The following is a 138,683-nucleotide window of genomic DNA, read 5'->3' on the forward strand; positions in this document are numbered from 1 at the left end:
ACACACAGGATGGATCTGAACACAATCACACACACCACACATCCTCTTCAAAGGTAAACCCTTCATGAAAGGCATAGTACATTTGGGAGCCTCACACAAATAAACTACTCAGGGCTCCCTTCAAGACTGCTTCAAGTCACATACCGCAGTTCAAGTGGCTTTGCTGTAGCTTGTTGAATCGTGTCCTCCTAGAAGAGAATATCCATGTTGCCACATACCTGAGGAGAAAAATGGCATCTTGGGGGAAGGGAGCTAAAGGAAAAAAAAGAGAGATGACAAAACCTGCTCTCGGGCCCCAACTTTCTTGGCAGAGCTGTAATTTTCCCTGCAGTTCTCACAGCCCAGGAGCCAGATTTTACACACAGGGTAGTACTGGCACAATTCTTAGGAGAAATTTTCCACAACAGAAAACAAATCCTCCAAACTCCACAGAGAACCCAAAGCAGATCAAATGAGAGCTGGAGAGAAACCAGCAAGAAGCTGAGGGAGAGTTGGCCTCTCTTCAGCCTCAGGGGGAAACCACGTTCCACATAGATGCTCACAGTATGGCCACCATGGCTGAGGGCTGGCTGTGGTAGAAGGGTGTGGTCACCATGGCTGAGGGCTGGCTGTGGTAGAAGGGGTGTGGTCACCATGGCTGAAGGCTGGCTGTGGTAGAAGGGGTGTGGTCACCATGGCTGAGGGCTGGCTGTGGTAGAAGGGGTGTGGTCACCACAGCTGAGGGCTGGCTGTGGTTGGAGAAGGGGTGTGGTCACTATGGCTGAGAGCTGGCTGTGGTAGAAGGGGTGTGGTCACCATGGCTGAAAGCTGGCTGTGGTAGAAGGGGTGTGGTCACCATGGCTGAAAGCTGGCTGTGGTAGAAGGGGTGTGGTCACCATGGCTGAAGGCTGGCTGTGGTTGGAGAAGGGGTGTGGTCACCATGGCTGAGGGCTGGCTGTGTTGGAGAAGGGGTGTGGTCACCATGGCTGAAGGCTGGCTGTGGTAGGAGAAGGGGTGTGGTCACCATGGCTGAGGGCTGGCTGTGGTAGGAGAGGGGGTGTGGTCACTATGGCTGAAGGCTGGCTGTGGTAGGAGAAGGGGTGTGGTTACTATGGCTTAGGGCTGGCTGTGGTAGAAGGGGTGTAGTCACCATGGCTGAGGGCTGGCTGTGGTAGAAGGGGTGTGGCCACCATGGCTGAGGGCCGGCTGTGGTATGAGAAGGGGTGTGGTCACTATGGCTGAGGGCTGGCTGTGGTAGGAGAAGGGGTGTGGTCACTATGGCTGAGGGCTGGCTGTGGTAGGAGAAGGGGTGGGGTCACTATGGCTGAAGGCTGGCTGTGGTAGGAGAAGGGGTGTGGTCACCATGGCTGAGGGCTGGCTGTGGTAGAAGGGGTGTGGTCACCATGGCTGAGGGCTGGCTGTGTTGGAGAAGGGGTGTGGTCACCATGGCTGAAGGCTGGCTGTGGTAGGAGAAGGGGTGTGGTCACCATGGCTGAGGGCTGGCTGTGGTAGAAGGGGTGTGGCCACCATGGCTGAGGGCTGGCTGTGGTAGAAGGGGTGTGGTCACCATGGCTGAGGGCGGGCTGTGTTGGAGAAGGGGTGTGGTCACCATGGCTGAGGGCTGGCTGTGGTAGAAGGGGTGTGGTCACCATGGCTGAGGGCTGGCTGTGTTGGAGAAGGGGTGTGGCCACCATGGCTGAGGGCTGGCTGTGGTAGAAGGGGTGTGGTCACCATGGCTGAGGGCTGGCTGTGTTGGAGAAGGGGTGTGGTCACCATGGCTGAGGGCTGGCTGTGGTAGAAGGGGTGTGGCCACCATGGCTGAGGGCTGGCTGTGGTAGAAGGGGTGTGGTCACCATGGCTGAGGGCTGGCTGTGTTGGAGAAGGGGTGTGGTCACCATGGCTGAGGGCTGGCTGTGGTAGAAGGGGTGTGGTCACGATGGCTGAGGGCTGGCTGTGGTAGAAGGGGTGTAGTCACCATGGCTGAGGGCTGGTTGTGGTAGGAAAAGGGGTGTGGTCACCATGGCTGAGGGCTGGCTGTGTTGGAGAAGGGGTGTGGTCACCATGGCTGAGGGCTGGCTGTGGTAGAAGGGGTGTGGTCACCATGGCTGAGGGCTGGCTGTGTTGGAGAAGGGGTGTGGCCACCATGGCTGAGGGCTGGCTGTGGTAGAAGGGGTGTGGTCACCATGGCTGAGGGCTGGCTGTGTTGGAGAAGGGGTGTGGTCACCATGGCTGAGGGCTGGCTGTGGTAGAAGGGGTGTGGCCACCATGGCTGAGGGCTGGCTGTAGTAGAAGGGGTGTGGTCACCATGGCTGAGGGCTGGCTGTGGTAGAAGGGGTGTGGTCACCATGGCTGAGGGCTGGCTGTGGTAGAATGGGTGTGGCCACCATGGCTGAGGGCTGGCTGTGGTAGAAGGGGTGTGGTCACCATGGCTGAGGGCGGGCTGTGTTGGAGAAGGGGTGTGGTCACCATGGTTGAGGGCTGGCTGTGGTAGAAGGGGTGTGGCCACCATGGCTGAGGGCTGGCTGTGGTAGGAGAAGGGTTGTGGTCACCATGGCTGAGGTTGGCTGTGGTAAGAGAAGGGGTGTGCCTGGCAAAGCTTCATCCAGAGGTGCCATGTGCCCACAGCCAGTGACTCTATTTCTGTTCACTGTCCAACTGAACTGTTCAGGGGCTGAACTTGGCAGCCCAGCTCTTGCAGAGGTACATTGAAATGAAAGGTAGGGAAACTGCAGAACACTTGTTGTGAGTTGCTTGAGGAATCACTCGGATCCTCTCCTTCACAGGACGTGGCCTCATCTTGTCCCACTGGCTGCTGGGGGCCTCTCCTCTCTCCTCTTGGTGGCTGATTCTCCTCCAGACTCTCGGTTCTCCCTCAGCTCACCAAGGGAAATAACGGTGTTCTCCAAGCTTTGTACAGATACAACTGAGTCGTAAACTTTATAAACCACTGGCTTTTGGCTATTGGCTCAAATTCCGACCTACTGTCAAGAGACAATGGGTTGTAGTTTAAAAAAAAAAGAAAGAAAGGAAAAAATCAGAACAGAAAAGTGCTTCACGAGCAATTTTACTCTTCTTTAATTCTACTGTCTTTGGGCACACATTGCATTTTGCTATTGAAGAAATTATGACAGCAGGGCTGAGAGCACTGATTCATGAGATTCTTTGTGCCACACAAAGAGCAAAATCCTATGACAACTGGACCATCTGCTACCACAACAGGGCTCTTATTCACCACACAGGACAAGTGCTCGTGAGGGGAGTAAAGGGAGAGAGAGGGAAGGAGGGAGGCACCTGGAGGCAAGTGAACCTCCCAATATGCCTACAAATTAGGAATTTGTTGGAGAATCCAGAATTTACCTAAGGGTGATAGGAAATGTTGAGTTATAGTCCCATTATTTCCAGAAATTACTGAATTTGAACCTGAGGTTAAGACTTTTAAGATAAAGCCACCTCAAATAAGTTCAGACTGGCCTTGGGAAGAAATGGCAGCCACAGATAGTAATGAGCTTCAGTGCTTGAGAAGAAGTGTCAAAATCAACCTATACCTCTGACTTGACTCAGGTGAAAAAAAGTCTTATTTAAAAATAGTAAGTCTGCAGCAAAAAGTCTGAAAGTTTGAGTCCCTTCCCATCATTCCATTTTGCTGCTGGTGCCTGCTCTCCTTATGGTATCTCCCAAAAAGGTTCAGAATTCAATACAGATTTATTAGGTTGATTTTCAATATGTAGCTTAAGATGAAGAGTCCTGTTTGGTTTAAACCATTTCACTTAACCTCCTGGTAATGGTAGTCCTGAGAGTCTGCAGCGTTGGTAAAGTCCACCTGTGACCACAGGTCAACCTGCTGGTGGGAGCACAGCAACTTTTTGGCCCATGGCTTTGCCTTGTCCTTGTCCCTCAGATCTGGTAGTTTCTGCATTGAGGGACTCAGTTCACCACAATGACGTGTTCAAAACCGTTTTCTGTAGAAGCCTCCTTCCAACGCCCAATAGTGCAGGTGGTCAGGAAGACTTGGAAGGAAGCTGCAAAAAGTCCAGCTGGGAATCTTGACTTTGTTAGATGTGGACACCGGAAAATCACCTTTGTCCGCCCCAGATTTTATTATAGTCAAAGGAGAAAAATCCATGAGATTCTAACTGTAAATATGCTAGATATAAAACTGATGGAATGCTAACTGGTCCATAAAGGGCTGAACAAGATAATCTGTGGCAAAGTAGAAAATAAGCCCAAAGGTGATAGAGACTGGAAGAGCTGGTAATGCTTTCTTGAAAATGGCGAGGAGCAATAATGTAAGGCACAAACCCTGTGGAGAAGGGGGGAAAAAACACAAATGCAGACATAATTATGCAAGTATTCTGTGCAAATCAACTCAATCACAAATCTTGGTCTTAATTTAGTTAACTGGAGAAAGGGAGCGGAAAAAAAATAATAATAATAATTTAGTTAACTGAATACACGGTCCTTTGAGGTTAAATTTTAGAACAAAAGTTTTTTCACTGAATCTGGAAACACTATTTTTCTTCACAATAGAGATTATTATCCATATATTATTGATATTTCATCCCCTAATTCTAGGTAGGGAATAGAATCTGAAAATAAGCAAAATGAATTTTTAAATAAATTAACAATACTGAAATTTCTATCTAAAATATTGACTTGGCTACTGTAGGTTTAGTTTGGCTAGCTAAAAATCCCAGAGGTGAAGAATATTCTTTATGCTGTCTGGGGGCAAAGAAGTGCTCGTGGAATAAACCAACAAACGTTTGTTTATAAACTGTACAGTCTTTTCTTGTAAACACAGAGCAGCTATATAATACAGCCCATTTTTTTACCCTAGTTAACTGAGACACTAAAACACATCCAGAAAACTAACCTCAAAAGAGAAATAAATGAAAATTCTAACTGGTCATATGCCCAAGATAAATCACAAATATAATCACAAAATAAATACACAAGTAAAGGCTCTCATCTAACCTTTCATCCAACTTCACTCATATACATATATATACACACACACACACACACGAGACATCACACCTCCAGCAAAAACAGCAGTAAGAAATATCTTATGAGTTACTTAAAATCACAGTTCTGAAAGCTTCAGGCTCACACTGTGACTCTATAAGCAGAATCTACGTGTGATCAGGCACTATGTTAGCTTTTCTTGCTTCATACTGCCTGCCCAGAGGACACTGGATGTTGCAGGTCGTGGCGTTAAATGCAAAACTGCCACCAAACCCACACTAAGTGAGGAACTGCTTACCCCTTTAAGACTGATCTAATTCTCTACACAATTATTTATGCTGCCAGGCTTGAAGCAGTGGTTCCTAGTCAGAGGTGCTTACCAGAATTTCCTGGGGGAACTTAAAAAAAATACACAATTAAAACAAATAATATCTCAGAGAAGCACTGTTTTAAAAGCTCCCAGGTGATTTCAATGTGTGGCCACGTGGAGAAACTATTTGGGTGAGATCCAATTATTTGTTTTTAAAAAGCTCCCCAGGTGATTGGAACACTCAGCCAAGCTAGGGTTAAAAGAACTGCCTTTTAATCAGAGTTTTGAGATAAGGAGTTCTAACAGGTTTTAATCAATGTATACTTACAATTAATATGGCTACAAAACAGGCTATGGTTGTGTTCCAGTCTCCACTGGCTGTTGCAGAAGCTTTACCAACCAGAACACTGTAGAAAATGAAATCTCCTAATCCAAGCTTTACTCCCCCTAAAACGGAAAGATTATGAATATAAAAGTTTGTCACTCTTTGCTATGACTTCACAAATTAAAAATGTGCCCCCTCCCCATCCCACACTGAATGAGAAGTCAGTAAATGATATTATACAGTTAGGCTTTAATTAGGTTTTCCTTTTTTGGGGGGGGCGGTTTCTGTAACAGGATGTTCAGATGCTATACTATAGGGCTGACTCTGAGGTCTTAACAGTAGATGCTGCTGTTATATATAAAAAATAATGACAGTAAATAGTAATTGTCATCTATTGTTGCCTAGTTTGTACCTGGCACTTGTTCTAATAAACCCTCACAAGAAGCCCTAAGAGATAGGTATCATCTCCTTTTATTTGAAAAACAGTTTCACTGAGGTATAATTTATTTCATAAAATGCACAAATTCAATGACTGTAAAAAAACTTGGAGTTGTACAACCATCAGCATAATCTACCACATTTCCATCACCCCACTTAGATACTTGTGTTTCAAGCCTTAAGCAACTGATCTGCTTTCTAACTCTATAAATCTTACTTTTCTAGACACACAGAAATGGACTCATAATATGAAGTTTTTTTGTGACTGGGTTCTTTCATTTAATATAATTTTTAAAAGTTGAAGTATAGTGACATTCAAAAAACCAAGATCATGGCATCCGGTCCCATCACCTCACAGCAAATAGATGGGGAAACAATGGAAAGAGTGATCGACTTTATTTTCTTGGGCTCCAAAATCACTACAGAGGGTGAATGTAGCTGTGAAATTTAAAAATGCTTGCTTCTTGGAAGAAAAGCTATGACCAACCTAGACAGCATATTAAAAAGCAGAGACATTACTTTGCTGACAAAGGTCTGTCTAGTCAAAGTTATGGTTTTTCCAGGAGTCATGTATGGAAATGGATGTGAGAGTTGGACCATAAAGAAAGTTGAGCACTGAAGAACGGATGCTTTTGAACTGTGGTGTTAGAGAAGACTCTTGAGAGTCCGTTGGACTGCGAGGAGATCCAACCAGTCAATCCTAAGGAAATCAACCCTGAATATTCATTGGAAGGACTGATGCTGAAGCTGAAGCTCCAATACTTTGGCCACCTAATGCGAAGAACTGACTCATTGGAAAAGACCTTGATGCTGGGAAAGATTGAAGGCAGGAGGAGAAGGGGGTGACAGAGGATGAGATGGCTGGATGATATCACCGACTCAAAGGAAACAAGTTTGAGCAATCTGTGGGAGCTGGTGATGGACAGAGAAGCCTGACATGCTGCAGTCCATGGGGTTGCAAAGAGTCAGATACGACTGACTGAGCAACTGAACTGAGCTGATGTACAATGTTGTGGTGGTTTCAGATGTACAAGGTGGTTCAGTTTTTTATATATATATATATTTAGATTGTGTTCCATTACAGGTTATTACAAGATGCTGAATATAGTTTCCTGTGCTATATAGTAGGTTCTTGTTGTTTACTATTTTATATATAATACTATGTCTCTATTAACCCCAAACTCCTAAATTATCCCCCGCCCAACAGGTTTCTCTTTGGTAACCAAGTTTGTTTTCTGTCTGTGAGTCTATTTCTAGTCTGTTAGTAAGCCCATTTGTATACTTTTTTAAGATATCACATATAAATGATATCACATGATACTTATCATTCTCTGACTTACTTCCCTTAGTATGATAATCTCTAGGTCCATCCAAGTTGCTGCAAATGGCATTATTTCATTCTTTTTTATGGCTGAATATATTCCACTGTGTATGTATGTCCCACATCTTCTTTATACATTCACCTGTCAATGGACATTTAGGCTGCTTCCATGTCTTGACTACTGTAAATAGTGCTGCTATGAACATGAGGGTATATGTATCTTTTTTGAACTAGAGTTTTTGTCTTTTCCAGGTATATGCCCAGGAGTAGGGTTGCAGAATCATACGGTTACTAGTTTTTTAAGGAACCTCCATACTATTCTTATATAGTGGCTGCAACAATTTACATTCCCACCAACAGTTCAGGAAGGTTCCCTTTTCTCCACATCCTCTCCAGAATTTATTATTTGTAGACTTTTTGATGATGGTCATTCTGACTGGTGTGAGGTGAAACCTCACTGTAGTTTTGATTTGCATCTCTCTAATAGTGAGTGATGTTGAACACCTTTTCATGTGCTTGTTGGCCATCTGTATTAACATAGTATTTTTGAGGTTTATCCATGATTTTGGCATGTATCTACAGTTTGTTCCTTTTCACTGATAAGTAGCTTTTCATTGTATGGATATACTATATTTTGTTTATCCATTACCAGTTGATGGACATTTAGATTGTGTTCCATTTTTGGCTATTATGAATAATGCTGCTATGAACATCAGTGCACACGTCTTTGTGTGGGCAGACTGCTTTCATTCCCACTGGGGAGATTCCTAAGAGTGGATCTGCTGGGTTATGTGGTAAATTAACATTTAGCCTTTTGACAAGCTGCCAAGTTGTTCTCTATGACGGCTGTATCTGTGCATTCCCACCAGCAGTGCACAATGCTTCTGCTTTCTTCAGTCCTCACCAGCACTTGGTGTTGCTGTTTTTTTGATTAAAGCCATTCTGAATCATGATGTTGAGTATCTTTTCATGTGGTTATTAGCCATTATATTTCTCCTTTGAGGAAATGTTTATTAAAAGTATTACCCTATTTTTTAAAATATCTTCCTATTATTGAGTTGTAAGAACTCTTTTTATATCCTAACCACAAATTCTTTAACAGGATTTGCAAATATTTTCTCTCAGTATGTAGCTTTTTTTCCTTTTTAAAAAATTTTTAATTAAAAAAAAAAAAACTTACTTATTTTTATTTGGCTTTGCTGTGTCTTAGTCAGAGCATGTGGGATCTAGTTCCCTGGCCAGGGATTGAACCCGGCCCCCCTGCACTGGAAGCATGGGGTCTTGGCCACTGGACCACCAGGGAAGTCCCCCAATTTTTAAAATTTTTTAAAAATTTATTTTTAGCTGTGATTGGTCTTCACTGCTGCACACAGGCTTTCTCTAGTGCGGAAAGGCAGGGCTACTCTTCGCTGTGGTGCTTGGGTTTCTCATTGTGGTGGCTTCTCTTGTTGCAGAGCACAGGTCCTAGGAGTGCAGGCTTCAGTAGCTGCAGCACTCAGCACGTGGGATCTTTCTGGACAAGGGATCGAACCTGTGTCCTCAGATTCTTAACCACTAGGGAAGTCCCCCTTTGCTTTTGTTAATACTATCTTTTTTTAAAATGTGGTTAAATACACAGTTCAGTGGCATTAAGTACATTCACACTGTTGTGCTACCATCACCACCATCCACTCACAGAACTCTTCATTTTGCAGAAGTGAAAGTCTGTATCCATTAAGTAACTCCTTCCTCTCTCCCTCCAGACCCTGGAAACCACCATTCCACTCTCCATCTCTGAGTCTGACTACTAGAGGTACTTCATTCAAGTGGAATCATACAGTATTCATCTTACTGTGACTGGTTTATTTCACTTAGCATAATGTCTTGGATCATCCATACTGCAGCGTGTGTTAGATTTTCCTTTCTTTTTGAAGTTGAGTGATACCTCATTGTATGTATACACCACATTTTGTTTATCCATTCATCTGTCAATGGACACTTAGGTTGCGTCCATCTCATGGTCACTGTGAATAGTGCTATGAACATGAGTATACAGATACCTCTTCTCTCTCTCTTTTTCAGCTGTGCCATGTGGCTTGTGAGATTGTAGTTCCCCAACCAGAGATCGAACCCTCATCCTCAGCAGTGAAAGCACAGAACTCTAACCACTGCCAGGGAATTTCCTAAATATCTCTTCTCTAAATGGTATCATTTGAAGTTTTAAACTTTGACAAGGTCCAACCTATCAATTTTTTCTTCTATGTATCACTGTTGTATTAACAAACTCTTTGCCCAACCCAAGGTCATGAAGTTTTTCTTCTAGAAGTTTTATAGTTTTGCCATTTACATTTCAGGTTATGACACATTTTGGGTTAACTTTTGATTGTGTTGAAAATATTATATCCCTTTGCCACTGAATTATTTTAGCACCTTTGTAAAAAAAAAAAAAATCACTGACCATAAATATAAAGGTTTACTTCTGGACTTTCAGTTTTGTTTCATTGGTTTACATGCCTATCCTTGTGCCTGTCTTGATTACTGTGGTTTTAAAGTAAGCTTTCATTGAAATCAGATTGCTTAAGTCCACCATCTTTTTTCTTCTCTTTCAAAACTGTTTTGGATATTCTAAGTTCTTTACATTTACAAATAAATTTTAGGATCAGTTTATAGAAATTAACAAGCTGATTCCTAAAACTTACACAGAAATGCAGAAGTCCTAGATTTTCTATTGTCAAACAATATTTTTAACTTTTCAAGTTCTTTTCAAAACTATGGATTCAAAAATACTCTTTGACTTGAGGCTCAACAGTAACCCATTAAGCTTTACAACTTGGTTTTACCTTTCTGGTTGTTAAGTAACTATTGCCAACTGAAGTTTGATCCTGGTCTTAAAGCTTTGTTGCCTGAGATACTTCTGGAAGACAGGGGTTGAAAGCCCTGAGAAGCAGGGTCTGCTCCAGATGTGTGTGAGAAAGGAGCCGGGTGCTGGTTAATAAAATCTTACTGAGTAGCCAGCATTTCTTTTTAAGTTGTAGAAGCCAGAGTGAAGTCTTCCTTAGTGCAAAAAATAAACCATATGACCTATGAAATTCAATGCTCTGAATTAGAGAGTCAGTTATCCTTTAACTTGCTAACCTTCCCAGAATGATGAATACTTCCACCAGTTTCAAGTGTGCAACAGAGCCCAACTCATTCTTTAACCCTCAAATTCTTCAGCTACAAGATGGGGATTACAGAGCTATTTCACAAGGTTGGTATCAGAGTTAAAAATAATACAGAAAAGTTCTTGGCACACACAGTGGCTAAACAAATGACAGCCTTAAAAAGACTTGATTCCAAATAGTGCTATAAGAAACTAACTGAAAGAAACTAAGTTCTTCAGGGAAGGAAAAAAAAGCTATAAATTTTAAAAAATAATGCAGATGATGGACTTCCCTGGTGGTTAAGAATACGCCTGCAAATACAGAGGACATGGATTCGATCCCTGCTTCGGCAGGATTCCACATGCCATAGGGCAACTGGGCCCATGCTCCACAACCAGAGCAGAAGCCACTGCAATGAGAAGTCTGTGCACTGCACAGCAGTGCTGTGCGGTGCTCCTGCTCGCTGCGCCTGGGGAAAGCCCAAGCGCAGCAACACAGACCCAGCAAAGCCAAAAGTAAACACATACAAATTCTAGCACACAAAATGATACTCAACGTTATTAGTCATCGGAAAAAGGCAAATCAAAACCCTGATGAGATACCACTTTCCATTCATTAGAATGATTATAATCAAAAGACAGACAATAAAAAATATCAGTGAAGACGTGTAAGAACTGGAACATATGAACAGTGCTAGTGGGAATGTAAAATGGTGCAGACACTTAGGAAAACCATCTGGTAGTCCTCACAAGGTTAAATATAGAGTTATCATATGACCCAGCATTCTATTTGTAGGCATAAACCTAAGAGAAATAAAAACATATGTCCACACAGACAGGTACATGAACATTCGCAGCAACAATATGCCTAACAGCTCGAAATGGAAAAAATCTAGATGTCCATTAACTGATGAATGGATGATAAATGTGACATATCCTTAAAATGGAATATTATTTGGCTACAAAAAGAAATGAGGGGGTTTCTCTGGTGGCTGAGGGGTGAAGAATCCACCTGCCAGTGCAGGAGACATGGGTTTGGTCCCTGATCTGGGAAGATCCCACAAGTTGTGGAGCAACTAAGCCCATGCACCACAACCACTAAGCCTGTGCTCTAGAGCTTGGGAGCCGCAACTACTGAGCCCATGTGCTACAGCCTGTGCTCCGCAACAAGAGACGCCACTGAAATGAGAAGCCCTCGCACCACATCTAGAGAGAAGCTCAAGCAGCAACAAAGACCCAGCACAGCCAAAAGTGAATCAAAAAAATAGAAAGAAACCAAGTACCAGCACATACTATAACATAAACCTTGAAAATATTATGCTAAGTGAAAGAAATCAGTACAGAGAACCATATACTGGATGATTCCATTTAGCTGAGTGGCCGGAAAAGGCAAATCTATTTTGACAGTACATTAGTTGGTTTTTTGGGGGGATGGGAGTAATGAGTACAGGGTTTCTTTCTGAGGTGATGAACGTGTTCCAACATTAGCTTGTGGTAATGGCTATACAACTATAATAAAAACCACTGCACTGCACACTTTTAAAGGGGAAGGCAGGATGAGAGGGATTGATGAGGTAATAGTAAAGAGTGTAAGGTTTCTTTATGGGGTATTGACAATGTTCTAAAGTCAACTGTGGTATTCTGTGAATATATTAAGGCCATCACTTTAAATGTAGGGCTTCCCTTGTGGCTCAGCTGGTAAAGAATCTGCCTGCAGTGCGGGAAACCTGGGTTTGATTCCTGGGTTGGGAAGATGCCCTGGAGAAGGGAAAGGTTACCCACTCCAGTATTCTGGCCTGGAGAATTTCATGGACTGTATAGTCCATGGGGTCATAAAGAGTTAGACACGGCTGAGTAACTTTCACTTTCATCACTTTAAGTGGGTGAATAGTATAGTATGTGAGTTATGTCTCAACAGAGGTTTACCAAAAAATAAACAAAAACAATGTACCATCAAGCTTAAAATTATCGCCTCACTTTTCATATACTGGCTTATGTTTGCTTAAATAATATTATGGCAAATGCTATAGTTAGGCTTCACAGAATTCATTTCAATGGACAGAGAAATGTAGGTATATTTTATTAGCAAAATTAAAATAGACTCAGGAGAATTCCCAGGTGGTCCAGTGGTTAGGACTCTGCAGTTCCAATGCAGACCACTGAATAAACATGTTGTACATTTCTAATTAAAAACTCTCAGTGTTCAGTTTTCTGATTAAATTTTGATTTTGATAGGGCTGTTTTGGAAGACACACATGTCTTTACATACATATCAAATTCTATTGTAAACTGAGAATTTTCTGTAAGTAACCACAAGTCTGGTTTACTTGTGCAGAATAAACCACTAATGAAGAGATGGTTATGTGTGTGCTGGATGCTTAGAAGAGAAAAGAATGTCAATTATTAGTTTATACTGGTCCCAGATAAACGAAACATTAATCTGAAGTTGGAAGGGACAGTTTTGTGGTTTTCCTTTAAAAAGAAAAAGTTACTGATGAAGGATGCAGATCATCGAGAGAGAGACTCTTTAAGTAGGAAAAGCAGGACAGAATCCCAAAAAAGTAGGAGAGAATCCCACTGCTGTCATGCTCAACCGCTATACTGCTGACTTCTTTTGTTTCTACACATCATTGAGAAAAGAAGAGACAGAACAGAAGAGGCAACCTAATTACAGTGGTAACTCTGCAGGCAGAGACAATACCAGCAAAGGTTAAGTTCAAGCCTGGCTAAAAGAGGAGGTGATTGCGTCTGGTTTCCCAGGAGTGTGAAAGGTGCAGGCTGCAGCTGACTCTAACATCTGGAAAACTTACCCAGCACCACAGTCATGGATCTGCCCAGGTTCTAACCCAGGTAAAAGACTAAGGGTGAGCTGTAAGAACTGTTCTGCTCAAACTAAAGGACAATGTCAAGGTCACACTTAATAGTGACTAGAGAAGGGATCTAGATGTCTGTTTCTTTCAAACTACTTAATACTTCTGTATGTTTTAATCAAGAGTTTCACTTCTGTGAAAACGAAAACACTGAGGTAACTTGGTTGGGAAATGTGCTAATCTCTTCTTATTCAGTAAATCACCTCTCTAATACCAACTCAGGAGGTGACTGAGCCCTAACCAGTGGGCTCTACGGGTTAATATCCTAAGAAGCCCTGAGTGCTGACCTGAATCTGAGCAATTACACACCTCAGACACTGAACAAACTTTTACTGCACAGAACCTAAATCCCTTTGATTTTCTTCAAAATTAATAAAATGCAGTGCTTGCCAAAAAAGGGCAGGAACAATGTAAAAGGGCAAAACATTTAAATTCATGGGTCTCTGTGCAGCAAAGAACGAAATATATTAATGACATTTTTGTACACCTTAAGTTTTATTGGAATAATATTTAAAAAATTTTTTTTACCTTACAAAATCAATGCCAAAGGTCAAGGATATTATCAAATTATTAAGGGATAATTTTAAAAAATCTGAGGGGTAGAATTTGGTCCATTAATAAATTTAACTATGAGAAAAGCAGCAACTATTGTTACTTCTCAGTAAAAACTGCACTGCTGTTTAGAATTAGACTGGAACACTCTGACTCATGTTATTTTGGGAAGAGTATGAAACTGCAGCACCTTAAAAACCCAGGACTCGCATGACTTGCCAGTGTAGAGAAAGGCACATACTTTCCTCTGGGTCCTCACTGGCCAGGATGCTGCTGGAAAGGTCCTGAACGGCAGATCGCGACTCAGCTGTAGAGTGATGAGGCCCCAGGCGACTGTCCCTCTGGGCTTCCCACTCTTCGCTGAAGCCACCATCGTCACTCTCTGTCACTGGGTCTTGTGACTCACTTTCTGTGCCTTCAAGAAAAAGTGGGTATCGCAGCTGTAATACTTGGAAAATTATCTTTATACCTTTAAGAAAATTACATGGGAACAGTAATTTACCTGTCGTTGTAACTGGTGAGTTGGCTGGCCCTTAAACAACAAATCAAGGGTTATTTCAGTGCCCGCTGGTTGCTTCCACAACAGCCATTTCTCCCCTTATTTCCTGAGGGCAGAGTTGTGATTTATTTGGGTTTCCACCTCTCACCCATGACTCTGGTGGTTAATTCTGTTCAGTCCGAACTAAGCGTGGTCACCCCACCCTTCCTCTTACCAATGAATGCTCTAAGGCTGTGGGGCTCATATCAGCCAATGTGTGGTGAGACAAAATCTGCTGCAAAGTGGGGGATACTTGTTCACTCTTTATGAGACTCAAGGAAGCCACAAGCAGCCCCTCGTTCCCCTGGATGTTGTCTTATCTGGATATGATGCCTGGCAGTGCAGCTGTCATCTTGTGACCATGAGGAGCAGCGTGCTGAGGACCAAGCCCACATGTAAGGACGGCAGAGCAGGAAGGTGGGAAAGAACTCGGACCCCTGATAATTACTGAGTCATAAAATGAGCCAAGACTTCTGGTCACATGAGAGATCATTTCCTCTGATCTTTGCAGCTGATGGCACTTGCTAACTGACGGCACTTGCTAACTGATGGCACCTGCCACTGGCTTCAGTGACTAAGTTATAAAAGCAGACCACGACTACAGGGTGAAGGCTGGGAAGGAGTAAGGGAATTTTTTTATGGGCTAGTCATTTTATTATCATGACTAGGTCTGACTGAAAACGGTGAGTATAACATGATTGTCTCCAGAACCTTCCATACGTCAAAAATAATTAAAATACATAAGTCAAGTTGATAATATTTTTTTCTCACTTATTTTATTTTTTATACAAGTAATGGATGCTCAAATTTATTCATCTACCACGAATAAATGAAGCTTGTACACTTCTTACTTGTGTGGACTTTTTTTTGAGAGAGGTTCTAGCAATTTTGTATTTTTAATTTGTATTTTTTTCCTTAACCAGGCCTCCATAAAACCTGAATCTTCTCTGAGGTTGTTTATAAAATCATAAAACTATAAGATTTAGAAATAAAAACAGCAGTCCCTGCCCTATCCTTCCTCACTCCTGATCCTCATCCTACTTCCAACCCCTTTGGCTGTTTATTTTGGCATTTACCTCCATAATTAATTACAAACAGCATATTCATAGTGCTGGATCTTGATTTTTTTTTTTTAAGGTACAGGCAACCCCTGAGTTCTATTGTTTTTTCCTCTTACAGACCTATACCCCTTTGCTCCAATCTAACTTCTAGTTCCTGTAACACACTAGTTTTCAACTGGGGGTAGCACCTCCCTCACATGGGGTGGTTGGAAATAACTAGGATGGGGGGAGTTTTTGGTTACTGCAACCTCCAAGCCACTCCTGGCATTTAGTGGGTGAGTGAGGGGCCAGGCATGTTAAACATGCTGCATGGTGTGCAGAGAGGAGTCCACACAATAAAGAGCCCCACCGAAACACCAAGTGCGCCCCACCGAGCGAGTCTGTCCAGCTCCTCCTCCTTTCAAGGTCCCTGACCATGGTGCTTCCCCTTCTGGAAAGCTCTTCCACTCTTCAGCTGGCTATCTCCTATTATCACTTCCTCAGGGAAGCCTTCCTGACTTTCTAGAATAAATGAAAGTCTTCCACTATAGACTTTCACAGCAACTTATACTTCTCCTTTGTAGAGCTTATCACAAACTGAATGAACCGTCTGTTGAACATGTGTGTCTCCCCAAATAGGCTACAAGGTCCACAGGAACAGGACCTCTGGTTCAGTGCCCTATCCCCAGTGCCAAAAAATACCAGGCACATGGTCAGGTACTCAATCTACATTTGTCAAAAGAATAAAATCTTGATGTATAAAAACACACTCAAACTCATATATACTCACAGGTAACTAATCTTTCCAATGTCTTAGCTTAACAAGGTTAACACAAAACCCAGACCTGGAGCAACTGTTTCCTCCGTTTCCCACTTCTCTACCAGGTCTATAGCTGGTCTAGTCCCAGCCTGATTTACTACCTCGGTCACTGTAGAATGGGCCAAATATCTTTGAGTCCCAAATACTAATTCCAGTTGAAAGTGTCCTCCTAGCAGTTAGTCAAATGCTAAATCAGCAGTTTCTTATCTCTATAAAACCTGAATTCACCCTTTCCTGACAAACAGCATCTCAATAAAGCCCTTTCTCTACTTTTATTTTGCCTTTGTTTGTCTGCTTCCTCATAAGGTTAGTCCTGTTTTTCTTAAAAAAAAAAAAAAAATTTCCTTTCTTTTTGACTATTGATATCAGGCTGTTATTCCTCAACTCTTTCTAACTACCATTCCTCCTAATCTGTGTTTGCCTTCTGTAGTGTCCACAAGTGGGGCTTTCAATCTCCTATCCTAGGTCATTATTCTTATCCTCCACAAAGTCAAGTCTATCTGGATATTTTATCTTCTTAGCATAAACATCACATCTCAAATCAAATTATATTTAAGTTACCCTGACCTTGTCAGACAAGGAGCTCTCATTTTTACATGTTTGAAGATAGTGCTTAAGACCTTTCTAAAATCATAGCCTCAACTTGAACATTTTCATACTGGTATTAATGGTAGAAATTCTTAACCTAGGCCGATTGTCGGGTTTGGAGCATGTGAATTCAAGTATTTATCTGTGTCTGCTGGGTGTTACTACAGTTTCCAGGAGATTCTCAAAACAGTTCATGACCAGTGAAAGTACTTAAAATCATTGCTTCATAACTCATAAGATGACAATGATCCCCCAAATCAGGAAATAATAATAAAAGCCACCTACTTTGTGCATTGTAATTGGAGTTTTTGGATACCTTCCTTTGGGCTTCTGGGTCTCCTTCTGCCATATTCACCAACCACACCATTGTTGCTGTTGAGAAATACAAAAGTCCAGGTAAACACTAGGAACACAGAAGGAAGGCTCACAAACAGAGAGCAGGCTGTTATTCCTCCACACAAATCAGAGAAACAACCAGAAGTAAATTCATATTAAAAATCACAAAAGGTTCTCTTTGATTTTAGTAGATCAAAGAAAAAATTCTGAAACTGGATGTTTACTGTGGCCTTCAAACTGCAGCTGCTGTAATAAAACTTTTCATTATCACTTATAGTCCCTGAAAAGTAACCAGAAGGAAAATTCTTTTTCACTATTGATATCGGGCTGTTATTCCTCAACTCCTTCTAACTACCACTCCTCCTAACCTGTGTTTGCCTTAACATCTTCTGTAGCGCCCACAGTGGGCCTTTCAATCTCCCAGCCTAGGTCATTACTCTATTCTCCTCCAGAAAGTCATGTCTATCTGGAATATTTTATCTTCTTAGCATAAACATCACATCTCAAATAAAATTATATTTAAGTTACTCTGATCTTGTCAGCAAGGAGTTATCATTTTTACATGTTTGAAGATAGAGCTTTGTGGACCTTTCTAAAATCACAGCCTCAACTTGAACATTTTCCACTGAAACAACTGGACTAGTTAAATATCCTAAAATAGTGTGAAATCACTGAGGAAAATTACTTATTGGAACTAAATCAGAGGAAAAACAGAGGCTCACAAAGCATCAAGTGAATTATTATAATTCAAAAGATACAAGTAAGTTCCCTTCATATTCTGTCTCACTTCGGAGATTTTCAATCATGCTAAACTGTGTTATACACAGAGAATAAGGAAAAAAGGTTAAAAGCAATAAACATAAAGAGATAGTCAATTGCCTTGTATTCTCTATGTCCCTTCCTCAAAATCACACATATATTAATATACCTATATAGATCTAGATATACACATATACCCCCTCATCACACTTTAATTAAGAGGCAATGTGACTACTCTAAAACGGTGCTTCTCTTACATACTGCAGGTACGATGAAACATGGAGGGGAATTTGGTAACCACTAACAAAACTACATGTACATTAACCCTCTGATCCAGCAATAATACTTTTGGGAATTTATCCTGAAGATACACCAACAGTAATACAAAAATACATACAGACATGTGCCACTCTGGGCGACTGCTGAAACCAAAACGGTGCAGCAAACTCAATTCAATCCGTCTACTTGGCATCCATGTTTCTCTGGCATTTGGTCACTGATTCTATAATTCTATTTGCCTAATACTCTAAGGTTTCTTGAATAACTATGAAAGAAATACATAACCAAAGAGGATGAAAATCCTGTAATAGCTGCACTTACTCATTCATCATAGCTTTGTAATTCTGAGGTAAGACAAGTTTCATTACAGGATAACTTGGATCAGTCAATATCAGCTAGGCAGGCAATTCACTGTAACTAAACCCAAACCCAATGAAGAGGAAATACGGTGATCACCAGGGTTTACAAATTTCAGTAGCGTTCTTGGAAGCAAAGGCAGAAAGTATTTATTTGATTTTCTTTCTTTATACAAGTATAGAAAGATAAAGCTGCAAATTCTTCCAATACTCGGTATAACTACAGAAATCAGGGATCAGCAATCTTTTTCTGGAAAGGGCCAGATGGTAAACATTTTGTGCTTGTAAGTCACATCTGGCCTCTGTCACATATTCTTTGTTCTTTTCTTTTTCATTAACTCTTTAAAGATGTAAAAACCATTCTTAGCTTACAGGGCGGTACAAAAACAGGCCACAGGCCAGATTTGGTTATGGGCAGTAGTTTGTTAACCCCTGATGTAAATTATTATGAACAGAATATATACTTGTTGAATGAATTAATATTACTAAAGTAATACCTTAAAAACCCACTTTCCAATTTTTTTGGCTTAACACCAAACATCTTAGATCAACTGAAAAATTAGCAAATTAAAATTCAACATAATCTAAAAACTTCCCAAAGTGATATGAAAACAGAAAAATTTTACATAATGGTCAACCTCAAGGAATTGTTACCTTTGTATTTCGAAAAGCTACCAAAGAGGTGTGCCTCTTTTCCTGTCCAAATGAAGGACACAGAAAACAAAAATGCTCAGGTTTCCTGAGGGTAAGATCCTTTAGCATACTGAATACCCTTAACTGGGGAAGAGTATATAAATGCATCAAAGGATTGTATTTTTTAAAAAAAACAAATAACTGGGAGAACCAACTTAAAACTTTTTATATTCATGTATATATCCATTTCAAGGGGAAAGTACTGATTAATATTGCTGTTTTTGTATATTCTACTTTAAAAAAATACCTCTCAAGCTCAATGATTTATGAAATGCTTACTAAAGATTCAGTATTTCATGAGAACACTTTCTTAAACCTATTTAATTTACACAGGAGTTAAAGGTTTATGCTTATGCTTTCCCACATATGTGGAATTACTGAAAAAATATCTCAGCATCAATTGTTATACAGATTCAAGTTTTTAAAAATATTATATATGAATGATTTCTTAAAAACGAGAGTAAATCCTTTTTCTGAGTATAAAATTAACATACAAGCTTAATGTCATGGCTAACTGAACAACCTCTTCACCCCTCTTGCACCCACTCTTGCTCGGGCTCACTGAGACTGGAATGCAGTCTTCTTCCTCCCCCAGGGGCTCAGCTACGTGACTTGCTTCAACCGATGGTACATGGGCAGAGGAGACAGTGTGCTAATATCGAGCCTAGGCCTTAACAGGCCTGCTGCCCTCCTGTTTCTCCAAACACAAGAACATCACCTTCGGCTAAAGTGCTGGTCCAAGGAGGAACGGGGAATACGTGGGGCAGAGCTACCCACGGTCAAGTCAGATCAGCCGAGCCAACTGATCTGCAGGTGATGGTGGTGAATGAGTATTATTTGTAAGGCACTAAATTTTAATCTGTAGGTGATGGTGAGTGAGCATTATCTGTGAGGGACTAAATTTTGAGGTGGTTTGTTACACAGCATTATTGCCATACTAACAGTAGATACAACAGCAGAACAATGCAAATTTCTAAAGCTAGGAAAACATTTAAAACTCATAATCCCTTCACTTCAACATTCACAATCACCTTTTTAAAAAATAATGGGTATCGCATTAAGACTCTACAAGAAGTGAAAGATATAAGGAAGAAAGTAAAAGCTGTCTCAAATCTCTAAATCCCACTTTCTAGAGGTAAACACTAGTATCATCAGTTCTGAAATGTATCATTGGGAGTTTACACACACGCATCCATACATATTTGGTCCTTTCCCCCACTCCTTCCATAGGACATTGCATATATTGTTTTGAATCTTGCTTTTGGTATATATTAATATATAATCTTTGACATTAAAAAAAATCAGAAATACATAGAGTTATTTCTTTCTTTTGGAGTACAAATGGCTGCACAACTATCCATTTTAGGAATGGACCATAATTATTTGAAAGTGTTCCCTTTTGATAGACATGAGTTATTTCCATTTATCTCTTAATAGAAGCATTGCTTCAGTGAACATACTTCTATACTTTTACAAGTATATTCCTTAGTCTAAATTCCTAGCATTCACTATTAACATTTGGTGTGACATTCTACACGCACAAATATCAAATATATATATAGTAGATTTTAATTTCCAGGAATAACACAGAAGAAGCTTACACCCAACTGCTCATTAAGAGGAAAATGTTGATGCTCAAAGCCTCGTCTGTTCTTTTTGGCTGGAAAACACAGTAAGAATGTGGTAATACATTTATACTGGAAAAAAGGTAAGAGAAAGATCCTTGCATTTCAGACACTAGGTGTTCTAAAACTTTACCAGACTTCTACTACAAGCACAATTCCCACCTTCTCCACATCCCACAAATGACCTAACATCAAGGTCACATGAATGATTTGAGGTTAACTAACTCTCTATATCTCACTATCTTCTGCTTTTCTATCTTCCTTTTCCTTCCTCTGGGTTTCCCCTGGTGGTCTAGTGGTTAACAGCCCACCTTCCAATGCAGGAGACATAGCTTTGATCCCTGGTCCAAGAAGATTCCACATGCCACGAGGCAACTAAACCCACGTGCCACCACTACTAAACCCACGCTCAGAGCCTGTGTGCTGCAACTGCTGAAGCCTAGAGCCTGTGCTCCACAACAAGAGAAGCACCACAACTAGCGAGTAAGCCCTCATTCGCCACAACTCCAGAAAACCCACGCAAAGCAACAAAGACCCAGTGTAGCTGAAAACAAAAAATTTAAAGGCACACATCTCTTGACCTAGCAATTACATTTCTACAAATGTATGTATACAACAGTATTCACAAATTCTAGTGTTCTCTGCAAGTACTGTCTGCGATGGGAATGATCTAAATGTCCATTAATAAAAATACCCTTTACTGTACATAAGAGAAAACTATGCAGACATTTTATGTATGCATGCTAAATCACTTCAGTCGTGTCCGACTCTACGCTCCCATGGACTGTAGTCAATCAGGCTCCTCTGTCCATGGGATTCTCCAAGGCAAGAATACCAGAGTGGGTTGCCATGCCCTCCACCAGCGGATCTTCCCAATCCAAGGAAGAAACCCGTGTCTCTTACATCTCTTGCATTGGCAGGTGGGTTCTTTACAGCTAGTACCACCTGGGAAGCCTGAAAAATGCTGATTTTCCCAATTTTCTGATATTTTCTTCTTTCCTTTACTATTCCCTCTTCATTTCTCACTCTCTAAACAGAGCAGTTGAGAAAGATCTATTTCTGGTGTCCTTTCCTCTTTTCCTTTTATTTGAATCACTCATCTAATCCCACAGCTGCAACTACTACCTCTATATTGGCGTTCTGCAATTCTGCATCTCTATTACTAACCTTTCCCTCTGCCCTGGTACTTCATTTATAAACCCATGACGGAAATTTCTCCCCGCATGGCTCACAGATCCTGCCAAGAAAATTAGATATGGGCCACAGGCAGCACTACACAGATTTCTCAAATAAGAAAAACTTCTCTTTTTCATCATCCTTCTTTTAGGCTTTAAACTTCTCTTACTCGTCGTCACTAAGAACAACTGAAATGATCCCCAAAAGCTCTCATTGAGGCCTTTCCCTTGACTGTCATCATCATTCCATAATCAGACTTTCATCATTTTTTACCTAGATCATGGCAATATTCACTTAGTTATGTTTCCCAGTATCTCAGTTCTCACTCCCTCCCATTCATCTTGCCCAAAGCTGCAAGCTTACAAAGGCACATTACTCTTCAAGAATCTCCTATGATTTTCAAGCTATCATGAAGAGGATACAAAGATTTAAACTAGTCCCTCAAAGCTATCCTGGATCTTGCCTGAAGTGCCTTTCCAAACCCACCCCCTAGTACTCTCCCCATTTTGTACTCCATGTTCTAGTCAACTTGAACACTTGAAACTTGAAAAAGATGCCCCACATTTACATTTCCAATGTGTGGGGCTTCCCTCATAGCTCAGTTGGTAAAGAATCTGCCTGCAATGTGGAAGACCCTGGTTCGATTCCTGGGTTGGGAACATCTGCTAGAGAAGGGACAGGCTACCCACTCTGGTATTCTTGGGCTTCCCTTGTGGCTCAGCTGGTAAATAATCCACCTGCAATGCAGGAGACCTGGGTTCGATTCCTGGATCCAACTCATTCTTTGCAACAAGCCCACTTCTCAAACTGACTCTTCCATCTGTGCGTGCCAAAATCCAATCCACTCTTAAAAGGGTCAATCCAAATGCTCTCTCTTCAATGAAGCCTTCCATGATTCTCCATTCAGATTTTCCCTGTTTTGAGCTCTTTCTGCACTTCCTATTCCTTCTGAATCTGGTAACAGTCTGCCTTGAATATTGTTTATCCATTTGTCTTATCTCACTTCTAAACTGTAAGCAAGGGAATACCCTGGCAGTCCAGTGGTTAGGAATCCACGCTTTCACTGCCAAGGTTTTGGTTTCCATCCCCGGTCGGGTCAGGGAAATAAGATCCTATGCACTCTGAGGGAAAGCAAAGCATCTTAACCATCTTTATATCCTCCACAGTGCTCTATGGAAGCAGATCAGGTCAATGACCAACAAATACATAATGAATGATTTGGAAGAGTATGACTCTACAACAAACCAAAAATAAAGGCCAACCCATAGTGAAGGAACAATATAATTTTTTCAACATACTAGTGTGAGAGCCGCCTACAATATATGTATGTAACAAATATTCAATACTTGTTAACTAATAAGATTTTAAATAATACTGGCTCCCCAATCTCTAAATATTTCTTCTATCTCCACACACACTGAAAACTCTCTTCAATCAATGTCAGATAGAAGATAATAATTTGCAAAGAAACAGAGATCTGCAGGAGTCCCACCAATGCTATGCGTTTAAGGTAAAAAAAAGTACCATGATAATGATCATAATTACGTGCATTTGAATCTTTATAAATTCTAAGCTGTTTACTAATTTAACATCATTCTGAAATACTTACAAGAGTAAATAAGAGCTGGGAAGAGAGTTTCATTTCTCTCCTGAGCTGTTTCAACCAGCATACGAAGTGGGCCTTTTGGACACAAAACAGCCACTAAATCTAGGAAAAGAAAAATAGAAATGACATCTGAAAAATGTATTCACGGAAACTTGTAAATGAATGTGTTAGGGAAGAATTAACCAATTGAAAAGGTTTAATTTTTTTTCTACAAGAAAGATACTGAATGAATATGAAATCAGCAGCAGGTAAGCTGATGGGGGAGGGAGGCGGGGACAATCTAAACAAAATACACAGCACCACGCAGAGATCTTTGCTTTTGGTTTGCTTGCTATTTGGTTAGTTTACAATGTATTTTGGGTTCTAGGAGTAAGTCTTCCCAGTTTGAAAGAAAACAGGCAGAAATAATCACAAGACAGAATTATTCTAGAGCAGTTGTCAATTTCCAATAAGCAGAAACAAGGACAAGCCATTTCCAAACTAAACATAACTATGAACCACAAACCGAAGTTTTACACCTTAGGAGGGATTTAATAGAGAGGATATGACTGAACTTTTTCAAAATATGAAGAACAGAGTAGAAAAGATGCATCTCCTCTTTTTTTTTTGGTTACAGGAGTGGGGTCCTCTCTTCTTTTGAAAATAGTGTATGTACTACTTAGGAATACTTGAAATAAGAGGGCAATAAATTTAAACAAAATAATTAATAAACCTCTGTGTGAGAATTTTTAGCATTTCTTCAGTTCTCCTGTCAAAAGCACTTCACAAGTATTTAGGTCTCAGAATACATATGGTGCTAAAAAGTGTCTTACAAAAACTGCAACTCAAAACGAGGAAGCAGTAATGCATAAATTATTCTTGATGGTACCACCTTCTCTTGTTCAACAACTGCAATTTTTTTCTTACATTTACTGTGTCATGAAAATTCAGAATATAAAAATACAGAAAACAACTTCAAGCATTTAAAATGTAAAACGGATATAGGTAAATTTGTAAAGGAAGATTTGATCACTTGCATTGACATCACTATCATTCAGATGCATGTAAGTAATAAATCTCACACTTTCAAGTGGTCGTATCTTCTTGTACACTACTACTACCACTGCCATAATAAAACACACAAATGTACAGGAAACTCTGGTCTCACTGCTTCCACTTTGATTTGTTGGGATGGGAAAAGGGGAATTTGCCATGCTCTGAAATAATGAGATTTTCAACCTGTTTCAATCTTTAGTATTCTGTAACTATCTTGGTTTTTCAACATACTTCGTCATATAGAAATGATAAATGATAAACCCTTATTTTTAGAGCAATTAAATTAATCTTGTTTTGAAAGCTTTCAGTTCAGTTCAGTTGCTCAGTCGTGTCCAACTCTCTGTGACCCCATGAATCACAGCACGCCAGGCCTCCCTGTCCATCACCAACTCCCAGAGTTTACTCAAACTCATGCCCATTGAGTCGGTGATGCCATCCAGCCATCTCATCCTCTGTCATCCCCTTCTCCTCCTGCCCCCAATCCCTTCCACCATCAGGGTCTTTTCCGATGAGTCAACTCTTCACATGAGGTGACCAAGTATTGGAGTTTCAGCTTTAGCATCATTCCTTCCAATGAACACCCAGGACTGATCTCCTTTAGAATGGACTGGTTGGATCTCCTTGCAGTCCAAGGGACTCTCAAGAGTCTTCTCCAACACCACAGTTCAAAAGCATCAATTCTTTGGCGCTCAGCTTTCTTCACAGTCCAACTCTCACATCCATACATGACCACAGGAAAAACCATAGCCTTGACTAGATGGACCTTTGTTGGCAAAGTAATGTCTCTGCTTTTTAATATGCTGTCTAGGTTGGTCATAACTTTCCTTCCAAGGAGTAAGCATCTTTTAATTTCATGGCTGCAGTCACCATCTGCAGTGATTTTGGAGCCAAAAAAATAAAGTCTGATACTGTTTCCACTGTTTCCCCATCTATTTGCCATGAAGTGATGGGACCAGATGCCATGATCTTCGTTTTCTGAATGTTGAGCTTTAAGCCAACTTTTCCACTCTCCTCTTTCACTTTCATCAAGAGGCTTTTTAGTTCCTCTTCACTTTCTGCCATAAGGGTGGTGTCATCTGCATATCTGAGGTGATTGATATTTCTCCTGGCAATCTTGATTCCAGCTTGTGCTTCTTCCAGCCCAGCATTTCTCATGATGTACTCTGCATAGAAGTTAAATAAGCAGGGTGACAATACACAGCCTTGACGTACTTCTTTTCCTGTTTGGAACCAGTCTATTGTTCCATGTCTATTGTTCTAACGTTGCTTCCTGACCTGCATACAAATTTCTCAAGAGGTAGGTCAGGTGGTCTGGTATTCCCATCTCTTTCAGAATTTTCCACAGTTTATTGTGATCCACACAGTCAAAGGCTTTGGCATAGTCAATAAAGCAGAAATAGATGTTTTTCTGGAACTCTCTTGCTTTTTCGATGATCCAGTGGATGTTAGCAATTTGATCTCTGGTTCCTCTACCTTTTCTAAAACCAGCTTGAACGTCTGAAAGCTTTAGAACAACCTTTTTGACAAACTGAGACATCTTGAGATCTTCTGAAAATGGAATTATGAATCATTACTCTAAATATTAGACTCTTATTTCAAAGTCTCTTATTTCAGAGGAACTCAAAGGTCTGTAGAGATAATTTGTATATGTATACAAGAAACAGAGGGTTGATGGGGAGTAACAGTGTATTGTATTAGAAAGAATATGGGACTTAGGACTCAGATTCTAGATCAAATGGTGTAAGCTTTGGTAAATACTTTACCTCTACAAACTTCCGGCCTTTAGCAGTGAAACAAGTACAACAACCTTGTTTACTTCACAAGATTATATATTTTTGAGGAACGGCTAATATTTACTGGTAGATACTGTATACATTTACTGTATGCATTGTTCAATTTAATCTTCATAACAACTAAGACTCCACTGGTTGAGTGTGGTGTGTCTGTAGTGACATACCCAATAAATTACAGGAGTAAAAGAGTCTGGATTTGAATCAGGCAGTCTGTCTCCAGAAACGGCTTTTTTTTTTTTTTTTTTAATATCAAAAACAGAATCAGATTCTTTATTATGATTCACCCCGATGTTTCGTTTATTAAGTTTTAACTTGCTCTAGGAGAAGGCAATGGCACCCTACTCCAGTATTCTTGCCTGGAAAATCCCATGGACGGAGGGGCCTGGTAGGCTGCAGTCCATGGGGTTGCAAAGAGTCGGACACGACTGAGTGACTTTACTTTCACTTTTCATTTTGATGCACTGGAGAAGGAAATGGCAACCCACTCCAGTGTTCTTGCCTGGAGAATCCCAGGGACGGGAGGGCCTGGTGGGCTGCCGTCTATGGGGTCGCACAGAGTCAGACACGACTGAAGCGACTTAGCAGCAGCAGTATGTCATAATGGTGCCCTGTGAGGCCTACATCATAAGACTGTAAGGGAGGTGAAAGTTACACTGCACACCTTGCTGAAGAGCTCAGCATTGTACATTTAGAATGTCTGGAACTCCAAATTGAGGTCTGCGTTGCAGATTTAATATGTACAGAGACATGTATAACTTTGATTTCTATTTTTGGTATCTATGAAGCAAGAGATTGTTTCACTTACTTTGCCTAAAGAGAGAAACCTTGGATAAGTAACTGCTGTTGTTACCACTGGCAGAACCAGGTGGCTAGACTACTGGCAAAGTCTCAAGGGTCTGTAAAAACACACAAATAGGCCAAAATAGGATGGCTGCCTAAAGTTCAGCTAACTTGGATCCCAAGTTAGCTGAACTTGGATCCCATTCTTTGATCAAGGATGCCTGGATTAAGACATGAAAAGCACAACTCTCCAGTGAGCTCCATCACACGTAGCTCCACTGCTGTCCATAAAGGGTACAAACTCCCACTGCTGTTTGCTCACTCATTTGATCCCAAAGGGCTCCTGAGGTCATTTATGTCAGTGGTAGCAATGGGATGTGAATCTAAGTCTTACAACCAGAAGTCTATGGATCCTTCTGTTAACTCATCCCTGAGTTAAACTGGAGGCAATAATAAAATATTTTTAAAGGACTCAACTTCAAAAGATTTGAAATCTTTATATGAAAAAGATATTACAGCTAACTGATTATTTACTGAAAAGTTATGGGATATTACTGTTATTTTCCCTAAGTCAAGATAACTAGAAGAGGAAGGAAAACACACCAGGAGGTATTTCTGTGATGAACAAAATGTCAGTCTCGGGTTTTACCATATACTGAAATCACAGCCAAGATGAGCCAGGCGGTCCATTCTGGGAGGTACTTGATAAATACCAGGGCCATGAGGGCACTGATCATAATGAGATATGCCTGCTGGAGTCTCAGTGGACCTTTCCAATGAATGGCGATCATTCCCACCACACCAAAATTCCAGATCAGGAGGGCAACCGAAATGTAGTCCATGGCAACATTATAGGTTTTAAACACTTCCCTGAAAAAAATTAAACAGATACTTGTATCATTCATAAAAATGGGAAACAAGTATCACAGCCACAGCTGTAAAAATAAGTACAAAAACTAAAAAGAAAAAAAAAGGCCATATAACACCTAAAATGCTATTCTGTACTTCAGGAAATCCTTGCAGTATCTGAAATTGGAAAAAAAATGAAACATGTAAAATAAAGTTTAGAGCTTAGGACATACGATATTATTTTCATAAAATTAAATTTAGTGCATCCATTTAAATATATGCATTTTATACATATGTTTATACACAAAACATGGAATATAGGCATGACATATTGCTGCCTGGAAAAAAAAAAAACATGATCTTATTTATGTGAAATAGTGTATGAGAAGAGAGATCAAGAGATCAATATAGTAATTCCTGAAAAGATGCAGGACATAGCTTTAGATGCCAGGAATTTGAAATTTCTTAACTTATCTTCTTTTCTTTTTTTCACAATGAATGTTTAGCATTTTTACCATGAAGAAAACAATATTTTAATTTGGGTGGGAGGAAACCCCATTTTAAAGTAAAGAGATACAAATATAGAAGACAGGTAACTGAGGACAAAGAAGGCAGTCATTTAAGTGCAAACTAGATTCTGGAGACTATGCAGAAAGATGATCTTTCCATTTAGAAATTTCAAAGCAAATGTTGCAATAGCTAGACAATGCAGCTATTTACAGTATTTTAAATATCCTAGCACTTGACACAAAACCCCCAAAATTCCAAACTATCGTTAACTGTGCAAAATTCTTCAAAAGATGGGAATACCAGACCACCTGACCTGCCTCCTGAGAAGTCTATACACTCCTGAGAAGTCAAGAAGTAACAGTTAGAACTGGACATGGAACAAGAGACTGGTTCCAAACTGCAAAAGAAGTACATCAAGGCTGTATATTGTCACCCTGCTTTTTAACTTATATGCAGAGTACATCATGAGAAACACTGGGCTGGATGAAGCACAAGCTGGAATCAAGACTGCCAGGAGAAATATCAGTAACTTCAGATATGCAGATGATACCACCTTTATGGCAGAAGTGAAGAACTAAAGAGCCTCTTGATGAAAGTGAAAGAGGAGAGTGAAAAAGTTGGCTTAAAACTCAACATTCTGAAAACTAAGATCAAGGGATCCGGTCCCATCACTTCATGGAAAATAGATGGGGAAGCAATGGAAACAGTGACAGACTTTATATTTTTGGGCTCCAAAATCACTGCAGATGGTGAATACTGCCATGAAATTAAAAGACACTTGCTCCTTGGAAGAAAAGTTATGACCAATCTAGACAGCTTATTAAAAAGCAGAGACATTACTTTTCCAACAAAGGTCTGTCTAGTCAAAGCTATGGGTTTTCCAGTAGTCATGTATGGATATGAGTTGGACCATAAAAAAAGCTGAGCACCCAAGAATTGATGCTTTTGAACTGTGGTGTTGGAGAAGACTCTTGAGAGTCCCTTGGACTACAAGGAGATCCAACCAGTCCATTCTAAAGGAAATCAGTCCTGAGTGTTCACTGGAAGGACTGATGCTGAAGCTGAAACTCCAATACTTTAGCCACCTGATGCAAAGAGCTGACTCTTCTGAAAAGACTGTGATGCTTAGAAACATTGAGGGCAGGAGCAGAAGGGGACGAAAGAGGATGAGATGGTTGAATGGCATCACCGACTCAATGGACATGAGTCTGGGTAAACTCTGGGAGTTGGTGATGGACAGGGAGGCCTGGCATGCTGTGGTCCATGGGGTTGCAAAAAGTTGGACATGACTGAGCGACTAGACTGAGTTATTCTTTGGCATCAATAAACAGGAGTGGTCTACGGTTTCCTTTTTCTTGATTATTTATGGGGTTTTGGTATAAATATTATTCTGGCTTCTTAAAAAGAATCTGGAAGCTTTCTGCTTTTTCTATGTCCTGAAACAGTTAAAATAGTATCAGAATTATCAGTTCCTAAAAGGTTTAATAGAATTTTCTTATGAAATTATTTGAGCCTGGTATTATTGTTATTGGTGGAGGTGGACAAGAACCTCTTCAACAACTTTCTGTATTTTTTTTCTTTCCTGTACTTAGATTTTCTATCACTTCAGTGGTCACTAGTGGCAATTAGCTTTTTCCGAGAAAATAATCTATTTCATAGAGATTCTTACATTGATTTCTTTGGTCTATGGTCATTCTCCCTGCCTCTACCAAAGAATTAATCCTTCAGTTTATTTTTTACTTTTAATGTTTCTGTTCCTAATTTAAGAGCTAGTGCAATGACCTGCATTCTGTTACTGGGGCTGAGAGAAAGACCAAGTGGGCAAATCTCTGAGCCTCTCTATTCTCTTCAACAGAGCAGCTCCACTTTTTTCTATGCTGTATGTGCAGTTCTCATGTAAGATTTCAGTTGAAAGAAAAAAAAGACTGATAAAAAAAATGAAAGTTTGAAAATCAATTAATTCATGTTTATACTTGTTTGAAATGCATTAATATTGATTTATAAATTATACTAAAGAATACAGTAAATTTGCTTTACTAAAAAGACAGAATTAACTGCAGTGTTGAGTTCTTTAAGTTCTTATTATAAATAAGGATCAACAAAAGCATATCCCTATGGTGATTGCAGCCATGAAATTAAAAGACGCTTACTCCTTGGAAGGAAAGTTATGACCAACCTAGAAAGAAAGAAAGAAAAGTCACTCAGTCATGTCTGACTCTTTGCAACCCTGTGGACTGTAGCCTACCAGGCTTCTCCGTCCATGGGATTCTCCAGGCAAGAATACTGGAGTGGGTTACCATTTCCTTCTCCAGGGGATCTTCCCGACTCAGGGATCGAACCTGGGTCTCCCGCATTGGAGGCAGACGCTTTAACCTCCGAGCCACCACCAACCTAGACAGCATGTTAGAAAGCAGAGCCATTACTTTGCCAACAAAGTTCCATCTAGTCAAGGCTATGGTTTTTCCAGTGGTCATGTATGAATGTGAGAGTTGGACTATAAAGAAAGCTGAGCACCGAAGAATGGATGCTTTTGAACCGTGGTGTTGGAGAAGACTCTTGAGAGTCCCTTGGACTACAAGCAGATCCAACCGGTCCATTCTAAAGGAGATCAGTCCTGGGTGTTCATTGGAAGGACTGATGTTGAAGCTCCAATACTTTAGCCACCTGATGTGAAGAGCTGACTCATTAGAAAAGACCCTGATGCTGGGAAAGATTGAAGGCAGGAGGAGAAGCAACGACAGAGGATGAGATGGTTGGATGGCATCACCAACTCAATGGACATGAGTTTGAGTAAACTCCGGAGTTGGTGATGGACAGGGAGGTCTGGCGTGCTGCAGTCCATGGGGTCACAAAGAGTCGGACACAACTGAGCGACTGAACTGAACTGAACTTATTGATAATATTAACAAGTTGTATACATACCAAGGATGATCTATACATGGAAACAATAATTTAAGAATAACTCATCAACAAAGAACATTTCTTTAAGTGACAGTTATAGAGTCCAAACAGTTAATTTCTGAAAAAGAGACCAAATATTTAACCACTTACCCCAAGTAAATGAATGAGAAAAAGAACAGCAACAACAGGGATGAAACAATAAGCCAGGCATGGATGACCTAGAAAAGAATTTCAATATAATTAACAGATCCCGCAACCTAAAAAAAAAATCCAAACTTCTTACTTCAAAAACAGTATGTTATTTCTGTGTATGTTATGATTTTCAAATACCAAAACAGAAGCAGCTTTAGGAACAGTAAATACCTGTAACAGTTGGTGCTCAACTACTAATAAAATAGAAATTTCATACATAGAGACCTTCATTCCTTTAGAAATAGGTAAAATTTTAAAAGAAAAGATACATTCAAAATAAATTATCAAAGACAACCTACAGAATGGGAAAAAATATTTCCAAATGATATGACTGACAAGGGGTTAATATCCAAAATATATGAACAAATCACAGAACTCAACACCAAGAAAAGAAAAAAACAAAGAGCCCAATCAAAAAAATGGGAGAACACAATTTCTCAACAAATACATACAAATGGCCAACAGGCGCACGAAAAGATACTCAATACCACTAATTATTAGAGAAATGCAAATCAAAACAACAATGAGGTATTACCTCATACTTGTCAGAATGGCCATCATCAAAATGACCACAAATAACAAATGTTGCGGAGGATATAGAAAAAAGGGAACTTTTGTACCCTGTTAGAGGCAATGAAAATTGGTACAGCCACTGTGAAAAATAAAATGAAGGTTCCTCAAAAAACTAAAATTACCATATGATCCAGCACTTCCACTCTTGGATATGTATCCAGAAAAAAAAAAAAAAATCACTAATTTGAAAAGATACATGAACGCCTGTGTTCACAGCAGCACTATTTACAACAGGCAACATATGCAAGCAACCCAACTGCCCATCAGCAGACAAATGGATAAAGAAGATGCAGTACATGTAAACACACACACACACACACACACACACACACAGGGATACTACTCAGCCTTAAAAAGGAATGAAATTCTGCCACTTACAGCAACATGGATGGACCTAAAGAATATTAGGCTTAATGAAATAAGTCAGAGAAAGACAAATACTGTATGATACCATTTATAAGTGGAATCTAAAAAATAATACAGATGAATGTACATGCAAAACAGAAACAGATACACAGATATAGGAAAAAAACAGTGATTACCAAAGGTGAATGAGAAGTGGGGGGTATAAATTAGGAGTATGCCAATGTTCACAGAAGGACTATCTACAATGGGTAAGACACAGAAGCATCCTGAATGTCCATCAACAGAGGAATGGATAAAGAAAACGTGGTACATATATACACTGGAATACTACTCAGCCATAAAAAGAACCAAATAATGTCACTGTAGCAACATGAATGAACCTAGAGATTGTTATACTGAGTGAAGTAAGTCAGACACAGAAAGATAAATATCATATGATATTGCTTATATGTGGAATCTAAAACAAGGGGGGCTACAAATGAACTTATTTACAAAACAGAGTCACAGATATAGAAAACAAACATCATTACCAAAGGATGAAGGGAGCGTGGGATAAACTGTGAGATTGGGATTGACATACACACACTACTATACATAGAATAGACAACTAATAAGAACCTGCTGTATAGCACAGGGAACTCTACTCAATACTCTGTAATAGCCTCTATGGGAAAAGAATCCTAGAAAAAGCGAGTGGACATATACACACATCAGATCAGATCAGATCAGTCGCTCGGTCGTGTTTGACTCTTTGCGACCCCGTACATATATATATATATATATACGTACTAACACATGAAACTAACACAACATTGTAAATCAACTATACTCTAATAAAAATTTAAAAAAATAAATTGCGGGTATGTGATTAAGAGATACAAACCACTATGTGTAAAATAGATAAACAACAAGAATGTATTTTATAAATTAACTAGACTTCAATTAGAAAAGGTATCAATAGAGTCAACAGTTAACATTTATACTTTAAAGGAGCAATATTTTCAATAGAGGAATTCTGATGTATTCCTACAATAAAATTAATAAATAAAATAACTGATAATAAATTGATAAAATAACTGATAAAGTTACAAAACTGAAACTCAGAAATTCAGTTAAGTGACCAGTGTACACATACATTAACTCTACAGAGAAAATAGGCCTTCTAAATTATATAACCATTTGAAGAAAAAATATTCAGTATCCGAGATTTCAGTATTAGTATGCTATGTTTATTTTACTTGGTTCATTAATAATGCTTATGTGTCAGTCCATCATTATAACGCAGAATTCATACAGCACTATATAAATATTAGTCCCTATAACTCATGTAAAGCATATTAAAATGAGAGATAGAATCAGAACTTGATTTTTAATCAATTATTTTTTGGGGCCTAGCCATATAACATACTTTGGCCACCCGATGTGAAGAACTGACTCATTTGAAAAGACCCTGATGCTGGGAAAGATTGAAGGCAGGAGGAGAAGGGGATGACAGAGGATGAGATGGTTGGATGGCATCACCGACTCAATGGACATGAGTTTGAGTGGACTCTGGGAGACGGTGAAGGACAGGGAAGCCTGGTGTGCTGCAGTTGGTGGCGTCGCAAAGAGTCAGACACAATTGAGCGACTGGACTGAACAGAACTGAACATATAGCACGCAGGATCTTAGTTCCCCAACCAGGGATAGAAACCATGCCCCCTTCAGTGGAAGCACGAAGCCTTAACCACTGGACCACTAGGAAAAGTCCCTAGAGCTTGATTAATCTATTATACAAGATAAAAAAAATTATGGTAATTTTACGTGATGAGTATATTTGGGAAAATACTATACAACCCAAGGAGTCTGCAGTTTTAAAAAACAGAATGGAGAAATATGATAAACTGTCAAGTAATTTTTAACCAAAAGTAAAATTATTTTAAGGTAGATACACCCATAATAATCTTTATTCTTTCAATGAATTTTACTGTTATGACAGAAGAAGCTACTCAACCACCAACTTTTCCAAACATATCTCTTAACCAGAAAGATCAAATTAAACCTTAAAGAAATAAAAAAGAAAGCTCCAGGGCTTCCCTGGCAGCTTGGTGGTAAAGAATCTGCCTGTCAATGCAGGAGACACAGGTTTGATCCCTGGTCCAGGAAGATCCTACATGCCTTGGAACAACTAAGGTCCTGCCACACAACTAACTGAGACTGTGCTCTGGAGCCTGGGAGCCGCAGCTACTGAGCCCACGTGCCGCAATTCCTGTGCTTCAAGACAAGAGAAGCCACCACAAGGAGAAGCTTGAGCAGTTAAGTGAGTAACCCGTGCACTGCAATTAAAGAATAGACTCTGCTCTACATAACTAGAAGTCTATACAGCAATGAAGACCCAGCATAGCCAGAAATAAATTATAAAAAGAAAAGCTTCAGATCAAGAATATTATTTTGTCTCCATTTAAAAGAAAAAATCTTCCACCCCCACCTCCCAGATCTAGCTGTTCCAATTATACAGCTCTAAGTTATCAAAATCTAGTTGTTACTAAAGTTAACATTAGAATCTATGTTCATTTTCTCTTTTGGCTCTGTTTTGATCATTCAAGGTGACATGTGATTATTAAATCCTTTGAAAGAAAAGATTTCTTAAAAAGTCTCTCTGCCTTTCTTTAAAACAACTTTATAAAATGTTACAACTTGGGAAAAGGTCAAAAGAGTGGTTTTCCATCATGAAAGTTGGTATTCCTTCAACAGTTAAATATTCTAAATTTACTATCCAAATACAATAAATTTAATTTCTGGTGTTCTTACACAAAAACTTCCCCTAACATTTTATTATAAAAATTTTCAAACACACAGTGAACCACTGCCCATATACCACCTAAATTCTATGGTTCACATTTGCTGTACTTGCTCTGTAACATTGCTATCCATCTCTCCACCTGATGAGTCCATTTTAATATGTATCAAAGTAAGCTGAAGACACCTGTACATTTCCCTCTAAGTACTTCAACTTTAGCAAAATGTTCTGAAGGGAGTCCTTTATTTCACGTGCAAAGAAAACAATAAAGCTTAAGCAAAAAGGAATCTTTCTATATGCATCCTAGCCCACTGTACTCCCAAGCCAGCTTTAGAAATAATCCAAATTTCATGGACTGTAGGCCTGCCAGGCTCCTCTGCTCAGGGAATTACCCAGGCAAGAATACTGGAGTGGGTTGCCATTTCCTTCTCCAGGGGATCTTCCCGACCCAGGGATCGGACTCAGGGATCGAACCCAGGTCTCCTACATTGCAGGCGGATTCTTTACCGCTGAGCCATGAGGGAAGCCCCATACAAAATAACACAAAACAATAAACTCTAAAGAGTGGAAGATGTACATGGATATTCCATATTAAACTCCAAATTAAGGGCGAGAGTAAATATTGCATACTAGGAATCCTCAACTTTCTTAAGGAAAGTTTTTTTATCTTGTTTTATGTGGGGAGGGGCAAGGGAACATGAAATGCTATTTTAAAAAAACAGTATTTTTCTGAATACAAAGTAATATATACTTATGACATATAGAAAATATAGAAACACTAAAAGAAAAAAACAATTTCCACTGACCACTGAGAACCAAAGTTGATATTAATCTTTCCTTTTCAGACATGTTTGTCTGCATATGTAAAGACCTTTAAAAAAATTAGAATCATGTAATATAAGAGTTTACATTCTGTCTTTTAAAACTCTATTTTTATTAGACAAATTCTCATTCCACCAAATATTTTTTGAAAATATAGATTTTAAATGCCTTTATAATAGTTTGCTTATATGCATGAGTTCACAATTTTTGCCTTATGCATGGGATCTGTAGGGTTTTCCTTCTTTTTCCAATTATATTTTATGCTAGGATTAGTATCTAGTATGCAAACATTTTTCAGCATTTTTAATTCTCTAGGATAAATCATGAAAGCAAAATTACAGAATCAAAGTGTACAGACTACTGATATATACTGGCTTAGTGACTCTGCAAATTAAGTTCTGATTAGTTTTTACCAAGTCAATAAGCTAAATGTTAATTTGCTATTTTAATATATATATTTTTTGCTAGTGAGGAAATATACATACACCCCTCTCTCCTCTTTTCCTCTCCTGGCTGTTTAGATTTCCTTCATAATTTCTCTTCTTGTGTTTTTAAAATATCTTATTAGGATATCCATAATTTTAATTATTTGTATGTGCTCTTCATACTGCAAAAATATTAGCCCTCTGCCTGCAATAATGACTTTAAATGGTTTTCTTACTAGGTTAATCATAGATGTTATGATTTTCTGAATTATTACCTGAATTCAAAGCCTCTTCTGATGACTAAATAACACCTCCCCTTTTCCTAGAACATCAGGTGGTAAAACAGGCCTTTCTCATCTTGCAAAAATCCCTAGTTCAGCTTTCCTCTTGGCTCTGAAACAAATGAGCCCTGATTCAGTACAGTATGGCAAAGATCTCCTCTAAACACTGAACTATCTAGGCCAGAAATCATGTGACTTCAGTAAGCTATATGGTTTCATCTCTATCAAACAATAAATCATTAAACTGCCTTTTCCAGTTCTTCCTTTTCAAGGTTTGTTTGGTCTTTTAGCTTCCTGTGCTTCTCAAAGACATTGCACAACCAACTCCTGACACAACAAATCCTCAGGGCTTATTTCCAAACAGGTCCTGGCAAGTTTCTGAATTTCTGACTCAAAAGCCCCTTTTATTTTTATACTAAGAATCAAAGTAAACAACTTGTTGCTATAGGATTGGTTGGGCTGGCCAAGACATAAGCATTTTAAAAAACAAAGCAAAACGCCACCAGTGAATGGGTGGACATGGAAATCCAGCTGAGTATAAACCTTTAGACTGTCTAACACGAAGCACTAACTAAAAGATGCACAAAACCACCAAAAATACCTTGAGAAAGGTTCTAGTTAATAAGGAGTAACAAAGCCCATTCCATCCTGTCTCTCCTACCAAATACACCTATAAAATCTAGACCGAATGCACGTAGCTGCCAGTACATAGGCTGGGGAATCAGAAGCACCAGGAAGCCAGGGCTAAGTTTACCACCTTTTCCCTCCAGTATTGCCCTCCCCCACCTGCACTCAACACAACCTAAGTGGGCTTTAGCAAGATGAGAAGCCCTCTAAGTTCCTGCTGGAGAAGCAGAAAGAGGTTTCCAAACACCAAAGAAAGTAAATCCCTAGGGGACTCCCACTACCATGTGAAGAACAAAAGTAGCACACAATCCAGATACAAGTCACAAAGAGAGTCCAATAAAGCAGAGAAATGGAACTGGCAGGTAGACACTTCTATGTACACAAAATTGTATATAGTGAAAAAAAATATAAAAGTAACTGACACATGAGCACATTTAAGCAGTGGGAGGGGAATGGTTTTACATCATTTGCTCTTTGGGTGCCTGAGTGTAGATGACTCCGGTCACATCACATCTTTTGTCTTCAATCTCCAGATTCTGATGTCAGACTGTAAATGGTCATCACTTAGGTTAATACTTTTACCCACTCAACAAACAAGGTTAAACTCTGTATAATTTTAGAAGTCTGTGAACAGTAAAAAGGTGAATAGTGAAGGATATTCAATCTCACTAATAATCAACTAAAACCAAACTAAGACGTTTTTGCTTTGCCTATTAGGGTTAGAATATATATATATATATATATATCGGAAAAGGCAGTGGCACCCCACTCCAGTACTTTTGCCTAGAAAATCCCGTGGATGGAGGAGCCTGGTAGGCTGCAGTCCATGGGGTTGCTAGAGTCGGACATGACTGAAGTGACTTAGCAGCAGCAGCATACATATACATATATATATGTATGTATGTATGTATTTTTAACCACACTGTACAGCATGTGAGATTTTAGTTCCCTGACCAGGGATTGAACCCTTGCCCCCTGCAGTGGAGTGTAGAGTCCTAACCATTGGACTGCCAGGGAATTCCCTGCACAGGTATTTTTAAAAATTCAATGCTAGTGAAAGTAGAGTAAGACAGCCTCATTCACCACCAGTGTTAAGTACAAATTGATACTATCAATTTGAAAACAAAATTCTGCATACCAAGACAGCCAAAAATATGTAGACAATTTGCTCCAGAAATTCTGTGCCTGGGCTTATACCCTAAGGAAATAATTTGAAAAATTGAAAAGCTCTATGCATAAAGACATTCACTGTTTTTTAGGATAGTGAACATCTGGAAAGAACTGAGATGTCCAAATTAGGGGAAGTAAATGACAATACACTCACTGAGTCAAATATTATGTAGTCATTACACATATTTTCTAAGAATTTATAATACGGGAAAATGCTTATGCCAAAGTAATAGTTTTAAAAAAGGACACATACTGATTATACACTTGATTTTAATCATGTTAAAGAATATACTGAAGTATAGAAAACACAGAAGTAAAAAGAGTGTAGAATTCAATATTTGAAAAGTTAATATTTATTTCTTTTATTTGAGAACGAGCCTAAAGGTTTATGAACTGTAATAACTTGTCATTTTTCTGAGGCAGGAATCTGAAACATGTGCCGGACAGCTGAAATTCACCCTCAAGTTACTCAGGTAGCATGAGGTAGGGAGCAGAGACGGGGAGGTCTGGGCCTGTCTCTTCCCTGCATAACCGCCCCTGCCTTTATTTCCCAAGCAAAAAATTCCTGTTCCTGCAGGAGAGAAGGTGAGGGAATGGACGGGAATTCAGCCAGTCATCAGTGAGTTCAACATCGGCATCCGAAGGTGGCTTCACTGCTTTGTACTCAAGTTGAAGGGGCTTCCTCGGTGGCTCAGTGGTAAATAACCCACCTGCCAATGCAGGAGCCTTAGGAGGCTCAGATTCGACCCCTGAGTGAGGAAGATCCCCTGGAGAAGGAAATGGCAAAGCACTCCAGTATTCTTGCTGGGATAATCTCATGAACAGAGAAGCCTGGTGGGCTACATTCCATGGGTCACAGAGTCGGACACGACTGAGCAACTGAGCATGCATGCATTCAAGCTGAAAATCTGATTTTCTGTGGTTATACATTATTTTACGGGGGACAATTATATCATATAGTGCTATTTGTCAATGAGGGAATTCACAAAGGTCTTAGGATATATTCTTCTGGAAGGTCCTAAGTATACTGCAAACCAAAATGTTAAAACCATTTAGACTGCGATATTTTATGAAAACATTTGTTTTTCATTTATGCCTTTTTTGTTCCACAAATGAGGAGGGGGAGACTAAAAATTAACTTAGTTTTAGAATATAAGACCTTTTTCTTTAATAGACCAAGTAAGGTGACAGGACAATCCAACCATAAAATAAAGAAGATGGTGGAGGGCTTCCCTGGTGACGCGGTGGTAGAATTCACCTACCAATGCAAGAGACGTGGGTTCGATCCCTGATCTGGGAAGAGCCTACAAGTTGTGAAGCAATCAAGCCCATGTGCCGCAACTATTGGAGCCTGTGCTCTAGAGCCTGGGAGCCGCAACTACTGAGCCCATGCGGCACAACCACTGAAGCCTGTATGCCCTTGAGCCCACGTTCCCCAACCAGAGAAGCCGTCGCGATGAGAAGCCCAAGCACTTCAACTAGAGTAGCTCCCGCTCGCCTCAACTTGAGAAAAACCCACGCAACAACAAAGACCCAGCACAGCCAAAAATAAATAAAATTATTGGGAAAAAAAAAATATGGTGGAAAGCAAAGCTCTGTGTCTCATGCTCACCTTGTAGCACCTGTATTTATATAGAACCACCAGGAGAATCGTCATGATGACAATGACACTGATCATGATCACCGCATTCAGAATTGAGTGCAGGGCTCTCTGCCCCACAGTCTCCGTGTCTTCTGTAAATGGAGTATAGATTCTGTAATAAAACAAAAGCCCCAGGGGTTAATGGAGATTCTAAACTACATGCTCTCCAAAACCAGTTTTGTTTCCCAGATTTAACTGATACCTTATGAATCACTTTTTTTTTCAGCTCATCAATATAACCAAGAATTTTTAACCTAAGAAAAGCAGCTTTATGCTAAAATAAGCTCTTCAAAATAAAAGGAGATGGTTAAAATCGAGGTGGACCCACGTGCGCCAGACACTGGCTCCATCTAGTGGACGCTTTATACTGAAATAATAACCTCATCAAATGTTTTCTCCACAGCTTATCAGTGATTTGTTAAAGTACTACCAGATTCTGCCATAACACCTAGGCTACAAGTGGTTCTAACAGGAAGGTAAAATGGTGGATAATTATCTTGTATCTGTAGGGTGACTACAACTAAAGTTGTCTTGAGACAATGTCACATATCCATCTACCCTTGTTTCATATGAAAACACTTTTATTCCAGGTACCAATGTTTTCAACAGAAGACTTTATTTCTGCCTCCCCTGGAGTTACGTACAGCCATGAGAATAAGTAATGACCACTGAGTTATAAGCAGATGTGGTCTGTGGAATTTCTAAGGGAGGAGTGAGTTCTGCTGAGAGGTATGTCTATTCTCTTCCATTCCTTCCTGCTGTGTGAATGAAGGCTGGGGCTCCAGCACCAATACTGGACCCCGAAATAATCTAGACAACCGAAGCCAAAAGAGAAGGAATGAAGAAGCCTGAGTCCTTGGTGAAAAGAAAGCACTGTACAATCTGAACTACTACCTCTTCACTATTCTGTGGGAGACAAGAAAATATGTATATAACTCAAACCAGTTTTTTAAATTTTTTCTTTTTTTTGGCTGTGCCATTCGGCTTGCAGGATCTTAGTTCCCTGACCAGGGATTGAACCTGGGCCTCAGCAGTGAGAGCGTCAAGTCTTAACCACTGGACCACCAGGGAATTTCCTGTTTTGATTTTCTATAATGGGCTCGGCAAACTTTCTGTGAAGGACTACAGAGTAAATATTTTAAGCTTTGTGAGTCATATGGTCTCTGCTGCAACCATTCAACTCTGCCCTTGTAGTATGAAAGCAGCTAAAGACAATACATAAACGAATGGTCACAGCCTTGTTCCAGTAACACTTCATTTACCAAGGGAGGTGTCAGGCAGATCTGGCCTGTGGGGCACAGCTTGCTAACCTGGTTCTATAATATGCAGCCAAACCTAACTTTAACTTACAGAGACAATATTCCCCAACTTCTTTTGTTAACTGTCTCCAACCCCTGCTCTTCACTCATTGTCTTAGCCTTTCTCTCAAAAGGTTAAAGCCTGGCTTTCAGAACCCCACAGTTTTCCAGACACTTGCCAATTTCAGAATTCACTTAAAACATCTTGAGCCCAACAGGGTCCTAGAGACAGAACTAGGTGACATCTGAATCAAAGCATTTTTCTTGGAGACAAAGGGCAGACACCAATAGCACCAGAGAATCTACGTGACAGTTCAGCAAACACTTTAGTGCCAGTTTGCATTCCTTCTTCATCCTTTCACTGAACTTTTTTTTTTTTTGGTCAAACATTTATTACATTCCTCACCCTGGAAACAAAAGTGCTCTCGTAGTCCTCGTGGTATAGAAGGAAAACAGGCATTAAGTAGGGAAAGTACACTTGCATATTGTGACAAGTGAAAAAAGAACAGGGTGCGAAAGAATACCGGGAAGGGCCTAATTCTTTTAGGAGGGTCATGGAAGTTATTTTTCAGCCAGGATGAGAAGGATGATAGGAATTAATCTACCAAAGTTAGAGAAGGAAAAAAACATTCCAGGGAGAAGAACATGGGCCCAACAGCCCTGAGGTGCTAAAATCACTACTCAATTCTTTACTTGCTCAATTCCAAATAAATCGAGCCCAATCTAGGGATGCTACATTAAAAAATATAACTCTGCAGCTTTATTTTCTCTACGTAAAGCATCATCTGCTTCCAGTTATCAGAGAGGATGGACTCTCTAGCCTTCACGGCCCTTCAGGGCAGAGGTCAGAGGTCTTCAAGGTGACGATGACACGCTACGCAGGACAGCTAGATTGGCCGAGAATAACAACCCACAATACTCATACGTACAGCTGCCCATCCTTCCGGGTATAAAAGCTGACTGATTTGATGGTGGCCACAACTACCACCATACAGAGAGTCACAGGGACAAACAGCATGATCACATGTTTGGCGCCATATTTCAATGTCAGCTCCTCATCTTCCTCTTCCTCTTGCTCCACCACCTGCTGTGAGCTGCTGGGGGCTCGGCCATTGGACACCGACTCAGTGTTGCCACGCCTCCGCCTCTCGTTGCCGTGCTCATGCCGCTCTCTACTGTCATTCTAAAAGCACAGGAAGAGATTTTTCAGTAAGTCAGACTCCCAGGAAAATCAAAGTGTTCTATATAAGAAACAGAAAATGTAATGATTAGATCCCAGGGTAACAACAGGTCCATTATTACGCGAGTTTCCAAAAACTTAAAGCCAGAGAGAATCAATTTACAAGAAGTACACAGCCTAAAAGTCGAGATTATTTACCACTGTCCACTGGAGGAACCCAGGTCCCCCCTCTCACCCGGCTCTTTCTAACTCTAATACAACTGTACTCATTCTTTGGAATTTTTTACTTAAAAAATGACATCCGCATGAAGCCTTCTTTATTTACTATAGCTCCAAGCAGAGTACTCTCACCTTTTTAAAAATCATGAAATGCTTTTTTACCTGTAGTTTCCTATCATTTATACAAGGAACTATCTCACCTTCATTATTAATAAGACTTGAAATCTTTGTAGTGACATACAGGGGATCTGTCAGTATTATTTCTTACCATCTACAGTTATCTCAAAACAGTATTCAGTTAAAAAACAAAAAACAAAACCTTTACAGAAAGAAACTAGGCCTTAATTCTGATGCTCTCCAAACCCATTCCCACCTATATAGAGGAAGGGACAATAAATGCAAGAATGAAGGAATGAAAGTAGACTCCATTTTTCTCTGGTTCTAAACCTCACTTTTTTACCATTATCCTTAGCCTGGGTCTATCCTTGCCTAATCAAGCTCAACTTCCTCTTTGATATATTAGATCTAGAATTCAGTTTTTATAAAGGGTAGAATGAATCTTAAGAGCATTAACAACAACAAAATAAAAATAATAGAAAATAGGAGAAAAATAACAGAGAACTACATAAAACAGGATATGAAAGTAGACTGATAGTCACTGTTGCTGACAAGAGGTAATCAGCTTGGTTAAGCCAGGAAGCTCATAGGAAAACACACCTTGTATCTTGTATCTCATTTTTGACTATAGAGTTTAACCAAGTATATTACATGCTTGGTAATAGCAGTATTAGGGATTTTAATATGTGCCTTTTTTTGGCTCCACGTCAAGGCTTGTGTGATCTTAGTTCCCCAACCAGGGATTGAACCTGTGCTCTAAACAGTGAAAGCCCTGCATCCTAACCACTAGACCACCAAGGAATTCCTGATGTGTACTTTGACATTTAACTCTCACAACCACCTTACCATCACCACTTTCCAGGCAAGGAAACAGCCACAGCTTGTGTTATAAAGAGGGTTTGAACACCAGGTGTGCCTGACTGCAGAAATCAAGCTCTTAACCTCCTCTCAATCTGTCATTCACAAAACAACATGACTGCTCTGCAGACTTACTGTAGGCTTTCTCTTTCACTTGACTTTCAATTTATTCATTCCATAAGTAATTATAAGAATTCTATATTTTAGTTACTCTGCTGTAACACTACAGCAGAAATTAAAAAGATCTAGATGCTGTCCTTAGAAGCTCATAAGATAGTTTTAATATTAGAGAAACACTAGAGATGTGAACAAAGTGCTACAGAACTAATTTTTTATGATCAAGAAAGGCAACATACGGTGGGAATGTAAACTGATGCAGCCACTATGGAAAACTATATGGAGGTTCCTTGAAAAACTAAAAATAGAATTGCCAAATGATCCAGCAATTGCACTCTTGGGCATAAAACTCTAATTCAAAAAGATACATGCACCCTAATGTTCACAGCAGCACTATTTACAAAAACCAAGACAAGGATGCAACCTAAATGTCTATCAACAAATGAAAGGATGAAGATGTGGCATACACACACACACACACTGAAATATTACTCGGCCATAAAAAAGGAATGAAATAATGCCATCTGCAGCTACATGGACCTAGAGATTATCACACTAAGTAAATCAGAGAAAGACAAATATATGACATCACTTATATTTGGAATCTAAAATGGTAACAAATGAACTTATTTATAAAATGGAACCAGACTCACAGACATAGAAAACAAAATTATGGTTACCAAAGGGGAAAGAGGGTAGAGAAGGGATAAATTAGGAGTTTTGGATTAGTAAATAACAGACTACTACATGTAAGATAGAATAAAATAAAAGGGCCTACTGTATAGGACAGGGAACCATATTCAATATCCTATAATTAACCACAAGGGAAATAATATGAAAAATAAAAAGTACACATATGTATATACGTGTAACTGAATCACTATGTATATATGCAAAACTGAATCACTTTGCTATACACTTGAAACCAACACAACATTGTAAATCAACTATATGTCAATAAAAATTTAAAGCAAAAAAGAAAGACAACATGAAAGATACAATTCTTGAATAGAACTTTCAAGAATGGAAGGTGAATGGGCTCCAGGCAGAGATAAGGTCATCTGTGGCACAGGCCTATCCAGAAAACCTATGAGAACTCCTGAGGTGACTGAGAACAGGGTGGTCAGGGCTGGTGGCAGGAAAAGGAAGGTTAGGAACAGGTTGTAAACAACCTTGTTTGCCGTGCCAGAGACTTCAGACTTTGTCCTGCAGGCAACAAAAAAGTCATAAAATTGCTAAGGTTGAGGAAGTGCACATCAGATTATGTTTTGTTTTTAACAAACTTGCTGAAGTGGTGATGGAAAATAGGAGGGGTGTGAGAAAAATACTTCAGCAACGAATGACAGAGCTTTGTGGCAAATTACATGAGAATGGTCAGGAAGGAGTCAATGAGGACTCTGGAGGTTTTGGCTTAAGGGACTAGGAAGGTGGTGATAGCACTGATGGACACAGGGAGCACAAGAAGATAAGCAGGCTAGAGGAGCAGAGAGAGATTTTAGTTAGGTGGAGAGAGAATTTAGACAGGTGCATTTCAAGCTCAGAAGACAGCTGAAGGAAGCCATTCGTTTCTATAGCTATGAAAGTGGATGAAACCTCAGGGAGAAAGTATAGATGGATGCATTGATCATTAATGTAACACAACAGTTGTGGAAGGAAAAATACAAAGTGAGATGACCACCAAGGAAAGAAGTGTGAATAACTCCTAAGCTTAAGCAGCAGGTTATCCATAAATTGTAATGGACTGGGGAATGAATGGAAACTGAGAAATTAAAGGCAATTATTCCTTGAAGCCAAAAAAGAACAAAAATGGACAAAAGAGGAGATTCAAATTTTAAAAAATTATTTTAGGGATGTCAGAGACTTGAGCATACTTGTCAGGTCAAAGTATAGAGTTAGGATTAGAAGAAAATGTTGATGATACAGAACACAGAGATGATAACTAATGAAGCAGGGTAGGGGATAAATGATGGGGAATGGAAAAAGAGAGAAAAGCTGGCCTTACAAAGGCACTGGTGCTCTCTGCCTCAGTTTGATCTCATGGAGGAAACATTTATGAAGACTCCAGGCCTACGAGAGTGGAAAGGAAACAATTGCAAAGCACAAAAGACAGAAAAATATATACACTTATCAAGAAAGATAATTTTTGCTGAACACAAGTCATTGAAGTTCAGTAGGAAGGAAAGGGTTATGAGGAAGGTGGGCTCTAGACAACAGGGGCATAGTGGGGTAGATAGCTGAGAAGCAGGAGAGCTGAGGGAATTCACACTTCAATCCTCTAAGAAGGAGGGGACTGTGCCATATGCTAAGAACACTGCAGTTATGGCTAATATTCAGCAATACAATTATGGCCAACTTGGGCTGATTAATGTTTAGTATAAAGTAAATGCAAGTAATAACAGCTCTCTTAATATAGCATTTACAAAGCATTTATGTAATTTAGTATTATATGATTTATATAAAGTACTTACTTAATTTAAAAGCACTTTCACTTCATCTTGTTTATCTTTATATGTTGGGAGGTTTTGGTAGACGAACAGTAAAGCAACTGATACAAAATTTCATAGTCAGAAAACAACAGAGGTAGGAAAATCAAAGTCAAATCTCTTACTTCAAAACTGTTCTTTCTATGGCACCACAGTTCTCCTATAAGGCTACGTGAGCTGTTTAACTGGGTCAACCTAGCATGAAAGAGGCAATCATAACGTGCTTGTTAAGGGTAAGACTGGATATTCTGGTTTATAGTGAACATTAGTGACCCCACCCTGCCCCGCCCTCAGAGCTGATACAGGATACTAGAGCACTGTTTCACATAATACTTTGGATACTACTTTAAAAATTAACTATATAATTTATGTCTTTTTAAAAAATACAATTTATTTAAAGAGGCAAAATACACATTTGATTCTAAACTCAAGAAGTTTAAAAAAGCATACAGTAAAAAACCTCCCACTTAACTCTCGGTTTCCTAACCCCCCGGGGTACCACTGGTTACTGTTCTCAGCAAATCCTTTCAAAGTTTCCTTATTCATACACAAGCAAATACAAATACATATTCTCATTCCCCTTGTCCACAGAAATGGTAGCATAAGAAATGCACTGTCCTATACTATGCTTTCTTTTTTAAATTGTATCTTAGAAAGTTTTCTACATGTCAGTAAAGAATATCCTTATTCTCTTAAAAAACCAGCTGCACAGCCAGTGTATAAAGATATCGTAATTTATTAGGCCAATCCCCTAGTGATGGACACCAAACTTGCTTCCAACTTTTTGCCATTTCAAACATCACTGCAGTGAAGTTATTTCACACATGAAGGGGCATATTTATAGGATAACTTCACTGAAGTACAAGGTCGAAGTATATATTCACTTCAAATCCTGATTTATACAGCCAAATAGTGCACTCAGCAATGCAGGAGAGTGCCTATTTCAACAAGCCCTTGTCTACATAGTAAGCTTGCGATGCCTGGATTTTTACCAAACTGATAGGTATTAAAATACAGATCTCAGTTTAATTTTAACTTCTATGTCTCTTATCATTAGGAAAAAATGATCATTTTTTAAAATGAACTAAGTATTCATATCCTTTGTCATTTTTTCTATTTGCCTTATGGTACTTTTAGTTAAAACTTTTAAATTTAAAAAACAGTGAATGCCAGTTATATACAAGGATGTACCAGCCAACATGACTGCCCTCATGAACTGATTTCAAGCAGGGGAAGACAGCTAATAAACAAGATAATTACAGATTAGGATAGTACTATAATAGGGTGATGTGATAAATACATAGAATGGGACTTTCAAGTAATGTGACCAGAGAATATCTTTCTGAGGACATGACATTTGAGCTGAGACCCGAAGGATGAAAAGATGTGAAAGAGCTTTTGTACTGTAAAGGATTAACTCAGCAGGTCAGGGGTGTCCAAAACCTGCATACACCATAGAAAGATTTGGCCTGGCTCCTAGGAGATAACCTTTAAGTCCCTGGAACAGCCTGCCTATTAAGGCTGTTTCTGTTTACAGGAGGCCTTGGGTCACATTAACAATCTGATCCACGGTGGGAGTCTTGAGCCACATGGTATCTGCTTGACCTTAGGAGGGGTTAGAGAACTATGTCCAGCCATGTGTACATGACCAACCCTGAATAAAACTCTGGGACACCCGGGCTCAAGTATGTTTTTTTGGTGAGCAGTACTCTCTGCATGTTGTCTCACATTGCTATTGGGAGAATTAAGCATTTGTTTGCATGACTCCACTGGGATAAGACAATTGGAAGCTTGGGCCTGGTGTCTCCTGGATCCTTGCCCTTGTGCCTTTTTCTGTTGCTAACTTTAATCTTTGTCTTTTCACTGCAGTAAACTGTAACAGTGAGTACAACAGCTTTTCTGAGATCTGTGGGTCGTTCTACTAGCTTATCACTGAACCTGAGCATGGTCTTGGGGAACCCTGATTATATGTGTACACTGAAAAATCATAAAATATTGCTAAAAGAAATTAAAGATCAAAAGCAAAAACAGACAAATGGGACTACATCAAACTTTACACTTCTGTGCATCAAAGAAACAGAGTAAAAAGGCCACCAGAGAATGGAAGAAAATATGTGCAAATTATATATTTGATAATGGGTTAATATCCAGAATATATAAAAGACTCCTATAACTTAACAACAAAGAAACAATTTGATTTTAAAACGGTAAAAGACTTAAACAGACATTTCGATAGACATTTCTAAGAAGAATATATACAAATGGCCAACAAACACAAAAAAGATGCTCAATGTTACTAATCAGAGAAATTAAAATCAAAACTAAAATAAGCTCTCTTATACCCATTAGAATGGCTACTATCAAAAAACTCCCCAGAAAATAACAAGTATTAGCAAGGGTGCAGAGATGTTGAATCCCTTGTGCCCTGTGGATGGGCACGTAAAAGGGTACAGCTGCGATAAGAAATGATGCAGCTTCCTCAAAAAATTAAAAACAGAACTGTCATATGGTCCAGCAACTCTACTTCCAGGTACAGATCCAAAAGAACTGAAAGCAGTATCTCAAAGAGATACTGTATTTCACACCCATGACCACTGCAGCACTATTTTCAAGAGCCAGGAGACAGAAGAAACTCAAATGTCTAACAATAGATGGATAAAGGAAATGTGATACATATGTACAACGGAGGACTATTCGGCCTTAGAAGGAAATCTTGTCACTTGCTAAAACATGAATGAACCCTGAGGACTTTATACTGTGAAATGCATAAGCAAGTTACAAAAAGACAAATACTGGATGATTCCACTTATATAAAGTACCTAGTCTAACTTGAAAAAAAAAGTGTAACTGTGTTTGCTAGGGGCTCTGGGGACAGGGAAATGGGGCTATCCTGTTCAACAGGTGCAGAGTATTAGTTTTGCAAGTTAAAAATGTTTTAGAAATCTACTGCACCATAATGTGAATATAGTTAACACTACTGAGCTGCACATTTAAAAACGGTTAAGATGGGAACTTCCCTGGTGGGCCAGTGGTTAGGAATCCACCTGCCAATGCAGGGGACACAGGTTCGATCCTTGATCCAGGAAGATCCCATGAGCTGCAAAGCAACTAAGCCCATGCGCCACAACTACTGAGTCAGTGCCCCAGGACCTGCACTCTGTAACAAGAGAAGACACTGCAAGGAAAAAACCACACACTGCAGAGAGTAGCACCCACCGCTCACCATAACTAGAAAAAGCCCCCACACAGCAACAAACATCCAGCACAGCCAAAAATTTTAAAAATACATAAATATTGTAAAATGGTATCTCATGTCCTTAACCACAATTAAAAATAAATTTTTTTTAAGACCTGAATAAATGTAGAGCTATATTGTGTGTTCATGGATTAAAAGGCTCAATACTGCTAAGGTGTCAATTCTACCAACATTCTCCCCCCGCCCCCCACCCGCCAACTGATCTGTAAATCAATGCAATCTCAATCAGCTTTTCTATAGTAATATTTATTAAGTTAATATAGGAAATAGGGGCTTCCCTGGTGGATCAGTGGTAAAGAATCTGCCTGCCGATGCAGGAGACATGAGTTCCATCCATGATTCAGGAAGATTCCACATGCTGCAGAGCAACTAAGCCTCTGAGCCACAACTATTGAGCCTGTGCTCCAGGGCCACGGAGCCGAAACTACTGAAGCCACCCACGTCCCACAGCTACTGAAACCTGTGCACCACACAGCCCGTGCTCCACCACAGGAGAAGCCCCCGCAGTGAAAAGCCTGTGCACAACTGGAGGGTAGCTCTACCTGGCCACAACTGGAAAAGAGCCTGTGCAGCAACGAAGGCCCAGCACAGCCAAAATTAAACAGATAAAATTTATTTTTAAAAAAGGGAAATACAGGAGGATGTCCAAAACAACTTTGAAAGTTGGAGAACTAATGCCACATCTTATACAGTTACAGTTCTCAAAAAAATGTTGTACTGGCACAAACAGACTAAGCAGAGTCCAGAAACAGCCTGACACATATGCACAACTGATTTTTGCCAAAGGATAGTCTTTTTCAACAAACAATGCTGAAACAATTGGATATCCAACTGGAAAAAAATGAACTTTAATCCATACCTCATGCCATACACAAAAAATTATACTCACAATACAGACCTAAATGCAAAACCTAAAACTATAGTTTCCAGAAGAAGGTAATATAAGAAAAAACTTTTGAGAACCTGAGTGAAACAAAGATTAAAAAAAAAAGAGACTGACCCACAAAAGGAAAAAACAGATAAAAGAGATTTCATCAATATTTATACTGATCTATTTCTGGCCTTTAAAATATACTGCTAAGAAAATAAAAAGACAAGCCACAGATCGGAAAATGTTTGCAAATCACATATATCATAGAGGACCTGTATCTGGAATATATAAAACTCAGTAAGAAAACAAACAACCCCAAACCTCCTAGAAAAAGAAAGAGAAAAGAAACAAACCAATTTAAAAACCGAGCAAGGGATCTGAACAGATACTTCACCAAAGATATCAGGAAGACAAGCAAATAAACAGACACTTCACATCATTATTCAGAGAAATGTAAACTAAAATCACAAAGTTACTGCACCAGTGCAGTGCAGTTACACAATCAATTTGGAAAACTGTTTGACAGTACCTTAAGAAGTTAAATATCTACTTTCTACACTGGATCACATTCTACTCTTAGGCATTTACTCAAAATAAATGAAAGCAATATGTCCAATCAAAGATTTGTACATAAATGTCCACAACAGCTTTATTTGTAATAACCCAAAACCAGAAACAATGCAAACATCCATAAACAAGTGAATGGATTAAAAAAAATACCTGTGGTATATCCATATAATGGAATGCAACACAGCAATAAAAATGAACTATTGATACATGCTATACCACTGATGAATCTCAAAATAATTATGCTGAATGAAAGAAGCCTTACAAAAGTTATGTACAGTATGATTTCATTTATATAAAATTCTAGGAAATGAAAACTAGAATACAGTGACAAAAGTTAGTAAGTGGTTGCCTGATAGACAGCAGTTGGGGAGGAATAGGAGGGAGAGATTACAAGGAAGAGGAAACTTACAGGTGATGGTTATATTCATGATCTTGACTGCAGGGGTGGTTTCCATGGTATACATGTATGTCAAAACTGGTCAAATTGTATACTTATTTTAAATATGTGCAATTAATTGTGTGATAATTATTCTTCAATAAAGCTGTTTTTGTTAAGTGTTTTTCACAAAGAGGTGAAGAGGTGTCCTTTGAAAACTGTCATATTAGAAAGTGACAGAAGTACTAAGAGATTTTCAAAATGCAAAATTTTGGCTAAATATTAGAATGACAACTTAGCATTATTTTTAAGGCTGATTAAAACCAATTTTTTTTAATTATGGAAAAAGTTAAAGTAAATAAGTAAATATGTCAAAAGTGTATATAAAGCCCCACGTGCACTTTGCATATGTGCTCAGTCCCTCAGTTGTGTCCAACTCTCTGCGACCTCCTGGACTGAAGCCCACCAGGCTCCTTTGTCCATGGGACCTTCCAAGCAAGAATACTGGAGTGGGTTGCCACCTCCTCCTCCAGGGGATCTTCCTGACTCATCTTCCCGATGTGTCTCCTTCATCTCCTGCATTGGCAGGCGGATTCTTTACTGCTGAGTCACCTGGGAAGCACATGTGCACCTGACCTTCAATTACGTCATCTCAAGGTTAAATCTTATTCCATTTGTATTCCCACCCACTTTGCCCCTAGTTTTATTTCGACGAAAACTCAGACCTATCATTTCCTTTATAAATATTTTAGTGTTAATATATATTTCTAAAACATAAGAACATAAAGGCCTCTTTGTATATGTGGCTTGGTAACTCATTTCTTTCTTTAAAAAAAAAAAAATTCTTTATTATTTGGCTGTGCCAGGTCAGACTTGCAGCATGTGGGATCTAGCTCCCCAATGAAGAATTGAACCCGGGTCCCCTGCATTAGGAGTTTGGAGTCTTAGACATTGGACCAACAGGGAAGTCCTCGTTTATTAATTAAAAAGAAAACAAAAAACTTTAGTTTTTAGAGCAGTTTTAAGTTCAGAACAAAACTGAGCAGAGTACCGAGAACTCCCATAATACCCCTTGCCCCCACAACCTTCCCCACCAACATCCTACACCGAAGTGGTATATTTTCACAATCAACCAATCTTCATTGGCACATTATCACCTAAAATCCATAGTTTACTTTAGGGTTCACTCTTGGTATTGTATAGTCTCTGGGTTTTGAAAAATGTGCGATACACGCATCTACCATAATACCATACAGAAGAGTTTCACTGTCCCCAAAACCCTCTGCCTATTTATCCCTCCCTTCCCGCTATGCTCTGGCAACCAAGGATCATTTTACTGCCTTCAGTTTTGCCCTTTGAGACTATTTTTAAGGTTCAGAAAAACCAGTGTTGTAGCCATTATAAATGGTTTCATTTCAGTGGCAAAAGCAGATTACTCACTACACAAATGTTGTAAGTTTCAGGGAGGGCGGGGTCCTATGGGAAGTGGCCAGTATGTGGGAAGTGAGTTCCTATGAAGCCACATTCCCCAAAGCTCCTACGCTGTGAAATCAGAGGCTTCATTTTAATTCTTTCCCCTTCTCTCACTTCAGAACATGTACAAGTCCAACCACTGAATACATGTGGACCCTCAGGCAGGGAGAGTAGTTCTTGGGCAGCAAAGATTATGGAGGTATTTTTGAGTGTGTTTGGGGTGGAGAGGGGAGGTATTTTTTAATAGAGCATGCTTGCCCATTTGGGTTTTTTAAAAAAAAACAAAAACCTCGTTTCTTCCCTGCCTGTCCTTGGCTTTTAGTTTTATTTCTGTAGTTAAAAGAAATACCATAAATAAGGGTTTATAAACATTTTTAGAAGTTTTAAAAAATGTTATCAACTTGGTTTATAAATAGAAACTCAGCATCCTCCCGAATCTCTGCTTCACAGCATGAACACGGTGAGCAATCTGACATACTTTCAGATACTTTTATAGCCATGCTCTGCAATCTGCTTTGCCAATATACCTCAACGTACATATTATAGAAGCAAAAAGAAATAATTAAAAAATAACATTACAGTAGCAGCACAGTAATAACTATGATAATAATTGCTAAGATTTATTGACTATGAATGCGTGAGACATTCTGCTAAGCAGCTCAGGTGAGTCATCTATTTAATCCATATAAAACTGAGTTAATATTCTAAACTTCATTTAACAGATAAAGAAACCGATGCTTAGGCAGATCAAATAGTTTGCCAAAGTTAGTTTCCCACAACTAAGAGGTTCCAGAGCTGAGATTCTACTTCAGACAGTTTAGTCAAGAGATCCTACTATTCTCCATTACCTTATAATGTTGATCTCAAAATTCTCAGTTATAAGTGATATTTCAAAGAATATTCTCATCTATATTTCCTGGTACTTTTATGGAAATGTTTTTATAGGATAAGTTTCAAGAAGTGGTCATACTTGGTCAAAAGGTACATGCATTTATTTATTTATTTATTTGGCCGTACCTCGAGACATGTGGAATTTCCCCTACCCGGGATGAAATCCATGTCCCTGCAGTGGAAGCTCGGAGTCTTAACCACTGGAGTGCCAGGGAAGTCTAGTGTATGCATTTTTAGAGTTAATTGCCAGATAATCTCCAAAGGCATGTGTATGTAGCAGACTCTTTGACAGCCTGCTTCCAAATAAAGACAACCTTTTAACTCCTATGAACATCAAATGAAGAGTGCCTATTTCCCCATATCTTCAGTAGCAGTAAGAATCAAGCCTTGCTCACTGAAAGGCAAAAGACAAAGGTTTTAATTTCTATGTCTCTGATTACTAGTAAGGTTGATCAACTAGTCTTTTCATATATTTATTACCATTTATATTTCTTTTTCTTCCTTCATACATGTATACTGCTCATCAGTTCAGTTCAGTCGCTCAGTTGTGTCCAAGTCTTTGTGACCTTATGGACTGCAGCACGCCAGGCTTCCTTGTTCTTCACCAACTCCTGGAGCCTACTCAAACTCATGTCCATCGAGTTGGTGATGCCATCCATCTCATCCTCTATCATCCCCTTCTCCTCCTGCCTTCAATCTTTCCCAGCATCAGGGTCTTTTCCAATGAGTCAGCTCTTCGCATCAGGTGGTCAAAGTATTGGAGTGTCAGGATCAGTCCTTCCAATGAATATTCAGGACTGATCTCCTTTAGGATGGACTGGTTGGATCTCCTTGCAGTCCAAGGGACTCTCAAGAGTCTTCTCCAACACCACAGTTCAAAAGCATCAGTTCTTCAGTGCTCGGCTTTCTTTATAGTCCAACTCTCACATGACTACTGGAAAAACCATAGCTTTGACTAGACGGACCTTTGCTGACAAAGTAATGTCTTTGCTTTTTAATATGCTGTCTAGGTTGGTCATAGCTTTTCTTCCAAGGAGTAAGCATCTTTTAATTTCATGGCTGCAATCACCATCTGCTGCGATTTTGGAGCCCCGCAAAATAGAGGCTCTCACTGTTTCCCTATCTATTTGCCATGACGTGATGGGTCCGGATCTTAGTTTTCTGAATGCTGAGTTTTAAGCCAACTTTTTCACTCTCCTCTTTCACTTTCATCAACAGGCTCTTTAGTTCTTCGCTTTCTGCCATAAAGATGGTGTCATCTGCATATCTGAGGTTATTGATATTACTCCCAGGAATCTTGATTCCAGCTTGTGATTCATCCAGTCCAGCATTTCTCATAATGTACTTAAGACCTTAATGCTGGGAGGGATTGGGGGCAGGAGGAGAAGGGGACGACAGAGGATGAGATGGCTGGATGGCATCACTGACCCAATGCACATGAGTTTGGGTGAACTCCGGGAGTTGGTGATGGACAGGGAGGCCTGGTGTGCTGTGATTCATGGGGTCACAAAGAGTCAGACACGACTCAGAGACTGAACTGAATTGAATTCTGCATATAAGTTAAATAAGCAGGGTGACAATATACAGCCCTGACATACTCCTTTCCCGATTTGGACCCAGTCTATTATTCCATGTCCAGTTCTAAGTGTTGCTTCTGACCTGCATACACATTTCTCAGGAAGCAGATCAGGTGGTCTGGTATTCCCATCTCTTTAAGAATTTCCAAAAATTGTGATCCACACAGTCAAAGGCTTTGGTGTAGTCAATAAAGCAAAAGTAGATATTTTTCTGCTCATACCTTTTAGTAATTTGTTTCTGAGTTATGTCCCTTTTAATTTCATAAGGATTCTTTATATATTAAGATATATCTGTCACTAGGTATATAAGCCTTTGCCCAGTTTGTTTTTAGACTTTGTTCATGGCAGTTTTTGCCACACTGAAGTTTATTATTCTGTACTGCTGAATATGAACTTAGATTATTTAATAAGGAAAATTTAATCTTACTTTTTTCATCAAATATTATTTCATGTATACATTCCCATGTACCAAGTCAAAGGCCTAAAAATTAACACTGTATTCCATTACGTTGATATATTTATAATCTTCACATTACTTACTTAAAATACATATTTATTTATAAGAAAAAGTATTATGGGAGGGAGGTTCAAGAGGGAGGGGATGTACATATACTTATGGCTGAATCATGTTGTTGTATGGGATGTACATATACTTACGGCTGAATCATGTTGTTGTATGGCAGAAACCAACACAACATTGTAAAGCAATTATCCTCCAATTAAACGGCTTCCTTGGTAGTGCAGTGGATAAGAATTCACTTGCCAGTGCAGGAGACTTGGGTTCGATCCCCAATCTGGGAAGATCCCACATAGACGCAGAGCAACTAAGCCCATGAGCCAGAACTACTGCAGTCTACATGCTGTGGGGCCGCACACCACAATTACTGAGGCCACATGCTGCAACTACTGAAGTCCATGCACCTAGAGCCTGTGTTCTGCAACAAGAGAGGCCCCACAGTGAGGAATCCGAGCACTGCAACTAGAGAGTAGCCCCTTCTCGCCACAGCTAAAGAAAAAGCCAGCACAGCAACAAAGACCCAGCACAGCCAAAAATAAATAAATAAATAAAATTATCTTTAAAAAATAAATTAAAAAAAGTACCAATAAGACTTTATAGATATTGTTTGAAAGTTGTCTGTTGAAAGTGAAAGTCACTCAGTTGCGTCTGACTCTTTGAGACCCTGTGGACTATACAGTCCATGGAATTCTCCAGGCCAGAACACTGGAGTGCATAGCCTTTCCCTTCTGCAGGGGATCTTCCCAACCCAGGGATCGAACCCAGGTCTCCCACATTGCAGGCGGATTCTTTACCAGCTGAATCACAAGGGAAGCCCAAGAATACTGGAGTGGGTGGCCTATCCCTTCTCCAGCAGCTCTTCCCGACCCAGGAATCAAACCGGGGTTCTCCTGCACTGCAGGCAGATTCTTTACTAGCTGAGCTGTCAGGGAAGCCCTAGATGTTGTTTGAATTTCCACAATTAGAAATGTGAGGCTCCTAAGCTTGCACTGCAGAAAAAATGAGAAGAGTAGCTGAACTGAAGAACTGGCAAGTGAAGTGGAAAACTTGAAAATATTTATTAATCATACGCAATGTTTCCAACAGCATGCAGAATTCTATCCAGCACCTGCCCAAGCTTTGAGATTGCCCAGAGTTAGAGCTTTAACCAGTACTCCATCATCAAGGAAGGCTGTCATTTTCCTGAACAGTTGACATAACTAGTGAGAGATAATATTACACATTTATGGTGCTGTTGTGTGTGGCTTGAACCTAGAGCTTTTTTTTTTTTTTTTTAAACAAACTATTAAGATCTGTGCCAAAGACCTCTGATTTTACTCTCATGCAAAAACAAGCATGTTTCTCTGGAGGTCACCCCAAGATCTTAAGTTCTTTTTTCTCTTTACTTCATTTTGATATGAATGGGAGGGAAAACAAATTCATTACCATAAACAGTACAATAACATCATCATCCAAAGGCTGACTGATTAAGCCTGTGAACCTGATTTAGCTTAAATTTAGATCACTCCTTTCACTTATTTTTTCCTCCTCAAGGTCCCAAGTACTTAATCACCTTTAAACATCTTCCATGTCTGCATTCTGTTTAATTTCGTAAGATTTCTCACACTTTAAAAAAGTGACCCACCATCATCTAGAAAATGAGAGGGTTAGTTCTACCAGCTTATGATTTGCTAATAACTTAATAAAGTTCTCTGAATTTAGTCTTTTGAATTCAGAAAAGATACTGCAAATGACCTTGTTTATAAAGACCAGACACATTTTAATGTTGTAAATTTAGCAGAGCTGAAGGTAACAATCTGCATGTATTCCTCAGCAATTGCTTTACACAGAGAATTATTATTGACCTTTCAATGAATTTCTACTTTAAGGATTCTTTTTTAGTTGGCAAATAACTGATTTTTTTATCCTTCTATTCTAAATCAAAAAGGCTGTTGACAATTAATTGCCTTAAGGACTAAAAAATTTGGGTCAGAATAAACTAATGAGAATTAAAATATTGAATATTCAATTTATAAATCTAACTGTTTTTCTCTAAGGTCACCTTCCCTTTAAATCGTTATTCAAATATAGTGACTCTCAAATTATGGTCGCTGGACCAGAAGCATTGGTGGGATCTGGAAAGTAGTCAGAAATGCAAATTCTCTGGCCCTATACCAGACCTACAAAATCAGGAATTCTGGGTTTCGGGCCAGAGAATTTCTTTTAACAATTCTTCCAGGGGACTCCAATTTGAAAATCACTGCTGTAATATATTTTAAAAGGCTTAATTAACTATAAATGAATTTTAGACTTACTTTAAAAAAAATCACTTCTTTGTATCTCAGAAAAGCAAAAAGGTCTCAGCTAATCCACGATAAGGGATGTAAGTCTACGTCAAATCAAAACATGAATTCTACCCATCAAAATTTTGTACCAGAAAATAAAACTTTACAAATTAACAGGCAGTTCAGTGGTTAAGAATCCACTTACCAACTTGGTCCAGGAAGATTCTACATGCCATGGGGCTGAGCCTGTGTGCCACAACTACTGAAACCCTCGCACCTAGCTCCAAAACAAGAGAAGCCACTGCAATGAGAAGCCTGAACATCACAACTAGAGAGTAGCCCCGTGCTCACCACAACTAGGGAAGTGCTCAGCTAACGAAGACCCAGTGCAGCCAAAATTAAACAGAAAACAAAGAACTTCAGTTATTTAACAGCTTACAAGCTTCGCCCTTCGTCAAAAACACTTGAATTATGTAGTCAGTCTACCTTCCAGCCTCCAGTCCCTCTAGACATGGCCAACCAACAGCAGAAACATGAGGTCCACTCTAGCTTCCAGTAGAGGTGGTGGCTAAACTAATGGAAAGCAGTTAACATTTTTGGTTGAAGCAGGACACGCATTCTTGAGACAGAAATAAATAAAATGGATTCTCCACTTGGTTCTCGTGACATGCCAAACTACCATTTGACAGCTGTTCTACATAAAAACTGGAGCTCTGCCCCACATGGTGACAGGAGTGTAGATAATGACATGGTGTCAAGAGCAGTGATGTGATGGCCAAGGAGTGGGTCCAGAGAACAGGGCACGCAGGGCACCCTCTCACACAAAAGATAAAGTCCTTATGCAACTAAGACTCACTTTGGATTTTTATTTGCAGAAACAAAATTTTAAAATTTCTCTTGCTAATGTGAGAAAAAACCCCAAAACCTCTTTGTTCCTTGGCAGGGAGATTTGTACTGAACTGGTTTAGAGACACTTGGTGATTAAATTCGAAAGTCAGCTCAGAAACATGAATAAGGTTCTGCCTTTAGAGATTTTATAACCTAGTAGGGCTAACAAGCATAAAAAAGTAAAGTATTCTAAAAACTGAAAAGGTGAAAACAATTTAACTCCTCTCATTTGTTACGAGCAGGAATTAAGATGTTTTATATGGGCTAGTTTTCTAGAATATGAAAGCTTGCTTAAAGTTTAAGTCCAAAAACTCAGTATTTTTACGAAACCTTTTTATAAAGCATGGTAAACATTTCAGTCTTTTAAATGGAAACTGACAAACACAATTGAAGCTTTTATCAGTGGCAAGGACAGAATATAAATTCCAATGACCAAGACCTCAGGCTATCATGCTTTTCTGGTTTCTTTGACATCAGTTGCTCTAATTTCCCCACTACTGTTCGTTGTTAAGTTAGTCATCATGGGCACCTTGAAGGCTTTTGCTCCTTTACACAGATATTTCCCACCTAGCATTTTCTCCTCTTGCGACCTTCCTTCACATCCAAAAATTTTCCTCCTTAAAAATACTTTTCTTTTTAAATTATGAGATTACTGTATTATTGAACATGTGGAAAAAACAAAGGGGAAAATCACCAAAATCACTCATCTTTTCCTTGTTGGGCTTTTATGGTACGGACATTAAAACAATAAATGGAACAGCTGAACACTAGCTGGACTACACAGAAATTTCTAATATAGTTTACTTCAGTCTGTCTTTATAAGATATACAAAAGTTTATTTTCATATTCAGGCCTGCTGAATATTTCTTTTAAACATTTTTTTTTTTGGCCATGCCATGCAGCTCACGGATCCTAGTTCTCCAACCATGGATCAAACCCACACCCATTGCATTGGAAGTGCCTAGTCCTAATCAGTAGACCACCAGGGAAGTCCCTTTAAAGACTATTTTTAATTGAAAAACATACAATGATTTTCATTTTTAAAAGGAAAGGATAATTCACCTACTTACCTAGTCTGTAAGCAAGTTATTCATTCTCTTTCAGCTTCAAAAATATTTGTAAATGAATTTTCTTTTCCTTCTGTAATATCTAGTGTAAAATTGTGTGTTTGTGTACTCTAGAGTCATATAGATAAGTACTTTAATAGAGCAGCTATTCAAAGGAGGGGAAGATAGAAGGAAAACTTGCTCACTTATGATAAACGTCCCTAAAATGCCAGGCCCTAAAGCTGCATGATGTTTGTGAGAGCACCGAGTATGAGTCCAGCACACTGAAGACATTCAGTAGGCTGGTTTCGGCTCCTGAGGGCAGACGAGTGACCTTTAACTGGTTAGTTTGGAATCTTTTGTTCAAAGGGATCCAGGGAAGATCCGTATAAACAGATAAAACAGGAGCACCTCTGGTTAAGGAAGAAGACCCAAGTCTGCAATTTCCACTTTTCTTCTCTCTTCTCTAACAGTTTGAAAATGAGTACAAAGTCTGCAGCATCCAAACTTACACAGCTGTACCCCAAGAACCTTCTAATCTAGCCCAGTCTAACTTTTTCAAAAGGCCATTCCTAGGGAACAGCAAAAAGGAGAAAGTCAAGCTGCTGACACACAGAAGTGGAGCAAGTGTGTTGTCAGAACACTCCTTATTAACCATCCACCCAGACACGAGGGGCAACAGTCCCTCTTCCATGCCATCAACCCCTCAGGTGTCCTCTTTTGGGCTTCCCTCGATATTCATTTTAAATTGATTTCACTTGTTTAAAATGCTCTAACAATACAGTGTGATCTGCTTCTGATATCCCCAGAGAGAGCCTCCCTGTCGATTTACACTGAGGACAACTCTTCTTCCACCAGTCATGACTTCCCAGTTGGCTCTACTCAAATCTTAAGCATCCATGGAGGTTTACTTTGGGAAGCCTTCCTCCCACATTTTGACCCTTAACTGAATTCTCAATCTCTGGCCACCCAGTGCTATAGTTCACCGCTCAGTCCATGAACTAACCCTCTGCAGATCTGGCTGATAGTCCTCCAGCCTCTGTGGCTGCTTTTAGTGACATGCACACACTAGCCCATGAGACAGTCCATGCTCTTTCAGACATACAGTGTTTATGAGGAAATTCCTCTTTCCTAATCCAGAACCTCTTTCCTTCCACCACTGGCTCTGCCCTCTGGTTCACACAGAGGAAAGTTGGGCCCTGCTCCCCACCCCTGCAGCCTGTACGGCTTACAGTTGGCCTTGTGTTTTTCCCCATTCTGGCTCCACCTCTAAAAATAATACTGCTGCCCCAGCCGTCTCATAGGCCATCTGTGGACTCTGCCTTCAACATGTAATGATTAGCTAGCAGAGGAACAGGCAGCTCTGGTCTGTGTGTGGAGCCGCCGAATCTCTGTGTTCCATGCACAAATTACATCCCTTTCCTTCTTCTCTCCTTTGACCTCTCCCAGGACTGCTACACTCAGCCCTGTGTTCATCATTCTGTCAAGGAGCACTTACTGAGCACCGTCAAGAACCAGGCTGGCCAGGCACTGAAAAACTAAAACCAAATAAAATGTACTCAGCCCACAGAAGAGTAAGAGCAAGCTAGGTAGAGTAATAAACAGCTGGGAAGTTGGAGAAGGCATCAGAAAGGGAGGTGATGTCTGAGCCAGGGAGGAACTGTATCAACAACCAAGACTCACGCAGCCTCGCGTCCCCTGCACCAAATGGGACGGTGCTTTCCCGTACTTGAAGTTCCGCAAATATGTAAATCTGGTAAAGCTGACAAAGCCTGCTCGGTCCTGTGCTTCTCCTAGAGGTGAGGGAGGGTGGTCAATGAATCCACCGTCTGAAAGGGTAGTTGCAGAGGTTGACACTGTACCTGGCTACGTACAGTATTGCTCAGGTGGTTGTCCTCGGACATCTGTGCATTCTGGAAGTAGGACAAGGGTGCAGGTAACTCTGTCATTGGAGCAACTGTATAGATATACTTTTCCACAGAAAACAGAGCCTCTTGGGATTCTGAAAAAGGGAAAAGGAAAACAATCTTTTGTGCATTACAATTATTCTGTTATTCTGAAACACTTTCACAAATGACTTTTTGCAAAAACAAACCTTTCTTTCATGTGTTTTCCTCCAGGCCACGCTTTCTAAGGACCTCACAGGCTGCTGTCACTTGCTGGCTCCTGGATTAGGTCTGGAACAGATTTTACTGGGTTACCAAGAGTTGGTTAAGTTCTAGTAAATCCATTCACACCAATTAAACACTTACAAGACTAATTTGTAAACCGGAAATGCATTACTATGCCAAGACCTTCAGGTGACAAACTTTTGTCAGCTCAAGTTACTTCTTGGTAATGAGTAGATCTACTTGAGAAACCAATTATTTTCAATCACTATCATATCTAATGATTTCAGATGTAGAGCAAAGGGTGCTAAATGATCTTAAAGAATGTTCTTGTCAATGTTCCTTTTGCAATCCACCTTAATTTATATCACCATAAAATTATGTTTTGTGTTTTTAATTTCTTTTTATCATCTCATTTTTTCCTTTACCACAATGTTCCAAGGCAGAAGAACTAGATAATATATTTATTTTACAAAAACAGAACGGGACCCAAGTTCAGTGAGTTGCTTAAAAGCATTCAACTGGGCAGACCAAGACCAAAACCACAGACTCCTGACCCCCAGCTCCTCCTCTGCCTCCTCGCACAGCCTTGCTCACACACATTACTCCATCTCCCAGACCTCACCCTCCCATGTGCCTGTCTGGGTACCTGAATGTCCATCGGCCAATTCCTTAGGACTTCAACTTTGCTTTTTCATTGAAAGTCTTCAGAAATACAGAAGAAAAAAAAAATGGTTTGCATACCTAAGCAATACTCTAATTCATTTAAAGTGTCTAAAACATTACCATGTACATACTTAAATGAAAGCACGTTGTCAATGTTGTTTCATTTCAGGATCTTCTATCCTCTAAATATTATTCTTTCTTATTCTAATGATTTTTTTCATAAAAAACCACATAAAGCAACTTTTTCCTCTAGTAAAGGTATTGACTTTCAATTAACCCTTATCACCTATATTTAGATCATTTAAATCATGACAAATTCATAATCAAGGTATGCTTTCCTTTCTATCCCATGTATTTTTGGGGGGCCATGCCATGAGGCATTGGAGTCTTAATACTCCCACTAGGGATCAAAACCATGACCATGCCGCCTGCAGTGAAGGCACAACTACTTAACCACGGGACCACCAGGGAAGTCCCTATCCTACATGCTTTTAAATACTGTGCCCACTTTTCGCCTCCCCTCCAATTTACTATGTGCCCATAGTAAGCTGGAGTGAGATCAAAAGATTGCAAATTAATATTAACTTAAAAAGATGGAATTATATAGTGAGACAGTTCTGTTTAAAATATATAATATTAATTTGTTTTAAAAAAAGAAAATGAAAAAAAGAAAAAATAAATAAAAGAAAATGAATAAATAAAATTATTTAAAAAATAAAATGAATTAAAATTAACAGCAGACTCAATGGCTACTTTTAGGGGAACTGATCACCAGAAGGGGGTACACAGGAAGCTTCTGGAGTTAATGGTAATGTTTTGTTTCTTGATCTGGGTGCTAGTTACACAGAGGTGTCAATCTGAAAATTCTCTGAGCTCTACACCTATGATCTGTGCACATTCCTATATACTTCTATTTAAAAAGTCAAATAGATTTTTGAAGGTGTATACCTATATTTAGGGTTTGACAACATGTATGCTAGCTTACCCAAAAGGGAGGTGGATTCCAGCAGAATAGTTATATTCTCAAAGTATTGAAAGCAAATGTTCTGACCTATGCTTCTAGATTTTTAAAAGTTGACTAATTGAGAAGCAAAAGGCAAATAAGAAAGAAAAAGATACACCCAACTGAATGCAGAGTTCTGGAGAATAGCAAGAAGAGATAAGGCGGCCTTCTTAAACAAACAAGACAAATAAATAAGAGGAAAACAGTACAACAGCAAAGACTAGAGATCTCTTCAAGAAAACTGGAGATATCAAAGGAACATTTCATGCAGGGATGGGCATGATAAAGGACAGAAAAGACCTAACAGAAGCAGAAGAGATTAAGAAGAGATGGCAAGAATACACAGAAACATTATACAAGAAAGGTCTTAATGATCCAGAAAACCACGATGATGTGGTCACTCACCAAGAGCCAGACATCCTGGAGTGTGAAGTGAAGTGGGCCATAGGAAGCACTACTATGAACAAAGCTAGTGGAGGTGATGGAACTCCAGGTGAGCTATTTAAAATCCTAAAAGATGATGCTGTGAAAGTGCTGCAGTCAATATGCCAGCAAATTTGGAAAACCCAGCAGTAGCCACAGAACTGGAAAAGGTGTCTTCATTCGTATTAGGTATTATAAGTAATCTAGAGATAATTTAAAGTATACAGGAGGATGTGTATAGATTATATGCAAATATTATGCCATTTTATATAAAGGACTTCAGCATCCAAGGATTCTGTTAGCCACGGGGTGGGGCTTGGTGGGAGTCCTGAAAGCACTTGTCCTCCATCCCCGCCCCCCACCAAAGGACAACTGTATTTAAGACACATCTGTATTTACATGTAAAACACTAAGGCTAAGGAAAGGTGAAAGAATCTGCTGGTGTACAATTACAGGGCAAGTAACAGCAATTCCAGAAACCAAATATTCTGACACCCAACCGGCCCAGGTCCTTTGCCAGTTCACCTGAAGAAAGCTCATGCCTCCACCGATGCATTAAAGATCACAGTGCTGCAGGGTGACCCTTCCCAGAAGAACTACCCGGTATATGGAGTTCAGTAGGAAGTGGAGGGGAGAAGGCAATGGCACCCCACTCCAGTACTCTTGCCTGGAAAATCCCATGGACAGAGGAGCCTGGTGGGCTGCAGTCCATGGGGTAGCTAAGAGTCGGACACAAATGAGCGACTTCACTTTCCCTTTTCACTTTCATGCATTGGAGGAGGAAATGGCAACCCACTCCAGTGTTCTTGCCTGGAGAATCCCAGGGACGGCGGAGCCTGGTGGGCTGCCGTCTATGGGGTCACACAGAGTCGGACACAACTGAAGCGACTTAGCAGCAGCAGCAGCAGCAGCAGGAAGTGGAGGTAGGCAACAGGGCTAGCAAGGTCTCCAGTCAGGCCTGGAGAACAATCAAACATTGTTGGTACGAAGGGGCAGGCAAAGCTAGATTTGATTCAGGGCCAGTAACAGCTGAAAACAATTGATGACTGCATGGAGAAGGCCAATGACCCACTGTCCCAGCAGCGTGGCAAAAAGACACTACTGGACCTTAGAACATTACGAACAGTGCCCTGAGAACAAGAAAAGACAGTTGTTGAGAAGTGAGGATCTTTCACATGACCTGAATTGCAGAGGGAGTGGGATGTAAGTAGATTTTGGTGTTTTCTCTCTGGCCATCTGCTAAAGATTTTCTGAGGCTGATAAAGCACAACACTTGAATTCACTGCTATTCATTTCCTTTTTCTCAAAACACTTGCTCAATCAGATAAAAGGAAAAAGAAATCCTTTTCTGATGGGCAGCTGTAATTTCTTTCTATTATACACAAAGACTAAAAGCCCCAGGAGAATACAGATAATCTCGAAGTTTTGATGTGCTGAACAGAAAAATCTATCTAACCAGAAAACCTTCTATCCATCAGCACTTTAAAAAGTATCACAGGACCAATGCTTGAAATCCCAAAAAGAAGCTTATTAAAAATTCATTTAGGGACATACCAACAGAAAAGTATCTTTCTGTCTCTCACTACATCCCAAGGTAACAAACTAAAATTAATAATTTAAAATTAATCTAAAACATCAGGAATACAGCCTAGAAAGACTCTCAATTTTAAGAGATTAGGGAGCAAACAATCTCCCCAGTCCCACAAGAGGCTTCGTGAAGGTGACAGGCCCTAAAAAGAGCAAACACAGTGACATATCCAATTTGGTGATTTTTTCCCCCTGCTTCCTTCCTTCCTACTCTACTGTGAACCATTTGTGGTAGATTAGATTATTATTTAGCATATATTCACTCCCTCCCCCAACATGCCCAAGAAAGGATGCTGAGCTTGGTTCTGTGAGTTGCTTTGGCCTCAAGGTGAGTGCAGTCTACTACCCACTCCATGCCTTTGGGCTCAACACAACAACTTCCTTTGGTCATGGGATCTTGGCAGATGCAGCACAAATAGTTAAAACTGTGCTTGTGCAGGGGGCCCTGCCTTCCTGTACTTCTGCTGTCCCCTCAAGAACTTATTTGGGTAGCCACTGCCCCAGAACAAGAAGGGCAAAGCAGAACTGCCCTAGCTGTCACCTTTAAGAAGAGTGAGAGCTAACGCTCTAAGGCACTGAGTTTGGGGGAGGTCTACTATGTAGAGTTATCATGGTTGTCTTTAAATAATAATGGTTATGTGGGCTCAGAAGGTGCAATAAAAAATGAACGACGACATAAACGTAAAATCTTTTATCTGAAACCCTTAGGACTAAACAGGTTTAGAATTTATATATTTTTTGGATTTTGTAAAGTTCAAAGTGAAAGTCGCTCAGAAGTGTCTGACTCTTTGCGACCCCATGGACTATACAGTCCATGGAATTCTCCAGGCCAAAATACTGGAGTGGGTAGCCTTTCCCTTCTCCAGGGGATCTTCCCAATCCAGGGATCGAACCCAGGTCTCCCGCACTGCAACAGGAGGCAAATGCCATGATTTATAATGCTCCCCCAGGGTATTAGATAGAGCCACAAAATCAAACACACTAATAAATATGTAGTGAAATATATAAGAAGTCCTAAATTACATAAAGAGGTTCAGGTTAGAGTCTGCCGTCAAATGATTTAGGAGCTTTTGGACTTGAGAACTGTGGATATGGGACCATGGTCCTGTATTATTACTTATATAGTTAAAGAGATTCTTTTCCTCTCAAATTTCATTTCAGTAACTCTACATGGAAGATGTAATTACAATGCGTCATTGTGGAAAATCTGTTGTGGAAATGGCAGAACATAACTAATCTTTAACAAAGAAAAGGACTATTCACAGTTAATTTGTAAATCATTGACTATTCTCAGCAATGCATTCTCTTGTTCGCTTAGATCACCTTAAGGAACTGTACAAGGCATAGCCAAACACGAATACCCTTTAATCAACAAACACTTGTTGGGATTCTTCTACACAACCACACACTGTAGGTACGAGGGGTGCTAGTGCATCCGATGATGCTTCTGGTCACTTAAGGTGCTTACTATCTAGAGGGGAAGACAGAGAAGAATGTTTTTACATTAATAACATGTTGAAATAAAATTATTTAGCTGTACTGAGTTATATAAAATACATTATTCAAATTAACTTCACCTATTTCTATCTTTAAAAAATTTGCTCATCAGAAAACTTAAAACTGACCTTTGTAGCTCTCAAGTGATGTTTCTATTGGACAGTGCTATTCTAAAGCTTCAGCTCTTTCTCCGACAAACAGGCTTAATATTGAAAATCCCTGACAACCTTTTCCTTCCTGAAGCTTCCCTCCCTTCCTCAGTTTAGTGACACTGCATCGTGGAGATTCTCCTCCCACCACTCATTCCCCTCAGCTGGCTCCTTATCCTCTTCCACCCTCTCATTATAAGTGTTCTAGGCTCTGCCTGGGCCTCCTTGTCCCCCTCCTTTTCTCAGGCTTCTCCTCCACTGTTTCAAAATCAACTGGTAAGGCTACTTATGTTTACATCTCCAGGCCTGTCCACGGATATTTCAACTACTGGCACTTGAAAAGTGATACTTTCAAACCGATTTCTCCTCTTCCAGACGCTCTTTTGCTCCTAGCTTTCTTATTCCTATGATTGTTTCCCCCATTTTCTAAACAAAGCCTCCTAGTCAACTTCATGTTTTACTCCTTGCTTCCCAATTGGCCAGTCATATCCTTTTCATAGTTTTCCTCCTTTCTAAGTCTCTGTCACCACCAAAGGCCAAATTTTCATTATATCCCACCCGGTTCATGCAAAAGTCACCTCAAATCTCTCACTCATTCTAGACCTTACGTACCTAAGGCAAAGTTCTTGTCACAAAACTTATTAAGAGCAAAGCTCAAAACACCTTCCAAATCTGCCTGGAATTGATCACACAAAGGAGAGGCACTATTAATTTTTCAGAATACATCCAAAAGAAACAAGTCTCTCCCTGAAATCTGAGGTAAAGCAGTGGGAGAGCAGAAGCAGAGGGAACCTGGATCCCTTTGTGAGGGAGGGGAAGGGGACCACAAAAGCCTTGCTGACAGACAAACTTTCTCTTTCCTGCTGGAATGATTCTCAGAGACCAACTCCAATCCTCCAGTTCTTCCAAATGGAAATTCACGCAGCAGTCTAGGACCAGAGGCAGCCACTAACTTAAAATTCAGCACCACACCGTATCCACTCCGAGGAAAGTTATGCCCAGAGTTGTGATAACTATTTACCCAAGGAAGATGAGCCGACGAATGTAAAAACAGATGTTAGATAGCGCTTCTATCATCTACTTTTCTCTGGAGAGAGGAGGGAGGAAATCCATGCATTCAATAAATAAGCTTCTTTTTCATTGTTAAGGGCTTGTTAATAAATGGAGGTGGGAGGGGGTTTACGTTGGCAGAACTCTGTAAATGAGTAAAAGAATTGAAACTGGCTTTGGCAGGTGACTGAATCAGCCAAATGCAATCGGCTCCCAATCTCGTTCCTGTTTTTATCCTCCTTCATAAGAGTGATTTAAAGTGCACACTGGGTACCGGACGCTTCGAATCCAGAGTGCCGCTCTTCGTAATACACCCTCTGATATAATGCCCTCCTCAATTCAACTCCGAGGGTGAAAACTTTCCATGGTGCAAAATAACTCAAGTAACAAGATGCCTTTAACCAGATGTAATCTCCACCTGCCTCAAACTTGAGAGAATATTTATGACTTTTACAACGTGCTCTGCCATATAGTGATTTGCCTGCCATTCTTATCTCCCATAGTAAACCTTGAACGCTTTATCCTCTTGTCCAAAGCAGGCAAACAACCCTTGTAAAATCATTAAGTTGACTTTTCTACCAGAGAAGCAGACACTTATGTGAAAGGAATCTGCGGGATCAAAAAGCCAAGTATCTAAAATACGGGCAAAGCACTGGACATATAAGCCTCGCGACAGTCCAAATTAAAGCAAAAGCATCAGACCCCGGTGTTTTCCGCCTCGAACTGAGACAGAAGGAAATTAGCCGAGTGCCACTCGCTTCCCCTGGACAAGGACACACTCAGGGGACGAGGCGTGGAGTTTCACCAGTTGCTCAACAAGACCCAGCGCAAGGCGCTTCCTCTTTTCTCTCGCTCCAACTCCAGGCAAGACGGTCAATCCCTGGCCAAAGCACCTGCGCCCAGCTGTCTTCGGGAAACCAGCACTTCCAAACCAAGGCTGAGGGGGACTCTCTTCAACCGGACTGCGCGCCGCGCACGGCGCCCGAGAAACGGGCCGCCCCTCCTGGGTCCCCACATGAGGTTCCTCGGTCCCCGCCCGACCGCGCCCCGCGCCTCATCCTCGAGGACACCGGCTCCGTGGCCCGGATGGCGACAAAGGGCCCGGCCCTGCCCGCAGCCGCCCGTACTGGCACCGGATGTGAGGCGCGTTCCTGTCACCCCCAACTCCCCTTCGGGAACCTACCCTTTCCTCACCGCCACCACCACCGGCCTCTAGCAGCCGAGGTTCCTTCCCGAGCATCCGCTATTTTGTTTCCGATGTGAAATCGCGGCCTTTGGAGCTGATGACCCAGGCCCCACCCAAAAGGCTTCACCGGTGCCGTCACTTCCGGCCCGGGCGTCGTTGGTGACCCGCCCGCCGAGGGGCGTGGCCTTAGAGGGGCCCCAGCGGCGGAGAGGCGGGTCCCAGGGGGAGGGGTGGAGCTTCCGGTGGTGGCGATTGAGGCGGGGGACCTGGCGCTCCAGTCCGGCTTCTGACCCCGCCCCAGGTTCACCAACCCCCGTCCCCGTGGGCGCCAGCGCGGGGCGGGGGTTATCAGATTAGAGCTGCTCCTGAGCTGAGGATCAAGATTGCTACGTAAACTAGACCTAGTGTGTGCTTCTCCCGGCCTACAGGTGATAGTACGTTAAATCTAAGGTTTCTTTCATTTCTCTACAGGACCTATTTGCATAGCGTTTCTCAATGCAAATCAGCGGCACCACAATCAAAAGGAAAAGATAAATTGTAAATCCCTGTGCCCTCCAGTTCAGTTCAGTTGCTCAGTCGTGTCCGACTCTTTGCGACCTCATGAATAGGCCTCCCTGTCCATCACCAACTCCCGGAGTTCACTCAAACTCATGTCCATCGAGTTGGTGATGCCATCCAGCCATCTCATCCTCTGTCGTCCCCATCTCCTCCTGCCCCCAATCCCTCCCAGCATCAGGGTCTTTTCCAATGAGTCAACTCTTCGCATGAGGTAGCCAAAGTATTGGAGTTTCAGCCTCAGTATCAGTCCTTCCAATAAACACCCAGGACTGATCTCCTTTAGAATGGACTGGTTGGATCTCCTTGCAGTCCAAGGGACTCTCAAGAGTCTTCCCCCAAACCACAGTTCAAAAGCATCAATTCTTCGGCGCTCAGCTTTCTTCACAGTCCAACTCTCACATCCATACATGACCACTGGAAAAACCATAGCCTTGACCTTTGTTGGCAAAGTAATATCTCTGCTTTTGAATATGCTATCTAGGTTGGTCATAACTTTCCTTCCAAGGAGTGTCTTTTAATTTCATGGCTGCAGTCACCATCTGCAGTGATTTTGGAGCCCAGAAAAATAAAGTCTGACACTGTTTCCACTGTTTCCCCATCTATTTGCCATGAAGTGATGGGACCAGATGCCATGATCTTCGTTTTCTGAATGTTGAGCTTTAAGCCAACTTTTTCACTCTCCTCTTTCACTTTCATCAAGAGGCTTTTGAGTTCCTCTTCACTTTCTGCCATAAGGGTGGTATCATCTGCATATCTGAGGTTATTGATATTTCTCCTGGCAATCTTGATTCCAGCTTGTGCTTCTTCCAGCCCAGCGTTTCTCATGATGTACTCTGCATAGAAGTTAAATAAGCAGGGTGACAATATACAGCCTTGATGTACTCCTTTTCCTATTTGGAACCAGTCTGTTGTTCCATGTCCAGTTCTAACTGTTGCTTCCTGACCTGCATACAGGTTTCTCAAGAGGCAGGTCAGGTGGTCTGGTATTCTTATCTCTTTCAGAATTTTCCGGTTTATTGTGATCCACACAAAGGCTTTGGCATAGTCAATAAAGCAGAAATAGATGTTTTTCTGGAACTCTCTTGCTTTTTCCATGATCCAGCAGGTGTTGGCAATTTGATCTCTGGTTCCTCTGCCTTTTCTAAAATCAGCTTGAACATCTGGAAGTTCACGGTTCACGTATTGCTGAAGCCTGGCTTGGAGAATTTTGAGCATTACTTTACTAGCGTGTGAAATGAGTGCAATTGTGCAGTAGTTTGAGCATTCTTTGGCATTGCCTTTCTTTGGGATTGGAATGAAAACTGACCTTTTCCAGTCCTGTGGCCACTGCTGAGTTTTCCAAATTTGCTGGCATATTGAGTGCAGCACTTTCACAGCATCATCTTTCAGGATTTCAAATAGCTCAACTGGAATTCCGTCACCTCCACTACCTTTGTTTGTAGTGATGCTTTCTAAGGCCCACTTGACTTCACATTCCAGGATGTCTGGCTCTAGGTCAGTGATCACACCATCATGATTATCTTGGTCGTGAAGATCTTTTTTGTACAGTTCTTCTGTGTATTCTTGCCACCTCTTCTTAATATCTTCTGCTTCTGTTAGGTCCATGCCATTTGTCCTTTATCGAGCCCATCTTTGCATGAAATGTTCCCTTGGTACCTCTAATTTTCTTGAAGAGATCTCTAGTCTTTCCCATTCTGTTGTTTGCCTCTATTTCTCTGCATTGATCGCTGAGGAAGGCTTTCTTATCTCTCATTCTATTCTTTGGAACTCTGCATTCAGATGCGTATGTCTTTCCTTTTCTCCTTTGCTTGTCACTTCTCTTCTTTTCATAGCTATTTGTAAGGCCTCCTTAGACAGCCATTTTGCTTTTTTGCATTTCTTTTCCATGCGAATGGTCTTGATCCGTCTCCTGTACAATGTCACGAACCTCCGTCCATAGTTCATCAGGCACTCTATCCATCAGATCCAGTCCCTTAAGTCTATTTCTCATTCCACTGTATAATCATAAGGAATTTGATTTAGGTCATACCTGAATGGTCTAGTGATTTTCCCTACTTTCAATTTAAGTCTGAATTTGGCAATAAGGAGTTCATGGTCTGAGCCACAGTTAGCTCCTGGTCTTGTTTTTGCTGACTGTATAGAGCTTCTCCATCTTTGGCTGCAAAGAACATAATCAATCTGATTTCGGTGTTGACCATCTGGTGATGTCCATGTGTAGAGTCTTCTCTTGTGTTGTTGGAAGAGGGTGTTTGCTATGACCAGTGCGTTCTCTCGGCAAAACTTTATTAGCCTTTGCCCTGCTTCATTCTGTATTCCAAAGCCAAATTTGCCTGTTACCCCAGATGTTTGACTTTCTACTTTTGCATTCCAGTCCCCTATAATGAAAAGGACATCTTTTTTGGGTGTTAGTCTAAAAAGTCTTGTAGGTCTTCATAGAACTGTTCAACTTCAGCTTCTTCAGCGTTACTGGTTGGGGCATCGGCTTGGATTACTGTGATACTGAATGGTTTTCCTTGGAAACGAAGAGAGATCATTCTGTCGTTTTTGAGATTGCATCCAAGTACTGCATTTTGGACTCTTTGGTTGACCATGATGGCTACTCCATTTCTTCTAAGGGATTCCTGCCCACAGTAGTAGATATAATGGTCATCTGAGTTAAATTCACCCATTCCAGTCCATTTGAGTTCACTGATTCCTAGAATGTTGATGTTCACTCTTGCCATCTCGTTTGACCACTTCCAATTTGCCTTGATTCATGGACCTAACATTCCAGGTTCCTATGCAATATTGCTTTTTACAGCATCAGACCTTGCTTCTATTACCAGTCACACCCACAACTAGGTATTGTTTTTGCTTTGGCTCCATCCCTTCATTCTTTCTGGAGTTATTTCTCCACTGATCTCCAGTAGCATATTGGGCACCTACTGACCTGGGGAGTTCCTCTTTCAGTATCCTATCATTTTGCCTTTTCATACTGTTCATGCGGTCCTCAAGGCAAGAATACTGAAGTGGTTTGCCATTCCCTTCTCCAGTGGACCACATTCTGTCAGACCTCTCCACCATGACCCGCCAGTCCTGGGTGGCCCCACATGGCATGGCTTAGTTTCAATGAGTTAGACAAGGCTGTGGTCCATGTGATTAGATTGGGTAGTTTTCTGTGATTATGGTTTCAGTGTCTGCCCTCTGATGCCCTCTTGCAACACCTACCGTCTCACTTGGGTTTCTCTTACCTTGGACATGGGGTATCTCTTCAAGGCTGCTCCAGCAAAGCACAGCCGCTGTTCCTTACCTTGGACGAGGGGTATCTCCATATGCTGCTCCTCCTGACCTTGAACGTGGAGTAGGTCCTCTCGGCCCTCCTGTGCCCGCGCAGCCACCCCTGACCTCGGGCGAGGGGGAGCTCCTCTGTGCCCTCCACCCTCTCCCTAATGAATCAAGACTTTTGGTGGGTTTGGAGAACCTTAGAAACTGCATTTTAAAAAACATCATCTGGGATTCTTGGGTTCCAAGTTTAAGAACCTATCTTCCTAGATAGTAAGCTTTCAAAGCATGACTGTCTCATTTTTGTAATATCCAAATGTTACAGAGTAACTGGTGCACAGTGATTTGCCCTATGGTCCTTTGATTTTTTGCCATCTGCCAACTTTCCATTCAGATGTCTATAAAAACAGTACCAATAACTAACTCCTTAAGTAGCAGACCACACACATACACCTATCTGAAAGCTTGTGTGTGTTAGTCGCTCAGTTGTGTCCTACTCTTTGCGACCCTATGGACTGTAGGCCATGGGACTCCTCTGTCCATGGGATTGTCCAGGTAAGAATACTGGAGTGGGTTGCCTGTGCCCTTCTCCAGGGAGTCTTCCCAACTGGGAGATGGAACCCGCATGTCCTACCTCTCCTGCACTGGCAAGTAGGTTCTTTACCACTGTAGACACCTGGGAAGCCCCTTAACAATGAATCAGTTCAGTTCAGTTGCTCAGTCGTGTCTGACTCTTTGCGACCCCATGAACTGCAGCACATCAGGCCTCCCTGTCCATCACCAACCCTGGAGTCCACCCAGACTCACGTCCATTGAGTCGGTGATGCCATCCATCCATCTCATCCTCTGTCGTCCCCTTACTATCATGTAAAACAAAAGGTGAACAATGGAGAAATGTTCAAATGTACAGGTAATCAGAAAATGACATCAGTAACAGCACCTGGCCAGATGAGACTTTTTATTTCTCTTACATTTTCCCAAGATAACCCTCTGTATTCCTAGAGCATCAATCCCCAACTCCTTTCTCCTCCCCACCCCAATACATGAATGGATTTAAATAAGTTTTACACACTTTATATTTAAGAACAAAGTAGCATTTGTTTTTCCATTAACAGGGAATGTTGGTGAAATAAAAAGTTTGACACCCCCCCAAGTAAAATTTTAAAGTTCTCATCTCCCACTTCCCTCCTCAAACTTCACAAGGGTAGGAATGTTTGCCTGTTTGTCCACATATAAGTTCTGAGAACAATAGCTTAGCACATAAAACAGTTCTATACATTTGTTAAACAAGCATAGGCTAAAACCCATCCATCTGTGAACTAGTTCAATCTCTGTGAATGCAACCTGGGATGTAAGCAGAAAGTCTTAAAATGCTGGCAAACTATCTTAGGAACAAACAAAAACTTTGTGCAAAGATACTCATGGACTATTATTAATAGCAAAAATTGGAATGTTAAATGTCTTACAATAAAGTATGGTTCACCCACCACAGAATGCGATTGAAATTTATAAACATTATGTGTAACAGAAAATTTCTTACCCTGTTACATTAATAAACAGATCTTTAACAGACATTTATCCATATGGCAAAACACATTCCTGCAAAAAGGAAACAAGTGATTTTAAAAGCAACCACTGGCAGAATAACTGGACTACAGATAAATTTTCCTCCAGTATTCTGTATTTCTTCACCTTTTAAGGTGTACAGAAACCCAGAAAGCACTGAAGAACCAGTAAAAAGACACAGACTAGAGGAACAAGCTGAAACTCCAGTACTTTGGCCACCTCCTGCGAAGAGTTGACTCATTGGAAAAGATTCTGATGCTGGGAGGGATTGGGGGCAGGAGGACAAGGGGACGACAGAGGATGAGATGGCTGGATGGCATCACTGACTCAATGGACGTGAGTCTCAGTGAACTCCGGGAGTTGGTGATGGACAGGGAGGCCTGGTGTGCTGCGATTCATGGGGTCACAAAGAGTTGGACACGACTGAGCGACTGATCTGATCTGATCTGAGAGGAACAAGGCTAAAGTGACATCCCAGGGAAAGGTTGAAGTCAAGAGGGTGGCAGAGGATGAGTAAGTTAGATAGCATCACCGACTCAATGGACATTAATCTGAGCAAACTCCGGGAGATAGTGAAGGGCATTGAAGCCTGGTGCTGAAGTCTATGGGGTCACAAAGAGTCGGACATGATTTGGCAACTGCGCCAAGAGACCCAATAGAGAGCAAATGCCCAGAGTGTCAAGATGTAAACTATGGTGTAGCCTCTTACAAGAGCAGAGTCTCATTTGGGATTATCACCAGTCACCAGTAGAAAGTAAAGATAAAAACACGAGTGAGACCTAAGAAATGTTGGGATTCCCTGGTGGCTCAGACGGTAAAGCATCTGCCTGCAATGCAGGAGACCCGGGTTCGATCCCTGGGTTGGAAAATCCCCTGGGGAAGGAAATGGCAACCCACTCCAGTACACTTGACTAGAAAATTCCATGGATGGAGCCTGGTGGGCTATAGTCCATGGGGTCACAGAGTCGGACATGACTGAGCGACTTCACTTTTTCACTTTAGGAAATGTGAAGTGCACATAAAACTGTAAGCTAGTTTATGGAATCTCAAGTGTAGTGAAAAGGAAAAGGGAGGACCTAAGGTTAATTTCCTGTGTTTTTCAAAACTTATTCCAGACAGAAGGAAGGAAGAAGATAATGAAAATATCTGAGCAAGGCTCAAGAAATTACAAACTGTAGTTAGAAACCAGAGACAAGTGGAGCGGGAAAGGTCTTCTGAATAGAAAGCAAAGGTTCAAGATGCATATCATAAAATGGAGAGCTGGAAATGGAGACTATGCCTAAATCAAAGTTAAGATTTTGTTAACATGAAATTATTGGCCAAGTAAGGGGGGGAATCAAATAACTTCCACTCATTCATACCTACCTAACATAGCACTCGAAGTTTTTGTGTTTTTTTTTTTTTCCTGTGCCACACAGCATGTGGGATTTTAGTTCCACCACCAGGGACTGAACCTGTTCCCCTTGCAGTGGAAGCAGCAGTGTTACCGCCACGGAAGTTCCAGCACGGGAAATTTAAGAACAATGAAAAGTGCAGTGTTTGTGGTTAAGCAGTGAAGTTCAGTAAAAGAATGAGAAAAATAATAGAAGGTCCAGACTACCTGCAGTTGTGCTTTTGTATTTTCCCCAGAAACGTCTGAACTTGGGAGAATGAAACGTCTGAACAGATGACAAAAAAAAAAAAGAAAAAAGGTGGCAAAAATCAGTAGTAAGCAGTGAAAGATGAAGCAGATGGGAAATTCAGGATGCCAAACCTGTTAGAACTACTTGGGGAGAGGGGCTGTTCAAAGCTAGAAAGGCTAGAGCAGTCCATGAATTCAGGACCAAGGCCACTTCTTTACACTATTGATTCCAAGGCAAAGCAATCCAATTTATTATCACTTACCACATAGTTTGTCTTTATTTATACATTATTGCCCTATTTGCTATGGGATTAAAGTAGGATCTGGCTCCTTAAATTGAAACAGCTCAAAACGAAGGGTTGGCTTTATCTTACTCATCTTGTTATTTTTTAGTCTTAAATTCTGTATGACTGTCAATATTTTATTAAATCTAATTTCCTTAACAAAGAACCTGGACCCCCTTTATGAAGAAGACAACTTTGCCTCAAGAATATACTCAAAATGAAACTTTCACGTCTAGCTTTTCCACCCATGATAACAATCAAAGTTTTTAATTTGACAAGGAAAAAAAGTGAACCTTCATGGTTTCTAGTAGTTTTTCCTTTTGTGACAAGAAAAAAACAGGAAAAATTGTTTAGAACTATTTTAAAATTTACAATACTTTTGCTTCAAAGATTTGCTAAAAATGCTTTCTATAAGAGAACTTTTATTAACAAACACTTTCCTCTGCCTTTAGGGGGCTATTAGCAAGACCATACCTATCCAAAATAAACTTCTGCAATCAAAATACTAATCTTTAATCTGTAATGTCCATTCAATATTGGTAGCTATTAGCTAAATATGGCTGCTGAGGACCTTTAAATATGAATATTGCAAATAAAAAACTGGATTTTAAAATTCAGTCACACCTGACTTCTGAATACTTGAAATATGGCTACTGTAATTGAAAACTATTTTAATTTTAATGAATTAAACTCCACAGTGCAGACCTACACCATGAATTATAATCCAATATCCAGGCCCTCTAGATATCCAACATAAAGCACATCGTTGCACTGTTGCAGTGGGTAGCTAAGGCTGTGGGATCTGGGGAATTTCCTGACCACCCAGTGGTTAGGATTCTATACTTTCACTGTTGAGGGTCCAGATTCAGTCCCTGGTTAGGAACCTAAAATCCCATGTGCCATGCAGCACAGCCCAAAATAAACTTTGATTTGTAAGGTCTACATATTACCACCTCTGCTGAGAAACTTCCTCCTATATCTTGCCTCCCGACCTTGAAATCAGCGCATCAAGTCTGACAGTTCATATAGTGTACACTGTGTATCTATTAGTGATCTCATTTTTTGCTCCACCACTAGACTGTCAGCTTAGAGGGATTTTGACTTATTTATGTCTATCACTCCATCTAGCTTAAAACATGAATGGCACATATTAAGTGTGCCTCAATGGCAAGTATGTCATACACAAAAAGACAAAAGGGTTACCTAATAATCCAGCTACTACTCCGCAAGAGAATCTAGAAGTCGTTTATTCAACTAATACACGATGTGGCAGAGTAGGTAGACTTGTGGAGTGTCATTTAAACAACATGGCTTGAAAAGAATTTTTATTCATTTTTATATACAGAAATTATTTTCTTCCTGGATATTTTAGATTGCCATTCCTAATTTAGTCTTCGTGAGTCAAGTAATAAAAATGAAAGGCAAAGGACCTTTAAAGATGAAAATTACGCATTCAAATGCAAATAAAGATTTCAATAATTTAATATAATCAATTCAAAAAATCTAACAGTTTATCAAAATACTATATACCAAGTTCACCTTGGTTTCTAGTATGAATGTAATAGTTCCTGGGTTTAAAAATATGTGTGGGGAAAAAAAAAAACAAACTGTGTGTACATTTCCTAGTTTTCTTCCTGAAACTTAGATTATTTCTTAGTCTATTTGGAATTCCTTCTAATACCTTTTTATAGCTAGTGGCATTCACAAATCAATTTCACCATCTTTTGCTAAGCAAAACAATTTCTCAATTTCATATTAATAGAAGGCTGAAATATGACTTGGAAAAATGTACAACCATGTTGACATAAAACCTTTCAGCAGTTTTTGGGTAGAAAGTGGAAACATTCATAGAACTTATATGAAAGAGCTGGGTAAGTAAACTTCATATATACATTGTATAGCTGCTTGCATTTATCTAAATTTAAATTTTCTTCACATTAGAGAAAAAAATGATAATAGCATTTAGTCCAATTTGACTCGAGTTCAGTATTTTCTCAATTTGTCCACCATATCTACTATTCATGCCTGATTAGTACCTGAAACTGCACTCTCCACAAAATAATCATCAGCCTCTACTATCACAGATCAGGAAGTGCTCTGATAAGATTCAGAAATGAGTAACAACATAATCTTCTCTAAGATGTTCTAAGGCTGGCTGGGAATAAAGTCTCGAATATTGGAGCTATTCTTGGGCATCCTTTTGGAAGATTACTTTTATGTTCTTAATATAAATGATACCTATCATTTATCATTTGCCTCAAAAAGTGTTTTTAAGATATACTTAAAAAGAAAATAAAAAAAGAAAAAAAAATTAAGCTGCATTTATGCAGTCTGTTAGGACAAAATACCAGTACTGACACTGAACTGCCAATCAAGTAGTCCTTATATCACTTAGCACTGGCACCATGTGGGAGCTGGTCAGAAAGGCAAAGTCTCAGGGCCACCCTAGCCCCTGCTAAGTCTGCATTTTAACAAGATCCCCCTGGTGATTCAGGCGCATGTTAAAGTTTGGGAAAACCACTTTCTTCCTGTTGACAGATGGACACATATAAAATTATTTTATTTACAGGGTCAAATGCAGAAAAAGCATATTTGTTTCCTAGCTGCCACATCAGAATGGCTGTCAAGACTTTCATGTAATTTTATAACAACTTGAAGGGGCAATATATAGATTAACTAAGGGTTCCAATTTGAAATTAATCTATGGACAAATGGTAAAGACAACCCAGAAAGTTCAAGCGATTTAGTAAACATTTTCTTAAGTGTAATATTACTGACACTAGAATGTGCCAGCTTATTCTCATGCTTATACATGGTCGGTTCTTTACATACAAACCTGAAAAATTCTGAAGATCCTGAAGTTTAAGCTTTGTGGCAAAATCTGACTTGAACTGACATTAAACAATTAATGTAGCAGTCTTTAACTCAATGATCAGTCAGATCAGATCATTTGCTGCAGAAATGTTAATATATAAATCTGGGATCCTGACACCCATCTCACTGGAGGTATTATGCAGTATATGGTATGTGCCCTCAAGAGCTTCACATGAGGGCCCTTTTAAGGTAAATATGATTGAAAGATCAGAAGAGACCAAAGCGGGGAAAATTAAATCTACCTGAATAAACTTCCATGCTAATGCTGGCTAAATAAAACCAACCTAATATGATGTCTCAGAAGCAATAATATGTAAGAGAAGATAGAGAGGCATAATAAACTGCTCGAACAAGGAGTTACACTGGGGGATTAATCTGAGAAAAGACTGGCAAATTAATTTGTAAATGGCAAGGAACATGTTTCTACAACTTTCCCTTCAGAAACTACAACTTAAAATATTATAACACTGAAAGGGGCTATATCTCCATAGATGTCTAGATTAATCCAAAATAAGGGAAATGGCCTCTTCTCATCTCCAGGTACTAATACTTAAAAATCCAGTCCATCAAAAATTCAGCCCATATTTTCAAGTTAAGTTTCTAGTATGCACCGCATAATTACAACATGATGCCATTTATTTAACAAGACTCTGAAAGAATGAGTCCCCAAGATCAAATATATACATTTTTAATATTTGATATATTTACATAATGGAACCATGCACATCATGGTTCAATGTTAAGAACAGTGTTTTCAAATGTCCTCTTAAGATGTAAAAAAAAAATCTTGTAATTCAAGTTCAGTTATGCTTTTTATGTTTTGTTTTTTAACACACCCCCTCAGTCTTTTTAAAAAATAAATACTCAGACATGGGAATAGCTGCACCTAATTTCTGTTAAGAACTGTTTAAAACTTGGTACATTTTTGGGTAATTTTGCTCCCTGGTGAAGTCCTGATCTATAATAAAGAAAGCCTCATGTATATCTCTAAGGACACGATCAGTACAGTTTTGAACATTGATGAGCAGAGACGTAAACAAGGTGTGTGCCTGCATATACACACACAAGATATAAACCCCTGACAGACACACATGAGTGGTAACTGCTTTAAACGACTTACTTTATCCTCAGAAATCAGATGTAAACTTTGTAAATTGCCATGCTAAATTGCTACAGTATTTTGTCAAATGTTTTCTAGCCTGTAAAATTGCCTAATTTTATCTTTTGATAATTTTAAGATTTTTTTTCATTTATGGTTTCTGAATGAAGCTTTCTTTTTTAAAACAAAGGGGTACATTAAAATTAAACTAAGGATCAATGAAGTGCAAAAAAATGCATAAAATAAAGCTCTCCAGATTCTAAGGATCTGCCTCATTTCTGAACAACGAAATCGGGGGGGGGGAAACCACTATGATTCACACTCCCTTAAGGAGAGGCTGACACAGCCAGCTATCAACAGAAAAACCCATTTCATTCAATAGACTGTTACTTGCCACAAGAGAATACCATGCTCTGGGAGAGTAATAACCTAATTATCCCAGACATCTGGATTGGCACAATACCAGGTTTCCTTTACAATTCTATTCTTGAATTAGGAAATGTTTAAGGGAAATTTCCAAAGCAAACTAGGAAAAAATAAGACTTTTATACATACACTCACACAAACACATTCATACAGAGATACAGTAGGAATGGATTGTCTGCTAATTTCCACACTCTAAATCTCATGCCATCATGAGGGCCTGCCATTTTTGATCAAGGAGGTAAGGGTAATAGGTATGACTGGTTATTTTTTAAATTTTAAATCATTCATGTTGGTGCCTGTACAGTTCAATATTAAGTGCAATTCTGCATAAGAATTGGGGAGTCATTTTAATATTTACAAGAAACAAATCAGCAGAACAAGATTATATCAGATAGGGTGTGTACAGTAGCTGCGGCTTATAAAACATACCAGTAATTTGTACCTGGTGAGTATAAAGAGAACCATGGTAGGATTCAGATGTCTTTACAACCAAGGGAGTACACACAGCATCAACAAATTAGAGGACAAAAAAATTCACATTTTCTACATTAAAAAAAAATTACAGATCTCACAAATGTCTTTGAAGACAAAAAAAAAAAAATGAAGTCCTTTGAAGGATGGGAAAGAAGAAATCTGAAATGGAACTCTTAATGTAAAAGAGTTTTACTTCACAAGACCAATTTTCTTGGCTTCTGTTTCATATATCAATAATCTCCACATCTTGACTATAAAAACTTCTGCTTCTTCATCAAGTACCTAGAAAAGGAAAAACAAAAAAGCCAGTTACACGTGTAAGAAAAGCAATCACCAGCATCTCCCAACAAGGCAAATGGAATAAAAAAGGCTTTTCTCTACGAACAAGCATTTACTTTATTTATACATGTCTTGAATAACTATTTCCTAAGGAAATCATATGTTTGTTATAAAGAATATAGTCATTCAGACAAATTAGTTATATAATCACCTAATACTTAGTACAGAGTATCTCACTTACCCTCTCCCCAAGAACCTCATAATCTTAACATTTACTGAGCCCTTATTACATGTAACACTGAAATATTAAATGAGAATACATCTGGGATACAGTAAACAAAATAAACACTGTCATTCCCAAGGGACACAAGACTACTGAATAAATAAAAGGTCCTTTCCCCTTGGCAAATCAAATGATCGTTTTTTTACATCTGTGTCTCCTTTGCTGCCCTGCAGAGGGCTAGGGTGGGGAAGGAGGTGCGGCAGGGGGGTTCAGGATGGCAGGGACACATGCATACCTGGAGTCAGTGTTAATGTATGGCAAAAATCATCACAATATTGTAAAGTAGTTAACCTCCAATTAAAATAAATAAATTAAAAATTACTTGGGATTCAAATCCCACTTCTCCCTCCTACCAGTTACATACTCTTGGTTGGGATACTTAATTACAGTGAGTCTCCGTTCTCTTATCTGAAAACGGAGGATACAGTAGCTATGTCATACTGGTTCTACTATGGGAATTAAAAGAGACAGTATGTACCAAGTGCTTTGAAGAGTGCTTAGTAAGTACCTAGCACAAGCCAGAAATTTGATTTTTCTGAAAAATTTCCCAGCATTTCTCAGTGATGACAAAAAAAGAACTTCAATCAGACATCCACGAGCTAGACTTAACCTATAATTTAAAAATACCATGCTGCAGGAATTCCCTTGAGGTCCAGGGGTTAGAGGAATCCTTGTTCCCACTGCCAAGGGCGTGGGTTCAAACTGTGGGGTCCCTCAACCAAAAAAAAAAAAAAAAAAAACTTTGCTGCAATACTAACGTGGAATTGTACCCTGGACATAATGGCACAAAAATGCAGCCAAAGTTCATTAGCTTACGTAAAATCATGAAGGTACAGTCTGAGAAAGACTGCTAATTATTATTTGAGCTGAATATTCAATCTCACTTATTCAAGAAATATTTAGAGGGTCCATGAGCTATCACCATAACGAGCTGACAACACTAGCCCAATTGGTTTCCTCCCACTATGATCAACACTGAAATAGAAAATAATCAAAAAAACGTGTTTAAATGGTAGTTTAATTATACTCCAAAAATCAAACTATTTCAACCGATCAAAATAGTGACATATGCCATCTTCACCAACAGTAACTATATCCTTGCCAAGGCAAACCAGAACACTGAGTTTTTTTCTTTTTGGCTGCACATCTTGTGGCATCTCAGTTCCCTAACCAGAGGCTGAACCTGGGGCTCTTGAGAGTGAAACTGTGGAGTCCTAACTACTAGACTGCCAGGGAATTCCCTGTTTTTTTTTAATTCCTTAACTCAGGAGTAACTACAAAGCCCTCTCTTTACCCGAAAGATAACTATAAAGAAAGGCTGGAAGGCCAAGGACATTCTACCCTTAAGGATCTATTCACATTTCTCCTTTCATCTGAGGCTCAGCATTACAAAACCAAAAGCTTTTCACAATTTTCCCCCCAGGAATTTTAAATAGATACATTAGGCTAGCTAGGCTGCAGAAAATTAATGTTATCTGGCTTTAAACATCATTAAGTGCTTAAACATGTAATATCTTGACTTTAGAGCTCCTTTTGGTTAGGCAACCCCCTATGCCACTCCCTGACAACTTTAATTGTAGCTCAAAATAAAAGTTTCCCTGATCACCTATCATCTCGTACCATGCTTGACATTTCTTCCTTCCTGGCTCTTCTTCCCATTGCTACGTTCCCACTCAGCCCTTTAGACTCTATTTCACTTTATGCTAACCATCCTCAACTGAAAACCTGATGTGACCCCTGAAGACCCTGACAGTCTTGTGGCCTTCTGAGGAAGTTCCTCACTTTCAAAGCTTTAAGTCTCCACAACAGAGGGAAAGTTGCTGGATCTTCACTGGTTCTCTCCTCGTAAACAGCATCTCCAATGACGTTCATAACACCTCACAACACCACCCCTTCACTCCAACAGCAGCTGTCTAGGAAATACCTAGTCTTTCATCTACATTAAATGAGCACTATGGCAGCTGGTTCTTGTATTTCTCTCCAATCCCAGTCCCAACATGCAGCAATTTCAATTTCTATGTGTTATAACCCAGCTTAAAGTTTGTTGATACTCTAAACAATGACATCTGTTCTGCCCCAGAAACTTCCATGGCCATACTCTGCATCTTGCCATTATCTGGACCAATTCACCACTTGTATTCTTTGAACTACTACCAACCCAACAGACACCTGTCCAAGTAACAAAAGAGTTACACAATCTTTAAGCCTCAGTTTAGATGGTAATTTCTGTGATGATTTCTCTAACTACCCTCAACACCTAACTGCTCTACCTCCTCTGCCTCCATTATTTTTTTACATACACCCATTATATTAAATATGTTGTCATATCAATATTGGTACACCTGTGTCCCTGCTAGTTCTTTAAGGGTAGTTATTCCATCTTTTTGTGCCTTTAAGCACACTGCTCTACCTAGTTAACACTTAATAAATGTTCTCTAAATGTATGAAATAGATTCAGAATTTATATTTACACACACAAACACTAAAGACAGGTGAAGGAAGAGACTGATAAAGAAAACTTTAACTCTACTGATGTCTAATGATATCTTACTGTGAATACCTTTAACCTCTCAATGCATATTCAAATTTTAATTTAGTCCTATAAAGAGTCTAGAACCAATACAGGTTCTAGAAAGTCAATCAAATTCAGAGGAGCAAATTTGATTATACTGATCTTAAATTAAAATATAAATAACAGTAAATTTTCTCTTACCATGGCAACATCATCTAAAATGCTCTGAGGTGAACTATGAGCCATAACCTAATAGAAAAAAAAAATTAATGTCAATTTGAAAATAAAACATTAACAATACGATAAAAGATTTTTTAATATATCCTCAAACTAGTATGAAAATTTCTTTTGACTGAAGAATTTTTATATAAATTTCTAAATTTCCAGAATCTCTCTCTTTTCAATGAAAGTTTGACACTAAAACGTAAGATCTTAATCACTACATATCTGTCTTCTAATTCAAACCCAGACTTACAAATGTTTATGCTACAATAATCACAAGTGGAAAAGATAATTTGCTATTCCTGATGTTAAAGGAGCAATAATGAGAGAAAAATAGCATTTCCTTAAAATGCAATTAGCTCTTCCTTTGTAGAAATACAGTGCTTCTCCTGTAACTATCTTATTAAAGGTAAGACTGGGCCTTCAGAGGACAATGAAAGGATGAGGTATCTCCTGGTGGTCAAAAGCATGACTTTTACAGGCTTGGCTCTACTGCTTATTATGTAACCACGGTCAAGACACAATCTGTCCCCAAGTCTCAATTTCTTCATGTACTGAATGGGGACACTGTTAGAAACTTACACTTCCTAAGGTTCTTGGGAGGTTTAAAGAAGATAAAGTTTTGGAAAATGCTTAACACAGGACTTGCCAGGAAAGAAGCCATGCACACAGTAATCAGTCAGTTAACACCACTGTTATGCTATGAAGGACACTGTTTTGCTTCTTCCCAAAGAATGGATGACTAACAAAAAACTGACATAAGTGACTGGCTGTCTCCACTAAACCTCAACTGTACTTCAGCAACATCCTAACCATTAAGACAAGAAGTTGGTGACAAGGCATTCTTGGGGTAAGGAGAGAGCAAAATTGGTAGTAGCCAGCAACTGTGTCTCCTTTGACCCTCTGAAATGAAAGTACTTGGTGTGGGGTCTCAAATTGTATAGAGGGGTACACTTAAGTGGCTATGAATCTTGTAATTAAAACTAAATTATCAATGACCTGTCCCAACAAAAAATTCAATTTACAAAGTCTCTAACATTTTAAAGTATATAACAAATATTTGGAGGTGGAAAGAGTAAAAGACTAACCTTAGAACAAACAAAATCAACTAACGTAGCTTCTTCTTCACCTATGTATTCTATGATTTTTTTATTAATCCATGGTCTAATTCGTCGTTCCATCAATATCTGTCAAATAAAGCATGGACACTAAGTTGAAGAGCTTTTTATTACACTCACTTAAAAAGCCTATATAATCTCTTAATTTTTTCTTAAAGCTAAAATATAGAGGAGTAAGATCATTCACAAGTTGAAGTAAAACAAGTATGTATAAGGATACAATTATTTGCTTCTCATTTATGAAGACTTCAAGTACCACTAAGACTTTCACAATCATGTGTTATCATTGACTGAGTCTCAAGACTCTGAGCTTCCCTGGTGGCTCAGACGGTAAAGAATCCGCCTGAAATGCAGGAGACCTGGGTTCAATCCCTGGGTTGGAAAGATCCCCTGGAGAAGGGCATGGCAAAACACTCCAGTATTCTTGCCTGGAGAATCCCCATGGACAGTGGAGCCTGGCGGGCTACAGTCCATAGGGTCACAAAGGGTCGACCAAGACTGAGTGACTAAGCACAGCACATGTCAAGGTTCTAGCCACATTATCACCCTACTTAAACTGAGTTTATGTGCTATATTCAGAACCAAAAACTTGCCATAAAATGATGAAATACAATTTGCTACTCACGGAATCCACAATAGACCAATCCAGGGGATAAGCAAACAGTTCAGGTTTGGCTGTAGGGATTTTTTCAATGAGACTTTTAATATGTTTGCGCTTTTCTTCAGTGTTTACAGTGCCTTTGGCAGCATTCTTATCATCTTCACCATAATCCAAGGGAACCAGTTTCCTTTTCCGGGGTACATCATCACTGTCTTCATCCTCAAATTTGTTAAAAACACTATCTACTGGGAGCTTCTTTCTTTTCACAGAATTAGGTTGACCAGGACTATTGGAAGCACCTATAGTAAAAACACTGTATTAGCACAGCAACTTAATCTTCAAATGTTACACTATACAACCCACCATCCCTCAAACGCAGTGTAAATGTACTTCCACAAATCTCAGAGAAAGATCCCAACTGTAAAAAATAACTCACTACTCACAAGTGCTAGAAAATTTAACTTTTCACTTCTTCTCAGAACTCGAGGCAGCTGCAGATATAGGAGCACTAGTAGAACTATGAAAACAATTGTGAGCTAGAAAGGCATTTTTAAATAATCTTTTTCTATCTACCTATCAAGCAGCGCATATTATTTTTCCCTTAAGGCAAAACTGAGGTAGTTGTAAGGGGGTGGGGAAATGAAGGAAAAAAGGAAGGAAAAAAAAATGCTAACATACCCAGTTTAAGACTTAGTCCTATTTTTGGCCTATGCTCTTCGGGTTGTTGTTGATCTGGTGAATTTTCATGAGGAATAATAATACCACAGGGAGACTCATCCCCAGGAGTGTTGGGAGTTGCATTGCCACTGGCAGAGGAGACAGATGGGGCAGAACTGATGGGCCTCAGAGTTGGTTTGAGACAAGGTTTTTGCTCTGGCTCCTCTTCCTCTTCCATGGGTTCCTCACGTTTTTCTTCTTTTTCTTGCTTTTCTTCTTCCTCTTCCTCGGATTCCGGTTCTTGCTTTATCTGTGGTTGTCTGCGCCTCTCAGCTTCTTGTTCCATCTAAAAACCCAGAAAATAACCTGGTTAACTGAAACAAACCCAACTATCTTCAGTTCAACCAACTCTATGTTTTACTTACATTTCACAAAACCTCTATTTTTCTTTTTCACTAGGAATAAAACATTGCCTCTTCTATAATCAGAATCTGTAAACCCCATAGCATATATTAGGTACTCTGCAAAATTTTTTTTTAGTATTTCACATATATTAGCATTCTTCAGTGGCTTATATCCACTTTTCAGAGAAAACAGAGGTTAACTGCTAATAGTCAGCTAATTCAAAGTGAAAAAGTCTTTTTATATTTTTATTAAAGAAATTATAATCACAAATTTTAGACTAGTACACACAATACATTAAGAGGCAACTCAAATCCTCAGCCTGGTCATATATAATCATTTTTTATTTCTTGATAATGGCTGAAGGTACAGTCACAAATAGGAAAAGGAAGAAGTGGCACAAAGGGAGAATTCTGAAGTCAAAGTCCTATACCAAAATGAACACTCCCCCTGAAGCTACAAAACATAGTAAAATATAACCATGATGAGAGTATTATAAAAACTTGGATGAATAGACTAGTGAGTTTTCTGAGTATAAAAACAAACAAAAACAGAAAAAACAAAAGTAAAAATATGTATCGTGAACTACAAAAAAATTTCAAGTCTGTGCGTATCACCATCTATCTATCAACGCACAAAGGAAGCACAATGATCACTCAACAATCTGCATGGCATTCAAACCCACTGGTACTTAGAGAATTAAAACATAATAACGTTCCTCAACCTAACTGTTACAATGGTAAGGATTTAAAATACTAAAAATACTGTCATGATGATGAAGGTACGGAAAAAAAGACACATGGGCAGGGCTTCCCTGATGGTCCAGTGGTTAAGAATCTGCCTGCTAATGCAGGAGACATGAGTTCAGTACCTGGTTCAGGAACTAAGAACCCACATGCCAAGGGGCAACTAAGCCCATGACCTAGAGCCCACGAGCCACAATGAGAAGTCACCAAAACAAGAAACCTGCACACCCCAACTAAAGAATAGTCACCACTCACCCCAACAAGAGAAAGCCCAGCACAGCCATAGATAGATAAAAGATACATGGGCTAAAACTGGAGAAATTCTGTGTAGAAGATTACACCTGATGCAAAAGCACATTAGAAAACAAAACAGACTTACACATACAGACAACAAGCTGGTGGCCGCCAGAGGGGATCAAGGCAAAATAGGTGAAGGGGAGTAAGAGGTGCAAACTTTTAGTTATTAAAAAAACTTATGGGGAACGTAACATACACCATAAGGCATACAGTCAAATTGTTATAAAAACAATATTGGTTTGGTGACAGATGGTTACTTGGTTACTAGACGTATCAATTCATAATGTATAATAAATGTCAAATTGCTAAACACCTGAAACTAATATAATACTGTGTATGAACCATACTTCAATTAAAAAAAAAAGTACATTAGAAAACACTACATAATTAGAAAACAGCTTTATATTCCCATTTACAAAGCTTATGTGTGTGTGGGAGGGGAGGGGGGTTGTGTATGTATACATGTGTAAAAACATTTTTAAAATAACCAAACACTTAAGATGATTATAACTGGCTGATAAGAAATCACTTTTTCATTACTGGCTTCTATGTAGTCTAAAGTTTCTATTTACTCATGTAAGTACTTAACAGAAAAAATATTATTTCATTGTGAAAAATAAAACAGACATGTAAGAAGACAAGGTTTCTGTTAATAGCATACAACAGATTTTTTTTAAAGTTGACATGAAGAATTTATAGTATTAGATTCATGATACACTAAGAGTAAAAACTTTTCTAATATGACATACTATTCTTAAAAGCAAGAATCGGTATGCCATGTCCTACGACAGAGTTCTCCTTTTTTCCTTTTAAATGACAGGCTGTTCACGAAAACATCTTTATTTTGGAATCAAAGTACTTAGGGTGGCAACAAGAGAACTACAAAAATTACTGTCACATGACATATAGGGAAGGACAGGTTTGTAAATAAAGTTACATTAAAAGACATTCACTTAACAATACTTCACAGAAATAAAGGAATAAGACATACAAAAGATGTTGAAAATAATGCTGTAAATCAACTAATACTGATGACTTGCATAATAAAGAACAAGTACTAATATCTTCCCCCAAAATAGCAAGATGCATGGAAAATAAACATTTCCCTTATAAAGTAAACTCCATCATAGTTGGCTGGCTTAAAATGATGTGACAGTCTTAACACTGTTTCGGATGTATCTTACCCGCTGGAGCTCTGCGTCTGGATCTGGGTGCCCTTCTGCCAGAAGACGCTGCCTGATTTCCTCCAGCTCTTCCTTCTCTCTCTTCCTATCCCGTTCATCTGCTTCCATTTCCTTTTCCCTATCACGCAATCTTTTCTGAAGAGCACTTCCTCTGCAAAAGTGTATCACAAGAGGCCTTACTTAATATCAAGGTCAGCAACTACACACAGTATCTCCAAAAGCAATTTCTTTCCATACTAAAAGCTGCATTCTAAGAGACTGGAGACTGTCTTAATGCTCTCTATCTGTAAAACACCCAAGACAGCATGCTCTCTACAGGTTAATGCTTAATAAGTAAGCACTGTCTTGTCACATATCACCATGCCTCAGAATGAAGTCATTCTAAATGAGTATCTAAAACAGGTTAAAAAAAAAAAAAAAAAAAAGTAGCTTTCTGAGGGAAGAATGCGCTCATTTTATGCCTACTCCGCAGGGAAACTCTGTAACACATAATTTGTCTTCTTGGATGCCAAATTGTGAAACATTAATACAAGGAGTAGTAATATCCCTAATAATAATTTTGTGTGTTCAATTTACACAATCTTGGCCAAAAGGCTGAGAAGCGATGCGTGTTCAATTTAAATCAGTTCCTCTCCTCGTGGGGAAAAAAAAAATCACAGAAGGAAGCAGGGCATAACTGAGAGAAAGCAGAGGTTCTATCTAGCACTTTATTACATCTCAGAAATAACGTACTATTTTATGATTCAGTAATTTTATTTTGCATTTTCTACAAAGTCAAACCCTTGGCATTCTTTCAATATAAGGTGTTACTCCAATGTTTTGATGATTTTGGCTACAGTGTATTAAATTATACATATTAAATGCATTCACTACATACCTAGATTCTTTCAGGAAAATGAGAAGAAAAAAATCAAAACAATGCCCATAACCTTAGGCAAACAGTAGTTTGGAGTGGAGGGAACAGAACAAAGCAAACAATTTCACCATGTGCCTAAGTGTTAGAAGAATGAGAGAAGTCGAGAAAAGCCATGGGAAGAGAAGAGAAAAGACAGGCTTCACAAATCTCACATCATAATAGTAAAGTAACTGAGTGGGGAAGAGGGGGGACTCAGATTACTACGTAGCACTCTAGAAATCCTTGAAGACAAAAAATTTCTAGACCACCTTAGATAATCACGAAGGAATGTTAAAATTTGCTATAAAAACTGAAGTTCTTTAAAATGCATGAAGAAAAGTTCATCTGTTATAATACTACTATGAACTTCCTTCCAAAGAAGATCCATAGAATTGTCAATTCTTTTGCAACAGGCCCCAACCCCTGGAAAACAGCATTATCGACTACGGGGGTAATTACAAGACGAATTCAAAGATTATTCTTTCTCACTCCACTGAGTGAACTTGTACTCTCTGGTGCAAAAAATACAGCTAATAATAAACTGATAGTGTGAGTTCATAAAGCAAGGTTTCTTCACCTGTAATATTTGGGATCATCTCTATCATCATCATAGTCTTCTAAGAATTCTTTCAGTCGTTTAGCTTCTTTTGCCTTTGAAGAAATGAAGGACAAAGTGTGGAAAATTAACATAAAAGCAGTTTAAATTACATTTCCCCCTTTCCTGGGAACAAATTTTTCTTATCCATACCACTTGAACTTTTTTTAATTCTCATAAACTTCATATATTAAATGTAAATAACATTAGATTTTTAAAATATTTTATTCTTGAAAGCAAATCAGGGCTTCCCTCATGGTCCAGTGATTAAGAACCTGCCTTGCAATACATGGACACAGGTTTAATTCCTGGTCCAGGAAGATCCCACATACCATGGAGCAACTAAGTCCATGCGCAACAATAAAGACCCAGCACAGCCAAAAATAATTAAAAATAAGTAAAATTTTTTTAAAAAAGCAAATCAGATTTAGAACTTATCTATGAAATGGAAACCACAGAGTATGCTACAATAAATTTTCTCTATATATTAAAATCTTCATAGTAATTTTTTTCTAATGAAACCTGAGCACACCAAGAAACAAAACTACAAGTTATCTTACTGAATCTGTTAACTGGACAAAAATATTTCACACTTTCATTTACAGGTAGATGATGGTACAAGCAGTAGTTTTTATGAAATGAAGGATTAAAATTTTAAATCATGTTTATATATCAATCTAAAGGCAATGCCAGACTGAGTACACAAAACATGAAAGTACAGAAACTCCTTGCTCTTATTTTTGGAATTTTAAACACAACTACTATTATATTTCACAGAAATATTATCTAATCATTATTTATAAAGTATTTCAAAATTAGTATTTATAATCTACATCTCTACTATATTAACAACTTTTATGTGTGCATGCTAAGTCGCTTCAGTCATGTCTGACTCTTTGCGACCCTATGGACTGTAGCCTGCCAACTCCTCTGTCTATGGGGATTCTCCAGGCAAGTGGGTTGCCAAGCCTTCCTCCAGGGAATCTTCCCCACCCAGGATGGAACCCTCGTCTCTTACATCTCCTGCATTGGCAGGTGGGTTCTTTACCACTAGTGCCACCTGGGAAGCCCCAAAACTATTATATCTATATGAAAAGCAGATGTAGATTCCTGTCTACAATAAAACATTAATAATTTCATCCAGTTCAAATGTTATTGATACATCGCTGTAAAGACTACCCCCTCAACACACACACACACACACAAAACTTCCCCAATCTAACCATCTATTCATGACCAACTCCTTCCCACAGACAAAATTAACCACTCTCTGTACTCCACTCCCAAAATATTGTGAACACACTTTTATCATACCTCAAAACAGTCACGCACACAGTACAGTAACTACTTCACCTCTCTGACAATACTATCCAATTGTTTAAAGAGTACAAAGATTAGTTATTCCTATACACCCAGGACCTAACACAAAATCTGCCAAATGAATCCAAGTAGATTGCCAGGTAGTGATGACCATATTTACAAATATCTAAATAAAACACAGGAAGATCCATAGGTATGTACTAAAATATTAACTTAAGTCACCTCTCATGAGGAATACAAACTTTCACTTTTTATACTACATACTTCTGTTCCTTGAACATTTTTCAATTGACAAGTAACTATTTTCTAACTGGAGTTTTTTTTAAGCTTCCCAACGAAAAATTACTAATAGGAAACCTTTCTCTAGAAAGACAGGTTTTAGAGTTGCTTATAGGAAATGGAATCACTTCTTAAAGTATTTTGTCTTTTACTATATTATTCTCTATTTCTAACCTAAGAGTTAAGAACAAATTATAGAATGGGAGCTACAATCCAGGGCAGTCAAAATTACTTTAAATAAACTCTAGGACTTTAAAAAGATCTGCCATCCAGAAAACCCATACTACCTAATTGCTATATGCACCCTTTTGGTTACTTACAAAAATTCCATCTATATCTCATGTTCAAAAGCTATTTGAAGAAGGTTCCTAACTTTAATGATGTTTTTGGGAGAATAGACTCCAAACTGGAGATAAAGAAACTTTCATGAATCTCTGGCAAAGACAGAACATATGGAACATACTATAGAAGCAAATACTATGATAAAATATATTATCTTTTCATCATTTTACTTCATTAACCTATGCCAATTGCTTCATTATTAGTTTATCAAATAGTGTAAATGCAAAAAATAAGATTATTATTATAATGTAGTTAAAAGGAAGGATAATATAGTAACATAAGGAAAAACAGTAACTCATAAATGCTATATACTGAAGTCAGTAATTTTGATTTCTAAAAACAGATCTCATAAGACTGTTTCCTTCACCCAAATATACTACGCCGATACAGAGTATCAAAGCCTCTAAAACCCTCTTCAAATTAAAAAATGCTGCAGATTCTTAATCAAAGAAAGTTCTATAAATCCTCATTTTTTACATTCTATAACAGGTTTATTTTGACAATATGCCAACTAATAGTTTATAGGAAGCCAAAATATGAAAAATAGAAAAGGAGGCGAGAGGAAGACTCAAGAGGAAGGGGAAATATGTACACCAATGGTTAATTCATGCTGATGCATGACAGAAATCAAACCAATATTATAAAGCAATCAATCAATTAAAAATAAATATTTTAAAAAAGAAAAATAGGAAGCAGAAACATTTTGGTATACTGAAACTGTATCAACTTTACTTCAAATATTATTTATATTGGAGATCAGGTTTTTTGTGAGATGATACTTTTTAATTATAAAGTCACTTCTACTTAAATGATTTGATCTGATTTTTATCTGAAAAACCACTTATTTTAAAACAAGAAAATTACCATTTCTCTTCTTCTTTCTTCTTCTCTTTCAGCCTCTTTTTCATACTCTCGGGTTTTCTTTCGTTCTCTAATTTCCCAATTCTTAAGGCGCTAAAAAAAGAAATTGTCAAAAGTTTTAAAAATGTATACAAAAGGTTCTGAAATTTTTGACTAACCTACTAAGTACCAACTTTTATAAATAAAAGCATTCCCTCAATTTACCTCTTGATAGGCAGCCTCTTTCTCTCGGAGCTTTCTTTCAAGTTTTCTTCGTTCATATGCATCTTCTTCATCTTCTTCTCGATCTCGCTTCTTGTCTTTCTCTCGCTCGCGCTCCCGTTCCCTTTCTCGCTCTCTCTCTCGTTCACGTTCCCGCTCTCGTTCCCGTTCTCTCTCTCTTTCTCTTTCCCTCTCCCGTTCCCTTTCACGATCTCTGCTCTTTTCTCTACATAAAAGATTGTAAAAATCTGTCAGTTTCCTTTGTGTTTTCTTTTAGAAACCAGGAGAAAGGAGGACAATATATAATATGAAATAATAGACAAACTCACAAGCCAGAATTTAGCATTTGGTTTCTGCAGAATTGTAGACTCCTCACACAAGCCAGACACAGAATATAATCCTAGCCCCAAATTCTGAACTGCATTCTAAACTCGATGTTAATGCTTATCAGCATCTCAGAAAACAAACAAAAAAATCCTGAATAAGAAAAATACTAAGGGCCGATGAACATGATACAAGATAGTCAACTTCAGTAGTGATCAAGCCAATACAGACAATGGCAACGGTGTGAAGCCAAGAGCATTCCAGCATGCTGCATGCATAAACCAGAACTACAGCTGACTCTTGAATAACACCGGTTTGAGTTGTACAGGTCCACTTGTATATGCGGGCTTCCCAGGTGGCTCAGTGTCTAAGAATCCACCTACCAACACCAGAGTCACAGAAGACTCGGGTTCTATCTTTGCGTCAGCAAGTATTTTTGCTGGGATAATCCCAAGAACAAAAGAGCCTGGTGGGCTACAGTCCACGGAGTCACAAAGAATCACACATGACTGAGCAACTGAGCATGCACACACGTATTTATAAATGGTGTTTTCTCAGCCATAGGTACTACAGTACTACACAATCTGAGGTGCGTCAAATCCACGGACATAGAACCACAGACACAAAAACCCTGTATACAGATGGCCATCTATAAGTCATACTCAGATTTCTGACTGCAGAGTTGACACTCCTAACCCCAGCATTGTTCAAGGGTTAACTGTACATCTTTCAGCAGTAAGAAGTTCTCATGCATTTAATTCAGAGGGATAAAACCAAACTGCAGATTTGTGATGCCATGGATTCTCATCACATATAAATACATGTATATATGAAACAATATACCTTAGTAAAAGTATAAAATCATGATTTGATACATGTCAAATCTTAACAGTGGTTATTCAAGAGAATGATGGTTATTCCAGGGGAGGAAGGAATTTAATGCCCACTATAGACTAAAAAGCACTGGATTTCAGTAACTGGTGGACCTTGTTTCCAGCTACAATTAAGTGGAGTATCTCAACAAAGTAATGTATATATGAAAACTAGCTTGGGAAAAAAGTGAACTTTCCTCTCTTTCCTTTTTCTGCTGCTTCCTTCTACTCACTCCCTTCTCTTTGTTCATTTTTGCTCTCCCTCATTCCTGAAGAATTGGAGATGATACCCCATAGGAAATCTATATAATGATGAGAAAATGTTAAATAAAACAAAAGTGAAATCACTAGGAACCATCAAGAAAAAACTAACTTGTCTGGGAGGTAAGGTGTGACCAACCAGTGGTTTAAGGGACCAAATAAACACCAGGAACTAAAAGCAGTGCAACTAGAGCTGATTTTCCACACAGGAGACCTCAGTTAGTGACCAAGAACAACGCCCACTGACCAAGGGAATCATGCCTATCCGAAACATTGGGAGATCAACTGGTGTATTCTAGAGCTGAGTAAAAACTGGCTTCACACAGAAACTAACCCAAAGTCTAAAACTGTTTGTTTAACCAATATTTCACACGTGTGTGAGACAGCAAGCCAGGCATGCTCTGTGGCTCAGGAAATTCTCTCATCACATCAATGTAAATGGCCCCAGAGTACTAAGTTGTAATTCTACTAAAGTTATCAGGCAAACAGTAACTTCATGCAGCCTTACCTTGATCGACTCCGATCCTTGTTCCGATCTGAGCTCCGTTCTCGATCGCGGTCCCGATCTCGCTCTCGATCCCGGTCTCGATCTCTCTCTTTCGTCCGGTCACGATCCCTATCCCGTTCTCGTTCCCGCTCCCGTTCCTTCTCCTTTTCTCGTTCACGTTCTCTTTCCCTTTCTCGTTCCCGTTCTCGCCTTTCTCGTTCCCTTTCACGCTCCCTCTCTCTTTCTCTCCGTTCTTTCTCAATTTCCTGTCTTTCTTTTTCCTTTTTGCCTTTCTCTTCTTCCAGTTTCTAGAAACCAATAAAAGTACTTTTAGAGTTAACTCTATAGCTCCAATATTCAGACTTTTCCCGGCGCAATGCCCAATACTGGGAACAACAACAAGAAAACCAAACCACTGGTACTTCAACATTAAATACTAGAGGTTTTATTTGACAAATTAAACTGAAGCAATCACAAGCCTAGACAGATTTCGTGCAAAACCATATACTCTACATAGACCAGGAATCTCCAATCTTGGATGCTGGGAGATTGTGTCAAGTGTGGCTGACCACTCAATGACTATGTAATAACTAAAATGACCCTGAGGAATGTGATGGTTTGTAATAATTTCTAGAAATACAGTCACTTGGCTAACATGTAATTCTTCCCATTATGAATTTCTTTAAATCAGTGGGGTAACTATTGCTAACTATAACCCCAGACTTCCAATTACCTAAGGATTATTAGTTGAGTGTTTCAAAGGAGAAGGTGGAGGAAGACAGTAAGGTCATTGGAATGCAACTAGTCTTATGGCCTCTGATTTGCCCACCCTCCAAAAGACAAGGTGAATTCAGCCATTATCTGCCCTATCATGTATGGAAACATTTACTCCCACCATTACAAGATGGACAGCCCACCAAATACAAAAAGTCTGAAAATCACTCACTTCAAGCAGAAAGGTACATAATCATAGTATTTTAATTTAATAAGATTAATTTCTGGCTTAACTTTAAAGCAATATATTTATACCCATTATGCCTATAAGACAATGAAATATATCAACAGTGATAAATCCATCCTTGGAAGGAATGATTGCATATTAACTTACAGATGCTGTGCTAGGACATGGATCGCCAACACTGGATTAACCTTGCCTATAAGCTATGCTTCTGGGAGGAAGAGCAAGTACATGGTTCACAAATAAACCAAATAACAAAGTCAGACCAAGTTTGTACCCTGACAAGATTACCAGTGTACCACACAGTTTCTACACAAACTCAGGGGGGAAAAAAAAAACCCAAACAGGGAAAACAAAACAAAAACAAAACACATTTTTCCTGTTTTCATGTTTAGTGTCATAGAAATGAAATTTAAATTACAACAATAAAATGTGCATTTTTTTTCTTTTCTCAGTCATGTAAAGCATTTAAAACAACTTTAAAAAAGCAATCTTACCTGTTATACTCTTTTTCTCTCGCTCATGGATCAGAGAACTGACAGAGGATTATGAAAGAAAAGCTAATGCATGAGAAATCAATATATTCAGCTGTGGTGCCAGTCTATATCAAAATGGAATGGAGGCAAAGCCAATACTGAATACATTGAAATTACAAAGAGAAGAAAAAAGAAATGGCAGAAAGAGGACAGAAACTGTAAGCTATTTAAATGGGCAAATTCTAATTTCTGAAACAGTCATCTGATGAAATTTTTTAAATGTATCATAAAATGAGGCTATACTATATGAAACTTACCTCAGTATCATACACTTAAATGAAATTTGTTTATTTCTGAGATAATACTTACAGATTATTTTAGCTCTTCCAATAATAATCTTTTTGGTAGTTTCCCTCAATTGTTCTACTTTTGCTTAATCACTATACCACTTATTTCTTAAATGTATAGTTCCATTTAATTAAATAATAATTTGTTTCAGAACTCATTTCAAAAGTTTTCTTCTAAGTAAATGAAAAAGTAAGTGAATCTGGTCCATACTAAACACAATTCTAAAAGATTATATAATATATATGCAGTAAGTAGATACACACACACACATATATATATTTTTTTAACACAAAGACTGGAGAAAGAAAAAATGAAGTGAATCTAAAAAGATTTAAGAAAGTAGTGAAGTAATGAAGAGGAAAGGACAGAAAAAAAAAAAACATAAATCTTACCTTATTCTCTCTTCAGACTCGTCCGTGCTGTAAATGGACGCCCCCTGCCACGCTGATACCCTGACAGTCTGTGGTTATTTAATAAACTCATACCAAAACATGCAAAGGTTCACTGAGCTCAATTTTTGTTACTGGAGTTTCAAATATCCCTTTTAACCATACCACCCAATAAAAAGAACGGCTTTTCTTTTTCACTTTGATTTTATTTTTAAAGCGCATTTTGGAAATTCAAAACATTCTCTCCCCACAGTGAAATACATCTAAGGCAGCCAAAGGCCTGACAGCTTCTCAAACTCTGAAGCAAATATCTTTGCAATCGATTTCTTAAAACATTATTTCTTCATACTTTACCAGTGACATGACAGGATTTAACAATAAACAACAAAAGGGGGGCAAACCACACACACACACACACACACTGTATACCGCTTTCAAGCTTTACACATACCCTGAATTTGAGTACTGAACCTAATATACCTCTAAAATGACTTCCCACAGACTAACTTTTTAACTCTAAATTGGGAAATCTACATTTGTGCTTTTAGACATACTTAATTCCTGAAAAAGTCCTATGTCTGTGAGCTAAGGCTCAGCATCAGGATAATGTGTTCAGCAGCATTGATTCTATGACATTAACTGTCAATAAGGGATTTTGAAAGCTATAAGAAAAAATAAGATTAAATAAAATAAAAAATGAACACTTAACATCTCACTGAGTTAAAGGTCACTCAATCTCAGGAGTAAGAACCAGTAACATCTTATCATCTCCAGCATCAAAATACATTTCATGCAGTGTTTGCATTTCACTGTCCGTAAGCATCACCTTCAATACCAGCGAACATTCACAGATGCACTGTCATTGAGAGAAGCTTTCAATAGGCAAAATTCGTGAGTGGGATTTACTATGCATAAATATCCATTTCCAAGCCAGTTACCCCTTTGCATATTTTTCTGAGGGGGCATCCATAAATATAATAAAAAACAGAAGCTCATACTTACATCCTATTCCTTGTTACTTTCCAAGCTGAGAGTTTCATCTTGCATTAGTCACCATATGATCTCTATCATAATGGTGGGGGTCAATGAATAGATTAGCTTTATGGGAATTTACAGTTCTTCCATGCATCTAAAATTTGGTAAGTCTGGTAACCACTGACCTACTTTTTAAAATCTCCCCCTCTCAACTTAAATCTACACAAATATAATCTTAAATTTTAATCTCAGCTCTAAAGAAAAGGTTTTCCTAAGATTAAGTTAAATAACTGCCCCCAGAAATACACTACAGTGTATGTTATTCTGCTGCCCCCTTGAATTGTTTAAATCTGACCTTGATGTTTATGTTGAAATCTAAAAATAAAACTAGCTTTTATTCATATTAAAGTGAGATGACTGCAGAGTAGTCAGTAACTGAGAAATCTACATACAATATGCCAAGGACTACTCTAATATGGCACTGGTCTTCTGTTTCTTTGTTTCTATCTAAGTATAAATTAAACCTAGACAAAAAAGCATTTAAAATCATATTCTACTGTAAGGTTGATTTTTTTTGTCTGTTTGCTTTGGATTCTGTAAAAAGTCTAGATTGGTATCAAGTGAAAAAACAAGAATACTACCTTGTGTGTGTCTCTGAATTTGCTGATCTCTCGCGATATCAGGTCTCTCTTGTCTTCTTCCATTTCTATAGCATTTATATCCTCCTAAAAAACAGGGGGGACAGGTAGGAATGCATAAAGATCAATCTGTATTGATAGAAATTAAAGGCTAGATATTCTATACAGGCTTTACAAAACATAGGAGTAAAGACTTTATATAGTAACAAATCTAAGTTAAATAGTAAAGAACACAAGAATCACACATCTGGCAAGTAGCAGTAAACATTTTTTTTAATTTATTCATTTTAGTTGGAGGCTAATTACTTTACAGATGTAAACGAACCTTAGTGATGAGTGGATAAGGGATCAGTGGGGCCACGGGAAATCGGCGGAAGATCTGCGGAAAAATCCACAAAGATTAAAACAAACAGTTCATATGACTCTGAATAACAGTTTTCTGTATGTTTACACTATAAGCAATGTCAGATTTCTGTAACACTTTCTTGATTTTAAATTACTTGATAACAAAAGAGATTTCACTCAATCTATCACCTACCACTTCTACTCCTTCCAAGACCCCCAACCAGGGGAATAAAGAGGATCTCACACTAGCAGTGTGAGACCTTTTTCATCCTTTCCAAGAGAGAGGGAACAATCAAAACAACAAAGTTTACCTAATAATTCTTGCCACAGAGCAGAATTTTTGACTCTCTCACCTCAAACCATTTCAAATGAAGGTGTCTAGGTACTTTCTCCTTTGCCATTAAAGGGGAAAGAGGAAGAACAAACTCTACAGGTCTCTATTACCCTATATCTGATAGACTCTTACCAATTACCATTTCTAATGACTGGCACTTCATTAGACAGCTTTTTATGGCCACAGAAGCAAGAAGCAGCCAAATAATAAAAATGTATCTGATGTATCAGAAAGAAAGCTGAAGATGGCTTAATAAGGCAATGAAATCCAGAACAGTATGAACTGTGAAAATGCCTTGATATTAATTCACAATGTTTACAGTACTACTTTTCCAGGGCATATGCAATCCATTCATATAATATACCTCCAATATGTTTACAGAACTCTCCCCATAATTTCTGTTAAGTATATCCAAATGAAAGTAACTAAGAAAATCAAACGTTTTCTTTCAACCTGCACTCCCTACCATTCCATTAGCTTAGACTGACAAAAGTGGGTGATAATAAAATACTGGAGAGGAGTTTTCATCTTGTGTTGCTCTTTCATAGTACTCCATTTATAAGGCCAACAGCATTACTGTTGATGGAGTGAAATGAAACATGGTTTATAAGGAAAAGTGGCTAAGAAATTTGAAAATGGGTCAAAATCCTCAGTGAAGAAGATCTGGTATCCCGCTTGGAGCAGAGAAAAATAATTAGGGAGTAAGGCAAAACAAGGCCAGCTCTTCTGTGGCAAAAGGGGGGAAAAAAAACTTTACTCCTTAATTTTAATTTCTATCCATCCCTCAAGTTTGTCCTTTTCCCCCCTTACTTAATGAATCCACAAATAAACACAACTTTCCATGTCACTGCATTTCAAAAATGTAAAAACAGAAATGTTTTTGGTTTAAAAAAAAGGAAGATAAAACATGGTCAAATTAGCCTTAACAGTATATTGTTATAAATGCCAGTCATTCTATTTTCCCCTCATAAGTTGGAATGTAATGAAAGCACAAAATGTAAATTGTAGAAATGATTCTGCTGGCATAAATCAGTAACACATACGTCCTCCTTCTTTTCCTTCTTCTTCTTCCTGGGGTGAGAGTCAGATTCTTGTGAGGGGGCATTGAGCTCACTGGAGTATTCCCGTATTAAAACTTCAATGGCCCCTTTGATCATCTGATCTCTTCTCTTTGTTTCTTCATCTAAGGCTTCTTCGTCATCATTAGTGACAGTTTCTGGCCTGGCATTCTGAAAAAAAAAAACAACAACAAGGCAGATTCAGGATATGGGAAAGGGGGGCAGGGAATCAAACAAGAAAATCAAAATCATTCAAAACAAGTTAGCACACAAAACAAACAAACATGTTTTCTCCAAACCATCTCTGTAGCCCTATTAAACGCAGACTTAGCTTTACTCCCAACTTCACAAAAGTAAACTATTTGTTTTACATTTTTTTCCTTAGATATACTGTACTCTATCATTTTCTTTTCTTTGGTCCTTTGATATCTAACATTCTGATCCCTAACTAGCAACAGAAAGACTGAATCACACGGTTAGCACACTACACATCTGAAAAGCTTTCACAATTTTTCAGATCCTCTTGCCCAATACTTGCACAAACTAATGATATTTACTGAGTAACTCATTCTAGTGTTGAAAACTTAATTACGTTGAAAAAGCAAAATACAATTTTATGTACCTATGACAGAGACCATTTTAAATAAACAAAAACAGGGACTTCCCTGGCAGTCCCATGGCCGTGGTTAAGATTCAATGCTCTCAATGCAGAGGATGCGGGTTCAATTCCTGGTCAGCGAACTAAGAACCCATATGCTTTGGGGTACAGCCAAAACAAAAGTAAATATAATGATATATTTATAATATACAATATAATAAATATATAAAATATATTTATAAAATAAAATATATAAAAATATAATAAAGTAAAAAAACATATAAAATAATAACCAAAAACATATGTAGGTTAAACAAATAAAACTATATACAACAAAAAACGTAAACACTAGGAAGACCAGGAGCTGAAATGATGGCTTCTCTTTCCCCCCTCTGCTTTCTGCAATGTGGGAATACCATTTAAAATACTCATGTAACTAAAAAGGAATCAATTCTAAATATGCGCATCTTTCTCCGCACAACTTGTGAACGTAACATAATGAAAAATAAAAACAAAATCATGTTGTACTACTTCTCACAAATAAGTAACAGACTATGGGGCTGGGGGGAAGAGGCTGGGTCACAAGGCTCGTGGGAATCTTAGTTTTCTAAATCAGACACTAAACCCAGGCCCCCTCAGCAGTGAAAGGGCACTGTTTTAACCACTGGACCACCAGGGAATTCTTTCCCAAGACTTACTATTTTTTTAAACGAAGTCTAAATTGTTACCTGTGTCCATGTGGGGAAAAAATGACTGGTTTCCAGTATCCTACTGTTCTTATTTCTGTTTTATTTTAAAGCTCCTAGTTAAGTAATTAATCCAAGTTCAAATGACAAAATTTAGAGAATGACCTCAAACTCCAGACAATTTCATTACCCTCTTCTCTTCTTAAAACTTGGAAAGGAGGAAAAGTATGACAAAGAAGCAACAAAAAAGTATGATAAAGAAAATAAACATAAAGATTTACATATACAAAAAACTTTTGTAACTTAAAACTACATACATACTTAGTAAACATACATTGTGCAAATTTTCAGATACAAACAAGAATTCTGCTTTTCTGGACAAATGCTGGCTCTTGGTCACAATGCTCTAAACGCTCTTCAAGATGAGTGTCATGCCTGGTGGCTCCTTCACGTAACTGAGCCGTGATTTCGTAACAACCAGCATTCTGAAAGCTATCCCCAATGGATACTTCTTCAGCACGCATTTATTTCTTAATTTGCTCAAATTCTTGAGTTTACTATATGCAAGACACTATGTTAGATGGTTAAAAATTCAAAATTAAAGAAAGAAATAACTTTCCCTAAGTATTTAACAATTTAAGAGAAGGAAGAAGGATAACAGACACAGATATAGGTTATGATAGATAATGTTCATGTAAGTCCTTAAATGTGGTAACTAACCACTCTTGAGTTGCTTACTTTCTCAAACCTGCTTCTTCATCTAATTTTCTTATAGCCAGCTATCTACTTGGCATCTTGGATAAAGATACAATGCTTTAACCAAGGAGAGTAATTCAATTGTTTATATTATTTACCAAATTATTTTCATAATAAAGAAAATTGTAAACTAAATTATAAACTAAAATTTGGTGATATGGTCCTCTCTTATTCTAAATCAATGATATATAACAATAAGGTCTTTATGCAGCTTTCATTAAAATCCCTTCAGTAATACTCTGCTTCTTCACAAGTTTTAAAATGACAAGAATTAAACCACCAGTAACCTGTCACTGAAACCTTAGGTCCTGAAGACACATACAATTATTTTTATCAACCCTCAGCTGTTGAGATCTAAATTCTTTATTATGAAAATAAACCTCATGAGAGGAAGTCCAGTCTGTCTTTAGCATTTTACCTACATTCTCAATTTCTTTCCATGAACCCTCTACATCGCCATGCTCTTTTAAACATAAGGACAGAGGTGGAGTTACAAATCCAAAGCCTTATTCATCTAAAAATATTCACAGCCCCTAAATTCTCTACCACCACTCATCCTAAGCTAAGACTTAAATACTAATATAGCTAAACATAATAAAGCATTTGGAATGAACTAGTTCACACTACATTACAAATGACTACCACCCCTTGATCCATAGAGAAAATGTACATTTTTTAGAAGGAAAGCTTATGAGCCCCATCTCTTAAGCAATTATTAATGTAAGAAAAACAAAAATGACAATATATGTCTTGGGAGGAAAAGTTATTTTCAGTTTCAACTTAAACTCTACTTCTGGGTCCTGAACCACAGACAACTTCCTGACTTCATTTTTTCTTCCACTTCAGAAACAGAAAGCATACTGAGCAACATAAAGTGAAGGGTTCAGCAGTGCAGTAATGTACAAAAGGATCAAAGAAATAGACTGAACATCTAAGATGTTTACATGTCCCAACTATTTGGCTCTTTTCAGAGAAATTAAAAGCTGTTATAGTAAAGCTACTAGTTGGAGAGTTAGGTAAAAACTCCACTTGGCCCTCTCTTTGGCACTGACCTCTAGAGTCCAAAACAAGAACTTTGGGAACTAAGCAAATGTAGAGCTCTTTCTTTTTTTTTTTTTTCTTCCAATTTTATTTTATTTTTAAACTTTACATAATTGTATTAGTTTTGCCAAATATCAAAATGAATCTGCCACAGGTATACATGTGTTCCCCATCCCGAACCCCCCTCCCTCCTCCCTCCCCACACCATCCCTCCGGGCCGTCCCAGTGCACCAGCCCCAAGCATCCAGCATCATGCATCGAACCTGGACTGGCAACTCGCTTCCCACACGATACTTTACATGTTTCACTGCCATTCTCCCGAATCTTCCCACCCTCTCCCTCCCCACAGAGTCCATAAGACTGTTCTATACATCAGTGTCTCTTTTGCTGTCTCGTACACCGGGTTATTGTTACCATCTTTCTAAATTCCATATATGTGCGTTAGTATACTGTAGAGCTCTTTCTTTTGAAAAAATGTATGTTCCACCACACTCACACTAGTTTCCAAACAAAAATGTGAGGTGTTCCTACGTGCAGTATCTGATCTGTCCTAAATTAAAAAACATAAAGTAGGCAGCTCTTTCCAAAGGTTATTTGCACTTTCAATACTTGGAAGTCAATCTTGAATGTGTGGTAAACAAGCACTATTTCTGATGATTAAGCAGAATCTCTAGTCCTAAACCACTACTACTGAACAAGAGGTAAAACAGGACAGGGACTAAGATCAGTGTTGCTACCTCAAATGAAATACTTGTACTAGAGGTAAAAAAAGTTCTACAGATTCCGCAAAATCTAAATAAAAGCTTTTAACAGCACTACTAATCATGGCACATAATTCCTGTTAAAATTCTGGGTCAGGAAAAACATCTTTCTAGACAAATTCGTGGTTCTTTTTGAATCAGAGGACTACACAACTAATCGTGTTCTTTCTTCTGCCTGGGAATCAGGAAAATGGATGAGGTACCACACACATTTCTCAATGTCTCCTTCTCATATCATCTACTTCAAATCACTATTTTCTAAATTTCTCCAACAAATCAACAATAAAAAATAAAGAACAAATACACTTTCACATTTACCCTAAAAAATCCTGACAATGTATTTACTTGTTGAAAAAAAATTTTTATCTGATAGAATTATTTGTCTTCATTTTACTAGTATTGTTGAGTAAAATGCACAACTCTGCAAAACTATGCCATGCTTGTCTTACGACTTCAATACCTCTGGAAACCATGCCAAATGCACCCAGAAGTCAGGTCTGCTAATTTTTTAAATTTCATTTTATCTGAAATAACTGCTCCATTAGAGGTAGCTTCAACTCCATTCTTGAGGAAAAATATAAAAGATTTCAATTGTGATTCCTCTTATTAACAGTGATTACAAAATGAAGTCACACAATTATTCATTTCCTCATTTATATAAACATACAGTGAAATGATTTACTTTATGATCAGAGCACACCATTTGCAAATGCCACAATTTAAACCACCTCACAAATGACCAAGCAGAGTACAATAATGAGTCCAGGGGAATTACATAAAAAACTTTGAAAGCATTGTATCCATGCTTTATTTGAAATATGAATCACAGCAAGGAAAATCTAAGACCGTTGGCTTTTTTAAGGTTTTAGGGGTATGACAGACACTAGTGCTGATATGAAAAAAAAACACAATTTCTCTGGACTGTAAATTGTATTAATTCCTTATACAGCTAGGTAAAGACAATAAAGATTATCAGGTGAGCAACATAAATGCAACTGTTACAATAAATGTTCACCCCATTCTCATCACGGGCAATAAAGACTCTGACCTAGGTTCTGTGGAGGTACAAGATGAAAAAATAGTCTGTGAACTTATTGCCCTACCTTATAATCAGTGAATGTAGAATATGAGAATGAAAACAGGGGATAAGAAGGTATGAGAGAGCGATACAAACAAAATACACTACAAAGCAGGCTGACATAACAGTAAAATCCTGCTTTATATAAAAAGAAAGAATTTAATTCTGCCTCAGAGGAATCAAGGGTAGGACTCATGATAGTTACATGAATCAAGCAACATTTAAACTAAATGTGGATAGAATTTCAACAGGGAGCTCAGATGGGCAACAAGGACATCAAACCACAAAAGAGTCTGTAGGAATATATGACTGACACATGGAAGGGAATTGATGGAGTAAGCCAGAAAGGTAGATGGGAGCAAGGATAGGACACCATGATAAGAATATAGGCTTTATACTTTGAGAAACTCAAAACCATTAAGGATGTATGAGCAAGGGCTTGACATAATTACACTTAATGTCTTATACCTTAGAGAAAAATGCCTTGAAGAATATGCAACAAAAATGTCTACGGTGGTTACTAATGATGATAGAGTTATGGGTTGTATTTACCGTATTCTTCAGCTTCCCTGGTGGCTCAGACAGTAAAGCGTCTGCCTGCAATGAGGGAGACCCGGGTTTGATTCCTGGGTCGGGAAGATTCCCTGGAGAAGGAGATGGCAATCCACTCACTCCAGCACTCTTACCTGGAAAATCCCATGGATGGAGGAGGCTGACAGGCTGCAGTCCATGGGGTTGCAAAGAGTCGGACATGACTGAGCGACTTCACTTTCACTTTCTTTTACTTAGAGGTTGTTCTGCTTTTATGAACACTTTTACAATGTTTTTGTAAAAGAGGGAGTGACGGAATTAAGAAAGCTACTTCTATTTTGAATAACAGTTAAAAGCCTCAACAGACCAAAAAGGCTGTTTTGTTTTTATAAAATAGAAAGGTAATAATGAATCTACTCTGAATTCATTCAGCTTGATATGTCAAAAGGAACTAGGAAGGGAAGACAAGGAAACATACACTAAGGCTTTAGCTATTTTTCGCTTTGTTGAGAGGGAGTAGTAATGTATACATTACAACACAACATACAAAAATTTCCTTTACATTAGCTTCATTTAATAGAGCCACCACCTGATACAAGTAATAAGACTTATTTTAATTCATTTTAAAACCTGTGTACTTCTAAAAAAGGGCAACTAATAAAAGTTTTGTAGGTTGAAATATATTTTGTACTTACTTACAAAGCTGTCTTAATGAATTAGCTCTGTTTGGAATAGTCTGTACCAGTGTTTTCTCTGGCAAGTTAACCTTGTCCAGCCTCCCTTACTACCTTCATCCCAACCTGGAACAAGCAAACCAACAGTCACCCACCCACTATGGGTAGATAAAAGACTTAAAATAACTATATATAAAACACACTCTTGATGATCTTGTGAAGCCCTGTATTAGATTCATTCATAATGAGAAGCATTTACACTGAAAAAGCACAGTTGGCCTAGAGAAGACAATATAGAAAACATACCCCATTAGAAGCTTTCTTCTTTGCTTTCCATTCATCTAGCTGTGCCTTTGTCTTTGCGTCAACTTTAACAAGTAGCTTCTTCTCTCCAATCTGTAGGTCATGCAATAACCTGAGTGCACGGAGCGTAGATTCCGGTTCCTTATACTCACAGAATCCAAAGGCTAGCAAAGGATACAAAGAATTTAGTAAGATATCAAAACAATTATGAAAGATGAAAAATATTTATGGAAAACTGAAATCATTAGAGACCAAAGCATTATAACGCAAAGATTATTTCATCACTCCTTATTTTCCTTCAATTACCTTTAACATGGATTTCTCTTTTAGCGCTCTCAAACAACCAAAAGAAAAAAAAAGAAAACAAAAATGGGAAAGGAAGAAAAATTCTCATCAGGCAAAATGCTACTTATTAGAACTGCTGAAAAAATACTCAGCAAAATAGCAAATTTCATGATTAATTCTTTTAATTACTTCATGGATTCATTCCTCCCTCAATTTCTTCATAGCTACAGAGAGGCAAGAAGGCTGCTTGAACCTAAATACAGCACTTTTCAGTTCAGAGATGTTAAACTACAAAAGTACTGATCTTTTATTCTATTTACTAGTCTAATTTTTCTGTCTCTGTTTCATTTTAATAGCTAGTCTCATTATTTTCATGATTTTTAATAAACAGATACTAAAACAAAATTAAATTGAAAAGAGCAAACACTGAAAATAAAATTTAACGAATAAATCCAAATATGTTTACACTTAGTGATACAACTACTCGTTGAGTGATTTTAAAACAGAAAATTTGACCATACACTTAAGTGGGATATATCCTAAAGACAAAAAGACCTGTCAACAAGCATATTATTGATGACAGTATTGGTCTGAAATTACTGTATGTGAAATGTGAGAGGATAACAATAACAAAAAATAATTATTGAATAGTCTATCAGCCCCAGTGTTGAAGCTCAGGATTCTAAATGTGGAAGAAAAGAAACACGTACGACAAAAAAGATTAGATAAAAATCTTCTAGGTTTGAATTTGAATCACTGTTCATTGGCAAAGTAAAGACCAAACAATGGTTACAGTGAGTGCACCAATTTCCAGATGGTCTTTTTGAAAACAACTTCCCACTGAAAAAAACCAGAGCTTCTTGAGAAATGGCTGTTGGGTCAAAAATCACTGAAGATCCAATTTCCAGAGGCAACCTGAGACAACTTAAACTTCACTAGGGACAATGACAATTAATCTATATTAAATATAATAACAACAAATTAAATATGCATCAATCTAGAAGTTCAAAATAGGTCTTAAAAAAGTCACTGCTAGAGGATGCTAAGAACATAAGATCATTCTTTTGAAAAATTAAAAGAACCAAAGCATTTATCCCATTTTTCTTACAGAAATTATATCTCTAAGTAGTACATGGAAATAGTACATGTACAAATAGTACATGGAAAAGGAAGTTTATCCTTATGGATGTATTCTTGATGATTTGTTCTTCAATGAAGGAATAACAGAATTCTTCCAAACAGACTGTTACATTTGGCAATCCCCCAGTGAATGAATCAACTAGTCACTGACAATAGCTGCTACCATTAAAAAAAAAAATTATAACCGAATATGACTCCTAACTGAAGAAACTCCTAATCAGAATTCTTACATATAAAAGTATCAACAAAAATAACACAGACAAACTCAAATTTGATCAAGTCTCAAGCTACAACTACCAAACAGTTTACATTACAATGCAGTGGACAGAGATGCAAGGCACATAACTCTACTAGAGCTGCAATCAGCAAATCCAAACTGAGAAAACACTACTGGGCAAATGACCTAGTTTCTCCAACAAATCTCAAGAGAAAGAAGAAAAACAGAAGAACTAAAAATATTAAGAGTCTCAAAAATATGTCAACCAATCGCAATGCAGGGATTTTACATGAATCCTGAGTCAAAAGGACTATTCAAGAAACTGACATTTGAGTCAGCTGGACATCTGATCATGGACTGGATATTGACTGAATGTCGGATATCTGAATACTGAGAATAATTAGAAGAAATGTTTTTTCCTCTGGTCTTATAATTGCATTTTAGGTTATGTTTTTTAAAAAGAACTTATCTTATGTGGGAGGGGGATTCAGGATGAGGAACACATGTACACCCATGGCTGAATCATGTCAATGTATGGCAAAAAACCACTACAATACTGTAATTAGCCTCCAATTAAAATTAATTAATTTAAAAAAACTTATCTTTTAGAGACATAAAAATATTTATACACAAAATGATCTGGTGCTCAGGACTGTACAAAAATAATACAAAAAGAAAATGGACAGGGTACAGGTTAAGCTCAAATGGCATGACCTAATAAATGTTATAACGCTAGACAACAAGTACATGAGAGTTCACACTATTCTGCCAATTTATATATTTATGAATTTTTCCATAATAATAGTGTTTAAAGAATGTGTATCAAACAGGTGTTTCTGCCAACTAGTATGAAAAGAATAGTTTGCTTTTAAGACTAACAGGTCATCTTATCATCTCTTCTACACTTCCTTCCTAAGTCCTGTTTCTTTTTTTTTTTATTGTTCCATCTTGATCATACACTCCTGCTCTGAAACAAAAAAACTTTTTAAAGTAATAAGAAATCAGTTAGTCTAATTTTTCCTCCCTCTCCTACCTCCTGCTAGCCTTTTTCACTTTCTAATCTCACCTCTCAGCCAACTTCTTCCCAATTGCCTTTGGTCCTCATTCCAGTAGGAGTGAGGACAGAGTGCTAGTTACAGAACTCTTCCATGGTTAACGACAACAAGAGCAAATGCAAACGTAACTTATACTCACAGATTAAGATGATCTCAATAAATAAGGTACCTACCTTGAAGTTTTCCAGATGCACCTTGCACTCTCTTCCAGCTCAAAACCAAGCCACATTTCTTTAAAAGAAAACAAAAAACATCCTTACCACTTAAAGTTATAATGCAAATAAGAACATAATTGTATTCCTGCTTAGGAAAAAACAGAAGCCAAAAAATTCTTCTCAGCAACTAAATTTTGCAATTCCCACAAACTTATTATATGAATAAAATACACAAGTCATTTTAAAGGAAAATATAAATTCTTACTGACTCTTATTTCCAGAAAACTATCTTTCAATAAATTAGACATTTTAGTTTTATGTATCTTACAAATACATGTAAATAAACCAAAAATACCCAAATATTGTAATAGTTAAAACTATAATACATTCAAGTAAATACTGTAAGTCCATAAAGACTGTTTTAAAACACATGTATATATTATAAAGGATTTTTAAAGACATAGGGAAATGCTTGATATGGGATGCAAATATATCATGAGACATGAAATTGCAGATACACAGTAAGCTTTTTCTTTTTGGCCACACCCAAGGCGAATGGGCTCTTCAGTTCCTCGACCGGGATCGAACCTGCATCCCCTGTATTAGAAACATGGAGTCTTAACCACTGGACCATTCAGTCTTAACCACTGGAAGTCCCAACAGTAAGATTTTTAACTATGTAAAGAAAAAAATTTTCATAAAATGATCAGAAATACTCTAAAATGTTAATGGGGCAGGTTGTCTGAAGGGTGGGATATTTATTACATTTTGTTTACTCACAAAGTTTATTTCTAATTATTAAAGAAAAATTAGAAGGCTTAAATAAAGTTTTATGGAAAGTAATAACTAAAGATTGTCTGTCAAAGCTGAGAAATGCATGGATTTTTCACATCTTCATTCAGAGAAACTACTAAAATGATAGTCAAAGAATTGGGACTTCCCTGGTAGTCTAATCTAGAAATTAAGACTTTAAGTTTCCACTATAGCAGGTATGGGTTCAATTCCTGGTCAAGGAACTAAGTAAGATTCCACACACCTCACGGTGCAGCCAAAATACATATAAAAAACAAAATACCATAAGGTCAAACATACTGTGAGAGAATAACACCAGAATTCAACAAAATTTTGCAAAGACAAAAGGCAAATGGATGGATAATAGCTCATTCAGGAAAGCAAAGAAAGCTATGACTCCAAGTGTGTACAGAAGCAGATACTGATAAGAAAGAAAAAATTAGGCTAACTGATTCTATCAATATAAAACCTAGTGGATCCAAACCGCGGGCGAAAGGTACTGTGGAGTATTGGGCTGAAGTGTGAAGCTGAATAAAAATAAGTTACTGCCTGACAATACAAATATGAAATAATCAAAGTCTCAGAGGCTTCAAGCAATTACCTTTTCCCCACCACTAGAGAAGAGAGCCTGAATAGCAAAAATCTGAAGAAAGTGAACAAAAAATGCTTCAAGTCAATCCTGTACCTGCAACCTCATACAGGCAGTCAATCATAAACTTAACTAGGCATAAAACTGTAAGTTTTCTAGAGAAATCAACCCACCTCAAAGAACATTCCACGGAATTTAAAACCTCTGGCTGCCAGTCAGATTACCCTACAGCGATGCCCAACATTTTACAAAGTAAGCTTATGTACACAAGTCTTTTAATCCTTAACTCTTAAATATGGACAATCAAAGCTCCTCAGACATCCATGTAAAGTCTTACAAGTAAAAAGAGAAACAGAAGAGATAAATTCAAGAATTCAAAGATATCTTAAAAAACACTCTGCTGCACATATACATCAACAACAGTTTTCAAAAGGGATGTTTCAAATTGAAAACATACACATATATCCACATAAAAACTTGTACATGAATATTCACAGCATCATTATTCACAGCAGCACAGTGGAAACAACTGGTTGTCCATCAACTGATAAATGGATAACAAAATGTAGTGTATCCATTAAATGGAGTATTAGTTGGCCATAAAAAGGAACAAAGTTTCACTAATAAGCTACACCATAGGTGAATCTTACAAACATCAGGCTAAGTGAAAGACAAAACAAAAAAGCCGCATATTCTAAACATCCATTTACATAAAATGCACAGAACAAGCAAATCCACAGAGACAGGTTTAACAGATGCTGAGGGGAGGAGAAAATGGGAAGCAATGTTAATGGGTACAGCGTGTTTTTCTATATATATATATATATATTTCTATATGGGGTGATAAAAATGTTCAGAATTAAGACAGTTGTGATGTTTGCAAAACTCTCTGAATATACTAAAGGCCACTGAACTGTGCATTATAAAAGGGTGAATTTTATGGTGTGTGGATTATATCTCAATAAACATGTTTTTAAAATGTCCTCTGAGGACTTCCCTGGTGGGTCAGTGGTTAAGAATCTGCCTGCCGATGTGGGTGGACACAGGTTCAATCTCTAACAAGGGAAGTAAGAGCCCACATGCTATAGGGCAGCTAAGTCCATGCGCCACAGTTGTTGAGCCTGCACTAGAGCCCACAAGTCGCAACTACTGACCCCGCGTGCCGAGAGCCTGTGCTCCTCAACAGAAGGAACCACTGCAACCAGGAGCCCGCCCACCACAGCGAAGAGCAGTTCCCTACTCGCCACAACTAGAGAAAGCCCAGGCCAAACAATCAAGACTCGGTGCAGCCAAAAATAAATAAGTAATAATAAAATTAAAAATACATCTGTAATAGAAATACAATAAATAAAATGTCCTTCCAACGTTCTACCTTGGGGGAAAATTGGCATTATCTTTCAAAGTGAAGATAAGCATGCCCAATGACAGAAATTCCACTTCTAAGAGAATACATGACAGAATTTATTTCATGTTCACTTAGTATGTGCTGCCAAAGCAAGCACTTCCATGTTCGCTTATAAAGACATATTACCAGTAATAACATAGCAAAACAATATCAAAAAGTGAAAATGATCCATATGACCATCAGTAAACAATCTGACAATTTATCGCTTATCTCTGTAATGCAATGGTATATAGCAGTGAAAAGTGAACAAACTAGAGCTGCGTATATGCTGGGCGAAAAAAGCAAACTGGAGGAACGCAGAATTTAAACTCATAAATGATAAACTTTTATGAATATAAATACGTAATTAAAGTAAAAAATATGGTCAGGAATGATAAACACCCAGTTTAGGATAATGGATTCCCTCTGGTTATTACCTCTGTGGAAGACAGAAATGAGAATTAGGACCTTCATGTTTTGTTTCTCTGGGATGAAAATCTAAAGCTAGCATCCCAAAACACTAAGATCTGACAAAGCTAGGTTTTATGTTTATTTTTTAAATCCCTTTTTTTTCTGAACACTTTTTAATGCAAAGATAACATGATTTATAAAACAGAAATGGCAATAATGTACATTACCTATAAAATGAAAAAGGAAAAAAATTTAAAATAACTTCTCTAAGACATAGTAGAGATTATGGAAGGAGTGAGTATGGATAGCATTATTTTTCATTAAAAAAATCAGTATTCTTTCACTTAAAATGTGCATGTAGCATCAGGATGAATTTTAAGACTAAGACAAAAAAGAAAATCAATGACCAAGTCAAAAAAACTGACTATATATGCTCAGAATAAAAACTTTAAAGGGAGTCAATCAATCGCCACTAGACGTTAACATCATTGTTCCAAAGGCTTCTAAAGAAAAGAACTCACACAGTCTCAAAATATTAACCCAGAGGTTACTCATTAATGACAAAGGGAGAAAAGATATCCTAAAATGGAGAGATCAGATCACCTTAACAAATAACTTAATACCATCAAAAATGGAACCAAGAGACATGGTGTTTCTTCCTATGCTGCACCTGAGAATAGTCATCACATGGCCATTCTAAAAAATGCATTCAAATCGGGTGAGACATTCTGCAAAAGACCCAGACACTTCAAAACATCAATATCACGAAAAACAAAAACAAGTTAAACAAAAAGAGGCAGGGAACTTATAATAAAGAAGCTATCTAAAGAACCATGACAATTAATGCAATGTATATACATCCCTGATTGGATTATAGACCAAAAACAAAAAACACCTATTATAGAAACTGTTGGTAAAAATATGAGCTGTATGTATTTTAATTAACAATACTGAATCAGCCTTAAATTTCCTAAGTGTGAAAAATGCAGGCAAGTATCTTGGTCATAGGAGATATAAGAAGTATTCAGAGGTGAAATGTAAAGCCACAACTTATTCCCAAACTATTCAGAAAAAAACTGAGAGGCGTGTGTGTGGAGAGAGAGAAAGAAAACAAATGTGGCAAAATGTGTTGCAAAGGTGTTCATTATTCAACTTTTTTGCAGGATTGAAACTTTTCAAAATATAAAAGAGACAATAATTCAGTCTTCTCTGATTTTTCTTAAGCCTGAAATTAACAACAAAAAAGTTTTTTAATGAAAAATAAACAGTTTAACTTACAGCAAGGAGCTGTCTTATAAGCATGTCTGAGGCTTTCTCAGAAATGTTGCCAACAAAAACTGTAGTGGTGGGGCCACAGTTTTCATCATTCTCTTTAGCCTTCAAGCCTGGATGATCCTTTCTTGCTCCCAAATGCTTTCCAACCATGGACACTGTGGGTACTAAGACCTAAAGTGAAGAAAGACAATAACATTTGAACTTGCAATTAAATTTGCAGTCACACTTAATATAACACTAGGGTAAAACATCAATTTTAGCTTTTTTTTTTTAGCCACATCAAACACCATGCAGGAACTTAGTTTCCACACCCGGATGGAACCCATGCCCACTGCAGTGGAAGCTCAGAGCCTTAACCACTGGACCACCAGGGAAGTCCCCAAACACCTATTTTAAAGTAGCAAACATAAAGGACAGGTTCTATATATTTAATATAACTACAGGTTCTATATATTTAATATTACTATAGGTTCTATGTATTTAATATAAAGTTCTCAAAGCACATTTTTCATTAATACAACTTATTCATGACAAGTAAAGTGTCACTATTAGATTTTGCTGTTATTGTTTAGTAGCTAAGTTGTATCCAACTCTTTTGCAACCCCAAGGACTGTAGCCCTCCAGGCTCCTCTGTCCATGGGATTTCCCAGCAATAATACTGGAGTGGGTTACCATTTCCTTCTCCAGGAGATGTTCCTGGATCAGTAATCGAACCTGCATCTCCTGCATTGGCAGGCGGATTCCTTACCACTGAGCCACCAGGGAAACTCACTATTGGATTACCTTTCTTTTAAACACAACTTGGACGACCAAATAAAAAAACTTGGATAGAAATTTTATGTTTAAGACATCAAAAATCATTTAAAGTTTTCAAATATACCCACACATTTCTTCACCTACTGTACTCTGTACTAGTATAAAAGGAAACTTCAATTATCCCTGCTAATTTTCCTGCAGAATTTCAAATATTCCCATAGCACTCTCCCCACACTTTAGGTTTACCTTTTCTCAGTTACTTGTGTTTCTATCTTATTTTTCCTTTCATAAAGTTCAAATTCCCAGAGGGAATAGTCTTACTCATCTTTATATTTGGAACTGAATCTAGCAAAACATATACAGTCAGCACTGAAGTGGTGAATTGGGGGAGCTGCCTTTCCTAGGCTGACATGCAGGAGGATAAGAGTACTTGTCATGTGGAGGTTTCCCAGTGCATGTCTTCCAATGAATGTCCAATGCAAGAAGAGCTGGACCGCCCCCTTGGTCCGCCTCACAGCAAGTTCCTATTTCACTACGCTTTTAATATAAATAACACTTCCCTCCCTCTTCAAAACCCACAGGTCAAAAAAACAAAAATAGCTAAAAGTAATGAGACCTAATCTCCCTCACAAAAGAATTACAATTTAAACTCTATATTCTACTAATTAACTCAAAGAAAAATTCTGGTTAAATATACATCAAGGGGGTTATCATTTAATCACGTGTTACAGTATACTAGTCTTGAGGACTTCCCTGGTGGCTCAGACGGTAAAGCATCTGTCTACAATGTGGGAGACTGGAGTTTGATCCCTGGGTCGGGAAGATCCCCTGGAGAAGGAAATGGCAATCCACTCCAGTACTACTGTCTGGAAAATCCCATGGACAGAAGAGCCTGGTAGGCTACGGTCAGGGGGTTGCAAAGAGTCGGACACGACTGAGCGACTTCACTTTCTTTCTTTCTACAGTATACTAGCATTCTTAACTAAGATGCCTAGAGTGTACAGAAGCTTTTATGAATGTGGAGAATTAAAGTTCAAGACATAAGACTGAATAATAAAACTTCAGCAGAGAAGAAGTTTCAGTAAAACTTAAGAAAGCTTGACGACAGAGGACAGAGAAAAAAAATAGTTTTGAAGAAGCTAAAAATCAGGTATGTCAGAGCAAAGTGTAAAAATATATTCAACATTCATTTCAAATTTTAAATTTCTACTAGATCATTTCTGCATTTTTTTTTTCTTTTAAGAAATCAGATACGTCAGATCACATCTCCTACTTTCAAGGACCAAGACGTGAGGGAGTGATGGAAGAGTCAATGTCTAAATCTGAAGTAACAGTATATGAAGAGTCTAGAGAATAAGAGGAAAATCACAAAAACAAAATAATTTATTTAGGGCGCATTATTTTAGGAGCAACTGTACTTGAGAGAAAATAATATTTAAATTAGTATGATATATATAAATGCTCTTTCTTCCTATTATTTAAACTTTTAAAATAATTTATCTGTTTATCAAATTGTTTAGATTCAATTAAAAGCAGTAGTACTTGTAACTCCTCCTTAAAAGTTATACTTACAGTTGGAGCAGGAGCCATAATGCTCATCGGTACAGGAATCATTGGGGTCCCTAAAAAAAGCAGCAAAATGAGTCTTAAGAATATAATTATATATACAAGAATATATTCTATATTAAGTACATGCCATAAAAATAAGTACCTTCATAGTTCTTTTAAGGGGAAATATAAGGCTAATAAGTGAGATATTAATGAGATATTTTTCAAAACCAAATGTACTTTACAGATTGGTCTATCTAAATAAACTTAAAAACAAAAACACTCATAAACCAAAAAGACTACCACAACCTGCTATTGCCTTAATGAGTACAAAATTGTGGACAGTTATTAATTCATTTAGTATGTGTTTTTTAAAAATTAAAAGGAATTTAAAATTTCTTCTATAAAACCAATACACCGGTAAGGAAACAAACGATTTTTCATCATCACCTTTCCTGATTCTGAACAAGTGATTAAGCTTTATTGTCAATGCCTTAAAATTTCTTCACAAACTGGAAGTAATCTAGTCTTCCCTATAACTGTGTAACACAAGGACTTGGTTAAAAGTATGTTACTAGGAAAGACTATCAGAAAATAGATATTATGAGACTAATAAAAAAATAAAGAACCCCTCAAAAATTGATGCCCAAATGAAGTGGCTCAGGACACTATCCTTCTCAAGAAATTAATGTTTGATGGTTGATAACTACTCAGATTTCTGTTAATACTATTTTCTTAATCCCTCTTTTCAGGACAAACTCCTTTATCACAGGGCAGTTAAGTTACTAACTGTAATTCATTAACTGTTACATGGAATAATACAGTGATAGTACTCAAGCTCTCCCACTACGTCCCTGGCGGCAAGGGGGTAACAAATACATATCCATGATTATCTAAAAGAACAGCTTAGAACAGCTAGTTACAAGCATAAATGTCCTAAAAACTTTTATAAGTACAGCATTCTACTCCACGATGTACATGCATAAGTAGTTGTTTTTTTAAATTATGATTTACCCTCAAATTGCTGAAGCTTTAAATGATACTCCAGAAAAATTCCATATTTATCTTGTGGCTTTTCACATCTACTCCAACACAGCTGTGTACTTGACCTAAGGGTAGGAGGCCCCCAAAGCTGAGCCTCTGTAATGTACATGTTATGAATTAACAACCCATCAAATTAGCCAATTGCAAGGTACTTTTGATTCTGCAACAGTCAAGCTCTTTAGTAAACACTGTAATTTCAAACAGATAATCCAATGGTTAAAGCCAGGTCACTGATGTAAAGCTTTCCTAAAAAAGAAATACTTCTAGTTGGTTTACAAGATCATCTGTTGCTTTCAACCTGAATTACATGGATTCTACGTTAAATGAAAATACTTCCCAACATGCAACGTAAGGAGAACTCTTAGATACTATCTTTCACAAGGGAAACTGAATCTGTACAAAATGCTTTCAATCCCATTAAAAAAAAAAATCTGAACTACCACTCATAAACCAGAGGAAAAGTTTAAGTCAAGCAGTGCTAATTATAAATCTCAAGATAACAGTTCTCAAATTGGGTTCTCTTAACTGTGCTTAAATGGATACTTAGGAATCACCTGTGAACCTGTTAAAAAGACATTCCTGGGCCTTAATTTCTAAGGATTTGATTCAGTACGTTGGGGTTGGACTTAAAAAACTTTTACTTTATAAAACACTGAATACAGGAAGCTTTTATATAGAACTTTGGAAACCTCTCCAAGATAATAGTCAAATACATATATATATATATATACGCTTATATATTAATTTTTATTAACTTATATATATAGTTAATATATATATAAACTATATATATATAAGTTAAGGCAAAATAGTATATATATGTGATGTTACTACATTATCTGTGTTAAAGGAATTACACAAAAACAAATGGAATAGAAAAAATATATACTTAGAGCAGCTTGTAATATGCACCAAAAAACATCTGGAAGGATAAAGAAGAAACTAATAACCCTGTTTTGTTTTCGTGTTTCAGTAAGGGGATAGTAATAAATTATATAGGAAGGTAAGAAAAGTTTTTCACTGTATACCTTTTTGATTGGTATAAATGTATTACCTATTATTTAAATAAAGATTTTTAATTTCCCAGATGAGTTTGATACTCAGCCAGAAATGAAAACTCCCACCATAGGAAAATGAGACATCACATTTCTAGAATGCTAACGGGCAGTGTTTCTACCAATACTCACACACGTATTTTCTAAAGATAATATTGCAATGACATAAGGACACATTAAAAAAAACCACCATCATTGGTGGGAATGTAAACTGGCGCAGCCCTATGGAAAACAGTATGTTGTTGTGGTTTAGTTGCTAAGTCGTGTCCAACTCTTTGTGACTCCATGCACTGTAGACCACCAGGTTCCTCTGTCCAAGGGATTTCCCAGGCAGGAATACCGGAATGGGTTGCTATTTCCTTCTCCAGGGGGATTTTCCAGACCCAGGGATCAAACCCAGGTCTACTGTACTGCAGGCAGACTCCTGCCTTGCAGACAGAATCTTTACCGACTGAGTCACCAGGGAAGCCCCAGAAAATAGTATGGAGGTTCCTAAAAACTAAAAGTAGAGCTACCATATGATCCCACAATCCCACTTCTGGGCATATACAGAGAAAACTCTAATTCAAAATATACATGCACCCCAATGTTCACAACAGCACTATATATAATAGCCAAGACATGAAAGCAACCTAAATGTACACCGACAGATGAATGAATGAAGATGCGGTATATACTGATGTTTACAATGGAATATTACTTAGCTATAAAAGAATGAAATAATGCCATTTGCAGCAACATGGATGGACCCAGAGATTATCATATTAAGTGAAGTAAATCAGAGAAACACAAACATCAAGTGATACCATGTACATGTGAAATCTAAAAAAATGATACAAATGAACTTATTTACCAAACAGACTCACAGACAGAAAACAAACTTATGGTTACCAAAAGGGCAAGCAGGGAGGAAAAATTAAAGAGTTTGAGATCAGCAAATATAAACTACTATATATAAAACAGATAAACAACAAGGATTTACTGTATAGCACAGGAAACTATATTCAGTATCTTAAGTATAATGAAAAAGAATCTTAAAAAAGTACGTGCCTATACATATATATAAAACTGAAACACACACACAAAAAAAACCAAGAAACTGAATCACTGTCTTGTATATCAGAAACTAACACAACACTGTCATCAACTGCAGAAGCAACAGTACCACAAACTCACCTGGAGGCACGGGTGGTGGAAAGCCAGGGAACTGTGGGGGTGGGATCCCTGGTGGGAGTGCTGGGATTCCCATCGGAGGGCGATTCAAATGAGGGGGGAAAGACATTCTTACTGCAGCGGTCTAAAGAAAGAAATCATGGCAAATCATGTTATTTGAAAAATTTACAATTTGATATGCCTGGTTTCTTGGCCTTCATTTTTAGAGTATCTGCAAAATTCTGAAGTTTCTTACCCAAAGGAGTTGGCAAAGACCCTCTTTTCTCTGTCTGTCCATTGAGAATTTTTTAAACTTAGATTTTTTCTAAAATAAGTTCCCAAAATGTACACGATCTAAGTTCAGGATAGACTCCTACAATCATATGGGAATACATATAAAGGAAGAAAAAAATTTTGAGGTTGTTAATATCCAAAAATTAAGTACCAAACATCAATGAATCTTTTTAAACCAAACTCAGAATTCAGGAAAATATCTAACAGTTTTTAAGTGTTCTGAAGCATTCATTTTTTTATGCATCCTGAAAACTAAACGAACAAAGTCACACAGTATTTGCTGATTCAGTGTTGGCCAGTTCTTGAACAGATCAATGTCTCAGTGACATTCTACAAACCTGGGGAGGTGAGGGGGAACCTCCAGGTATCAGGTCCCATTGTAATCATTCAAATATAAAGAAAATATCCAATTTATGACAATGAAAAAAAAGTGATAATTTTTCTTAAACTTTAAAGCAAACCTCTTTACCATTCCTGAACGATATTCAATGAATGGATGAAATTCAAGAATCAGATGCTGGTATTTGATTTTTAAAAATACAAGAACACAATGAACTGTTTCATTTCGTTTATGACACTAGTATCACTTAAAAGAAAACTTTTGTCTTTTCCCTAATGAATAGAAATACTTAAGACTTTCCTTACCCTCAAATTTTATATTGTCAATATTTTTGTCAACCTACTCAAGTATCCAAAACTACTGGGAAAAGTTTAGAAAAATGATGTTAGAATGTCCTAACAAGATTTCATGCACCAAAATAAGTGGATTGATCTGATATTAATGATGCAGCTTAAAAATTAATGCAACTTGATTAACAGGAGATTTTCTGTTGCATCCTTGGAAAAACTCCCCTACCTATACCCCGTAACAAGGGATCCAGAGTTGTCTAAAGCTTTTAAAAAATGTTTTTCTCTACTATTTTCTTTTCTGGGTTTTATATATTGTTTTATTCATCCTTCAGAAGAGAGAGGATAAAAAGTGCATGTCTTCACTTCCTTGCCTCTAATCCCAAGTTTGGTATAAATCATTGTATTCTTCTAAAATACCTTTCTCTACACAAACTAATACATAATCATTTATGTTTTTGTGCAAGCCATGTAATCATAGTATATTGTTATGTACATTTCTCCCTCATTATTAACATCTCTTCATGTCATCAACTTCTACTCCATCCTTTATAATGCAGTAAACTATTACTATATACATACAACTACCTACCAACATGGATGGTTATCTCCGTATTTTACCTCTTATAAATAATATTAAATGTTCTTGGACATAATGGACATATAACTCTAAGCACCTGTGCCAAGTAATTCAATAATACAGATCAGTACTATTATATATCTACACTTTACCTCCAAATCCTCCTCCAAACCTACTGTACAAATTAATATTCCCACCAAGAGTATCTAGGTATGCCCCTTCCTTCTATCCGCACCATCATTCCAATCTGATAAGTAAAAAAAAATACTCGTTTCTCCTTGAATTTCCCTACTCATTAATGAGATTTGAGTATCTTTTTACTCCTTTATCAGACATTTCTTTAAAAAGCATGCCCTTCATCTTCATAGCTATTCTTCCTCAGAGTGTTTTCCCTTAAGTTAAAATATTGAAATAGTCTATAAAATATAAACTTCAATTTCAAAAACACAGCACACTTAAAATATTCAGAAAGCTTTACAGGTAAAATAAATATCTAGAATAATGCCATATACCAGCTAGTAAGCTATTGGAAATGACTTAAAATAGTAGGTATGAATGCAACTAATTTAAGACTGCAAATGTGCTGAATCTTTAAATGATTTTTAAAAATACTTTTTTGCCCAAAACAAAAGCAAATATTCTATATGGAAGGGGACAAGAGTGTGTATCCTTTTAAAACATTGAGGGCTACTACTGTCCTACTTACAGAAGCTCTTATATTATCATTATAATGCTCTATCTCAGCACTTTCTTAGAAGAACAGTTGTTATTAATACCTGCTCAATGAATGAATCAGTAAACAAATAAACTCTAAGAAACTCTTTAAATAAATTTATTAAGTTACCACGTGTGGGTACAATTCGAGCAGTGACAAGCACCTAGCCTCACATGAATTCATCTTTAGAATCACTTTTCCCCCAAGTATTAAATGCAAGTACTGCTTTAAAAACAAAACAAAACAAAAAAAACCCTCTATGTTCTTGGCGTTTAAACTATATTTTTTCAGTTTTCAAATGTCTTTTCATTCTGTTAAGAATTAACCAGATTATGTTTTAGTTTATGCAATACACCCATTTCATTCACTCCAATTTTTCTACAGAATATTTCCCTTTTATTTGGAACTGTTTAAAACTTGCTTATTCATAGGCTGAACTTCAAAGATGAAGGCAATCTTAATAAGATAATGGCCCCTCCTATGGAAATTCAGAAAACAAACATTTCTGGTGATCTCTGATAATTATTAATGTTCACTTTAAACACCCTAAAAGGAGAGTATCAACCACATATTTCAACATAGAGTTTGGTATGTTTTGATGTATATGGAATGACTGAGAATAAACTTTTAGAATAAGCAAAGTTTATCTACCTGTAGTTGATAAACTGTAATACTCTTACAATACATTATAAAGATATTCAAAGTTGGTATGTACTTTGTTGAATGAAATAGGGAAGAGAGCTAAAGAATGCTTTATTTTAGACAAGGTGGTCAGGCTTCACCAAGAAGGCAACATTTAAAAAGACTTGCAAGAGAATGAGGCAGAAAGCCCTATATTGGGGAGCAACAGCCTTTCAAGCAAAGGAAACTGCAAATACAAAGAACCTGAGGTGTGTCTGCACGAGGAGTAAGAAGGCCAACAGCTGAAGCACAGTACTGGCGCAAACTGGAGATGGGAAGGGGGTTCAAAGAATGTAATGCTTTGTAAACTGCTGTAAAAATACTGGTTTTATTCCGAAAGGTTTTTGACCTGACTTTTATTTTAACAGTGTCACTGGCCCCTATGTTAAGACTGGAGGAGAACAAGGGTAGAAAAGTAAGAGACTACTGAAATAACCCAGGCAAGAGAGGTGGCCTAGAACAGGTGGTGGCAGTGAAGTGACACATTACTGGTTTCTAGATATATTCTGAATGTGGTCAATTGCCGAGGGATTGTGTGTGGGGTTTAACAGAGATGAGCTTATTTTATCAGCATTGAAATGACTTACTTAAAAAATACTTTAAATTTAAAGCATTTAAAGAATACTTGAAAAGCAGTGCTTCACTTTTGGAAGGTTCAAAACATTTTTATCCACCAAGGATGAAACTTTATGGCCCAAAATAACAAAAACAAGAACCTATGTTGGAAGTGTTTCCTATCTCTATTGTGGCAGTGATCAGACAGGTTTAGGTATTCATCAAAATTGACTGAAATTAAAATGGATGCATTTTAATGTATGTAAATTTTATCTCAATAAATTTGGTCCTCCCCCAAAACAAAATAAACTTCTAAAGCTTCATCTATGCACTCTGCTTTTCTTTTTCACCTTTAACCACTTTTTCTGCACTCTTAAGAATACCATTACTGCTTATATGCATTCATCCATTACAAATTTATCCTGACAGAAACAAAGTATTTCACCTGGGATATAGACTTAACAGGCTAACCTCATCAGGACAACTTTCTAAAACCAACAGTTCCTCCTCAGCAAACACTCATATACAACTTACTCATTTATTCCATAGAACATCTAGCTCCAATTATGTGCCAGATTCTTTTCTAACATTATTTTTATTAGTTCTAAGAGAGAAAGTTTTAAGATACATGTAGTTACACAACCAACCCAGGGGCTAAACATTAGATATGAATGATTATTAGTGTAGCATGCACTGTCTCCTGCTGTGCATACAGCCTGCAAGGTACAATGGATGACGTAACTGTCCCAGCCTACGCAAGGCAAGCCTAACGCAACAGAGATCAGTGGCAGTCTGGAGCTACGGTGGGAGTAGGAAGTGACTTGTAAACAAAAAAGAGAGCGCCTTTGAGACAACGGTTGCACATCTCTGCACATATACTAAAAAAATCACTGAATCATACATTACAATGAGCGTGTTTTATATGTCAATTATACCTTAATAAACTTAAAAAAAAAATTATCAATACCAATTCCTGACTCCTTCAGGCAAAACCAAATTAAGACCTGTAGACTACACTGTATCAATATTAATTTCCTGATTTTGTTGTTAGAGAATGTAATTGTTTTTAGGAAATACACACTTAAGTATTGGGGGGGGGTTAAGAGGGACGCTACATCTGCAACTTACTAGCAAAGATTTCAGAAGAAAACTATGAAGACAAAGAGAAGAGGAAGATAAAGCAAACAGGTAAACTGTTAACATTTGGGGAATCTGGGTGAAAGATATTTGAGAATCCTTTTGTACCATTCTTACAACATTTTTTTAAGTCTGAAATTATGTCAAAATAAAAAGTTAAAAAGCAATATCAGTAATTCTCAGTGAAAATATGTTTTCATTTTCTGGAGTTTCAAAATTCAAAAAAAGTTAGGAAAAATTATATTCAAAAAACTGAGGAATCAAAATCCTCTTATGAACATCAGTAGCAGTATCATAAATAACTATCAAGAAATTAAAAAGATAAACAGCATGCTTTTATACAATATTAAGAGCCAATGATTACTATCATTTCTACAGAACAGTCAATATAATTTTCTCTAAATTATGTGTAAATTAAGAAAGTATATGAAATACAGCTAACTTGGGGGTAGCCAAAAAGGAAATAATTCATCTTCTGGGGTTACCAATGTCATGAAAACATCAACTAATTTTAATCTACTTTTGTTTACAAAAGCTTTCAACACAGGTCATCTCATTTAGCCTCCCAAATTACCTAGTGTAAAATATATTTTTCTTTTACTGATGAAGAAGCTAACTTATCCAAAAGAATACAATTCGCGGATAAGGACTCCAAGGTCCCCACTATCCTAAATTGCCAATCCAAAGGCTGTTTTTGCTTATCACAATGCCTCTTTCTAATAATAACATACTAATGATTAACTCTGACTTTATACAACTCTATCCAGGGTACACTGGAAGAAATGTTAAGTCAGGGATAGGCTCCTGTACCTCAGTGAAAATTCTTAAACAACAAACACTATCAGTTAATATGCCTAAACACTTAATATGTTACCTGGTTATTGCACTAAGGATTTTACATTCGTTTCTCTCAATTAATTCCCAACGCCAATAACCTACGAGGTGGATATCATCAATAATCTTCACTTTACAGGTGAAGAAAACCAAGGCTTCAAGAAAAATTAAATGAGTTAAAACAGCATAGTATCTCCACTTGAATCGTGAGGAACTATTACTGACCAACTGTTTGCCTTTCCACCCTCTGAACATTTTGGAAATTACCTTTTAGAAAGTAAAGCTCTCAAAACAATATAAAAATTGCTTACTGCCAAATACCCAATTCACAGTACTTCACAACTAGAGCAGTCTGGTGCAAGAGAAGCCCAATTTCCTCCCTCCTTCTGGTCTGCTCCACTCTGCCCAGTTATCAAAATAGCTTTTCCGTGGCAATATAAAAACCGTATTACGTAACTTCAAAATAATCTTCATACTCCTAGAACTTGTTCTAAAAACGTGTTGTAAAAGCAGTAATGAAGACCACAGACGGATGAGAACGAAGTAACATATTCTAACGTGGATGTTGGACCTCTCCTAGAATCAATGGAGACACAGTTTACTGTAACCTCCAGGGGAGCAAAGGGGCAGGGCCACAACACTCATCACAATCTTAAGACAGGCAAACCAACCAGGAGGGTGCTAGAAAAGTTGGGCAGCAGCTAAATTTAAGTCGGGGTGGGGGGCGGGGGGAGTGGGGGGGACGGGGGGAGAGAGGGCAGTTCACTCGGTGGCGGGCTTTAGATGACCAGAGAGGAAGGGAAAGAAATGAGACGGTGGCCAGCCCCCCTACCCCACCCCCGCTAAAAAGGGTGGGTGCTGGCCAGCTTCTAGGCAGAGTCTGCAGCAATTGTACCCTCGGCCCAGAATATCTACCGGAGGGCTTCCGCAGGCTCAGGCTTGAAAGGGATCTCAGGAAAGGACTCCCCAGGGGGGCGACCGCTCGTTTTCTGGCAAACGCGGAGTCCAGAATGGGCCGAGGCCACTCTGTGGCGAGCCGGGGAAAGGAAAGGAAAAGTGGGCGACAATGCAAGGAGGAAGGCTCTGCCGGGAGGTCTGGCCTGCACCGGCTGCCGCTAGGCCCACAGATTTTCCAGGCCTTAGAGAAGTGGAGAAACCCAAGCCTCGTGCCCGTCCCCTCCCCCACCCCAACTCCCCGCCCCCGTCCCCTTATTCCCATCCCACCCCGGCCCTCTCGCAGCCTCCCAGGCTCTCCCTCCGCCCCCAACCGAAGTACCCAGTCTCCCGGTTTCCACACGCGTTCTGAGGCGTGAACTCACCCGCCGCTGAGGAAACGGTACTGTCTTCGCGGTCTTCCGGGCTCCAGGTTACAAGTGGGCTCCACCGGTTCGAGGTTTCTGCGCGCCGCTATCCGGGAGACTGATTCCAAAGCGCCTACTCGCACAGGCCGCAAAACACTGCCGCGCTGCGCGGGGAGCTTCTTCTGGAGGTCTTCCTAGTGCCCGGCGTGCATTGCGGCCAGGGGCGTGGGGAGGAGGATCATAGAGAAGAGCGCGTATAGATAGTCTTCACTCTTGGCTCTGAATCACCACGCAGCGGCGAGTCACCATAGAGATGGAGCGCCTAATGAGGGCTAGAAAGTCTTGAGCCGTCATTTACGACCCACCCTGCCATTTTTGATTGGAGCTGATTGAATCTTATGATTACGCGACGCCATCTTGAGGTCAAGGTTCCTGCTGGACTCGGTGTGAGGACTGTAAAGAGGGCTTCCCGCTTTCGGTAGTTCGTGTTTTGGGGGTCAGAACCTTGCTTTGTGGCTCACTGAAGTTCGATGGGCTGATAACTGGGTCTCACGCAGCTCCTCAGTAGAAATCCCAAGTGCTAATCCTAGAAAACTACTGTTGATACCAAGAGATAAGTGGCTAAGGCTGTGGTTTTGAAAAAGTGCGCACATACACAAACAGGAAAGCTTACACGCGCTGGTAGGGCCAAAGAGGCGGCTAAAACATGTTTGGAATTCTTAAAAACGGCCTGTAATAGTATTTAACCCATAGAATTTCAGTGATTAGATTAATTAAATCACGAGTGATTAGGTTATTCAATTTATGGATTGTATGGTCAGTATCTAGTACAGGCCTGTATTTCCCAACTGCTTGCATCTTAGAAGAGTTTTTTATTTAGTATAAAATTACTGTCTCTGAGTGCCTGGTGCTGGGAGTATGGTAAATAGAAATGGAACTATTATCCTTGTTCAGGAGAGCTGCAAACAACGCAGAATAATAGAGGACAACCTGAACTGACCACTGCCTATAAAATTGAACACCCCACTCTAAGTACTCTTGCCTGGAAAATCCCATGGACGGACGAGCCTGGTAGGGTGCAGTCCATGGGGTCGTTAAGAGTCGGACACGACTGAGCGACTTCACTTTGACTTCACTTTCATGCATTGGAGGAGGAAATGGCAACCCACTCCAGTGTTCTTGCCTGGAGAATCCCAGGGACGGGGGAGCCTGGTGGGCTGCGGTCTATGGGGTCGCACAGAGTCGGACATGACTGAAGCGACTTAGCAGCAGCAGCAGCAGCATATACTCCTTATCCGGTTTTGCTATTTACTTTTACTGTATAACACTTTTTCCTTCTTTATTTTATGGCTTGTTTGCCCATACCCCACTAGATGTAAACTTAAGGAGTGCGAGTATTGTCTGTTTTGTTTACTGCTGTGTATACCAAGTGCCTAGGATGATGCCTCATAAACAACAAAGGCTCAGTAAATATATGTTGAATGAAAGAAGTGGTTATATGTGGATACCAACAGTGCATAAAAAGCAGTAGGAGACTAATGTAGAATGCTATAACCAGTACCACCATTTGTAAAATTTACATCCATCTGTTATTTTCTGCTTGCAAAGTTTGTTACCATTAAGAAAGTCTAATAAAACCTACTCTCCCAGAGCTATTGCATGGATTAAATAGCTAATACATGTGAAAATACTTTGTTCAGTAAAGTGCTGGTCAAATGCTAGTTATTTTTTCAAATAAAAAGTTTGTGCTTTTTTTTTTTTAACAATCGCAAGCATAAACAAATCCTCTCAGGTTATCCCTATATATAATTAGAAACAATGTACACAAATTCATGTATTGCTTGTATGATAAAACCTTAGAGAAGTCTCAAGCAACAATTTGCTTTCCTATAGTAAGCGTGTTGTTTATGTTGACCTGGCCTCTTTTCCCCAGCCTTTAGTAAAGGCACTCCAATTTCTTAAAAGAAACCATCCTTCCACTACTCCAGATCTTTGTAGTTTGGATAGAAAGTCCCAACCCTAGCAAAAACCCTTAGGACATAGGGAGGGACTTACGACCCAATCAGAGCTGGTAATATAGCCCTTACATTGTATCAGGCACTATTTTAGGCATCCTACAAATATCAGCAACTTTAAATCTCTTAGCAACCCAGATAGTAGAAACTATTGTGATTGTTGTTCAGTTGCTAAGTTGTGTCTGACTCTTTGGGACCCCCATGGACTACAGCATGCTAGGCTTCCTTGTCCTTCCAACTCATGTCCATTGCTCAAACTCATGTCCATCGAGTTGGTGATGCCATCCAGCCATCTCATCTCTGTCGTCCTCTTCTCCTCTTGTCCTCAATCTTTCCCAGCATCAGGATCTTTTACAGTGAGTCGGCTCTTTGCATCAGGTGGCCAAAGAATTAGAGCTTCAGCTTCAGCATCATTCCTTCCAATGAATATTCAGGGTTGATTTCCTTTAGCATTGACTGGTTTGATCCCCTTTCTGTTCAAAGGACCCCCAAGAGTCTTCTCCAACACCATAGTTCAAAACCATCAGTTCTTCAGGACTCCACCTTCTTTATGGTCCAGCTCTCACATGCATACATGACTACTGGAAGAACCATAGTTTGGATTAGATGGACCTTTGTCAGCACAGTAATGTCTCTGCTTTTTAATATGCTGTCTAGGTTTGTGATGGCTTTTCTTCCAAGGATCAAACGTCTTTTAATTTCGTGGCTGTAGTCACTGTCCGCAGTGATTTTGGAGCCCAAGAAAATAAAATTTGTCACTGTTTCCACTTTTTATTTATCTATTTGCTGTGAAGTGATGGTACCGGAACTATTGTGATACAGATGAAAAAAAGCTAAGGCTTGAAGAGGTTAAATAAGATTATAGGAATAGTAGATAATTGATGAAGCCAACCTGGTTACTGAGTCCATGCTTTCAACCTTTACACTATGTGCTTTATCAAGAAAAAAGCTTAAAGGGGGAGGGCAGGAGAACTCTTCCTTTTTTCACTTAACTCTGGGAGGATTTAAACTTAGAGCTAGTGGAGAGAAAACAAAACCAACACAGAAGAAAGCAGGGCTAAGCTGACAGTATCATTTGAAATTATGGATTCAGCCGTTCTTTAGGCCAGTTATGCTTCTAGGACTTCCTTGGTGGCACAATGGATAAGAATACATCCGCCAATGCAGGGGACACAGGTTTGAGCCCTACATGGGGAAGATCCCCTGAAGAAGGAAATGGCAACCCATCCCAGTGTTCTTGCCCAGAAAATCCCTTGGACAGAAGAGCCTGGTGGTCTATAGTCCGTGGGGTTGCAAAAGAGCCAGGTACAACTTGGCGTCTAAACAGCAACACAACAGCATGCTTCTAGGCTTCTCGGTTTGTAAGCCAATAAATTCCTTTTCCTAAATCAGTTTGAATTGAATGTCCCATCCCTTCAACAGAAAGAGCCCTCAATAATGCACTCATATATCACTTGTAGGGCTTCCCAGGTGACACCGTGGGTGAAGAATCTGTCTGCAACGCAGGAGACACAGATTCAATTCTGGGTTGGGAAAATCCCCTGGAGGAGGGCATGGCAACCCACTCCAGTATTGCCTGGAGAATCCCATGGATAGAGGAGCCTGGTGGGCTACAGTCCATAGCATCACGAACAGGCGAACAGGCAGACACCAGTGAAGCGACTGAGCACGCATGCGCATATCACTTGTCATGGATAGGCCAAGCTATTCATATGTAATGACCCTCAACCCCAACCTGAGGGGCCCTTGCTGAGGAATGCAGCTGAAGATAATTAATTTGGATATTGTGAATTGTATTATGTGAGCTTCCCTGGTGGCTCAGATGGTAAAGCGTCTGCCTGCAATACGGGAGACCCGGGTTCCATCCCTAAGTTGGGAAGATCTCCTGGAGAAGGAAATGGCAACCCACTCCAGTATTATGTATTATGTGGACTTCCTAGGTGGCTCAGTGGCAAAGAATCTGCCTGCCAATGCAGGAGACGCAGGAAATCCAGGTTCAATCCCTGTGTTGAGAAGATCCCCTGGAGTAGAAAATGGCAACCCTCTCCAGCATTCCTGCCTGAAAAATTCCAGGGACAGCGGAGCTTGGCAGGCTACAGTCCATGGGGTTGCAAAGAGTCAGACATGACTGAGCATGCACACAATTTCATTATGTACATTCTGGCTCTATTACCATATTTGAGCCAAATGGTCAGCAAAATATCAGGTGCCTTATGAAAAGAACATACTTTAGCTGAACCAAGCAGATCATCTCAGGAATTTAAACTCAAGATCAATGAATTGATAGCAAAAGAAAAATGCAGCGATAGGTGAGAGAGTAGGTGAATTATGTCAAAAACAGAAGGTCACTAGAATAGGTACATTTGTGCCTCGGATTGAGAGGAGGAAATTATTGGAACTCCTATCAAGGTATCTGAGTTGTCATCAGAGCTGCTGGAACTAAGGTGGTGTCCTGGCGAAGCTCCTGTCTCCCAAAGGCTTAGCCATACAGCTTCCTGTATGATTGTCAACTGTTTCTCACATAGTTTCCATGTTAGACACTGAGTTCCTTCAAGGAAGGGACCATGTGTTTATTTACCTTTAAATGGCTAAGCTATCTATGTCAATATTTAAAAATCACAGCATGTATTTAAAAATAGGAAAACAGTTTTAAACAGCCAGGTATCAAGCAGTTTGTCTCTACATCTCTGCCTGGAGCTCCAATTTAGGCTACTTTGTCATCAAGATTTAGACTTTATGTGATTTCAAACTGCTGTCAATTGGCATTATTAAAATATTTATATAATTATAGAAGATAGGCATATTGTGTTAGGTCATCTAAAATTAATTATCAAAAAAGCATTGGGTAAAAGAAGAAATAGGTATAAAAAAGGGGCAGTTTTCCATACGAAATGGTAATCTGGTGGCTCAGTTCAATTCAGTTCAGTCTCTCAGTCATGTCCGACTCTCTGCAACCCCATGAATTGCAGCATGCCAGGCCTCCCAAAGGCTGGCTCAGTTGGCAAAAATATCTGCCTGCAATGCTTGGAGATCTGGATTCAATCCCTAACTCGGGAAGATCCCCTGGAGAAGGGACTGGCAACCTACTCCAGTATTCTTGCCTGGAGAATCCCATGGATAGAGGAGCCTGGCGGGCTACAGTCCATGGGGTCTCAAAGAGTCAGACACAACTGAGCAACTAACACACATCATATGAAATGATGAATTAGACTGTTCTTTGGGCTATAAAGAAGAGATAGTCATGAGACTTCCCTGGTGGTCCAGTGGTTAAGAATCTGCCTTGCAATGCCAAAGACATGAGTTCTGTCCCTGTTCAGGGAACTAAGATCTCACATACTGCAGAGCAACTAAGCCTGTGTACTGCAACTACTGAGCACATGCACCAGAACTAGAGAGTCCCTGCACATCAATGAAAGACCCCACATGACTCAAACAAGACCCAATGCAGCCAAATAATTTAAAAAAAAAAGAGAGAGATAAGTAGCTTTGAAAACTGGAGGATCTGTTAAAGTGTAATGATAGAAATATGCAAAGTATTAGTACCAGCACTTTGGCTAGCCTGAGAATCTGGTGAAGTCAGGGAAGTCTTCCAGGAGGAAGTATTATCCTGAGCTATGTTTAACTAGGACTATAGAGGGAAGACAGTTGATGAATAAGATATAAAAACTGCTTCCTTTTATTAGTAATCATAGAAAAGCTATTACCATAGTCAGGTATCATTTTAAAGTCATTTCCTGGTGGGCTGCCGTCTATGGGGTTGCACAGAGTCGGACACGACTAAAGTGATGGAGCAGCAGCAGCAGCAGCAGCAGCATTTGTAAAAACTAAGGAGTCTAATAATACAAGAATGTAGAAAAACAGGAACACTTAGGGATTGCTGGTGAAAGTGTACATTGGCACAACTATTTTGGCATAACCTAGAAAAATAAAGCATGTGCTTCGCCTAAGAATTAGTAGTTCAGTTTCTAATTTCATAAAGAAACTTGTGTATATACAGCAGTACACATGTTCAAGAATGTCCATGGCACCATTGTTCATAAAGGAAAAAACAATGGAAAGTGTTCACGTGGTTGACAGGAGAATAAATATACATATTTTCAAAATTTATATAATGAGCACTGTATAAAGATAGAATGAATAAACTACAGTTACATACACGAAATGTTGAGTCGAAGAAGTCATAGAACTGTATGTTGTACGATACCATTAATATAAAGATTAAAAAATTATATAAGCAACTATTGTTTAAGAAACACATATATGTGGTAAACTATACTTTAAGAAAATTAATTAAAAATTCAAGGTAAGGGCTCCCCTGGTGGCTCGGTGGTAAAGAATCTGTCTGCCAATGCAGGAGACACGGGTCCTGTCCCTGATCTGGAGAGATTCCACATGCGTCAGAGCAATGAAGTGCTTGCGCCACAACTATTAAACCTATGCTCCTGAGCCTGGAACCGCAACGACTGAGACTGAGCTGCACACAGTGAAGCCCACGTGCCCTAGAATCCGTGCTCCACAAGTGAAGGCACCCCAGGGAGAAGCCAATACAGTGCGACTGGAGAGTCGCCCCTACTTAGCACAACTAGAGAAAAGCCCACACAGCAAAACCAAAAATAAATTAATTAATTTAATTATTTAAAAAAATAATTCAGAGTACTGGTTATCTCTTGCAATTGCTATTTTTCTTTTGGAGAAACCAAAGGTGGAGTTTGGAAAAGAGCATATAAGTATCCCCAATGGTTTTGATAATGTTCTAGTATGTAAATTCATTGCTGGGTTTAATGATTTTAATTTTATTATTATGCTTTACAGTTTACATATGCACTACGTATATTTTCAACATAGCAAATATTACGCATATTTTAGCTTAGAAATAAATTACACAAGCACATCTACATATACAACACTTATAGAAATGGTTCATTTATTTTGCTTTTAAAAATTTTATGTAAATAGAATCATACAGTTTTTCAACATTTATTCATTAATAGGGTTTTTTATATGAAATTAGTATATAGAAATCTGCCTTATTTTTAAAACTGCTATGTTGTATTCCATAATATAGTTGTGTCATAGTGTCTGAACTAGAAAGTTTTCAAAAATAAGAAACAAACAACTCAGAGTAGCTTAACCAGTAAGGAAATGTATTGGCCCATTCAGCAGAGAGATTAAATTGGCTGCCTTTCAGGACTAAGTGATCCAGAACTTTAATAATCTTATCAAGAATGAGGTTCTTCTGTCTTTATTTTTTCTTACCTCCCTGCTCTACCATTTACAATGTGGGCCTTGCTCTAAGGCTAACTTCCCTCATAGTCATAATGTGGCTACTTTGAGCCCATCAGTTGAGTTCAATTCAATTCAGTCGCTCAGTTGTGTCCAACTCTTTGCAACCCCACGGACTGCAGCATGTCAGGCATCCCTGTCTGTTGCCAACTCCCAAAGTTTGCTCAAATTCATGTCCATCAAGTCAGTGATGCCATCCAACCATCTCATCCTCTGTTGTCCCCTTCTTCTCCCACCTTCAATCTTTCTCAGCGTGAGGGTCTTTTCCAGTGAGTCAGTTCTTCACATCAGGTGGCCAAAGTAGTGGCATTTCAGCTTCAGCATCAGTCATTCCAATGAGTATTCAGGACTGATTCCTTTAGGATTGACTGGTTGGGTCTCCTTGCAGTCCAAGGCACTCTCAAGAGTCTTCTTCAACACCACAGTTCAAAAGCATCTTTTTTAATCATCTTTTAATTTCATGGCTGCAGTCACCATCTGCAGTGATTTTGGAGCCCCAAAAAATAGAGTCTCTCACTGGTTCCATTGTTTCCCTATCTATTTGTCATGAAGTATTGGGACCGGATGCTATAATCTTAGTTTTTTGAATATTGAATTTTAAGACAATTTTTTCACTCTCCTCTTGCACTTTCATCAAGAGGCTCTTCAGTTCCTCTTCACTTTCTGTCAAAAGTGGTGTCATCTGCATATCTGAAGTTATTGATATTTGTCCCGGTAATCTTGATTGCAGCTTGTGCTTTATCCAGCCCAGCATTTCACATGATGTACTCTGCATAGAAGTTAATGTACTCTGCACAGAGTGACAATATACAGACTTTCATACTCCTTTCCCTATTTGGAACCAGTCTGTTGTTCCATGTCAGGTTCTAACTCTTTCTCCTTGACCTGCATACAAATCTCTCAGGAGGCAGGTCAAGTGGTCTGGTATTCCCATCTCTTGAAGAATTTTCTACACAATTTTTAATTAAAGAGAAAGTATAAGAGGATTTCAGAAGTTCTTTTTTTTTTTTTTTTTAAATCTTATTGAAGTCTAGTTGATTTACAATGTTGTGTTCATTTCTGCTGTATAGCAAAGTAATTCAGTTACATACATTTTTTTCATGTTCCTTTCCATTATTGTCTATCACAGGATATTGCATATAATTCCTTGGGCTATACAATAGGACCGTGTCATTTATTTATCTTATGTATAATAGTTTGCATCTGCTAATCCAAACTACCAGTCCTTCCCTCCTGCATCACCCCCACCTCGGGCAACCACAGTCTATTCTCTACATCTGTTAATCTGTTTCTGTTTCATAGATAATTTCATTAGTATTGTATTTTACATTCCATATATAAGTGATGTCATATGGTACTTGTTGTCCTCTTTCTCATTTACTTCACTTAGTATGATAATCTCTAGATCCTTGCGAGTTCCTGCAAATGACATTATTTCATTCTTTTTTTATGGATGATGTTCAAGCTGGTTTTAGAAAAGGCAGAGGAACCAGAGATCGAATTGCCAACATCCGCTGGATCATGGAAAAAGCAAGAGAGTTCCAGAAAAACATCTATTTCTGCTTTATTGACTATGCCAAAGCCTTTGACTGTGTGGATCACAATAAACTGTGGAAAATTCTGAAAGAGATGGGAATACCAGACCACCTGATCTGCCTCTTGAGAAATTTGTATGCAGGTCAGGAAGCAACAGTTAGAACTGGACATGGAACAACAAACTGGTTCCAAATAGGAAAAGGAGTACGTCAAGGCTGTGTATTGTCACCCTGCTTATTTAACTTCTATGCAGAGTACATCATGAGAAATGCTGGACTGGAAGAAACACAAGCTGGAATCAAGATTGCCGGGAGAAATATCAATAACCTCAGATATGCAGATGACACCACCCTTATGGCAGAAAGTGAAGAGGAACTAAAAAGCCTCTTGATGAAGGTGAAAGTGGAGAGTGAAAAAGTTGGCTTAAAGCTCAACATCTGGTCCCATCACTTCATGGGAAATAGATGAGGAAACAGTGGAAATGGTGTCAGACTTTATTTTTCTGGGCTCCAAGATCACTGCAGATGGTGAGTGCAGCCATGAAATTAAAAGACGCTTACTCCTTGGAAGGAAAGTTATGACCAACCTAGATAGCACGTTCAAAAGCAGAGACATTACTTTGCCAACAAAGGTTTGTCTAGTCAAGGCTATGGTTTTTCCTGTGGTCATGTATGGATGTGAGAGTTGGACTGTGAAGAAGGCTGAGCGCCGAAGAATTGATGCTTTTGAACTGTGGTGTTGGAGAAGACTCTTGAGAGTCCCTTGGACTGCAAGGAGATCCAACCAGTCCGTTCTGAAGGAGATCAGCCCTGGGACTTCTTTGGGAGGAATGATGCTGAAGCTGAAACTCCAGTACTTTGGCCACCTCATGGGAAGAGTTGACTCATTGGAAAAGACTCTGATGCTGGGAGGGATTGGGGGCAGGAGGAGAAGGGGACGACAGAGGATGAGATGGCTGGATGGCATCACTGACTCGATGGACACGAGTCTGGGTGAACTCCAGGAGTTGGTGATGGACAGGGAGGCCTGGTGTGCTGTGATTCATGGGGGTTGCAAAGAGTCAGACATGACTGAGCGACTGAACTGAACTGAATATTTCCATTAAAAGATGTTTGGTCCTTTGAAGAAAAGCTATGACCAACCTAGACAGCATATTAAAAACCAGAGTCATTTCTTTGCCAACAAAGGTCCGTCTAGTCAATGCTATGGTTTTTCCAGTAGTCATGTATGGATGTGAGAGTTGGACTATTAAGAAAGCTGAGTGCCAAAGAATTGATGGTTTTGAACTGTGGTGTTGGAGGAGACACA

General features: G+C 38.6%; 2 protein-coding genes across 7 annotated transcripts; both read right to left on the bottom strand.

The window, feature by feature from the left end:
- Positions 1-3,025: 3,025 nt before the first annotated feature.
- PSEN1 (presenilin 1) lies at positions 3,026-70,261 on the bottom strand. Of its 6 annotated transcripts, none has more exons than XM_070377585.1 (14): positions 70,107-70,211; positions 63,198-63,253; positions 62,536-62,617; positions 62,303-62,442; positions 42,667-42,920; positions 40,410-40,551; positions 31,713-31,780; positions 27,952-28,172; positions 23,698-23,796; positions 17,150-17,236; positions 14,381-14,410; positions 14,120-14,293; positions 5,580-5,698; positions 3,026-4,279 (listed from the first exon to the last, which is right to left on the bottom strand). In XM_070377585.1, the coding sequence occupies exons 4-14, from the start codon at positions 62,387-62,389 to the stop codon at positions 4,124-4,126; spliced, it is 1,437 nt and encodes a 478-aa protein (XP_070233686.1). In that variant the 5' UTR covers positions 62,390-62,442; positions 62,536-62,617; positions 63,198-63,253; positions 70,107-70,211; the 3' UTR covers positions 3,026-4,123. The 6 variants fall into 6 exon arrangements, with proteins under 6 accessions (XP_070233686.1, XP_070233687.1, XP_070233688.1 ...); XM_070377586.1 differs by lacking the exon at positions 70,107-70,211 and adding an exon at positions 64,623-64,640; XM_070377587.1 differs by lacking the exon at positions 63,198-63,253 and having other exon boundaries at positions 62,315-62,442; positions 70,107-70,261.
- A 10,627-nt stretch (positions 70,262-80,888) lies between these two features.
- RBM25 (RNA binding motif protein 25) lies at positions 80,889-128,745 on the bottom strand. Its single transcript, XM_070377589.1, has 19 exons — positions 128,560-128,745; positions 121,842-121,962; positions 118,591-118,640; positions 116,266-116,433; positions 111,830-111,887; positions 108,963-109,123; positions 102,517-102,702; positions 101,120-101,173; positions 100,798-100,881; positions 97,032-97,318; positions 95,070-95,292; positions 94,869-94,958; positions 92,046-92,119; positions 90,574-90,724; positions 87,966-88,290; positions 87,312-87,586; positions 86,657-86,755; positions 85,548-85,595; positions 80,889-82,554 (listed from the first exon to the last, which is right to left on the bottom strand). Exons 2-19 carry the CDS (start codon positions 121,945-121,947, stop codon positions 82,462-82,464), a joined length of 2,532 nt encoding a protein of 843 aa, XP_070233690.1. The 5' UTR covers positions 121,948-121,962; positions 128,560-128,745; the 3' UTR covers positions 80,889-82,461.
- Between the last annotated feature and the right edge of the window lie 9,938 nt (positions 128,746-138,683).

The sequence above is a fragment of the Bos mutus genome, chromosome 10, assembly GCF_027580195.1.
Source record: "Bos mutus isolate GX-2022 chromosome 10, NWIPB_WYAK_1.1, whole genome shotgun sequence".
NCBI classification, from domain to species: Eukaryota; Metazoa; Chordata; class Mammalia; order Artiodactyla; family Bovidae; genus Bos; species Bos mutus.

Bases quoted from the DNA above. Each gene is read 5' to 3' on its own strand.
- PSEN1 (XM_070377584.1), bottom strand. From the start codon at position 62,389: ATGACAGAGTTACCTGCACCCTTGTCCTACTTCCAGAATGCACAGATG. The intron at 40,552-42,666 runs GTACGTATGAGT...GTTTTATTACAG, and splicing joins ACCCGGAAGGATGGGCAGCT to AATCTATACTCCATTTACAG. The intron at 31,781-40,409 runs GTGAGCATGAGA...ATTCTTTTCTAG, and splicing joins ATAAATACAGGTGCTACAAG to GTCATCCATGCCTGGCTTAT.
- RBM25 (XM_070377589.1), bottom strand. From the start codon at position 121,947: ATGTCTTTCCCCCCTCATTTGAATCGCCCTCCGATGGGAATCCCAGCA. The intron at 109,124-111,829 runs GTAGGTACCTTA...ATCCTTTGCTAG, and splicing joins TGCATCTGGAAAACTTCAAG to CCTTTGGATTCTGTGAGTAT. The intron at 90,725-92,045 runs GTGAAGAAACCT...ACACTTTTGCAG, and splicing joins GATGATCCCAAATATTACAG to AGGAAGTGCTCTTCAGAAAA.